This window comes from Mus musculus, chromosome 18 (assembly GCF_000001635.26).
Source record: "Mus musculus strain C57BL/6J chromosome 18, GRCm38.p6 C57BL/6J".
Lineage (NCBI taxonomy): Eukaryota > Metazoa > Chordata > Mammalia > Rodentia > Muridae > Mus > Mus musculus.
Genome location: NC_000084.6, coordinates 81,212,943 through 81,357,121, shown reverse-complemented (window position 1 = coordinate 81,357,121; position 144,179 = coordinate 81,212,943). Strand labels below are relative to the sequence as shown.

The 144,179-nt window shown below is 44.1% G+C and overlaps 1 long non-coding RNA gene across 3 annotated transcripts; it reads right to left on the bottom strand.

Annotated features, from left to right (window-relative positions):
• Positions 1-26,993: 26,993 nt before the first annotated feature.
• On the bottom strand, positions 26,994-92,448 carry Gm30192. Of its 3 annotated transcripts, none has more exons than XR_386392.1 (6): positions 92,419-92,448; positions 91,369-91,509; positions 91,201-91,275; positions 58,405-58,407; positions 29,466-29,605; positions 26,994-27,214 (listed from the first exon to the last, which is right to left on the bottom strand). It is a non-coding gene; the product is annotated as a predicted gene, 30192 (long non-coding RNA). The 3 variants fall into 3 exon arrangements; XR_386391.1 differs by having other exon boundaries at positions 92,383-92,445; XR_877609.1 differs by lacking the exons at positions 26,994-27,214; positions 29,466-29,605; positions 58,405-58,407 and adding exons at positions 82,892-82,919; positions 89,134-89,139 and having other exon boundaries at positions 92,383-92,445.
• Between the last annotated feature and the right edge of the window lie 51,731 nt (positions 92,449-144,179).

Genomic DNA, 144,179 nt, shown 5'->3' with positions numbered 1-144,179 from the left:
GAGAAAAAGAAGTGTCTCAACAAGCAGCATGGACAGCAACTGAAGAAGAACACCTTGGGTTACCTCTGGTTTCCACACATACAAACCCATGCATATGCACACACATGCACACAAGCAATAAGTGAATTCTAAAAGTCTATCCTGGTGGGAGGAGCTACTGACAGTGTGGAATTCTTTGGATCATGAATTCCAACTAAATATAGGAAATACACCACAAAGAAAGCGAACATAGCATGCATCCCAGCATTGCACACGGAACACTAGGCAAGAGAAGTCACTTTAGCAGTGACCTCATAAACCCTAGTAATATGCAGCAGGGATTCATGCTGGAATAGCCAGGGGTTTGATAACAACAACCAAAATACTGCACTGAGAGGATGCCATTCTGGATTCCTCTACGCACCAGTGGCTTCCAACATATAAATAAAAATAACGGAAATATAAGGAAACATTGAAAAATCTATAACCACAGTGGTATCATTTATCTTTTTTTTTTTTTTTTTTTTTTTTTTTTTTTTTTTTTTTTGCTCTGATAGATTTAGCAGACAAAAAGTCTATCCAGAGAATCTAAGATATTCGGCAAATCTAATTTAATGGACACACCAAGATATTGAACTTGACAATTGGAAAGAGCACTTCTTTTTTTGCACATATAAAATATGTGTTTGTTTGGTGTTTTTGTGTGTGTTCTCTGTGTGTGTGTGTGTGTGTGTGTGTGTGTGTGTGTGTGTGTGTGTGTGTGTGTGTGTGTGTGTGTGTGTGTGTGTGTGTGTGTGTGTGTGTGTGTTTGGGGAGGCATGCACCTGCCACAGCACACACACAATGGTCAGAGGACAACTTTGTAATTGGTTTTCTTCTCTGACCTCTGCATGGTTGACAGTTGAGCTCAGAGTGCTGGGCTTACACAGATGTGACTTTACCCGCACAACCATCTCGCCAGTCCCTCCACTGCTCTCCTTTTAAAACCAGACGCAAGCTGGGCCTAGCGACTCAGGTCTATTATTCCAGCTACCGAGGTTGGGGAAAAGAGGCAGGAAGATGCCACATCAAGTACAAATGCAATTGGTAGTTGTTGCCACTTCCGGTTCCAGTGTGCTGAGAGGTGAGCCTGTCGACAGAGAGACGCCAAGCAAAGCAAGGGCTTATGAATCTGAATGCATGTAGCATGTGTTATGTTGATGAGATCTGACACCTTGAAGTCAAGAGGACATACATATAAATTACCTCTGGACTGATAGTATAGCTCGAGAATTGCTTGATAGATTCCAGCTACAAACAACCAAAGAAATCAACCTTTAAACTCCGATTCACAATAAATCTTAAATTTAAAAATAACTAGCCATGAATCCAAAAAAAGCATATTTTAAGGGAAAAAAATTGTTTTTTGGAAAAGTATACGACTGGAGTCTAGGGAAGCCTGTTTATTCACAGTGCCCTGAGGTATGTGTGGATGGTCCCCAAAGGATGTTCAAGCTCTTGGTCAGTAAAGCTGGCACCTTCACTCAGGGCTCCTTGGGATACCTGCTATGAAATACTGCCACATTCAGCTTCTTATCCCCAAGGCAGAGGCAACTTTCAGTCAGAAGACCAATGAGCCAGATTGCCCACTCCACCGCTGTCTGGATCCCCACCACCCCTGCCGTAGCCATGACAACCACTCGCACCTGCCCACAAGGTGGCAGCAGCATAGGAAGTGCCTTGCTTCCTTTACATCCCTGTCAGCCTTCCAGAAGAGTCTATCTAGGGTCCAGCCATCCAGGAACCAGTGGTGGGGCTGCTTGCTGGCCTCTGCAGCTAGGACACAGGAGGTCAGGACCTGCTGGGAATCAGAGGTGAACGCTAGTGACAATCTAGTCTTTGCAGAGCACCAGGCATGCCAGACACAGGTCTCAGGGCATTGACTACTGATCCACCCGCAGCCCTCTGAGTCCAGCACACAGTCATTCTCATTGTAGATGATGAAGCAAAGCCACAGACGAGCCCAAACCCCTCTCATTTGTACAGCACCACCAGAGAATGAAAATGAGAGCCCAAACTGCTAGCCTGCCTGTCATCTCTAAATGTGTTCCTGTCTCCATTTCATTGAAATTCTGTTAAGGGACGCATAAAGATAACTTGGTAAAGTTCTTGTCTCATAGGTATGAGGATCTGAGTTTGATGCCCAGAGCCACAGGTAAAGCCAGGAATGGCTGGCTGCATATACACTTGTGAGTCCAGGGCTGAGAAGATAAAGACAGGAAGCTCACTGGTGCTCTGTAGCCAGCCTGGTCTAGTTTCTAAACTCTAGACCAGTGAGAGAAAGACCTGTCTCAAAGGAGGAGGATGGCATTCCTGAGGATAATACCTAGACTTGGAGTGTTCTATGGCCTCCACATACATATGAACACCCATGCACACACACACACACACACACACACACATGCATACACACACTATATACACACACATACACAAGCATACGACACACACACCACACACACACTTACACATGAACACAAACTATACTATACACACATAATGCATCTCACACATACACACACATGAACATACACACATACAAACATACTACATACACCACACATATATACACAAACTTACCACACACACATCAATGGCACACATACATACACAAACATACTACACACACCACACACGTGCATACACAGTATATATATGTATATGTGTATGTGTATGTGTATGTGTATGTGTATGTATATGTGTATGTGTATATATACACACACACTTACTATATACACACCACATATATATATATATACAAGCATACTATGCAAATATACACACACACGAACACAATACTACATATATATAATATAATATAATATAATATAATATAATATAATATAATATATACACATTATATATACTATGCAATATACAAACACGAACACACACTATATATTACACACACACACAAACTCACATATACAGACTTGCTACACACATATATACACAAACATACTACACACACATATATACATACAAACATACTACACACATATAAACATACTACACACACCACACGTACATACAAAAACATACTACACACATACACACACATGAATACGCATAATATATGTGTGTATATTTATACACACACACAGACATACACACAATATACACACATATAACGCACATACATGCACAAATATACTACACACACACATACCACATACAAACTCAGTTGCTCTTCTTACACCTAGAACTTGATTTCTAGTTGCTTTTCTAATAAGGAACCATGAGTCCCTGAAGACAAGCGATGGAGGAATGGATAAGTCTAGAGTCCCTTAAAGTCCCAGGAATGCAGGAAGATAAACAGAAAGAAACAGACACACACTGATGGAGGGTTGTCAAGGGGTGCAAGAGGCCACCCAGGGACCACTTGAAAGAGCTGGTACAATTAGAAGGAAGAAAATAAACTACGGACACAAAGAACATAGTAAATACCAATCTAAAAAGGTAAATAAATATGAGAACAATCCACTATGTGCCCAGGGCTGTGTTATCAGTGGGCAGTGCACAGTCTTCAAAAAGGCAGCAAATGGACTGGAGAAACTGAGGCTCTGGGTAGCAAAGTCACCTTCAGCATTGATCAACTGTATTGATATCACAGAGGCCCTGCAATGGCATGTGCCTCGCTCCGAGGAGTCCTTCCTCAAATCCTACCCTACCCACCAAAAAAGGGACAGACTGCTCAGAATTGTGCGGACCATACAGATAAGAAAGTCAGAGGCCCAAGCAAAGTCAACGTGTTACCCAGGAGGAAGTGAGGGGAAAAGGACTTTAGTTTTAGCGAAGGAACTTGGACTGCATCATGGATTTAAGGGATAACATGATTACAGTACTCATAGGTGCATCCCCTCATATTAAAGGAACTCTCAGTACACACACCCCTAGAAAATATTTCTGTATATGCTCAAATATTCTAAGATTAATAACCTCTTTGTAAAACCTAATAGAGCTTGGTGCTCTGGCAATCAATACCCAGCCAGCAATGATTTATATTTTTACTTTGTAATCAGGAAAGAGATGGCTTTATCTCATATTACATTATTTGAAAACTATCTACCTGTGCTTCAGCGAACGTAGTATACAAGGCTGCCAGTGTTGCTGATATTACCTCTTTACATACACGCACGCTCACTCAGTCACAAAGTCCTCACATGCTAGCAAAGAAGCAAGACAGGAAATGTGTCACAATGTGTGTGTGTGTGTGTGTGTGTGTGTGTGTGTGTGTGTGTGTGTGTGTGTGTGAACTGTGGTGTGTGAACTTATTAGCACTGGTGTGTGTTTGTGCACTTCCCCTTATGTGCACCTGTGTGTTCATTCCAGACAAGGATGCCCTTCCTCAGTTACACTCCGGTTTTAGTTTCTGGCTCTCACAGAACCCAAAGCTCATCAGCTAGAGTAGACAGGCTGGCCAAGGAGCTTCAAAGGTCCAACTGGATCTGCCAGTCAGAACTCAGAACTGGGATTACAGGCAGTCACTAAATTGCCTGGACTTTTCTGTGTGTTCTGAGGGTTCAGAGCACAGCTCCACACGGTTGCAGGACAGACACCTAACCAAGTGAGCCATCTTCCCAGGCCCCACCACTTACAATTTTATCAAAAATTTTAATAAGAAGAAAATGCAACAATAAAGCTATTCTTCCTATGAGAGAAACCTTCAACCTGTGAGAATTAGGGCATATTTGAGTCCACTGACTTTTCTTTTCAACCATACTTTATTTCCACGATAACAAACGCCCTCTTTCAGATTTTTTTCCCTCTTCAAACTGATCCTCATTTCAGTGAAATGAAGACATAACCATCATTGCCCTGGTCCCTCCTTGTTCTGAGTTACAATATATGCCAGATCCTGTGACACTGCAGGCACTCAGTGTCACGCTGAGTAAATTATTCATTATTACAGAACTGGTGAGATGCAGGACCCAGGCAGGCTGGCTTCTTTGAATCTGAGAGCAGGGTCAGGTGTCTGTTTTCAGTTGAATACACTGCCTAGCTGCTCGGAGTGGGTCAACAGACACAGTTGGCCCACCTAAGTCAGGAGCAGCAAGCTGCCTTGGCGGTGGGCTCCACTTCTTACTACTGTTAAGCAACACGCACTTCCACTCAGAGTTCCCGCACATCCCTTAAATAAGAAGAGACTCGGAATCCCAAAATGCCCCAAAGTTATTCTCAGAAGGCAATGTTGTTGGTGACTTATCCTCGATCAATCACCACGGAAGGTCGCCTGTCCTCCTCGGCAATATTTGTTCAGTAACTAATAAAGCCCAGCCTGCGGTCTTTTATATTGGGTTATCATCTCTCCAGGGTGAAACTTAATCCATTTTGCAATGTTTTTCCCCAACAAGACAACATGAGTTTCTCCGTTGGAAAATGAATTAAGTGCTGGGTTTCCAAACATGGGATCTGACGTTGCTCTTGTTACAAAAAGCAATTTATTCCCCAAAGGCTTACACCTCAAAGGTTATATAAAAAAGGTTCAAATATCAACACTATCCATTTTTCAATTACTGAGCTTCCTAGCACCTCCAGCTTTTGGATAGATAAGCAGTGGTATCAGTTTTCTTATTCGCCATCTTAAAGGTTTCCAATTCCACCGCACGGAGAAAGCAAATTTATTGTAATGCATTTAGCCACTGCGGAAACAAAGCTACACAACTGTCCTCGGTGACTATAGAATGTATCAAATCGCATCTGAAGGGGTATTGATGACGCGCCAGATACCAACGACCGCAATTGTAGACAGAGCTGTGAGCGTCTCTATAAACAGGAACATACAAGGAGAGGGTAAGGGGCACCTGGGAGACTATTTCCGATGTACGGAAGTCAAGAAGCTGTGGAAATAGCCTGCAAGTCCCTTAGAGAGTTGACAGCAACATACGGTTCTCTATCAAGGAAGAAAATTTTCCTTTTCATTTCTGTTGTGCGATCAGATAAAAAAAATCACATTATTTGTATTTTCCTTCTGGTGGCTAAAAGAGATATCCAGAGCATGTAAGGATTTTTTTGTGTGTGTGAGAACAAATAATGTCCTGATTCCAAGTAACAAAATATTTTGGGGCATGGGGGAAAATATTGGGGGAATAACTCAACCAGACAAGTACTTGTAATGTAAGCCTGTGTCCAATATCTTGGATCCTCATAAAATGCTAAATGCAGGGGCATGTGTCTGTCATTTCAACAGGGGGAGCAAGGCCAGGGGAATCTCTAGGGTTTGTTAGCCATTCAGTCTAAATTACTTGACTAGAGCCCCAAGAGAGACCCTGTCCCCCAAAATAAGGTAGACAGCTCCTGAGCACAGAGGTTGTTCTCTGGCTTGCACATGGAAGAACATGCATATGCACTTCTGCACAGACATGCATTCCCATCCAACCATCCATACAAACACACATATGAAATTTAAAAAATTTTGTCTTTAACTCAAATATATAATATATATATTCATAAAGAGAATTTTATTTCTTTAAAATTATGTTTATTTGTAAAATTAAAATGCAATTCCATCATTGCTTCCCTCCTTCCTTTTCACGTGCTCACTTATAACCTATTGAATGCATAGCTGCTTTTCCTTTAACTGTTGTTACATACGTGTCAATGCATGCCTCTATAAATATAGCCTAGTGAGTTCATGCTGCTTGTGTGTATATGATTTCAGGGCAGACCATTGAAATTGGATAGCCAACTTGGGGGGGGTAGTGTTTATCTCTGATGATAACTAATTCTCCCTCCACAGTCCTTAATTGTCAGTAGTTCTTTGTCTAGGTATCAGACCCCATGAAGTCTCCCTGTCTATGAGACTATGTCTTGGTATTGTCGCTATCCAAGTCTTGTTGAGGCAGCCATATTGATAATGTACCACAAGTGTAGTTTCACTCACTGCCATTTCCAGGAGAGACGATCACAGAACAGACTTTATGGTCTTCTGGCTCTTACAGCTTCTTTTCTGACATGTTCCCTGAGGCTTGACTGAAGGATTTGTGCTGTGGATATATCCACTGGATCTTGGAGTCTCAAGAACAGTTGTTCTCTTCATTTTAACCAGATGTGTTTTTCTGTCTTGATCTCTTAACTGCTTCAAAGAGAAGCTCCTTTGATGAGAGGTCAGAAATACAGGCATCTATGGGTATCAAAAGTACGGATTTAGAATTTAGTTGAGAATTATGCTGATTTAAAGCGGTAGTGGTAGCTTTCCCTCTAAAATCCATGACCTCACCAGCCTCGGAGAGTTGGATAGGTTTCCGGGATCAGTCATGATTTTCCTCCTGATGAGCAGGCCTGACGTCCAATCAGACAGCTGTTGGACACTGACAAGATATGAGTGTCAGTGTTGCACCTTTAGGGATATCTTGCTTTGCTGGCTGTTGGTTGTTCACAGATATTATAAGACTATTGATTACTTCCTTCCTTTGGAGGCTTAGATAGTATCTTGTGGTATTATAAAAATTATTCTTTGGGAAGGATATTTTCAGGTTAGATTCAGTACGAATTCTCTGAGTTCTGTGTCTGAAATACATAGCATCTTCAGGAACATTTCACAATTGATATCAAATACCATATACACACAAGTATATAATATATATATACATACATACATATATTCATATGTCCTCTTCTTAATTATCTTTACTAACAAATAGAACTCCTTTGGCTGAGTCAAAGCTCTTTTATCACTGTTCTCCTATAGGAGACAACAGTGGTGTCAGGCCATCATGATATCCAAGCATTGGGTGGGTGCATTTCAATAAACAGTATAATAAGAACAGGACATGATGTCTGCAAATCTACTTCATAATTTGAAAGGCAGTCAAGTGTCTGGGGTTGGGCACAAGCTACAAACCCAGGTTTTCCACTCCCTGCAGAATAATCCTGGGCTACCTGCCTGGAAACAGCAAACCCAGCCTGCACACCCGACCCCAAGCATAGTCTGTATTTTGTTCAGGTTTCCAAAAAAAAAAAAAAAAAAAACCTCATGGGTTCAAGGTTAAATACCGAGGGAAACAATGTGGTGAGACAAGAGTGATTCTGAGGAGCTTGGGTTAGGAGGTGGAAGGTGGAAGGACAGAGCCATAGGCATGTGTGAAGGAGAAAACACGGAAGAGCCCTGGTACAAAAGCGACTTCACAGAAGCCCTTGGGTCCAGATAGAATTAGAAATCTACCTAGGACAGAGTAAAAATGGGTCATCTGGTCCTCCTGGATGACCACACCAGAGACTAGAAGCATAGCCTCCTTGTCAGCCCGGCCAGAGTCCCACAAGACCACTGAAGCTCCAGCATCCCAGAAGGCACCCTGTCCCTGAGCCTGCCAGCGTACCCCTGTGCTTCTAAGTGAAACTTTAACATACATAGTCAAGGAGAGGTGGAAGGCCATGTCCTCAGCCCATTCTCTGTCTTCAGGCCTTGTATTTAGAAGCCTGAGGGTGGTATGTAGAAGAGGAAGAGTCTTCCCTTTGTTCCCCATGGAGCTACCAACTTCTTGCCTAGTAGGGAAGTGCGTTATCAATCAGAAGCAAAATCTGTCCTAAACAGAGTGTATCACACCCTGCCTCAAAGCAGTGTCCCCCAACTTCATAGTCAGAGACCAAGACTGCATACCTCTTCAGAGCGTCTTTATAGCATGGCTCATCTCCCCCAAACAGGCTATCCCAGGGCATGGCCCCAGCTCCCAGGCAGAAGTATTGTCAAGTGTGCTCAACATGGCCTGGGCCAGACTGAAGTCCTTGCATTCTGAAGTTTATAGTTCACATGGACTCTTCCTTCCTTCCTTCCTTCCTTCCTTCCTTCCTTCCTTCCTTCCTTCCTTCCTTCCTTCCTCCCTCCCTCCCTCCCTCCCCCCTCCCTCCCTTCCTTCCTATAAAGAAGGAGTTCACCTTCATCCCAGAACTGGCTTCCCATGCTTACAACCGTGTCACTCTTGCTTTGGAAAGGTTTTCACTAATGCTAGAGAGGTGTTTTGGTGTCCTTTACTTTGATACAAGCATCTTCTGTGTTCATTCCAGCACTATGTCAACCCGAGTTTCCTGGGCCTCTTCTGCACCAGGTTCTAACCATCTCTCATAATCTGTGTATTCTAAGCTTGCTAGGAACATTAATGGCCAGGTAAGCTGTCAGCTCAAGTTGACACGGGTTTTCGTCAGAACAGCCTGTACTCCAACCCTTTCTTATGTGTCCCTTTCCTACCTTCAGCTTCTCAATTTCTTATATGGGCATACAGGAAACTTCATGGATTCGCATATTCCTTTTCCCCCCTGGGTGTCTATAACCCTTAAAAAAAAAAAACTAGTGATTAAAAACATGGGACGGACAAAATTCACATTTAAATGAGGCTGTCTTTTCACCAATGGATGTTTTAGCATCTTTGCCAAAATTCAGATGTTGTGTTTGCATAGAAATATCTGTGTACCCTCTACTCTGTTCATTTGTTCTACCAGCCTGCTTTAGTGTTTCCATGTGAATTCTAGGATGTTTAATATATTTCTGGAAAGAACACCTTTTGGACTTCTAAAGATTATATTAAATCAGTAGATTGTGGTCATACAGCCAACTCCACATATTAATCCTGCCTATGTGTAAGCATGAGAAGTCCCACCAACTTTTAGTGGCTTTTTTAGTTTCTTTCTTCAGTGTTAATTTTCATTCATGAAGTCTGTTCCTTCCTTGGCTACATTTATTCTTAGATATTTCTGTAGTTACTGTGAATGAGATGGTTCTCAGCCCTCTTTCTTAGCACATTCCATACTGGAATATAGAAAAGTTACTGATTTTCTGTTTCTGTTTTGTTTGGGGTATTCCACTGCTTTGATGAACGTGTTTATTGATTCTGAGAGTTTTCTGTGAAGTCTGTAGGGTCTTTTTGAAACTAAATAGGGTATACGATGAACATTCACAAATAAAACACTCGGTTGGGCAATTAACCCACCGTCACGTGCGCTGTTTCCAGGTCCTCCTCCCCAACTATATCCCACCTGGGTTATTATTATTGTTAGCTGGAAGATGCTGCCAAAGGGCACCACCTACTTAGGTGATTCCATTCCGTGTATCAACTCACAGGCTTCTTGTCGCCTCTCAGAGTCTTATCTATTTCTTATGTGAAAACAAAAGTTTGGGACAATTTGACTCTAGTACATAACCCACTTAATGGATGAGATCAGGACAGCCACGAACAACGTGTTGATGCTCCTCCAGAGTAAGAAACTTTCTAAAGGAAAAGCAAAGCATGGATTAATTTTATGCACATGTAGCCATGGGGTGGGGTGTCTTCGAGATCATGGAGACCTAGCTAGGGTAGATATACACAGCTTACCTTGCCATCCATGAAGGCTATCTAAATATCTCTCAGACCATAATCTAGACATAAGCAGCAGCTGTCATGGGATCTTCTGGCTCCTCTGAGCTCTGCAAATGGCAGGTAACTCTGTCACCTCTCCTACAGAAGTTACCATTAACTTGGTCTCCCCTCTTCCTATCCCAGACCCTTGACCCTGGCCACATTTTCCTAGCAATGACTGTGTGGCCTGCCTTGACCTTTGTACCTCACCAGCAGGACTGGACAAGGTTTCTGTCTACGGCTTATCGGGAACACGTAAGAGAAGGAGAGAAGAGCTATGAGACCCAAGGGGCGGGTATTGGTTCATCTCCAGCTAGTATTACAGTTCTGTTTGTGATCAATGGCTGCTCCAACATCAGCCTTTGCCAGAGACTGAACCTCCAGGCAGTGACCTTGATTCATTTGAGCTTTGACTTTGAGAGGCCCGATCTTCTTCTATCCTAAGTTCTTGCCTTTGTGGAAATACAACAGGCCAGAAGGCCACAACATAGTTCAATTGATATTGTGCTTTACTAGTACGCAGAAGACCCGAGGTCCAATCCCAGCACCATGTAAACTAGGTACGAGTTTTTCAACCACTACTGAAATTAATTTTGGGATGACCTCACCATTCCACTCCTGTTAGTGACATTTCCTGTTAGTGCCCAGAACCTACCCATCTCAGGGTGTTCCAAGTCAGAATGCACAAGTATTCTGACTCCTCAAAGGTCTGACTTGAGCTGGACTCCAGGAGCCCATTGGTTGGCCCAAATCTTAGTCACTGCAGAAGAGGTCAGAAGACACAGGGAGAAAGCAGTCCATGGGAGCCTCATTTTCAGCATCAGAAACTCCTTCCGTTAACCCAGCAACCAGTCCCAGTATCAGTTTTCCCTTGAATTACTCACCTCGATTTATACAACCACAGTTTTTATGCCAATTCCATAAAAACACCTACAGTGATTTTTCCATAATTCAGATTTTTCTCATTCAGACCTGAAAAAATCTTGATTTCTCATAGACAGCTCTGAAGTTGATCCACTTAACTCTTCATCTGAATAAACCATGGGAGGCATGGCGCCTCCCAAGTCACTGTACCCTCATCCTCCTGAAAGCCAATGAGTTCATCATAATTAATGCTATAGAGCAAACCCTGCATATAGTAATTAACCACATATTGTTAAGTGCCATCAAAAATGCACGGCATTTAATTAGGTTGAAACAACATTCCCTGTGTATTACAGAGTGGGCTAATGACGCCCTTCACGGGATCATTCTTCAGCGGGAAGCACTTTCGCTAACAGTCTTTTAATGTATTTATTAGGACTTCAATAATATTGAAGTAGTGCATGAGCAATTTAGCTTAAATATTCCATTTCAATTAAACATTTGACCTCTTTGAACTCTCTGGGTTCTTCAGAGCAGAGATGGGCTTGCAGTCTTGGCATCTGTGGTACAGTATGATATAGTGGCCCTAGAGCACCGTGCTTTAGCACCGAATGAAGATGTTTTGAGTCATGAAGACTTCCAACTTAGCCCTCCTATGTTTCCAGAGAGTGAGACCAGCCACAGTGTCACCCAGGGTCAGGAGTGAGAAATTTGGTGATATGCAGTATGTGACACAAGAATTCAATGTCCCAAACCAACCTTCTTCCTCCAAGCCTGCTGACAGCCTGCCCTGTCACCAAGTGGCTTTTTTTCTTTTATGAAATAGGATAACATTGCTTGGTTTATTGTACTTCCTCCAATTCCCGTGAGACTATGTTAGTTTAAATGTATATGTAAATGAATGATACTCATTGATAATGAGACTGACTATAGAGAAACATGGGATTGTAATAAAGGGACTGGTTCTATTATTCTGGGGGTGGGGGGGTTGAACACAAATTCATAAATATTCTACTGAATATTCACTTATCCTGGTCCTTAACCATCACTGAAGAAAAACATTATCTATAAATAAATGCACTACTGTGTGAATAGAACTCCGAATAAATCAGTGTAGAACGAATTAAAACATCGGATTAAAACAGCTACTTAGGCCATACATCTGATCATTTTTCCCTTCCACGTTAGTTTTGTTTTCTACTGCATGTGTTTGCCATGCAGGTGAAGAGTCTTCAGGTATGATGTATCCGGGGTCAACCCCTTGCTCCTACAGAGCTGTAACAGTAGAAGAAAAGTCATCTGCTTCCAAGAGACCTGTTAGATAGAACAAGGTGCACGTGTCAGAACTGTGTGTGTCTGAGTCACGAGAAGAAAGGAAAAGGATGGGAGGAAGGGAGGAGAAGGAAGAAGAGACGGATGGAGAGACGGATGGATGGATGGATGGATGGATGGATGGATGGATGGATGGATGGATGACATAGTGAGATGGCCCAATACCTGCAACACTGGAGCTCATCTAGAAACTGAGACTGGAAGTGCCCTGTATCCTGATAGCCCAGAGCCTTTCCTCAGGAAGTGGCTGGCACCAGCTGCTGAGTGCCTTCAAACACTCATGCTTCATTCTTGCTCCCTTGGCTCCTCCTAGACTATGCAATGCTCCTCTTGAATAAAACTCTGGAGCACGCACCTCCCCTTCAGAGCCACTGCAAACCATGCTGGAGACTCTGCTCTGCGAATCTTACCTCACTGCCCAATTCCATGACCCTGCTCAGGAGGCAGATATGTGCCTGGACTGCTTGGCACTCTCAGCCTTGATTGTTCCCAAGTGCTTCAGGTGGGCTCTGTGACTGATGTCCTGGCATCCTAACTACCTGAGGCCTGGAAGATGGGTGACTAGTTGCCTTCAACTCCTCCACTGTGTTCTGTGCTAGGGGCCTATTCCTTCTGCTGTTGTTGCAATCTCAATGGGATATATATTTATGTAGGTAGGTAGGTAGGTAGGTAGGTAGGTAGGTAGATAGATAGATAGATAGATAGATAGATAGATAGATAGATAGATAATAGATAGGTATGGCAGAGATAAATGAGATATACATGAGATATATATCATATTATATATATTTAGATATATAAATTCAAGGGCCTCTTCCTTTTTTGTTGAGTAAGCCTTCTCATTTTCTTCTTCCTCCATTACTCTATAAGCAGTGAGAAGAAAGCAGGCGGTACACACACTTCTCTGAGAAGTTCAGGTTCAGCTTCCTCTGGGAACTGACGTCAACTCCTCCCAGCTATAAGCTTGTGAAAATAAAAACTCAAGCGTTGTGCTTGCTGGGGAGAGAGCTCAGGGACTAAGGTATTTGTAGCTCAAGGGGGAAGACCTGCGTTTGGATCCTGGGCTGCATGTGGTAGTACATACCTGTAAGCTCGGCGCTGTGGGGAGGGTGTGCGGGCAGATCTCTGAGACTCACTAGCCAGTGTAGGCTTTCTGCAAGAGAAAACTCGAAATTTGTTGAGACACCCTATCTCAAAGAAGAGGTGGAGAAGAGCTGATGAAGACAGCTCAACAGATACCACCTCGAGCTTTCACACCAGTAATGAGCATAGTTGTATGCATGTGGGAAGTGTGCACACACACACACACACACACACACACACACACACACACACACACGCGTGCCTCCAAAGAACAATGGGAGGAGAGGGAGAAGATGAGCTCTTCCTTTTCCCCATTCCTAAAAGGTAAGCGTGGAAACAGAGGGCTTCATTATACAAGGCGAAAGGAGGGTGGATACATATCCGTCTAACTCACAATCAGTCCCACTGGATTCACGGTTCCTGTGAATCATCACATGGCTTTAACCTCAGAGCAATTCTATCTTCAATGTGCACCGTGATAATCTGATGTGGACACAACTGTCCGCCGCAGGAAAGGTGACGTTCAGAGTAGAGAATGGCTGCTTTTGTTTTGGTCGCTGCTTTCTTCCCCCCAACAATCAGGATCCTTGGTGTCTGAGGTGTGGAATTTCAGCAGCATGGCATCGGGCTTTGATCTGTTGTCCCATTCAGACTTCGATTCTGTTGTTAAGACCCGTCAATTTCATTTACTTGGTGTCCCAATCGCTCATGCTGCTTAGCGGTGGATGCCGCAGAGTCCTGGGGCTGGCTTTACTCCTCCTTGATCTTGGCAGCAACATTCCTATTGGCCCACTTTCATTTGCAAAACCTAAATTAAAGCCCGCTTCAAGTTGTTCTTGGTGTTTAGTTACTTCCTAGTTGCGCAGATCAATCATGTTTAATTGACTTTGATTGCGTATGAGCCTCTTTAGTCTCACAATGGTCACGTGGTCAGGTATTCTTCAAAGGCTGGGACAATAGGGACCTCCACCCAAATCACAGAGGACATACCCACCTTTTCCCACCACTAAAGCCCTACTAGAAAAGACACTTCATCTACAGCCTAACACACCATTGCGTGATGAGTCCTGTTTGGGATATTTTAAGGCACTAAATATGCAGGGGACTTGGAAGAGAGCCTGCTCAGTGGGTAAAGTGCTCTCCCATGAAAGCATATGGCACAGGTTATAATGAATTTGATACCTTGAACTCCAGTTAAAATGTCAAGCATGGAAGTATGTGCCTATAATTCCAGGACTCGGCAGGTCAACACAGGCGAACCTTTGAGCTTACAATCCATCTAGCAAAAGAGATGGAAACCAGGTCTAGCAAAAGAACTTGTTTCAAAAAATGAGCTGTATGGAGGTAGAGGAAGGCATGTAATATCAACCTCTTGCCTCTATATGCACACACACACAAGCACATGTACATACACACGTTTACACACATGTACGCATGCACACACATACACATAACACACTTATACACACACTCACGCATGCACACACTCACACAGGTGTCTACATCCTGGGGACATCACTAACAACACAGGAAGGGCTGTGTGTATTAAGCGCCACGGGACATAACGATCTGTCAAGTGTGCACTGAGAAACAGGTAATAGAATATGGAGTTTGATGTCGGCAGCGAGTACCTTTAAGTGGAAGAAGTTCCTTTCGTGCTTTATTCAATCATTAATTCTCTCTTGGAAGAATAACTTGTAATCAGAGAATTTGAAAATTATTTGAGACTAGGTGCAAAGGAAGAAGATAAATATTTTGCTAGCTGTTAGTGGAGGGGTGCTGCTCTCACAGGACAGGAATCTCTTCTGCATCTATTGACCCCCCACTGGCTCACCCAAGCATGGTCCAGGCAATTCTTATGACTGGCTTATGGGATAGACTCCTGTTTCCTTTGACATTACCACCCCTGGAAGCCAGTTACTCACTTCTAGCCATGGGCTATGACTGCCTCTGCCTTTCTTTTCTTTGGGCCACTCCCATCCCTATGAGAACTCTCCAGACATTCCTTCCAGTCTTCTGTAGCATGAGTGAGTGATGGCAGAAGGCTTCCTAAGAACTGGGGTCCCTGCATGGCTGATCCTGAGAGCCCCTTTTCACAGAGGGTTGAGGTAACATCTAGAGACAGGGCTCCTCTTTAGAAATTCTCCACATCTAGTTGCAGCAGGGGACAGCCACCAGTCTCCAGAAGCACAGAGAGAGATGGAGAGCCACACAGCCATGCAAACTCAGTGTTTTCAAGAAAAGTATCACAGAAGAGACCACACCCATCAAGTGTTGCATTGGCCATTTAGTACCACCATGGTGTTCTTCTCGGTTCTGATCACTTAGTATCATTTTGTGGGATTTCTGACATAGCATCTCACACTGTGTAGTGCATCCTAGCCTTGAACTCATGACAGTCCTCTTGTCTCTCTGCTTATGTAGTGCTGAGATATGTGTACACACAACAACACATTCACAACTCATTCACACACAAACACACACATATATACAGTGAATGAATATATACTTAAATATAATATATGTATGTATGCATATTCATATATCTATACCTATACATATACAGTAAATGTATATACATGAAAAACTCAAGGGGTGGTCCTGAAAATTGTGGCACCCATTTTCAACCCACATAACATCATCAATGTCCTTGGGCTCCATGTCACCTGCAGCCGTGGCTCTCCAATGTGTGCATTATGTATTCACTCCACTACAAGATGCTAGGAAGGTTTTAACCTGAGCATCCAGGGACGCTGCTGGAAACCTCTCCTTCTCTTCCAGTCTCTTCTGTTCTGGTGTGAGATAATAACACACCAAAGATAAATTTGAGGTTGAATTCATCCATATCCTTGTGCCAGCATGTGCACTAACGTGCATTGTAATATGTAGGCTTCCCAGAGAAGATTCCGTGTAGCAGTGCGATGTGGGAACATTCAGTTTCCAAGGAAAGAGAAAATAACCTAGCTGTATGCATAACTCACACTCATAAATCGAATTAGACTGAAAAGACCAATGTAGACATCTGCCTGCATCCGAGATCTCTAAGCTTGTGTCTGCACATGGAAACTAAAAGTAGATCTGTACAACTTAAGACAACTGAAGATGACAGAGCTCTGAAGAAGCCCCTACTCTATGCTTTTTCATGTCCTAAAGGATGTTTGAAACTAAGAAGAGGATTAACCTCTGTACTATATTGAATAAAGTGAAGACACTTTCTATGTAGATGAATGAATGAATGAATGAATGAATGAATGAGTGAGTGAGTGAGTGAGTGAGTGAGTGAGTGAGTGAATGAATTTAAAATCTGGGCAGATGTGTCTGGCTTTTGTATTTAAGTAGTGACCAGTTACTTTCCATGTTGATGACTTGTAAGTCTCAGAGGTGATCCGTGTCTGCTTTTGTCTCTGCATGCCAAATGCCTTCACATGCCTGGCAGTTAGGATGAAACAAGGTAAAAAGGTGACTTAACCTGGTACAAGATGAATGTCCCCTGACATAGTGGTGTCCTATTTTCTACCCTAGCTAGTTGTCATGGAACATCTACAGCCTCTGACCAGTAAGTAGTGGTGACCGGGGGTCAGGCCACTTCAGCCTTTGTTTTTCCTTGGAAACCTGCCTGAGGTCATTGGAATCTAAAGGAATTGCGTTTCTAACTATATTACATTAGACAAAATACATTGTTTCAAGTAAGTATAAGCCTATATAGTACTCAATAGAGGCCAAAGCAAAGTACATGGTTATCAAATGACTGCGTTAGGGAGCAGTGGAAAGATTGCTTCAAAATAAGGGCAGGCACTGCAGAAATGAAAAGTACTTGGGTAAATAGAGCAAGGAGAAAACAAAATAACCATTAGCCTCAGCAGCTATAGGATGATGAATGTAGGGTCTTTACTAAGATGTCTTAGGCATGTGTTCATAAATAAATTCTCTATCATAATAACATGGGATTTCTATTTCAGGATCAGAGACCACTTTATATCAAGCTATAAATGATTAGAGACTTGGAAAATTAAGAAAGCCAATGTTTTGTTTTGTTTTTAAGCCACATGTTTGCTGGAGAGGTGGCTCAATAGTAAATAACATTGCTGCTCTTCCAAAGGACTCCAATTCAGTTTGTAGCACCCATATGGCAGCTATTAATGTCTTTAACCCCAGTCCAAGGGGTCCTGACTCCTTGTAGCCTCCTCAGATTCTACATACAAATAGTACATAAACACACATGCGGGCAAAAACACCAATATAAATAAAATAGATAAATCTTTCATGTAAGAAGCAATGAGTAATGTATGCTGTATTTCACAAATATTTCTCAACCTAAAACAAATGGATGAAGTGGTCACCAAGAGACAATATGGAGTATGTTTTAAACACACTACCATCTACTCCCCAGCTTGAATAAAAATCCAACATTCATTAAAATGCTCAAGCTTAGGTTGATCTAGAATAGATAATCATGAAGCCCAATGGTTGTGTGCATAGTCAGAGCTGCCTGTGGGGTTTGGCTTCATAATGGAACATGCAATAAAAAAATGCAACTTCTTTGGACACTTATACATGTCCCCAGAGAAAACTTGTCTAAAAGAATACTGTGTTCGAGCATGAAACAGTTCCTGTGAAAGAATTCATCTACACACTGATGTTTTAACCCACAGATATGAGAAATTTGGGGTTAAGGAAAAGGAGAACAAGAAGGAAGGGGAGGGAGGAAGGGAGAGAAAGGAAGACAACCAGGCTATAGGAAGAGAGAACAGAGAATGAAGGAAGGGCAGAGAGCACACATGAGCACACGTTTCCTGATGCAAAGGAACTGGATGCTTGCTTGGATGATGTGCCCCTTATTTTGGAAGACTACCATGAATATGTGCAAGAGTTGAAACCCGGCACCTGAGGGAAAGGCTCTCTGTGAGATGCTGAGCTTTGTCCTGATTTGGTGCCTGGAAGAGAACTCTATGTGCAGCTGTCTTCATCCGGCTCTCGCGAGAACTGAGGACAGCTCACTGTGTTCCTATGGCACAGACCTCGTGACGCTTGGCCCCTTAGGGGTGTGGCTCTCTGTCACTCTTTAAAGAAGATCAAGTCATCAAATGGATGGTGTGTAGAGAGCAAGGGACACAGAGGACCTCTACTCTTACCACCATCTCTAGCTTCCAGAACCATAAAAGCTTGGTGTTCATTTCTGTCACTTACAGAAGACAGGATATGGCCGAGTGACTAAAACAACTTGCCAAATGTGGTGTAAATGAACCTCAGAGCCTGTCCTCAGAAGACCATAAACGCACTTGCTCCTCCACCAGACATTTCACGTGGGCAGATAAGTCACATGTCACATTCAAGTTGCCAAACAGTCGGGTTTGTGCATCGAAAGGTGAGAATGAGCCTCTCTCCCACCATGCACCTCGCTCTCCTCAGCCGTCCGCAACCTGGCTTTGACTCACAGGAGCAATGTGAATAACATCAGTGCGGGGGAGAGCTTTAGGAATGGATGCATGAGTTCATGCAATAGGATGCTTTGCCACTCTAAGCAAAAGTGGGTGGCATGGAGAAGATCCCAAGACCAGTAAAATGTGCTACCAGGAGCCCGGTTCATGATTGCCCACAGGATGGGTCCTGCCTGGCAGTGGTGCTCTATGTGAAGAAACAGGGGAAGTCATGGCAGGAAACACACTCACAGATACTGTGACTCTGGCCCCTACACCCCCCAGGTCTCCTTGTCTGGGACAAGCACCCTGGGAAAGCCCCTATGGTCTTGCAGTGCTCTACCTTGAATGACCCCCCCCACGCCCCATTGTTTTGAAGTACAGAGCACAATGGTGAGGGTGGATGTAGTCTGATGAGCCCATTTATGGTTCTCAGAAGTAGAGCAGTAGACTAAATGCTGAAGCCAGAGTTGCCCACCAGGACAACTGTGCTCTGCACGGTTTAACATCAAGCCATGCTAAAGTCACTTCCCCTGCTCACAGGCTGTACTTCAGACTCTATGGTTACCATGGCTGCAGGACTCCTCCTGGTGCTGCAGTCTTGAACTTAGGTATTTTCTTGAGTATTTTTCTTAGAGCTCTGTGACTCCACTTCGGGAGTCCTGTGCCCTGGGGACATTTGAGGACATCTGCAGGGTGTTGCTGGTTGTTACTATTGGGACAGGTAGTGCTCTGGGCATCTGTGAGAGGAAACTGGGGAGGCCACTTCTCATCCTATGGTCCCCAAGGAAGTCTTACTACAGACACCTATTCTGCCTAAAGCATCGGTAATGCCATGGAGGGAAAACCGCCTTAAAGAAGTGTCCTGGTACCTCTTTTCCACCCTCATGGGCAAAACATTCATTTTTGCCATTTAGGATTATTGTAGCTAAAAGACTTATCTTTCTATTCCTCACATCCTACAATTCCTAGTTGCGACCCTGTGCTCAGTTCATCAGGGGTCACCAACAATAATGAATGTGGAGTTTTATTCAAGACTTGGAGATGACGCTTGTATTTTTCAACCCAAGCTTTCGTTATAAACGATCACTTGAACAAACACTCTCTGCAACACTCTTATTCCTATAGTTAAACAGGAGACCACATTACACTTTAGCTTCCTTTTAGGTTTTACAATGAATGAGCCTGGCCGAGGAGAGTATTTGTGATTTTCAAAGATTTTTCAGAATTTTGCATGCAAGGTTTTCTTTATTTTCTGAAAGGAATTAGGAGAACACTCATTTTCTGTCTTCTCTGAAAATAAAATAGGATGTTGTGTGTATTTCTTGCAAATTTAAAGGAATTGCCTTTATAGATGCTCAATTTAAAAAGAAAAAATACAACTTAGAGGGAAGGAGGGGCCTGGGGCCTGGGGCCTGGGCCCTGGCAGTGACACTTTTGGCAACTGGTGACTTCTGGGGGAGGGAAAATCACCATTTGTGGGTGTGGTAGATGGTAGTTGTTCATTCCCTGGTATGTTGTTCTACAACCCATGCATACCTGGATAGTACTCTTAGATCAGGATATTAATAATTACTACTACTAATAATAATAATAATAACAATAATAATAACAATAATAGTAAAGATTAGAAGGAGACAGTTCAGGGATGGATTGTGAAGTGGTAGGAAGAAGGTAATGGGGGCAACTAAGATCAAAATAAGCTACAAACATTTATGAAAGCAAAGCCTGAGTTTATGGCATAGGCAGTTCCATTTGTCTGGGCTTGTGACTGAGTCTGGATTTATGACACAACGTATACAATAGCCTGGGTTAATGTTACAGACAGATGCCATAACCTGGGATAGGCAGATACTACATTCTGGGTTTGTGATGTAGGCAAGGGTAATTGTCTGGATTAGTGACATAGTGCCTGAGATTGAGACATATGAAGAAGAAATAGCCTAGACTTGTGACATAGGCTAATGCCTTTGCTTGGGCTTTTGATGTGGCATATACCATGGCCTTGTGACACTGCAGATGCAATAGCCTGGTTTGTTTCATAGGCAGATGTCAGAACCTGGAATTATGATATAGACAAACACAATAATCTGAGGTTATGACATTAGCAGATGCGGTAACATAGGCTTATGGAATGGACACGTGTAATAGTATGGGTTTCTGACATAGGCATGTGTGTGTCTATGGCATACTACAGTCTAGTATACAGTCTTATGGCAGGTGCTACAGTCTAGGCAGATTACAAAGGCAGGTGTGTAAGACTGGGCTTATGACTTGTGCCCATGTCACAGCCTTTGCTTAGACATAGACTAATGCAATAGATTGGGCTTGTGACATGGGCAGATGCTGTAACATGGGCTTGTGACATTGTAAGATGTCACAGTATGGGTTTGTGTCATGAGCAGATGTCATAGTCTGGGCTTGTGACATTGTAAGATGTCATAGTCTGGGTTTGTGATGTTAGCAGATGCCATAGACTGGGCTTGTGACATGGGCACATGTCATAGTCTGGGCTTATGACATTGTAAGATGTGATAATCTGGGCTTGTGATACTGTAAGATGCTATAGTCTGGGTCTATGACATTGACAGGTCCCATAATCTGGGCTTCTGACATATGCAGATGCTGTGGTCTTATTTGAAACGTAGGCATATGCTGTAGTGTAGTCTTGTGACAAAGGCAGGTGCTGTTATTTAGACTTGTGACACAAGAAGATCCAAGTACCTGGGCATGTGACATAGGCAGTTGCGTTAGCCTGGTTCTTTGACACAAACAGATGCATTATCCTGGATGGTGTGTAGATGCAATAGCCTGAATTAATGTGAGAGGCAGACTCCATAGCCTGGGTCCGTCACATACACTGATGTCATTGCCTGGGACCGTTATATATGCTGATGCCACACCCTGGACTTATGACATGGGTAGATGCCATGATTTGTGTTTGTGACACAGGTAGATACAGCAAACTGGGCTTCTATTTTTGCAGATGACACAGCCTGGTCTTGGGCCTAGGCAGGCATAATAGACTTGGCTTGTGACATGAGCAGATGTCATAATCTGAGCTTGTGATGTAAACAGATGCAGAAGCCTGGATTGAGGACATTGCAGTAATCAAGATTCATATGGAAGATAGCTTGCTTCATCTATGCATATAACATAGTCTGGCAAGCATACCAGAGTGCATGCTTATAACATAGATTGATGTCATAGCCTGGGGATGTGATATAGGCAGATACATTAATATGGTCTTGTGACAAAGGCGGGTACAGTAGACAGGGCTTATGAGTTTGCAGATATCATAACCTGGGTTGGGATGTAAGCAGATGTCATAGTTTAGGCTTCTGACATAGGCGTGTAGGCAGGTCTAAATGCCTAAGATTGTGATGTAAGACGTTGTATTAGCTTGGTCATGTGACATAACCATGTATAAGCCTGCATCACAACTTGCATAGGTAATAGCTTATATTCATGTAACAAGCAGATGCCTTAGCCTGAGCTCATCACATGGACAGATGTCATAGCCTGGACTTATGAGATGGGAAAAGGCCATAATCTGTGCTTGTGACATGGGCAAATGACATAGACTGGGCTTAGGTCTTCTTAGATAATATAGCCTGGCTTGAACATAGGCCCGTATCAATAGTCTGGGCTTGTAACAAACAAATGTTTTAGTCTGAGCCCATGACTTGGTGTGTGAAATAGCCTATTATTTCATGTGTCGTAGACAGATGCTATAGTCTAAACTTATGACATATGTGGATGCTATAAGTTAGATTTATGACATAGGAAAATGCCAAGTCTGACATAGGTAGATATATTGAGAGCTATATTCATGGTATAGACGCAAGCATTATTCTGGGTTTTTGATAGAGGCAGGTGTGATACCCATGGCTGGTGATTTTAGCAAATGCAGTCATCTGGTCTTGGTACATAGGCAGATATTTGGTCTGGGTTAGTGACAGGGGTAGGTGCAACAGGCAGGTTGTGTGACCTGAGGAGACACATTGAACTGGATTTATCACCTGAATTCAGGATTGCCCTGGAAGACTGCTCAGCCTGGCTTTATGACGAATTTCAAACACTCAGCATGGGATGATGATATAGACGAATTCCATTGTAGAGAGAATCTCTTACATAATGTATGGAAGCTTTCCATGTAAAGCTGATATAGCCTGTTGGCTGAGGCAGGAAATAGGAGGCGGGACTTCCGGCGTAAGTTCCAATGGAGAGAGAACAACTCTGGTATAGAGTCAGGCACAAGGAGTGATTTCACTTTGAACTCTGAGGAGACAGAAGTATGAAACTAAGAAGAGGTTAGCAGGCATGTGGCACTCATAGACTAGAATGAACAAGTGAATTAAGTTACAAAGTAGTCAGAGTACTCATGGCCTAGGCTCATGGCCTAGGCATGTATTCACAAATAGTAAGTCTCGGAGTTATTATTCCGTGAAATGGGGCACCAGTGGGAAAGCTGACAGTTACATTCCATAGCCTGGACTTGTGACATAGGCAGATACAATATTTTGGACTTGTCACATAGTGCAATATTCTGGGCTTTTGATATAGATAAGTGTCTTAGTGTGTGCTTATGACATGGGCAGATGTGAGAATCAGATGTGCTAACCCATCCTTGGACATAGGCATATGCCATTGTCTGGGCTTGTTGTGTGACACATGCCACAATTTCCACTTGAGATATAGGCAGATATAGGCCATAACCTCGCTTTATAACATAGGCAGATGCTGTCATCTAGAATGTGAAGTAAGCAATGTCACAGCTTAGACATGTGACATGGCAGATACCTGTGTTTGTGACAAGGACAGATGCATTAATCTGAGCCTGTGATATAATGCCATAGTTTGGACTTTTGACATGGCAGATACATTACACTGGGTATGGCAACTGGCAGATGAAATAGCCTGATCTGTGACATAAAAAGATGATATAGCAGAGGTTGATGCATGAGGAGAACGATGTTGGCAAATACAACAGTCTGGGCTTGTGAATAGGCAGGTACATGGTCTTGTAACACGGCAGTTTCCAGAAACGTAGGAAGATGTCATAACCTGGGCATATGACCTGGCAGATGAGTTAGCCTGCGCTTGTAAAGTAGGATTTCTATGGAGTAAGCAGGCAGATCTTTCAAAGTGGAAGAAAGGTAGGTTTTAACAGGTGACATCACAAGTCCAGAGTCATTGTTCTCTCTTCTATCTGGACTCCGACGGCATCCTTCCATTTCCAGAACCCAGTGTGGTAGGAAGACAACCCTGGATGTAATCTGTGACTCTGTCTATTCCTCCTCCTCTGCCTGTGTGGCCACCAGCAATGTGACAGGCACAAGAGGAGGCACGGATAGTCAGTGCAGTGGCGTGCCACCTGCTGCTCCTGAAGAAGTTCTATGTTGACGACATTGATGACATTCTGCACCCCCTTCTTCACCAACACTGAGTGCATTTCTCCATTTTTGTACGTTTGAATTGCCATGTGAGGTGGTTCGGCATAAAGTGACCAAACCACTTGCTTAGCAATGACCCATATGGTTATCAGAAGATGGCAGAAAAGCAGTACTTTACTAATGGCAATGTGAAAATTTTGTTTCACTTTTCATAGAGTGAGTGGCCTGCTCCCAGTGTTATGTAGGAGAATGATATTGAGAAGTGGGAGAAGAGGAAGCACCTCAAGTGATGCTAAAGAGTCTGAGGTCAGAGTGTCCTTCCAGCTGTCAGAGAGATGACACCCAGGAAAGGCATCCTGTCCAGACCCAGATGTTGAAGCATGCAAGTGAGTGTGTTCCTTTGTTTCTTGGGACTTTTCACTGTCAGTACATGAGAGACACCTTGTCAATAATCTCTCTAGGATCTTGATGTATCTATGAAATTATGCAACTGGACATGAAATCATACACTCGAAGCATTCAGGTCTAAACCTGAGACACACGGTTCTCATCATGTCTTGCAAATTGTCTTTATTGCAGACCAGATGCCTCCCAATCCATCTTGTCTGCCTCCCTGCCCCTGTCATTGCCAGATAAACACAACAAATACAGCTAGAGATGGGAAATCTCTGTGCAAACATTTGGATTCCCTAGCAGACAGACAAGTAGATACAGGCTCTGGTCATGAATCTCTTCCCAACACAGCTCTGAACCTTTGCAAAGGTCGATTATTCTGACTGTCCCGTTGGAAGTGGCTTTGTGTCATGACTTCTCTGTGAGAGAAGACATGATCGTCACCATGCCCAGCTTTCAGGGTTACATACCTAAAAGTGTCTTCTCTCCAATTCAAGGTCCCATCTTCAGAGCGGCTTTCAGTGAGTGCTCTAGTGTTACTCTGTACACCATGGTCTTGAAACCGCCTTGCTTACTGAGGCTTGGATACTCTCGCTTTGGCTGGCTAGAGTCATCGAAGGGTCAACTCTTCCCCCCTCAGTGCTTTCTCTTCCCCCCTCTCCAATATAAACAATCTAAACATGGCCTAAATGGCACACCCGCACCTTCAATATCCAACTGGTTCCATTTGCTGTCAAGAATAACATTTATCTCCAATATTTTAACCAAATAATCTGCAAACCTCAGCACCTTTCCGCAGAGATTCACAAAGAGAGTTCTTTGCAGTCTTTGGGAGGTCCAGAGCCACAGCTCACTAACCCATCTCCATTCCAAACTTCCTGCCCTGACTTCTTCCAATAATCATCTGTAATATGTAACTGTAAGCTCAAATAAACCTTTTTTTTTTACCCAAATTGTTTATTGGCCATGGTGTTTTATCACTCCAATGGAAATTGTAACAAAGACTGTGGTCTCAGGAGAGATGGGGCATATGGAAGGGTAGGTGTCCTGGGTCTGGACTGTATTCCTATCACTGTCCTGATATTCAAACTGTCCTATGGTTTATAACTAGTTACTCCCAAGGAAACCAAAGGAAGAATACCAGAGATTCTGCATTGCATCTTAAAACTGTGTGTGGATCCACAATCATACCAAAATTAAAAGTTTAATTAAAAATCTCAAGTGGAAGACTGGACTTAGGGTCAATTAATCAAAGATTAATTTGCCCTAAATCAATGTGGGGACTAGCAGTTCACTGATAAGCCAATTCTCAGATGCAAACACATCTCTGGGAGCCAGCTGGAAGAAACCTTCTGCTGTTGACAAATTTACCAAACCAGCCAGTCACCAGCACTCCTGGTGCTAGGTCCTCATGGGGCGTGTCACGTTCTGACTCTGCAGACTCTGCAGAGTGACTCTGTGCATTTTATGCCAATTATAAACTTATAATAGTTATAAGCTCTTCACAAAAGTGAAGGATTCTACAATAATCTTCAAAGTACGGATCAGTTTGTATCTTTCAACTAAAGAATTTGCTTCTGAAGTAAAGAAACAAAGATTTGGTCACACAGGAGGACCCTGGAGTTCTACCCTAAAATGACTGGACACCATGGAGATCTGAGCACCCTCCACAACTCAGCATGACCTGCCTACGTTTTCTTACTCCCTGTGACTACCTCCACTCTGTACCATGATGCCTCATACGAGCCAAAGCGGGGTTCACCGTTGTCTTCTCAGGCCCTATTCCATAATAGCGAGGGACATCACAGAAGGAAGCATCCCATGTTTTGGGATTCATTGAGTAGGAGCAGGCTGATCTTCCCGGAAGTGAGTCGTATGTGAAATGAACACAAGCAAATGGCTTGGGGCCCTCAAAGACAAGCACCAGACAATACACAGGCTGAAGTGGGTTCTCCAGAGCGACCCCTCCCACCTCTCATCTTTTTCTATTCTATGGAGGCTCTGCCCTGCCTTGTCAATTCTATTGATTGATCACAGAGCTCAACACACACACACACACATACATACACACACACACACACACACACACACACACACACACACACACATCCATCCTGCAAGTATCTCAGCTTCAGCAAAACACAAGCACTGGTGCCTGGTGAATGGGTGTGGCAAGGTGTTCAGCCATGTTAAATGTGTGTAAACAGATTGTATATCCTGATGTAAGGTTAGCAAGTAGTCAGCCATACATATTTCTCTCTCTGGTGGCTCAGGGGTGAGCCTGTGGTTCATCTCCATGGTCAACATCCAAACACATATGGCTTCCAATGTCCATGCACTCATAGGACCTCAACTTCAGTTGGAAAGATGAACGGAAATCCTGAAAACAAGGTGACAAATCAGTAAGTGAGAGGTGATGTTTCTACCAGCGCAGAGTGGAAAGAAGAAGAGCAAACCAGAGGCACCGGCCCTCATGACAGTGTGCATGCCACTGTAGACACAAATGGAGCATCACTGTCAGCTCCAGTACTCACCAACTAGAGGAACAAAAGCCCGTGAAAGGAGCAGGAGGAGAGAATCTAGAGCCAGAAGGGACAGGTGAACCTGGGCTCTAGGAATGCTTACTGTGGATGAAAGGTCCCTATATGGCCACAGAACAGTGTCCCTGGATTGTCCATAGACCTAAGCATCTGAGGTTCAGGGGAAAGCAGATATATATATGAGTGTGTGTGTGTGTGTGTGTGTGTGTGTGTGTGTGTGTGTGTGTGTGTGTGTATGTATGTATGTATGTATATATATCGGTTCCCAACATCTTCCAGCCTTGCTGAGGGCCACCATGAGGTTTCCAAATGAGGAGACAACTAGACTCAGATATTATTTTCAGAATAGGCACAGGAGAGCATTTTAAGGCCACATCTCAGAAGAGGACCATCTGAGGTCTAGGAGAGTCAATGACCCTGTGAGCAGAGATATGGACATTCAGGAGGCATCAGAGCCTAGAAGCACTGGTAGTGTAGGAAAGAGGTTTTCAGGGATGAAAGGCCGCTGAAGGGAGCCACAGGACAAGGTATAGAAAGGAGCCAGTGACCAATTCAGGGCATCCAAGTGAAGGGACAACATGGAATTACAATCAGAGAGGCCACACACATAAGAAGGGCCCTAGACTAGGGAGATCTGGGCCTGTTGACCACTGAGGCCCTGGGGTGAGTTTGAATGGGGGCACATGGCCTCGAGTGAGAGAAGGTACATGAAGGTCATGTGACCTTCAAAAGTAACTTGAGACAACACACAATTCCATTCCAATAGTAGTAGCTCCACAACAGGAGCTTGCTTCTTCCCAGAGGTCTCCAGCCTGGAAGACCCAATTCCAGGTGTGGGCAGAGCCATGTCCCATGAGCCTCTGGGGCAGGTCCTTCTGCCTCTTCTAGGTCCTAACAGATTCCCATGGTTCTTTGGCATAGTTGGGTGCAGCCATTACCCTCCCCATGACTATGCTCTGCGACCCGATCCTGGCTTCTCCCTGACTGTGTGTCTACGATTTCCTATTGTTGTGGTCCTATCAAGATGGACTAGGGCCCACCCTGCTCTGGTACAACCTATTCTTAGATGATTACAAATGTTAGAATGATATTTTTACATAAGACCACTTTTTCAGGTCAGGGGATACTAGAGGGACACTATTGACATACTCTAGGAGTTAGTTAAGAGAAGAGCCAGCTCAAGTTACCAGTGCAGCAAGGAGTGTACAGGGCCACCCCTAGCCTTTATCAGTCTCTGCTGTAGTCCCTGAGCCCATGGGAAGGAGTCCCTTTGGAGTCAGCACAGAAGAGGAAAGTATCAAAGTCTAAACCCAGCCTGTGAAGAAGACCATCACTAGGAGACACATGTAGTAATGTCCAAGCAACCTCTGTACACGACATGCATGCTTTAAAAAGGGTTCCTGACCCTTGAATAAGAATGGCTTCCATAAGCTCCTATGTTTGAATGCTTGGTCACCAGGTAGTGGCACTATTACAAGGTGTATCCTTGTTGGAGTAGATATGGCCTTGTAGGAAGTGTGTCACTGGGAGTGGGCTTTAGGGTTTCAAAAATTGTCAAGCCAGAGGCAGTGTCTCTCTCTACCTGCTACCTGCTGTCTGCCAAGCCAGATGTAGGACTCTCAGCTACCTGCCCATCAGCATGTCTGCCCAGATGCTGCCATGCTTTCAGCCATGACAATAATGGGCTAAACCTCTGGATGTAAGCATGTCCCAATTGAATGTTTTCTTTTTTCTAAGCGTTGCTATGGTCATGCCATCTCTTCACATTAGAACACTGCCTAAGACACCAACCTTCATTCTGCTAGCCTTCTCTCAATGACCTCTGTGTATCCAGCAAGAGGTGACAGCAGCTTATTGTATAATCTCACTGGGTCCTAGGCCTCATCTTTGGGCAGGGACACTTATGTGTGGAGAAGACTCATCTTAGCAGTACAACCTCCTATCAGGTATTGTCCCCAGACATGGCTGCCATTTGCCCATGAGAAGCATTCACAGTGGAAGCCTCCTGCACTTTGAGAAGATTTGCATGCCTCTGGGTGGTGGCAGAGGTCGGGGAGGTGGGGTGGGCAACAGAAGATGGAGCGTGCATACCTCTTCCTCTCGTGAACCATTTCTGCTGGCAATGTCCATCTGTGTCACACAGGCAGGGGATGCAGCTTGAAAACCCTTTGCTTGCTTTCTCTTCTACAGCAATGCCCACATCACCAGTTCATGCAGATAATGAAACTGTCCTAGTAAGTCAGAAAGAGCAGCAACAGCCATTAGAGGAGAGGAGCCGTGTCTTATGCTCTCAGCTGTGGGGTCACTGTCACATTCAGCCACTTGGGCTTTTGGCCAGGCCTCCATGATGATGGAAAACCCTCTGGTTGCTAGATGCTCAGCAAAACGGCACCCGATTTGTGCTTTGGGTTTTCACTGTCATAGAGAAGCAGACACTGTAGTATGTAAACAAGAGGAACAAGAAGGAAAGACACCTTCAGTGTGACATTCGCAGACACTGCAGTAAACCCGAACCCTCTGTGGTGTAACACAATGAGAAATTCTCCCAAATGAGGAAGTGGCCCCCAAACACCTTTTTCCAGTTCCAAGTCCTCTGGATTCTCATTAAGATGGTTCCTTAATATTTTTTATTGTTATTTCTTCAAAGATAGTTCAGTTTAATAGGAACATTTTACAATTGCTGAATGTAGAACATTGTTTATGAAAGAGAGTTAGAAAAGATTGATGCACACCCATAAAATTGCATATTTGTAGCTATTTCTTAATTTTCAAATAAGAAATAATGGCAATATAATATCTTCTTGCTAGGGAGGGAGAAAACAAGACGAGACAGTAAAGTCAGGATCAAATAAGAATCCTGTAACAGCACAATGTGCTTTTTACCTTAAAAGGAAGGCGAGGTGACAGGTTTCCATCTATGAAACACAATGTTTACAAATATTCAAGCTCATAAATTTGGAGAGAAACTGATACAGAAAATTCTTGTTAATGCACTGCATTTTCTGGTAATTTTATAGTCCAATTTTCAGTGATTCCCCACAGAACGAACGCAGTTCAAAGGCAATTTTATAAAGTACTTTGGAGATAACTATTATCTGCTAATTATTAGAAATTGCATGTTGTTGTTAATTGCATAAATAAATTGTTTTATCTGAAAGCCATTAAAAGAAGGTTTGGTGTTTGCAGCATATCTGTGTTTTGATGCTCCTGTATAAAAACGCTTAACTGTTTAACTCTGAAATAATGGCAGGCTGTTTTTAAGACAATTTCTGAGACTAATGGGTTATGTGGGGGGGAGGGTCCTAAGCATGACTGTATTTTATTTCTCTGACATACTTCAACTGGTCATAAATACACGTAGAAAAAATATATGCATTTTCCTATAACGATAGAAAAATAAGGTAGTATTTAGGGAAACAATCCTTAAAAATATTTGTATAAATATTTCTGTTTATACAAAGAAATACTCATTTTCAAAAAAATATGCTCCTCTATTTTGTTAATTGACTTCTCTCATAATTAGCTGTAACATGTCTGGGGAAGGGGCAGGTGCTTTGTATTTTCTGTGAAATAATTCAGGAAGAGTTTGGTAGAGCACACTAATCGGATGGGAAAGTAAGGTGCTGGGCTTTCTCAGAAGCTTCCAGAAGTTCAGGTGAAGTATAAGACCTTCTCTGGAATCAGTGGCCAGAAACTCACTGCTGAGCACAGGCCAAGGGGCAGACAGCAATGTCTTCAAGGATGCCCAGGGAGGAGGAAGGGCACAGAAAACCATCCCACCCACTGGGAGACGACAGGCTATGGGTCCTGGAGAGCAAGGCTGGTACTGATCATGTTGAGGATCAGGTAACAGGGGCCTCCTGTTGAGGAAGGAGGTCCCTCATAGAACCACGGGGAACAAAGAGCAGAGAGGGAGGGAAAGAAGGAGGACTGGAGGGAGAGAGGAAAGGAGAGAGGACAAGTCCAGTGTGTGTGTGTGTGTGTGTGTGTGTGTGTGTGTGTGTGTGTGTGTGTGTGTGTTTGGTGTATGTGTGTTGGGGTGTATGTGTGTGTGTGTTGCGGTGTGTGTGTATGTGTTAGTGTGTGTGTGTTGGTATGTGTGCATGTTGATGTGTGTGTGTGTTGGTGTGTGTGTGTTGATGTGTGTGTGTGTTGGTGTGTGTGTGTGTGTGTTAGTGTTTGTGTTGGTATGTGTGTTGGTGTGTATGCGTGTGTGTGTTTGTTGTGTTGTGGGTATCTTCATGGTCTCCCAGGCAGGGCTAGCCTATGCCCAGCAGAATCCCTAACATTTCATGTGATGAAGCAACTGTGCTGACATTGTATGAGACTATCCCTCTCGGGGTGACCACCAGCACTCAGCCTTTCTCACTCCTGTGCAAACCGTGGTAACATGCAGAAGCTACCCCCTCCAGAATAAAAAAACAAGGCATCTCCCTAGCTATGGACTGGTCATCTGTGCTCCCACTTCCAAGGTCAGAACTGCCTCAGACACACATGGGACCTTAAGGTGTGTCACTGAGCCATAGTTTCCACAATATTCCAAACTTACCAGATATGTGAAGCCTTGACTCTCTACCATGATGAGATTAGAAAAGCTTTCTCCACTTTGATTATTTGTCTTCACCAAAGCAAGAAAACAGTTGTCGTCATCATCATCATCAATTTCTTAATTAATGATAGGTGAATGATAATTCTCAAGGGTTAATGTCCCACTGCCACTTCCCCATCCCACCACCACCTAGGCGTCTCCCCACTACCTTACCTCCCCAAACACCCCCACCCAAAGTATAAAAGGATTAGGGAAAAGAGAGACAAAGGAGGTGACCAAGGTAAGATAACCTGACTCTCAAGTATGGTAACCAGAAAACTACTTATAATGATGGAGACCTTTTCCTGGAGCTGTAGAAAGAAGCTGGGGACTCAGTGCCCTGATGTTCCAAGCTGTGAAAATAGTGGCTCTGTGCCCACCTAAGTCCTTCTGGGTACCTGCCTTTAGACTGCAACAGAATCCTGACTCCAGCACTGCTGAAAGCGAGAGAGTAAAGGGATGGGATTCTGAAACAAGTGCCTGGGCCTATCACACCCCATTCCCTATCTCCTCCATCTCTTCCTGCTGCGTAGATACGTGAACACATGAAGATATGCACTAGGAACCACCCCAGAGCTCTCCCAGACACACCTAGGGCTCTCCATACATACTTCTGAATGGTTTCCCATTTCTGCTTTTCCTCATGGCTTTCACTAGACAGTTCAACAACCCTGGGGTCCATGACAGTGCCACCCATTCCAACTTTGTGAATGGGAAAGCTGCTGGTTCCAGTGTCCTCATTGCTGACCAAAGTCTTATGAGAGGGTACTGTGGGCGTAAGGACGGATGGGGTGCCTTTTGTGTTCCTCCTGGGGAGACAGCTGAGGATGGAGTCCTGGTGTCATAACAGGTACAGAAAGGAGACCCCATCATGATCAGAGTTTGTCTTCATCTCCTCTCTGCTCTACCCAGCTTTGCCAGGGTCCTAAAGAGACCCAGTTTCCTACCCACATCTTCTTACAGTGTTGGCAGTTCCTGTGAGTGCACTCTTACCACAGACATTGGCCAAGCCTAAAGTTTCTTGCTTTATGAGATCTGTTGAGAACACATCTCAAAGGGGTATGTTTGAAGTTGTCAGTCAAATTGATGAAGGAAAGGACAAATTCATTAATTAATTCACTCCTGAGCAGGGTTCTCACATGCCAACCTTAAGCTCAGAGTGGATTTTTATGGTTGAGTTATAAATCTTTCACCATTGGGGTTTCCTATAGACAAGCTGTCAGAGGTTTAAATGCCACAGCGTCCATGGGTGCTGGAAGATGTCGTAAAAAGGACGTCAACTCGTTGCCTCCTGGGTGAACTTAGAGTTAGACCTTTGGCAGATATTCCAAATGATTATCGTTTTAATTATCAGAACCCACAAAGCGACCTCCAGCCCCATATGTCTGCATGCCAACTGGTTGACTTTAATGCCCCTCTATGAGATGTGGGATTTTAATTCTGCAGAACACACTGTATCCTTGGGTGGAGAATGAGCATATTGTGGAAATCGCATTGCCCACGGCTCCTCTTCCAAAGTATCCTGATTTTCAGCAGCCCCGTTGACCCAGGAGACCCAGGAAGCCATGACCTGCCCTGGGGGCATATGCCAAAAAGCCCCAGAGCAGAACTAGGCCGGTTTGAGATGACACTGCCAGAATTTGCTACTGATTGTGCAAGCTGTGGTCTCTTTTGGAGGACTTCACACCTGTATGACCACATCTCAAAGTTCCTGGCCTGGGTTACTGTTGACCTCACAGTTTCTCCTACAGCGAACACTATCTTCATGAACTCTGCCTTTGACTGAAAATTCCTCATGGTCTAAGTGCTTCTCTACACAAGATTCACACGGTGTAAATTGCTCCCTAGTGGGACAATGTCAGGAAACGAGTGATGTCTTGATCACAAGGCCATTACCTTCATGCTGGATTAATGTCACAGTAGGAAGGTCCAGCAGAACTGGGTTTGCTCTTTCCTCCCTACTCCCTGTTTGTGGACATAGCAAAAGGCTTCCCTGGATGACAGCCGAAGTTCATGAACGTCCACTCTCCAGCTCTGTAAGGAGCAATGTTAGTCTTTTATAAATTACAAAATTTTGAACATTTTTCCACACTTTCTATCAACTTCGCCTTTCACTCAGGAGCACCTAGACTGGTGTTCTAAAGTTCACACGACAGGGTCTTGGCCCATTAAGGCAGAGGCATGTCTGCCTGCTTTTCTTCTCTTGTGTTTTAGCTTGATATGTGACTGCTCTGTCTCTCACTAGCTCAGCAGTGGCAATCCTCTAGTCCCCAGTGAGTCTGAGCCAAAAGTTCAAGAAACTATGTCCACTATTAACAGGTGTGTATAGCTGTACCATAGGCTGCTGGAGTTGATAAGATGTCATCTGACATATAGTGGCCCTCTTAGGCCTTCTAGTTTCCAAAGACCTGCCTGTGGTCAGAAATATATTGAGTGGAATAAAAATATTAAATACAAAGTTCTAGAAATAATCAAATTTTAAGGTGTGTGTGTGTGTGTGTGTGTGTGTGTGTGTGTGTATGTGTGTGTGTATCCCCTTGAAAGTGAAGATACACATATGCATGCAGGTACATAAGCCAATATGTGAGCCTGTCTGTGGAGGCCATAGGTCAACATCAGCTGTCTTCCTAAAGTTCTCCATGTTAATTTATGAAACGGTTGACTGGATTTTTGTCAGCTTGACACAAGTTAAAGACACAAGTCATCTGGGAAGAGGGAACTTCAGTTGAGCAAATGTCTCCATCAGATTGGCCTATGGGCAAGTCAGTGAAGAGCTTTCTTGATTAATTATTGATGTGGGAAGGTCTGGCCCACTCTGGGCAGGAAGTCCCAGATAGTGTAAGAAAGCAAGCTGGATCAGTGATAGGGAGCAGTCAGTAAGCAGCATTCCTTCACAGCATTCCTCCACAGCATTCCTCCGCAGCATTCCTCCGCAGCATTCCTCCGCAGCATTCCTCCGAGGCGTCTGCTTCAGCTCCTGCATGAGTCCCTGCCCTGCCTTCCCTCTGAGGTAGAGGGTGACCTAAGAGGAGTTGTTAGATGAAATAAATGCATTTATTGCCCACGTTGCTTTTAATTGGGATGTTTGCCACAATGATAGAAACCTAAGACAGGCAGAATCTCCCAAGGAACTTTGAACTCACCAATTAGCCTACGCTAGGTGCCTAGTGAGCTCCAGGCACGTGTCTCTGCCTCCGCAGTGCAAGGATTACAGGCACACCCAGCTTTTCCCAGCTGTGCTGAGACTGTGACCTCACAGGTTTCTTAGTAAGTAGCTGAGTTTTCGCTCCAGCTAACTGGTGTTTTAAATTGAGCAATTTCCTGAGTAGTGTCATACAGTCTTTTACCATACAGCTCATCCTACCTCGAACCCTCCCTACCCAGGGCATCCATGCCCCACCCCCTTAGTTAAAAAGTAACATCTTGGCTGTTGGGGCCATTTTCATGGAATTTCAAATAAGCTTCATTCAAATAAGCTTCCTTTGCTTAGTATATTTCCAGGAGCAAGGACAATGGTTCCACCATCTGCATGTGCTCCGGAAACTGCACAATACTGCCTTACCATTACAAAAGGCATGTATCATTTTAAGGAAAGAAAAAAAAATCTCATGTTGAAGCTCTGGTCTACATGAAAATTGAATCTTCTATCTGAAATTGTGAAGCAGTACAAAGAAATCCATGCGAGCATTGCTGTCATACCACAGATGCTCAGTGACAGCCACAGTGCCCCATGAGTGCTGAGTTACAGTGAAAAAAGTCTAGATATACATTTGCTCTGGTAACAGTTGTCATTACTTTCTGTGACCTTAGGCGTCTTAGACAGAGTGGATAGGGGGACCCTAGACCACGAATGGTAGTATGTCATGGAGACAGTCTGTCCCAAACACACACTGTTAGCAAAAATCCTCCTTGAAGACTATTACAGAATATCTTGGCAAGTTGTCAGATTACAAGAAGTAAATTTCTATAGGGTTGGGGAACAAATTGATACAAGTGAACTAGTAAACAAATAAGAGGAATGGAAGATGTGGGAATTTCCTTTAGAGGAAGAGATCTCAGAGAAGATGGGGGGGGGGGACAGAGACCACTGGTAAGCTGACCAATGCCACTTGTATTAATCAAGGGTCTCTAGAGTAACAGAACTTAAAGAACAAAGTTCAATGTCTCTCTGTCTCTGTGTGTGTGTCTCTCTGTCTCTGTCTCTGTCTCTGTCTCTCTCTCTCTCTCTCTCTCTCTCTCTCTCTCTCTCTCTGGTGGACTTCAAATGGCCTGTGACATTTATTAGAAAGCCTTAAAGACTGTGGTCCAGCTAATCCAACAATGGCTACTAGCTGTAAGCAGAAAGTCCAAGAATATAAGAGTTGCTCAGTCCATGAGGCTAGATGCCTCAACTGGAATTCCAAAAATTGAGCTCTAATGCCAGTGAAGAAATGGACATGCTAGCAAGCCAAGATCAAGGGTTCAAAGAGCCAAAGCTTCCTTCTTCCATGTCCTTACATCAGCTTTTAGCAGAGGGTGTGGCCTAAATTAAAGATGTATCTTCCTGCCTGGACATACAGACTAAATGCTTCTCTTTTCCCAGCTCAAAAGATCTGAACTAAAGGCATTTCTTCCTACTTCAAAGAACTGGATTAGAAGTGGATCTTCCTGCTTCAAATTAAACAAAATTCCCTCACAGGCATGCCCTCCATTTTTTTTTATTTTAGCTAATTCCAGATATAGTCAAGTTGATAACCAAGAATAGCCACCACAGCATCACTGGATTTCCATCACACCGGGTTTCCTCACACTGGGAAGAGGTCCACAGATGTACTGAAGGAAAGATGAGAGGCCACTCTGGATTATCCAGTGGGCTTCAAAATGACCCGTAGCAGGCACAAAATAAACAAAATGGTAAGTTCAACTGGCCAACAGCCACAGAAGTCAGAAAATAGAACAAAACAATACTCATCACAGTCCCTGTGGAGACAGAGAAAGAAGCCCTGGTATCTTAGCAAAATAAGAAAAGAAAACTGTACTGAGCTAGTAGTTGGGGGCACTAATCCTGTGACGGTGCCCACCTGAAGCTGAACACTAAGGCTCTAGCCAGGCATGGAAAGGTGGATTCCATCCTTAGGTCAACAGACTGCATTGTGAACAAGAAGCTGGGAGAGTTCTGGGTGGTGTTGCAAGGCCAGGGAGCCTGTACGAGATATGAAATCTCATCAATCCTGCTGAGCACGAGGTGCTTGCTCATAACCCCAGCAATTACCACAAGATCAAGGCTAGATTGCTCTACACAGTGAGTTCTAGGCCAGCCAGGGCTACACAGTGAGTCCTCATCTCAATAACCCAAGACCTAACATTGACACGTGATTCTGACAGTGGGTTTCCTGGTAGAGACAGCCGACCTTTGCCTCCTGCTGTCATAAAGTCTGACTCATCCTTTCTCCTTGGGCCACTGGGAGTCATTCTCAGAAATGCACAGTGGGAAATTCCAGAGCTCCTGTTATATAACTTTTGCTGGGGAACCATGAACAAATCTCTTTACTCCAGATAAAGTACCTATGACTGAACAAGCACACACATGTATCCAACTCTAGATTGGGCAACTGGTGGATTTATTGTGGTTACTTACAGGAGTGTGACTGTGCAGGCATCTACGTTTTTTGGAAAGTTATACTCCAGCATGGGTGCGATGTGTGGAGGGTTCATCGCTGAAGTCCCTTCCCTCTGTAGCTTTCAGGCAGCTCCACCGGAGATTCTCCTTTCCCCTGGCAATTGTTGCTGTTTACATAACCTTCGGCTGGCTTTCTGGGTAGTGTAACTTGTAAAATTTCACAACTCTTATGAGTTTTGAGATCTTGTGGTTTTCTGCTCCACCATTGGGAAGAATGTAGGCTTTACATCTCACTATGTAACCCTAGTGGGCCAGGACCCCCCTTCTCCTGAGCCTGGCTCGGTTGTAATGCTTTAGTTCACAATGGAACACTCTACCCCTCTCTGTGACTCTTACACCCTCCCTTGGTTCTTCCACAGTTTCCCCTGAGTCTTAGACGGAGTAATATCGATGTCTGAATATTTCTTCAATTTGTGGCTGAGCAGTGGACTAATATTCTGCTGCAATGGTCATTTATTTTCAGCAGTTTGACTGTTTAGGAGACTGGAAATAGTTTTCCTCCACAACCAAAGCTAAGAGCAGAAGTAATACAAATGCAGATATTTATAAGGTAATTTAATGGGTATATCACATCCATTTATCAAAATGATAGTAACAACCTCTCCATTGCTCCTATGAAGTCACAGGGTTTTACCCTGGCTTTCAGCACTCTTATAAAGAAGGCCTTAAACCCAACCAGAAAACAACTGGTTGTACTTGACCATGCCACCATTGCATCAGTAGGCCCGTCTTGCCTGACCTGATGGTGTTGCAGCATGCCAGGTCTACAACCAAGAAGAAGCAATAAAAACAATCCTCTTGCAGAAGCCTACATAGCACCTTCTGGCACTATGAAATCCAGCAAACAAGGAAGGATCTTTGTAAATGTGATTTCACTTGCCAGAGGTAACTGTCATCTTGGGAGCTTATAGTATTCCAGACAGAGGGATTAAAGGCCCCTCGTTCTAGCCAGATCACACAGACCTAGAAGGTCTTTGGATGTGTTTCCCTGCCAGAGCATCCGCAGTGCTGGATTAAAATTTCTCTGCAGATCTTTAGCTCAGTCTCAGTTCAATTATTCCATGGCTTAAGACCAAAGCATGTGATGTCATCAACCATAGCATTTTACCACCTATTCCTGGAGTGCCGCCAAGAGTAACAGCAATCGCAATATTGATTTAGAACCGGCTCAGGGACCGCCTCCCAACAACCCATAAGGAGGCATAGCCAACTGCTGGCGTGGAGTTTTTATCCAACATGGCTCCCACCTCTAGAACAACATAATTTTTCCGACCTGCCTTTTACCCCTTTAGTGAATTGTTGCTCAAGCTTTAGTATTCCCAAGGCTTTCTGGCCCAAGATTTTTCCCTTTGACACAAACATTATCACATTCACTTTCAAGAGCCATTTTCTTGTCTCTTCCTGAATGCAGACCAGGTTTCCACACCAGTCTAGATTACTGAGATATGCCAGAGGTGCTCCTACTTTGTAAATGTCATATCCCATGAGGCTCAGCAGAGCCACTAAACTCACATACCAGTCCCAAGAGCCCTGATGAATTAACTTCCCTTTAAATACTATAGAGAATACAGTCCTAGTCTGAGAGGTGAGCTGGGCATCACATACCATCCCCCACATGTACCGTGACCACTGTGATGTCTGTCCATTATTTCCTTCAATTGTTGAGGTTAAGAGGACAAAGCTGGAGAGCACCAACTGCTCCTGGTAGCTCATGCAAGTGAGTCCACAGGGACTGATCCCCTTCACTTTGTCTCAGATTACACAACTTCTATTTCAGAGACGAGTGCACTGTTCAGTTTCTCCACTTTCGGGGTACCCACACTGCTTCCAGACACTCCATGTCCACTGCCTCACGAGCCAGGTGATAAGAGGTTCTTTTATTTCTTATTGTAAATTGTTTTCCATTCAAGCAGTTCATGATGAGATGATCGTGTAATTCTCACAGTTTATAATACTGGTCCATGGCTAAGGCCCTGTGTACTTATGTATTATGCTCTCTCTCTCTCTCTCTCTCTCTCTCTCTCTGCATTTAAAGTCAGGCATGAATGTTATCTTCTATTATTGACTCCCTGACTCCTCATCCTTGTCTGGGTTCAAAATTTTTTATTTACATTAATTTATTTATTCACTTTATATCTCGATCTCAACTCCCCCTCCTCCAAGTTCCTCCCCCCCACATAGGCACATCCCCCATTCCCCTCCCCCTTCTCCTCTGATAAAGGGGAGGCCTCCCTGGGTACCAACCTATCTTTGCACAAGTCACTGAAGGACCATGCACATCCTTTCCCACGGAGGCCAGACAAGTCAGCCTAGTTACGGGAACAGGATCCACAAGTAGGCAGAGTCAGGGACAGCCCTTGTTCCTGTTGTTGGGGGACCCACATGAAGACTTAGCTGATTCAAATGTTCCAGGGGCCTAAGTCTAGTCTACGTATGCTCTTTGGTTGGTGGTTCAGTCTCTGAGAGACCCCAAGGGTCCAGGTTAGTCGACTCTGTTGGTCTTATGGAGTCCCTATTCCCTCCAAGTCTAACAATCCTTTCCCCCAAAATATTCCACAAGACTCCCTGAGCTCTGTCTAATGTTTAGCTATGGGTTTCTGCATCTGTTTTGGCTGACTGATGGATGGAGCCTCTCAAAAGACAGTTTTGCAAGTCTCCTGTCTGCAAGCATAACTGAGTTTCATTAATAGTGTCAAGGATTGGTTGTTGCCCATGGGGCAGATCTCATGTTGGAACTCTCATTTGTTGACCATTCCCTCAGTCTTTGATACAACTTTGTCCCTGAACTTCTTGTAAGCAGGACAAATTTTGGGTCAAAGGCTTTGTGGATGGGTTGTTGTCCTCATCCCTCCTCTAAGAGTCCTGCCTGGCTACAGGAGGTGGCCACTTCAGGCTCCACATTCACTAGTGCTAGGAGTCTGAGCTAGAGTCACCCTTGCAGACTCCCTGGAGACTCCTCCACTACAGTTCTTTGGCACATCTTAGAGTTGCCCACTCACCTGCCTCTGATTTGGATTCACTCTCCTGGCCCTCTCTACTTGGCTTTCCCTATACGTGATCCCCCTGTCACCCTCCCCATTCCCTCTCTGCCCCTATTGCATTCCTCCATACAACCCTAATGACTGTTTCATTTCCTCTTCTGAATGAGATCCAAGCAAGCTCTCTTGGGCTCTCCTTGTTATTTAGCTTCTTTGGGGATCCTATACTTTATGGTTAATATCCACTTATCAGTGAGTACGTACCGCACATGTCCTTTTGGGTCTTGGTTACCTCACTGAGGATATTTCTAGTTCCATCCATTTGCCTGCAAATTTCATGATGTCCTTGTTTTTAATAGCTGATAGTATTCCATTTTGTAAATGAACCACTTTTCTTCAGTTGAGGGACATCTGGGTTGCTTCTAGGTTCTGGTATTACTAAAGCTACTATGGACATAATGGAGCATGTGTCCTTGTGGTATGGTAGAGAATTTTTTGGGTATATGGCCAGGAGTGGTATCACTGGGTCTTGAGGTAGAACTATTGCCAATTTTCTGAGAAAGCAGCAACTTGATTTCCAGAGTGTTTGTACAAGTTTGCACTCCCACCAGCAATGGAGGACGGTTCCCCTTGTTCAACATCTTCAATAGCATGAGCTGTCACCTGAGATTTGTTTGTTTTTTGTTTTGTTTTGTTTTGTTTGTTTGCCACTCGGCTGGGCATAAAGTATAATCTCAGAGTTATATTGATTTGCATTTTCCTGATGACTAAGGATGTTGAACATTTCTTTAAGTATTTCTCAGCAATTAGAGATCCCTGTGTTAACAATTCTGTTAAGCTCTGTACCCCATTTTTAAATTAGTTCAATTGGTTTGTTGGTGTCTGACTTCTTAAGTTCTTATTTATGCTAGATATTGGCCTTCAGTCCGTTGTAGGGTTGGTAAAGATCTTTTCTCCTTCTGCAGGCTGCCATTTAGTCCTGTTGATGATGTCCATTGCCTTACAGAAACTTTTCAGCTTTATGGATGCAATGTATTAATTGTTAATCTTAGTGCCCTAGCTATTGGTGTTCTGTTTCAATGTGTCCAGGCTATGCCCTGCTTTCTGTTCTATTAGATTTAATGTATCCAGTTTTATGAGGAGGTCTTTGATGCACTTGGACTTGAGTTTTGTGCAGGGTGAGAGATATGGTTCTATTTGTGTTCCTCTACATGCAGTCATCTAGTTAGACATGCATTACTTTTTGAGAATGCTTTCTTTTTTTCCATGTTATGATATTGGCTTCTTTGTCAGAAATCAAGTGTCCACAGGTGTGTGGGTTTATTTCTACGTCTCTGATTTGATTCCCTTGATCAATCTGTTTGGTTTTAGGTCAATGACATATGGTTTTTATTACCATCCCTCTCTAGTACAGTTTAAAATCAGAAATGGTGATAACTCCGGATGTTGTTTTATTGTACAGGAATGTTTTAGCTGTCCTGGGTTTTCTGTTTGTTTTTCCATATGAAAAATCCTTGAGGATTTTTCCTTCAAGGTCTGTAAAGTACTGTGTTGGACTGCTAATGTGAACTGCGTTGAACCTCTAGCTTGCTTTATGTAATACGGCCATTTTAACTATGTTAGTTCTACCCATCCATGAGCATGGGAGATCTTTCTATCTTCTGATATTCCCTTCAATTTTTTTCTTCAGAAAGTTGAAATTTGTGTCATACAGGGCTTTTTCTTACTTGACTAGAGTTACACAATGATATTTTATATTACTTGCGGCTATTGTGAATGGTGTTATTTTCCAGATGTCTTCATCAGTCCATTTATCATTTGTATAAAAGAGGGATATTGATTTTTTTAGTTAATTTTACATCAGACATTTTGCTGAGGGTGTTTGCCAATTTTAGGAGTTCTCTTGTAGAGCTTTTGGGGTCACTTTTGTAGACTATCACATTATCTTCAAATAGCAATACTTTGACTGCTTCTTTTCCAATTTTATCTCCTTGATCCCTGTTAGCTGTTTTATTGCTCTACCTAGAATTTCAAGTACTATGTTGAAGAGATAGGGAGAGAGTGGGCAGCCTTGCCTTGTCCCAGTCTTAGTGTATTTGCTTTAAGTTTCTCTCTATTTAATATTGTCTATTAGCTTGTTGTATGTTACCTCTATCGTATTTAGGTATGTATCTCATCTACATGATCTCTCCAAGATGTGTAGCATGAAGGGGTATTGTTTTTTGTCATAGACTTTTTCAGCATCTAATGAGATTATCAGAATTTTTCTTTCTTTCAGTTTGTTTACATGGTAGATTGCTTTTTGGTTTTTGGTTTTGGGGTTTTTTTTTTCCATATATTGAACCACTCCTGTATCCATGGGCTGAAGCCTACTTGATTATGTTGGATGATGTTTTTGGTGTATTTTTGGATGCAGTTTGAAAGTATTTTATTGAGTTTTTAATACATCAATGTTCATAATGGAAATTGTCTTGCTTTGTTGAGTCTTTGTGAGGTTTAGATATCAAGGTGACTGTGGCCTCATAGAATGAATTTGACAAAGTTCCTTCTGTTTCTATTTTATGGAACAGTTTGAAGAGTATTGGCATTATTATCTTCTTTGAAAGTCTGGTAGAACTCTATGCTAAAGACATCTTGCCCAGGGCTTGGGTTTTGTTGTTGTTGCTGTTGTTGTTGTTTTGGTTTGGTTTGGTTTGGGGGGGGGTGGTTATAGAATTTTAATGGATACTTCTATTTCCTTTGGAGATATAGGACTACTTGAACTTGATTTGACTTTGGTAAGTGGCCTCTATTCAGCAAATCATCTATTTCATTTAAAATTTTCCAATTTTGTGGAGTACAGGTTTTTAAATAATAACTAATGATTCTTTGGAATTCTTCAGTGTCTATTGTGTTATGCCCCCATTTTCATTTCTAATGATGCTAATTTGAATGTTGTCTTTCTGGCTTTTAGTTAGTTTGTCTAGTGATTTGTCTACCCTCTTGATTTTCTCAAAAAAACAGTTCATGGTTTCATTGATTCATTGTATTGTTCTCTTTGTTTCTAATTTATTCATTTCAGCCCTGTTGAATTTTTTCCCTGCTGTTTACACCTCTTGGGTGTGCTTTCTTCTGTTTGTTCTAGAAATTTCAAGTGTGCTGTTATATTGCTAATATGAAATATCTCAAATTTCTTTACAAAGGCACTTAGTGCTATGCAATTTCTTCTTAGAATTTCTCTCATTGTATCCCATAAGTTTGAGTATGATGTGTCTTCATTTTCACTAAATAATAAAATGTCTTTAATTTTCTTCTTTATTTCCTCTTTAGCCAAGAGGTCATTGAGTAGAGATTTGTCCAGTTTCCATGAGTTTGTAAGCTTTCTGTTGTTTCTGTTGTTGAAGTCCAGCTTTAATCCATGGTGATCTGATAAAACACAAGTGGTTATTTCAATTTTCTTATATCTGTTGAGGTTTGCTTTGTGACTGAGTATATGGTAAATGTTGGAAAAAGGTTCCATGAGGTGCTGAGAAGAAGGTATATTCTTTTGTGTTTGGGTAAAATGTTCTTAGATATCTGGTAGGTCCATTTGAATCATAACCTCTTACTTTCATTATTTCTGTTTAGTTTCTGTCTGGATGACCTGTCCATTGGTGAGAGTGGAGTGCTGAAGTCTCTTACTATTAGTGTGTAGGTTGTATTATGATTTAAGCTTTAGTAATGTTTCTTTAATGAATGTATGCACCCTTGCATTTAGGACATAGATGTTCAGAATTGAAACATCATGTTGGTGGGGTTTTTTTTTCCTTTGATGACTATGAAGTGTTCTTCCCCATATCTTTTGATTAATTTTGAATTGAAAATCCGTTTTATAAGATATTAGAATGGCTAGTCCGGTGTGCTTCTATGATTCATTTGCTTGGACAACATTTTTCTAGTCCTTTACTTTGAGGTAATGTCTATATTTGTTTCTGAGGAGTGTTTCTTGCATGTAGCAGAATGATGGATCCTATCTATACATCTATTCTGTTTGGCTGTGACTTTTTATTGGGGAATAGAGTCTAGTGATTTTTGAGAGCTATTAATGACCAATGATCATTAATTCCTGTAATTTTGATGGTGGTGGTGGTATTGTGTGTGTGTGTGTGAGAGAGAGAGTGTTTGTGATTTTCTTCTTTTTGTTTGGCTGGTGTGATAGTATGTATTTCTTGTGTTTTCTTGTACTGGAATTTTCCTCTGGCATCTTCTGTAGGGCTGTGTTAGTGGAAAGATATTATTTAAATTTGGTATTGTCATTGAATATCTTGTTTTCTCCATCTATGATGGCTGAAAGTTTTGCTGAGTATTGGAGCCTGGGCTGACATCTATGGTCACTTAGAGTCTTCAAGATATCTGCCCAAGTCCTTCTGGCTTTTAGACTCTTTGTTTAGAAGTCGGGTGTAATTTTGATAGGTCTGCCTTTGTTACTTTGCCTTTTACCCTTGTTGCTGTTAATAATCTTGCTTTGTTCTGTAGTGTTTTGATTATTATGTGGAAGGGGTGTTTTCTTTTCTGGTTCATTCTTTTTGGTGCTTTCTACGTTTCTTGTAAGCTTATAGGCATCTCTTTTATGTTTAGGAAATTTTCTTCTATAATTTTGTTGAAGATATTTTCTGAGCTTTTGAGCTGGGAATCTTCTCCTTTTATCCCTATTATGCTTAGGTTTATGTTTTCACAGTGTCACAAATTCAAAGTTTTTGAATTTCAGGCATGGCTCTTTAGTAAAGTTCTAATTTATAAACAACCTCTTCTATCCCACTAACTCTGAGAAATATTAAGCCAACACCACATCTCCTTTCCCCCCCTTTTCCTGCCAGTTCAGAAGCTAATACAGACGAAAGTTTCTCAGTTTGTCTTTGTTTGTTTGTTTGTTTGCTAGAATCATTGTAATTTCTTGCTTAGATAAGAAAGTTTTCAGTAAGAAAACCATTCAGTGTTAGTTGTTGTCTTATCACCTACAAAAAGACCACATTCCTGCCACCACAGGCTGTTTACTATTCTACCCCACGTGTGCTTATTGCATGGTTGCAATATATTTTCCTCTCCACAGCTTTTTGAGCTGGATTGTGACCTCAAGAGGGGTTGCATAAATAAACATGATTTTTAAAATGCTGATAATAAAAGTCCCAGAATATACAATAACCAAAAATAAATTCAACATCAACTGTGCAATGAAACTTATGTGCCTCTGCCAATGCTCACCCATATGGCATTGCCTGGCTTTGGTGTGGCATTGATATCTGGACCTACAACATGAGAACTTCACACAGTGTATAATGCCATGTATGCCAATAAATACTGTCTGAAATACCTGGTCTTAGGTTTATCACTATTGTATGTTACAAATTGTCATGCTTTTAATGCACATAAAGGTTTTCTGCTCCTATAGAAACATAACAGTTTAATTACAGAAAACAAACAATATTTTTCTACCATAATTCCTCAGCATGTGCCAAATTAGTATAGCTTTGTATTGCATTTTCAGACAGTTTGGTTTTCACAATTTCTGTTGAAATTAATGACTAGAATTCCATAAGAAATTGTTAAATGAATTTTAATTTGTGCTTAGAACATGAGAGTATTCATCAGAAAGAACATTCCCAACGTTAATAATTATAAAATCAAAACATCAATCAACCATGAAAAACATTGAGGGCATTTCATGTTCTGTAATATAAAATATTCAGGAAAGATCTTTATAGAAAAGCAAACAAGCTCACTAATACCATTAGTACGAAGCTTTGCTTTTGTCTTCAATAATCAAATTATATGCAAACTGAAATTATATCTTTAAATGAATTTCTCTGTGGCCTACTATAAAAGAAATCTTTTATATTTTGCCTATTTTCTTTTGGTGTTAAGGGATTTGGGTGAAAAGTGTTGGATAGGAGAACCACTAAGTTTATTCAGCAGGATGGACAAAGTTATACATCTTTGAAGAGGACCCCCTCAGACAGGAAAGTGAAGTGATGAAGAGGGGCAGGGAGCCACTGACAGTGTGACAGCCAGAGAACTAAGAGGCAAGGGAATGTACAAGCAGCCACTTTCTCCCTTGGGGCTACCAGAATGAAGGTTGCAGAGATAATGAGCATCCCAGACAGAAAGTAAGTTATGATCCTGAATGCAGGATGCCAACATGGCCACTGCTAGGGTGTTAAGGTATGAATCCAAAGCATCCCAGACAGAAAGTAACACTGACAGATCTGAGAAAGGGATGCCAAAGCCAAGGCTGGAGAGTGAAGTTAGAGAGCGTTAGGGTCCTGATACAAAGTAGCAGAGGTACAGAGGGTTGGAAGTGGGTTATCTATTGAGGAGTCAGTCAGAGAGATAAGAGGAGGGAGAGAGAGTACAAAATGACAAACTTTATTACAACAGACAAACAGCTCCCATCAAGGAGACAAGAGGAGTTCCAGATGTGTGAACCCACCCTGAGCTCCTAGAGCACTACTTTCTGGAGTCCCTCCCCTCCCTGACTTGTCGTTAGGCAGGTATCTTCTGTTGGATAGATTTGTTCTCCCTGCCCACCATTTTCTTGTAGTAACAATCATTAAAAACTCAGGTAGAAACTGTCTTGGGTAGAAAACTTAAGAAGCCCTACTGTAGCAGTCCATCAGAACTTTGTGAGGCAGTCCATCAATGAGAGGCAAGTGTCAGACCCTGTTCATTAAGGAGCCATTCTATCCCATACTGCATAGAGGAATACAAGTTACTCTGGGATTTCATCCAGGGACTCTTCATTCTCAGAAGGCTCAGCCTCAGTTGAATGTCCTATTACCATATCAGAGAGCACACATTTGGCACTACAGCAAGAAAGCACGCCATCCCATACCACATGGGTAAAGAAAGCAGTGGCAGGCTTGGGCCCACATGTACAGGCAGATCAGCCTCAGATGTACATCTTGACACCAAGAGAAGGGTCTATGCAACTACTCCCCTAAACTCATCTTTGTCATTCCTTGTAACTTTTCCTGGAAAGGCATTAACAAATATCTGTTCAGCCCAGAGAAGGAACTGGTAGTAGACCAAAGAAATGATTTCACCCAAGTCAGATTTTCCAGAAGTGCAGTTACTTATAGGAACATGGGTGTCTGAGAAGGCTGCATTACCACAGACACCTACCCAAGCATGAGTGACAAGTCACAAAGCTAACATTGTAGATAACTGTTCAATTTTCAGGTAATGGCACTAAGGATTCTCTTCCTCCCTGGTAATTGTTGATGGACCTCCTGAGTCTTCTAAGCTCTGTGAAATTCCTGAGTCTAACATGTCTTCCTCAAGGATAGGATATTTTAACCTATATGAATAACTACACAATAGTTCCTCATGGCATTTGGCTTCTACTTCAAAGGCCCCCAAGGAAATTCATAAGGAAAGTCATTGCTGCAGACACAGCAATGGTCAGCTTTAGTGGGGTATGGTTGGGCCAGACCCCAGGACATCTCACACCTCCAAATTAAAGCAGCTGCTTCCTGGGTGGAATTCCCAGTGGTGGCTTATCAGTTGTCTCACTATTACCCCATCATACAGAGGAAAGGAAATCAGTTTTCACAATGACTGTTTCCTCCCTAAGGCTTCCACTGATGGCCAGTGTCTTTTAGGAAACCATAGTGGCCATTATACCAGAACCAATGGGTGTTATGGGCTCCAGTAGCTGGCATGGCCTCTGTTATGGTCAGCTATGTGCCTACTCTTCATCATCTGTAGTTCTGCTTGCTCTATGGACACCAGTGGAACCCTGGACCACCTCTGCTCCCCATTCACTGCCCATCTGAAGCTTAAAATCTCCCATTAGTGGTCAATCCCATGACAGCCTTTGTAAGGCATGTTGTCACCAGAATGAACTGTGGTGCCAGGCAATCTAAGAGCTTTCTGGGAATGAAAAGAAGGTTCCACACTGTTCTATGAACCCAACCTCTGCCTGCAAGAGGTAGTCTTGCCTCAGCCCTCGCCGGACCAACAGGGTTCTGGCAAGATAGCTCAGGGCAGCCTGTCCCACTGTGCAGTACATTCCCAACTATGAGCCCTTCACCTTGATCTCTTGCCTGGGAAGGGCAGTGCTACAAAATGTCTTGGTTCCCTCAAACCAATCACATCTGCTTGTTCTCATTTTGCACAGGTGACTCTTACTTCATGGACCTCAGAAGCCCTTTTGGCCATAAGAGCTCTCAGGGAGAGACTGGAAAGGAGCAGCCAGTGGTACTGCAGGTCAACCTCAGCAAGAAAAGGCTTCTCCTATCTGCAAGGGAAGACTGAGAAGGTATAGGACATTTGGAGAGCCTCCAAACCTGGTGGCATCTATGGCTTGAGATACAGGAAAGGAGCCTGGCTGGTACCAACAAAGCAAGAAAAGGTATTCAGCCCCTGGCCTCTCCTGCCATGCAGCCTCTTGGCTTGCACCTGCCTTGTGGTTCCCCAGGAGTACTGCTCTCCGCTTTAATCCCTGCCCTTCCCCCCAGCCTCTCCCTCTCCCTCTCTCTCCGTCTCCTTCTCCCTCTCCTCCCTCTCCCTCTCCTCCCTCTCCTCCCTCTCCTCCCTCTCCTCCCTCTCCTCCCTCTCCCTCTCCTTTCTCTCTCTCTCTCTCTCTCTCTCTCTCTCTCTCTCTCTCACTCTCGTGTGTGTGTGTGTGTGTGTGTGTGTGTGCGCGCGCGTTAGAGTCTTGTCTAATCACTGTTACAAAACCCAACCAAAGAGAGGGAAGATGTATTCTGGCTCAGTTTCAAGGCTCACAGTCCATAATGGTTGGGACCATGAAGCTGGACAGCTCCTACTGTAGTGACCAGAATATGTATCCATGGCCTCCTCCATTGATGTGGGACTAGGAGGGAGAGAAGGGGTTATAACTTGGGGATATGATCTTCTAAGATGTCTCAACAGTGACCTACTTCCACCAACCAGGAACCCCTTTGTGATAGCTTCAGAACCTTTAAGGCAGTAGTACAAGCCATGAACGGAGCATTTGTTGCAGGAGCTTGGTGAAGAGAGGAACCTCACAGGATAGCGTTCCTCACTTACTATTCCTCTTCAGAGACCTTCTTGGGCATCTCCATGTTTCAGCAGTCCCTCCATTCTCTCCCTGGTGTATCCTATAGTTGGCCCAGAGGGTTTATCTTATGCACCGAACTCCAATGTTCTGGTCCTCACTGACAGTGAGGACTCTGGGTGGTTCATCACTGCAAGACCCAAGCTGAGCTCAGATCCTGAGGTGAGCAGAATTGTGGTGGCCCCACCAACCCTCACATAGTCTCCTGACTAAGGAAGAGTCATAGCCTGTGCTTCACGTTCTCTGTAATGCTTGAAACTCTAGGGTTGGAAGGCTGTTCTTCCTTCCCACTTATGTACAATGACACCAGGGTTTTGCTATTACAGAATAAGGTATCGACCATGGTCACTAGGCACATACACACAGGGTAATCTTTGCACTCATTGCAAGGGCAGAAAGTGTGTTGAGTCCCTGTGATTATCAACAGCTACTTTGGACATGTGGGTGACCAGCTGCCAAGGGGATGCTGAAGCCAGGCTGAGTGAAAGTTAGGGAAGTGGGCTGCAGTTCAATACAAGTATCTGGTTCGATAGTGCATATCACTTCAGGAACGCTAGAGTCCATGGAAAGACTTCAGGAGTTTCTCTGGCCCCATGAGAAGTCAGATTTGAAGAGAGATGGTAGCCACACTGAGCCACACGGTGGAGATCTTTGTAAGGGACTTGGAAAGTGTGTGTCTGACAGCTGACAGTGGTTGCCTTGCTGCCCTCTGCCCCATCCAGTGACAGGAGGTCACCATGGGGAAACCTCCTACACTGTGAACATCAGCTGTGAAGTGATCGATTTGCCATGGAGGAGAAGGTGCCAGCACCAGCCTGCATATCCCCAACCAGTAACAGCATTACCTCCCCACCACCCTGACACACAGGGCACTGTGGGGAGCCTGTGTCCAGCTACTTGTGACCAACAGGAAAGGATTGTTTCATGGGTTAGAGATTTAGAAGAGTTCTCCCCACTTCTTGCCCCCAGTCTCAAATGTGTGTGTGTGTGTGTGTGTGTGTGTGTGTGTGTGTGTGTGTGTCCAAGCCAGAAGACAACTCCCAGTGTCATTCCTCAGGGACCATAAGCCTTATTTTCTTAGGCAACATCTCTCACTAGGCTGGATTTTGCCAAGTAGATCAGACTGGCTGGCCAGCAAGCCGCACTTCAGGATTATAGTCATACATCACAGTGCTTGCCCTGTTTGTTTGTTTTAATGTGTGTGCTGGGGATCAAACAAGCTGCCATCTCTCTATACCTCCTTTCATTTTCTTTTCTACCCAAAATAAATACAGTCCAAAACAAAACTGTAGTGGCTATTCCTGGTTGTCAACTTGACAATATTTGGAATGAACTACAATCCGGAATTGGAAGGCTCACCAGTGACCCTTATCTGGAGGCTTGGAGATCCTTATCTGGATCTTGGTTTGAAGATCTTGAGCCATATTGGCTATGGATTCCAGAAGATTGAATCTCCGAGTTTAAGGAACACACCTTTAATCTGGGCTACGCCTTTCATCTGGGATTAAAGGTGTGGTGGAACACACCTTTAATCTGGGCTACACCTTCTGCTGGAGACAATATAAGGACATTGGAAGAAGGGAGTCTAGCTCTTGCTCCTGCTCCTTCGCCTGCTTGCTGCGTGAGACTGAGTAACTGCTAGATCCTTGGACTTCCATTCACAGCTGTGACTGAACGATTGTTGGGAATTGAGCTGCCGACTGTAAGTCATCAATAAATTCCTTTATTATCTAGAGACTATCCATAAGTTCTGTGACTCTAGAGAACCCTGACTAATACAGAAGTTGGTACCAGGAGTGGTTCTAGAGTAACAGAAGTACAAGGATGAATCTTTTAAAATTCTGGAATTGGCTTGTTGATCCACCAGCACTTTCAACTATTGAAACCTCTCCAGATTCTCTCCCTCCTGGGAGCTCAGAGAATTTTGAAGACCCATGGTTGAAACTATATTCCGAACTTAAAGAAGCTAATGCCCTTGATTTTCTTAATGAATTAGGTGATTCAGTGCACAAAGCTTTCTACAAGATGGGGAAAAAATCGAAAAATGATTTTACTGGCTGGCTGCTCTTAGTATCTGTGGAAAAAATGATGAATGAAAGGAAGGAGTTGTGTGATAAAATCGAAAGGCTCCAGACACAAGTAAACGATCTAAAAGTTGCTAAGTGTGTCCTTGAGGAGAATCTTCTCTCTTGTAGCAATAGAGCTCAAGTTGCAGAAAATCAAACAGAAACTCTCATTGTAAGGTTGGCTGAACTACAGCGAAAATTCAAGTCTCAGCCTCAGAGTGTGTCGACAGTTAAAGTAAGGGCTCTAATTGGCAAAGAATGGGATCCTACAACATGGGATGGGGATGTGTGGGAAGACCATGTTGAAGCTGAGAATTTTGAATCCTCAGATTCTCAAGGGTTTTCCCCACCTGAGGAAGTAGTACCCTCAGCCCCACCTCTTGAAATAATGCCTTCCCCACATGAGGAAATTAATTTTGCAGAGTCTGCTCACGGCCCACCAATAGTTTCTTCTAGACCTGTAACCAGACTCAAAGCAAAACAGGCTCCTAGAGGGGAGGTAGAAAGTGTAGTCCATGAGGAAATTCGCTACACTACTAAGGAGCTTAATGAGTTTGCTAATTCATTCAAGCAGAAACCTGGTGAATATGTGTGGGAATGGATTTTAAGGGTGTGGGATAAGGGTGGAAGGAACATAAAACTAGAGCAGGCTGAGTTTATTGACATGGGTCCTCTGAGTAGAGATTCTAGGTTTAATACGGAAGCTCGCATAGTTAAAAAAGGTGTCAAAAGTTTGTTTGAATGGTTGGCTGAGGTGTTTATCAAAAGATGGCCTACTGGAAATGACTTGGAGATGCCTGATATTCCATGGCTTAGTGTTGATGAAGGGATTTTAAGACTTAGGGAAATTGCAATGCTAGAGTGGATATATTGTGTAAAGCATAATTGTCCACAATGGGAAGGTCCAGAAGATATGCCTTTCACCAGCTCTATAAGACGCAAATTGGTGAGAGGGGCACCAGCACATTTGAAGGGTTTTGTTCTTTCCCTTTTCCTTGTGCCAGATCTTAGCATTGGAGATGCTTCTGCTCAATTAGATGAATTAAATTCACTGGGTTTAGTTGGATTCCGAGGTAACAAGGGCCAGGTGGCAGCATTGAATCGCCCGAGACAAGGTGATTCTAGTTATTATAATGGACAGCGTAGACAAAAGAATGTTTATAATAACATACCCAGTAATGGTCAGCACAGGAGAGGTGAAATTTATAATGGCATGACTCGGTTGGACCTTTGGTACTGGCTAACCAATCATGGTGTTTCCAGGAATGAAATACATAGGAAGCCTACTGCATATTTGTTTGATCTGTATAAGCAGAAAAATTCTCAAACAAATGAAAGAAAGGCTACATTAGATCGTGGTAAACAGCCAAATGAAAGAAAGGCTACATTAGATCGTGGTAAACAGCAATCTCGGCCAGTGAATCAATTTCCAGACTTGAGACAGTTTGCAGATCCAGAACCCCTTGAATGAAGGGGTGGCCAGGTTCCGCTGAGGAAGGATCTTGATAAGACACTCAAAGGTTTTGCTGTTACCCTTTCTCCAGTTCTTCCCCAGAGGGACCTACGGCCTTTTACAAGGGTAACTGTACACTGGGGAAAAGGAAATAATCAGACTTTTCGGGGTCTGCTGGATACTGGTTCTGAGTTGACACTGATCCCAGGGGATCCCAAGAAACATTGTGGCCCTCCAGTTAAAGTAGGGGCTTATGGAGGGCAGGTGATTAATGGAGTTTTGACTGATGTCCGACTCACAGTAGGTCCAGTAGGTCCCCGGACACATCCTGTGGTGATTTCCCCAGTTCCAGAATGTATAATTGGGATAGATATACTCAGAAATTGGCAGAATTCTCATATTGGTTCCCTGAACTGTAGAGTGAGGGCTATTATGGTTGGAAAGGCCAAATGGAAGCCTTTAGAGTTGCCTTTGCCAAAGAAAATAGTGAATCAAAAACAGTATCGTATTCCTGGAGGCATTGCAGAAATTACTGCCACTATCAAGGACTTGAAAGACGCAGGGGTGGTGGTTCCCACCACATCTCCGTTTAACTCTCCTATCTGGCCAGTGCAGAAAACAGATGGATCATGGAGAATGACAGTTGATTATCGAAAACTAAATCAGGTAGTAACTCCAATTGCAGCTGCTGTACCAGATGTAGTTTCGTTACTTGAGCAAATTAACACATCTCCTGGCACCTGGTATGCGGCTATTGATCTGGCAAATGCCTTCTTCTCAGTACCTGTCCATAAGGACCACCAGAAGCAATTTGCTTTCAGTTGGCAAGGCCAACAGTATACCTTCACAGTTTTGCCTCAAGGATATATTAACTCTCCTGCCCTGTGTCATAATTTAGTTAGAAGGGATCTTGATCGTTTGGATCTTCCACAAAATATCACATTGGTGCACTATATTGATGACATTATGCTGATTGGACCAAGTGAGCAGGAAGTAGCAACCACTTTGGACTCATTGGTAACACATATGCGTATCAGAGGATGGGAAATAAATCCAACCAAAATTCAAGGACCATCTACCTCAGTGAAATTCTTAGGAGTCCAGTGGTGTGGGGCATGCAGAGATATTCCTTCTAAGGTGAAAGATAAGTTATTGCACCTGGCCCCTCCTACAACCAAGAAAGAAGCACAACGTTTAGTGGGTCTATTTGGATTCTGGAGACAACACATCCCTCACTTGGGTGTGTTACTTAGGCCTATTTACCAAGTGACTCGGAAAGCTGCTAGCTTTGTGTGGGGCCTGGAACAGGAGAAGGCCCTTCAACAGGTCCAGGCTGCTGTGCAGGCTGCTCTACCACTTGGACCATATGACCCAGCAGATCCGATGGTACTTGAGGTGTCTGTGGCTGATAGAGATGCTGTTTGGAGCCTCTGGCAGGCCCCTGTAGGTGAATCACAGAAAAGGCCTTTGGGATTTTGGAGCAAAGCTCTACCATCATCTGCAGACAACTATTCTCCCTTTGAAAAACAGCTCTTGGCCTGCTATTGGGCCTTAGTGGAAACTGAACGTCTGACAATAGGACACCAAGTCACTATGCGACCTGAACTACCCATCATGAGCTGGGTACTATCAGACCCTGCAAGTCATAAAGTGGGACGTGCACAGCAGCAGTCTATTATCAAATGGAAGTGGTATATACGTGATCGGGCCAGAGCAGGTCCTGAAGGCACAAGCAAGTTACATGAAGAAGTTGCTCAAATGCCTATGGTTTCTACTCCTGTTACAATGCCATCTGCTGCCAAGCATGCACCTATAGCCTCATGGGGTGTTCCCTATGATCAACTGACTGAAGAGGAGAAGACTAGAGCCTGGTTTACTGATGGCTCTGCACGTTATGCAGGCACCACCCAGAAGTGGACAGCTGCAGCATTACAACCCCTTTCTGGGACAACCTTGAAAGACACAGGTGAAGGGAAATCTTCACAGTGGGCAGAACTTCGGGCAGTACACATGGTATTACAGTTTGTTTGCAAGAAGAAATGGCCAGATGTACGATTATACACTGACTCATGGGCTGTAGCCAATGGATTGGCTGGATGGTCAGGGACTTGGAAAGATCACAATTGGAAAATTGGTGAGAAAGACATCTGGGGAAGAAGTATGTGGATAGATCTCTCCAAATGGGCAAAGGATGTGAAGATATTTGTGTCCCATGTAAATGCTCACCAAAAGGTGACTTCAGCTGAGGAGGAGTTCAATAATCAAGTGGATAAGATGACCCGTTCTGTGGACAATCAGCCTCTCTCCCCAGCCATCCCTGTCATTGCTCAATGGGCACATGAACAAAGTGGCCATGGTGGTCGAGATGGAGGTTATGCTTGGGCTCAGCAACATGGGCTTCCACTCACCAAGGCTGACCTGGCTACAGCTGCTGCTGATTGCCAGATCTGCCAACAGCAGAAACCAACACTGAGCCCCAGATATGGCACCATTCCTCGAGGTGACCAGCCAGCAACCTGGTGGCAGGTTGACTACATTGGACCACTTCCTTCGTGGAAAGGACAGCGTTTTGTTCTTACTGGAGTAGATACTTATTCTGGTTATGGATTTGCCTTTCCTGCACGTAATGCCTCTGCTAAAACCACCATTCACGGATTGACAGAATGCCTCATCTATCGTCATGGTATTCCACACAGTATTGCTTCTGACCAAGGAACTCATTTCACAGCCAGAGAAGTTCGACAGTGGGCCCACGATCATGGAATACACTGGTCTTACCACATTCCCCATCATCCTGAAGCAGCTGGGCTGATAGAAAGATGGAATGGCCTTTTGAAGACGCAGTTACAGCGCCAATTAGGTGGTAACAGCTTGGAAGGCTGGGGCAGAGTTCTTCAGAAGGCAGTATATGCTTTGAATCAGCGCTCGATATATGGTACAGTTTCACCCATAGCCAGGATTCATGGGTCCAGGAATCAAGGGGTGGAAAAAGGAATAGTTCCACTTACTATCACTCCTAGTGACCCTCTAGGAAAATTTTTGCTTCCTGTCCCCATAACTCTAGGTTCTGCTGGCCTAGAAGTTTTGGCTCCAGAGAGGGGAGTCCTCCTACCAGGAGCTACAACAAACATTCCATTGAACTGGAAGCTCAGACTTCCCCCTGGTCATTTTGGGCTTCTAATGCCCTTAAACCAACAGGCTAAAAAAGGAATAACAGTGTTAGGAGGGGTGATAGATCCAGATTACCATGGAGAAATTGGATTACCTCTTCACAATGGTGGTAAGCAAGATTATGTCTGGAGTGTAGGAGATCCCTTAGGGCGCCTCTTAGTACTACCATGTCCTGTGATTAAAGTCAATGGGAAACTACAACAGCCTAATCCAAGCAGGATGACAAAGAACGCAGATCCATCAGGAATGAAGGTATGGGTCAATCCTCCAGGAAAAGAGCCAAGACCTGCTGAGGTGCTGGCTGAAGGAGAAGGAAATACAGAATGGGTAGTAGAGGAAGGTAGTTATAAATACCAATTAAGGCCACGTAACCAGTTGCAGAAACGAGGATTATAAAGTAATATGAATGCCCATTGTAAATTTACTAATGCGTTTGCGATTGTACGAGGGATAGTTATATCATGTTAGGCGTATTTACAACCTTGTTATTGTTTCATGTGAACATGAGATATTATTTGTGTCAAGTTGACAAGGGGTGGATTGTAGTGGCTATTCCTGGTTGTCAACTTGACAATATTTGGAATGAACTACAATCCGGAATTGGAAGGCTCACCAGTGACCCTTATCTGGAGGCTTGGAGATCCTTATCTGGATCTTGGTTTGAAGATCTTGAGCCATATTGGCTATGGATTCCAGAAGATTGAATCTCCGAGTTTAAGGAACACACCTTTAATCTGGGCTACGCCTTTCATCTGGGATTAAAGGTGTGGTGGAACACACCTTTAATCTGGGCTACACCTTCTGCTGGAGACAATATAAGGACATTGGAAGAAGGGAGTCTAGCTCTTGCTCCTGCTCCTTCGCCTGCTTGCTGCGTGAGACTGAGTAACTGCTAGATCCTTGGACTTCCATTCACAGCTGTGACTGAACGATTGTTGGGAATTGAGCTGCCGACTGTAAGTCATCAATAAATTCCTTTATTATCTAGAGACTATCCATAAGTTCTGTGACTCTAGAGAACCCTGACTAATACAAAAACCAATTCCCATAGACTGCCGACTGCCCTCTTCTTCCTCTTACCTTCTGTTTCCTGAGCTATCGAGTCTTCCCACCAAGGCAATGTTAGACAAGGCCACATGCCCCAAGGAGATTAGTCAAGTGGATTTCTCAGCACTGTGGTCTGCAGTAGCAGTATCCTCACTCTGGGCACCAGTGCCTTTTCCTCCATGGGTCCCCTGTGTGACACTGCCTTTTCTGTTTCTGAAACAGTACATACACACTGAGGAAGACACCCATGGCTTCTAGGCAAACATACCACTGGGAAGGAAGGAATAGGAAAGGAACCTCAGAAAGCAGGCCTCCTCCATCGCAGAGAGGCCTGCTCCATCCCTCTAGCTCCTGGGTTGTCACATCCCTGTTTTCTTTCCCTGCAGCTTTCCTGCAACCCTTCTAGCTCATAATATTCCACATGCTGAGTGTCAGCTGAGCGTGAACAAAGAGACCTTTCTCCTCTGTAGAGATCGTTCAAGACGCTCGCAAGCTCCGGAATTTACAGCGGCTCTCTCTTAAAATGCTTGACATTTCCCCACGATTTCTTAGGTATACTTGGTGGGCAGCATGCGTCATCTCTGTTTGAATTTATAGAACAGGATACGCCATTTTCTCTACTTTAATGTCATCCCCTCGGTAACCAGGAGGTCAGAGGCAACAACGCCCAGAGAGCAAATTTGTCACTGGAATGTGGGAAGCTGGGTATAAATTTATCTTGTCCTGATCCCAGCCGCTCTCTACCTCATGATTTTTCATATGCTTGTGAGAATTTTCCCAGATCGGCTTTCTCACACATTTCACCTTTCCAGACAGATCTGAGACTTAGTCCTGTGGAGCACTGAGGCTCCGCCCCTTCTGCCCCAGCCCCAGAGCACAGTTCTTTGTGTTGTCTCTCACACCCCTCTCCACAAGAATGGCAGGCAACATTTATTGTAATGTCTTATGTGTGTACAGAATGTTTGCAGAGAACACAAAGTCCCTGTGGCCTTGCAGGGGCTTCCCAAGACCCACTGGGGGGGAGGGGGTCTTCACGTAGCTGATCTCCTGCCACTCACCATCATTTATGCCCTTCAAGGTGCCAGCAGCAACTCCAGTCTTGCTTTGCCTTCCTGAGTACCACTTTCTGGCCAAGTCCTGGAGGATAGGCCAGATCTTTCCAACCCTCCTGAGGCCCTGGCATCAGTGAGCTCTCACAACGACTACCTGAGAATCATGAGGGATCCTGAACTCTGGGGATGTCACCATCTATCTCTGCCACTCTGCTGAAGGCTGTTGGTGGAGGTGCAGTAGATTTCGACCTTTCTGTAATGGGAGGCCGGCATTCTCATGGGGCAGGCTATGGCAAGAAGAAGGTCAACAACTTATTCTGTGGCCCCTAGAAGGACCTCTGTGTCCTCCTCTCTTCCTCTTGCTGCTTCTGGTGCTTAGGAAGGGGTTTGGACTAGCAAGGACAAAGACTCCCTGGGAAACACCATTTTCTTCTCTTCCCACTAGATGTCATATCTATGTCCCCACTGCTCCCCTGCTGCTCAGAGCCTCAGTGAGACCCCCATAGGAGATGTACGACCCCTGTGTTCTGCCTGAAACTGCTTTTGGCCAGCCCTGTTCCATCCACCCTCACAGTCATTAAGACCCTGCAGATCTCTCTCCTTCCTTGTGGTGTGTCCTGCCACTAAATCAAGAACATACAATTTGAAGTTTTTCAGGAAGTTAAAAGCAAACATTGAGTCCTGTGGAGCTTAGGGATGGGAATTTGAGAGCTGGAGTTGGGGCTTTATCCCTCCCTGCACTAGACAATGATGTCACACACACACACACACACACACACACACACACACACACACAGACACACACAAGCATGGAGAGCTGGGAGGAGAGGCTTCCCCAAGAGCCTATCTCCATAGGCAAGGGCTGTATTGCCTCCCACTCAGCCTGGGCAAGCTGGTGTCTACTGGGCTCTCTGCACTAGGTAAACCTGATCCTTGGGTACAAATGGATCAAAGTCCTCTATGAACATCAAGACCTTTGGTCATCCCTTAGGGATGTGACCTCATGCAAGTGAGCTGCTCCTGAGGGCATAAGCACAGGAGTTAGCTGTGCTCTCAGCTGCCTTGAGGTGGCATGGACTCAGGAGACATGCCCCACCCACCCTCCCCCCTCACTAACTGCAGCAGGAGTGAGAGCTGGTCCTGCACCTTGCCTGAGCAACACAGTGGAGCTGGCCCTGGCCGTGTGGGTACAAGAGAGCTGGCAGAGCTCAACTGCTACTCAGGCCCAGATACAGGGCTTTGAGTTGACTTACTCCAATATCTAACATATCATGATCTGCTGGACTATATGATAGGGATGGTCCTGCAGATCCAAAGTTGAAGGATCTCCATGGCATAGGGTAACAACAGGATATCCAAGAAGAGTCCAGGTAAAGATCCAGTATTGATAGTGTAATAGAAGCCAGAGGCCTAGAACCAGACCAATGACTCAGTGCAATGAACATTTCCAAGTAAAGAGGTGCGGGCAAAGGGTATACTGTGGGACACACTGTGACACACTACAGCTTCCACAATGAGATCTTTTTTATTTGTATTTTCTTTTGGAGGGTGGCTACAAGGGCATAAGGTGGATACGAAGGGATGAGGGGGTTGAGTAAAATTCACAACAAATCAATAAAAAGTTAGAAAAAAATACCAAATGTATCAGCCGATCGCCTTTGGATTAGAACAGTTGCTGCATTTGGAATCCTGTAGGTCATTCACAGGGAGCCAGCTCTGCTCTTAATGCTCTACCATCTTCTCGAGGCAGACAGCATTAGGAAGGGTTGTGAGACCAGAGAACCCGAACTTCTCATATTAGGGCATGGTTGTTAGAACTGCATCTTATTGTGGCTATAGATGGGGACAAGCCATTCCAAACCTCCATTTCTACACACACACACACACACACACACACACACACACACACACACACACAGGCTAGGACTGCTTTTAGAAGAATCCACCACTATTAGATGTGCTATGAAATGTTCAGGTAGTGTTTTAGTCCCCAGAGCCTTGCACCTCTAGACTATCAGCTTCACTGAGAACGCATAAGTAAGTAAGGTGAGCCCAAGGATGGGAAGCTGAGACTGAAAGCAATGCGTCTGAGACAGGAGACAGGAAACAAGGCTGGAGCTGAGCCAAGCTGAGGAGAGTTTGGCAGTCTGGTGATATCTGAAGTATGTCTCTGAGATAGCAGAGTGGTCTCATGGGCCCTAGGGGAACAGTGAGCAGATGGTCCAAGACCACGAGATGATCCCCCCTCTGCGGCAAGACTGTGTCTGTCCTTGGAGGACCCAGCCAAGGCACCTGGAGTGAAATTAATGACTAAATGACTCAGTAAAGCAGCATGGTAAGATGTCCATGAGAGCTGTGGTTAGGATGAGAACCCCACACATACACATGCACAAGGTTCACACGTTTCGGGCATGGTCTTCAGCTGCTGATGCTACTGGGAAGAGGTTGGACCACGAAGATGATAGCCTCATCAGCTAATTCAGCCATTGTGCTGTTAGAAGGAAGTGTGTCACCGGGGATGTACCTTCAACTGCAGACTGAAACTTCTGAATTGGAAACCCTCAAATCCCTCCTCTGTTAAGTTGGTATCTTCAGGCATCTTATTGAAATAACAAAAAGCTCAGTAATGCAAATGACATCTTTACAGTTGCAAACAAAATCGATTATCACGTGAGAGGAATATATGCGACAGATGTGCATAGACAACCTTGCACCTCGAATGACAGCTCCGAGAGGAAGAGTCTCTACAATCACCACACTCTGCCTTCAATGGGAAGTCCACTCTGCTAAAAATCAGTTCTGTCTAATCTTCAAATCCCACGGCATCCCAATAGAGTATCCATGAAGAGAAAGCACAAGACAGCCGAGAAATTTCCGAGACTAAGTGTAATAAGGAGTGACCCCTTAAATCAAATATCATAGCATCCTATGTCAGCCCCGTTATTGTCAGGTCTTAAAACACCAGGAAGTCACTGTCACAATGGTCAGGTGAATCTCCAAAATAGAATGGGGACTCCAGGGAGAGCGCTGAATCGCCATAGCAAGGTGACAGCACATTAACAAGAATCTTTTTTATATCATCAGGAAAAAGAAGGTCCAGTAAAAACTGGGGCATGGGTTGGCCATCTGAATTGATCTCTATCATTGATACTAAAGTAAATTCTATATTAAACAAAGACTCAAAGACATCACTTGAATGTGTTCCTAACTACCAAGGCAGGGAAATCTGTTTTGTAAGCAAGTGAAAGTACAGATGCCATGCGAGAATTGGGAGATGGGCTGAATTGTGTCAAAATGCCGACGCTCATCAGTGGCACAATATAAAAATATATATATATACCAGGAGTACATTTGTAAAATATGTCACAGAGAAGCCCTCCCCTGTGACAGGAGCTCTATCAATAAGACCTAAGACATGACAGAAATAAAAACAGAATGGAGAGGAGACAGACGTGGGAATGACGCACACACATGAGTGGCTCACAACCCTCTGGAGAACATTTCTCCTCTCTCATCATAAGGAAAAGACAAACTGTTTCCACATCGGGACGCAACCTTTCATTTCCTGGATTGACAGATACAGAAGTTTATCACACTTACTTACAAGGATTTCGGGTAAGGCACTGTCACTGACTTCTCAAATGCTTGCCAATCAATGCAACTTCGGTTGGTAATATAGTGGCAGCTGTCAAAATCGCCATTGTGTTCCAACAACAGTAGCAAGTTTGCTCTTGGACCTATCCCTCTAGCCCTGGAACTACACTGTAGACTGCATTGTGTGAAAGCAGGTAAGGGGGGGAAGCAGACAGGGGGAGCATGGATTGCTTGTAAAGTTCGAGACTGGGAATCCACTGAAGTGAGGTGTAATGGGGAAGCTGATGAGCCCTGAGAATAAAGAGCTGCATGGCTATCTTTGAGGAGTCAATAGGTGTCTGAGGAAAGACAGGTTGGGACCATAGCAGGCAGAACCAGAACCACATGGATTTGCAGAAGACCAATCGATTCTTCCTGTCTCGGAGAGAGAATGTACTAGCACCCGTGTCCCACTGCCCAGGATAGAGCCTACCCACCTTACAGAAGGCTCTTTTAGAGACAGAAGACTTCCAGAAATAAGGGGAGCCTGGCCCCCCAGGTGCACATCAGGACGATTCCCTAGTGTGAGGTGGTGTGAAGTGAAATGAATTTCATGCTAATACTGGTCTCGGTGAGCTGGACTCCAAGTGCTAAGTGCAGGTACACATGTGCTCCCATTCCTGACCTTTGTCCCACGGTGGAATCATCCTTGTCCTGAGGACACACTGCACCGACAAAAGAGAGAAAGGAAAGAGCTGGAGACAGGGCTAGCTTTGGATAAAGGGTCTATCTCAGACCTTTATGCAGCGAGGAGTTGATGTGCATTTTCTTGCCCATCTGCATTGGAAACACACAGTACTGGAGGAATCAGGCTGGCAACGATGGCACCATCTCCTCACCGATGCAGATTCATGTTCCAGCTATATGTACTACATACATATATACATACTGGCTTTTTAATAGTTTCCCCCTCACCCTCACATGCAAATGTAAACATTCCTATGTAGACATATGTGCTACAAAGTAAAAGCAAACACTATTTTCTTGAGATCACCAGTGCCAGTGCCTCATCAGCGAAACGACAGCATGTTCTCTAGACTGTACTTTGGAAAGTTCGTTAGACTTCCACAGGAGCCTCCTTTTCCTTTAGGACATTGCCATTGGTGAGCTATGCTCTTCTACACTGGAGAGGAGAAAGCACCCCTGCTACAACAGCATTCATTGCTCCAACACCCTCTGCTAAACCAAGTCAAAGAAGTGGTCTTAGCTTTGTTACTTGGCTTGTCCCCATTTGGTTCACACTGCATGCTGGTTGAATGGGATCAGCCCCTATAGGCTCATATATTTGAATACTTGGTCCCATCAGTTGAACTGTTTGGGAAGGATGAGATGCAGCCCCATTTGAGGAGGTATGTCACCAGGGTGGTGGGTGAGCTTTGAGGTTTCAAAAGGACTTGCAATCTCTCTCTCTCTTCCTTTCTTTCTTTCTTTCTTTCTTTCTTTCTTTTTTCTTTCTTTCTTTCTTTCTTTCTTCCTTCCTTCCTTCCTTCCTCTCTCTCTCTCTCTCTCTCTCTCTCTCTCTCTCTCTTTCTTTCAGTGTGTGTGTGTGTGTGTGTGTCTGTTTGTCTGCTGTCTCTCTGTCTCTGTCAGTTTCTGTCTCTTTGTGTGTGTCTCCCTCTGACTATATGTGTGTGTGTGTCTTTCTTTTTTTTTTTTCGGAGACAGGGTTTCTCTATACAGCCCTGGCTGTCCTGGAACTCACTTTGTAGACCAGGCTGGCCTCGAACTCAGAAATCCGCCTGCCTCTGCCTCCCTAGTGCTGGGATCAAAGGCATGTGCCACCACGCCCGGCATGTGTGTGTGTGTGTGTTATGTCTGTCTCTCTGTGTATCTCTGTCTCTATCTTTCTATCTCTGTTTTATCTCTCTATCTCTCTGTCTCTCTCTTCTCTCTCACTCACTCTTTTTTTTGTCTCTGTCCCATGGTTGTGACACAGGATGTAAACTCTCAGCTACTGGCCCAGCACCATGACTGTTGTATGCTGCATGCTCCCCATCCTGATCATTGGCCAATACTGGTCCATGAGAGCAAAGGAAGCAGAGAATACAGATCTGAGTTCAGAAGCCCTGTGAGTAGGTACAGTAATGAAAACATACCCAGAGAAGCTACAGGGAGACAGAACAACTTTACATGGGCTGATTCAAGGCCTGTATAGTTTTGGGGATGTGAGTCAGAAATATACAGGGTAGGCAAACATCGCGTCATTGGCTGAAGGCATAAGGTACCAAAATTCCTCATTAGCATTTCAGAGATCCCAGGCACTAGCTGAACAGGTTCTTATTAGGGAAAAGGAAGTTGAACCTGTAATCTTAACCAAGGCTATGTGACATTCTGCAGGTAGAGATGGTGGCAGCAGTTAAACTCCTCAGACAAGGTCAGAGAAGGGAAATTTCTGCTAGTGAAGGGAGTTCTCCATTTTGCACCGAGACCAGAAGGCTATGGTAGATGTTACCTTATTATCAGGGCAACAGAGATCCTGGCAATGCTCTTTCCACAAGTGAGCAGTTTGAACTATAAGGCATTAGGGCAGGCAGCAGCCAAATCATAATCTCCAGGAAAGTCAGACAAGTCAGCCTTCCCCTTACATAATCTTCCAACAAACCCAGTAAACCAGTCTTGTGGCTACTGCACACACCATAAGATCTCCAAGTACCTGCCACAGAATGGGTGACCCAGTAAGGTCACCTTGGAAAACTCAGCTGAGAAAGAACTAGGCGTTCATCTAATCCTCTCTCTTAATCCTTGCCCCAATGTGTTCACCAAAAAAACAGTCCAAGTCCCAAACGTATGTCAGTCTAGGAAGCTGTCTATCCCCATACAGAGGTGCCAGAAGTTAGCAATTACAACCAAAGGTCAATGGAAAGTCAACACCTTTCCCTGTGGATGCTCAGCTATCTCTCACCCAGGAAACAGAGACTCAACTGTCTTGGTTTTGTAGAAAGAAGAGAAATGGCAACTGCAGGAGGATAACCGGAAGCTTCCTGACAGTAGATGGACATTTGGGTCCACGCTATAGCAAACGTCAAAGAGTAAAGTCTCAAACATGTCTGTGTGTGTGTGTGTGTGTGTGTGTGTGTGTGTGTGTGTGTGTGTGAAGCTGGCTTGCTTCAGAGCCTGTGTTACTGTCCTTGTGTAGCCTCAGTGTGGCCCTTGTGTGGCCCCTGTACAAAATGACCTCAACATGCTCTGACCAAGGAGAAGATGCTAGACAACTGGACACTGGTTCTTGGCACAAAATGGAGCATGTGCCTCTAACACAGGAGGACAAGGCAACTCAGTGTGCAGCAGAGACCATAAGCATCAAAGCAGCTGCCACAAGGAAGAGGGGACTAAGGAAACTCAAGCGTGTGGTGGGTGATGTGATGCTGGGTTTCCTTCAGTCCCCTATCCAGTAGCTCAAAATCCTGTTTGACTCAGTAAAGATGTGTGTATCCCCACAAGGTTGCATGGTAGGAGATGGTTGTTTTCATGTGTTAATACACACGCATACACTTCCATCTTATCCTGGGAGATTTGGATGCAATGCAAGACAATTATTACATGCATAGAAATCAAAGATGTAGAATGGAGGAGGCAAGAAGAGAACAGAGAAAAACAATATATTGGCAGCTGCACTATGGACAAGGGATTTCCCGAAGAGCTGTGTCCGACTGCAGAGAGAAACAAATCACCTGGCCAGCGAGAGAAGCTCATTGCGACTCTCACCCTCGAACTCCATCTCCCACCTGGTGGAGCCCTGAAGTCTCCTGTCTCACTCTATATGTTGATTTGTAATAAAAATGTCAAGAGATGGAGAGGTGACTTAGTGGTCAAGAGAACTGACTGCTCTTTCAGAAGATACAGGTTTGATTCCCAGTATACAAACACCTATAACTCCTGTTCCAAGGTATCGAGAACTCACTTCAGGACTCTGCAAGCACCAGGCAGGCAAAGTACTCACAATCCTAAAGTAAGAATAAATAAATCTTAGTGAGGAAAATATTTCATCCGAGAGAAATGACAGCCTGTTCCTAGGAAGTTGCAGGTATTGATATGGTATAGACATACATCTGGTGAGAAAGAGATAGAGTGAACAAATAGGTAAGCTGTCTCAACACTGAACAAACCACTAACTCAAAAATAAAACCTATCTGATATGTAAAGCAGAGATATTATGGATGTACAAATGTAGATCCATAATGTAGATTATATATATATTAATGTAGATTAATATATTAATGTAGATTAATATAGCTATGATTATAAGTATAGACCCACCCATGGATATGATAGATACAAATTATATAAAAATGAATATACATGCAGAAAGGGTGAAGCTGTAGATGTGGCTAGATATGCCCCTAAATCAATCAGTCAATCAATCAATCAATCAACCAATCAATCTCTTTCTCTCTCTCTCTCTCTCTCTCTCTCTCTCTCTCTCTCTCTCTCTCCTCTCTCCTCTCCCCTCTCCCCCTCTCCCCCTATCCCCTCTTCTCCTCTTCTCTTCTCCTCCTCTCTCCTCTCTCTCATACACACAGCTAGATAGTTGATAGATTATCAGATATAGATTACAGACAGGTGACTCCTTAGTGCAGTAGGTAGCACGCCAATCTCAGATATAGATGACAGATGACAGATAGAGATGGACCTGTGTAGATACTGCTATAAATATGCTAGTTATAAATGGTATAGAGTTACATCTGAATATGATATGCCTACACATGTAAAAACACCATAAACACAACTGAATGATATATAAATGGATTGATATGTACATGTAAATATAGATGCATATACCTATGTAAGTATGAATATAGCCATAAACATGATTGATAGACATGATACTGAAGTAGAGATATATCTGAATGAAATAGCTATAGCTATATACAGATGATACATTTAGATAGATATACGGGCAGAGATATTTAAAATGTGTATCATTAGTGTAGATATAGATGCTGATATAGATACTACAGATACAGATTATATGAGTATAACTATAACTAGTAGTCAAATGTACAGATCCACAAAAAAATATTAAAAGCCACAAGGGAAAAAAAGCAAAGTAACATATAAAGGCAGACCTATTAGAATTATAGCTGACTTCCCAAGAGACTTTAAAAGCCAGAAGGGCCTGAGCAGAAATCCTGCACTTTCTAAGAGACCACAGATGCCAGCCCAGACTGCATAGCAAACTTTATATTAATATAAATGGAAAAACAAAATATTCGATAAAAAAATTTAAATATCTCTATCCACAAACGGCCCTACAGAAGATACTAGAAGGAAAACTCCTACCCAAGGAAGTTACCTATACCCAAGAAAACAGAGAAAATAATTCCACACTAGCAAAATCAAAAGACAAGAAACACACACACACACTGCCACCACCATCATCAAAATAACAGATACTAACAATCATACGTAATTAATATCTCTCAATATCAAAGGACTCAATTCTCTAATAAAAAGACACAGTATAACAGAAAAGATGCCTAAACAGATTCAATTATTCTGCTGCACACAAGAAACACATCTCAGCAACAAAAACAGACATTGTCTCAGAATAAAGGGATGGAAAAATATTTGCCAAGCAAACAAACCCAAGAAGCAAGCTTCAGTAGTCATTCTAATGTCTAATAAGATAAACATTCAACCACTATTAATTAAAAGATATGATGAAGGACACTTCATACTCTTCAAAGGGAAAAACCCACCAAGATGATGTCTCAATTCTGAATATCTATGTCCAAAATGCAAAGCCTCTGACATTCATACAAGAAACATTACTAAAACTTAGATGACACGTTGAACCCCACACATTAATAGTGGGAGATTTCAGCATCCTACTCTCACAAATTGACAGGTCATCAAGGCAGAAACTAAAGAGAGAAATAATGAAACTAACAGAGGTTATGGTTCAAATGGACCTAACAGATATCAACAGAGCATTTCATCCAAACTCAAAAGAATGTACCTTCCTCTCAGCACCTCACAGAACCTTCTCCAAAATTGACCACATAGTCTGTTACAAAGCAAGCCTCAACAGATACAAGAAAATTGATATAACCTCCTGCGTCTTATCAGACTACCATGGATTAAAACTGAACCTCGAGAGCAGAAAGAGCAGACTCATAGAAACTGAGTGGAAACAGCTCTTGATGGTTTACTCAGTGACCACTGGGTCAAGGAAGAAATAATGAAAGAAATTAGAGAGTTTCTGGAGCTCAATGAAAATGAAGGTATAATATACCTAAACTTATGGGACACAATGAAAGAAGTGCTAAGTGAAGATTCATGGCATGAAATCAAAGAGTTCTTATACTAGCAATGTAACAACACAATTGAAAATACTACAGCAAAATGTAGCAAACACGCACAAAAGGAGTAAATGGCAGGAAATAATCAAATTGAGGGCTGAAATCAATAAATTAGAAACAAAAAGAAGAATACAAAGAATCAATAAAACCAAGAGCTGGCTCATTGAAAATATCAACAAGATAGAAAAACCCTTAGCCAAACTGAAAGACAGAGAAAGTATACAAATTTTAAAAACTAGAAATGAAAAGGGAGACATAACAAGAGACACTGAGGAAATACAAAGAATCATTAGGTCTTACTTCAAAAGCCTGTATGCCACAAGATTGGAAAAATCTAAACAAAATGAACAGTTTTATTGATAGATAACACTTACCAAAGTTAAAACACGATCAGGTAAACAATTTAAAATGTCCTATAACCCCTAAGGAAATAGAAGCAGTCATGAAAAGATGTCCAACTAAAAAAAGCTAAAACTGTTATAGTTTAGCATAAAATTCTACCAGACTTTCAAAGAAGAGCTACTACCAACACTCCTCATACTATTCCATAAAACAGAAACAAAAGGAACACTACCAAAATCATTCTATGAGGCCTCACAAAGACTCAACAAAGAAAGAGACTTTCAGCCAACTTCTCTTCTAAACATTGATGCAAAAAAAAAAATCAATAAAATACTCGCACACCAAGTTTAGGAACACATCAAAAACATCATCCACCATTATCAAGTAGGCTTTATTCCAGGAATGCATGGATGCTTTAATATATGAAAATCCATCAACATAATCCACCATATAGACAAACTGAAAGAAAAATTCATATGATCATCTCATTAGACAGTGAAAATGCCTTTGACAAAATCCAATATCCCTTCTTATTAAAAGTTTTAAAGAGTTCAGGAATACAAGGCACATATCTAAACAAACAAATAAAAAAAGGCAATATACAGCAAGCCAACAGACAATATCCAACTAAGTAGAGAGAAACTTAGAGCAATTCCACTAAAATTAGTGACAAGACAAGGCTGCCCAGAAGTTCTAGATAGAGCAATAAGACAACTAAAGGAGACCAAGTACATACAAATTGGAAAGAAAGAAGTCAAAGTACAGCTATTAAGATGATATAATAGTTTACATAAGCGACCCCCAAAATTCTACCAGAGAACTCATACAGCTGTTAAACACCTTCAGCAACAACAACAACAAAAAAATAATAACTCAAAAAGATCATCAGCACACCTATAAACAAATGGTAAAGAAAGTAGGGAAACAACACCCTTCACAACTAATATAAGATATCTTGGTGTAACTCTACTCACACAAGTGAAACACCTGTATGACAAGAATTTCTTTTTTTTTAATGTGGCTTCAGTCTGTAACCCCTAGTCTCTGCTCTTCTATCCCCTCCCCCCTCCCTTCATCATCACTGTTCTTTCTCCATATCTTGTCTCTCCCTCCCTCCCTTTCTCCCTCCCTCCCTTCCTTCCTTTCTTCCTTCCTCCCTCTCTTCCTTCCCTTCCTCTCTTCCTCCCTCCTTCCCTTCCTTTCTCCCCCCTTCCTTCCCTTCCTCTCTTCCTCCCTCCTTCCCTTCCTTTCTCCCCCCCCTTCTTGTGATAACTATTCTTAGTTATTGATTTGACTACTTCTGGGATCCAATAAAAACCAAGCACCTGGACATGCCTCTGAGAGACATCCCCCCCACACACACCAATTGGATTCTTTGAGGTGGGAGGTTCCATCCTAAATCTGGGCCATACCTTCTGGTGATAGCCCACATAAAGGGCCTGGGAGAAGGAAGCTTTCCCCTTTGCCTTCCTGCCCTCACACTTGCTGGTAAATGACAAGAATTTCAAGTCTATGAAGAAAGAAATTAAAGAAGATATCAGATTGAAAGATCACCTATGTTCATGGATTGGTAGGATGCACATAGGAAAAAAATGATCCTCTTACCAAAAGCAATCTACAGATTCTACTCAATTTAGATCGAAATTCCAAAACAATTCTTTACAGACCTTTAAAGAGCAATTACCAACTTCAAATGAAAGACAAAATTCCGAACAGCTAAAATGATCCTGGGCAATATAATAACTTCTGGAGGTATCACCAACCCTAGTCTCAAGCTGCACTACAAAGCAATAGTAATAAAAACCACATGACATTGGCATAAAGGAGACAGTCTGAGGATAGAATCAAATCAAAGTCCCAGATGTAAAGCCATGCACCTATGAACACTTCATTCTTGTGAAGGAAACCAAATCCATACAATGGGACAAAAAAAAAGCATCTTCAACAAATGGTTCTGGTCTAACTACACTTCTCCATGTAGAATCATGACTACCACCATGCACAAAACTCTAATCCAAGTGGATTGGAGACCTCAACCTAAAACCAGATATACTAAATCTCATAGATGAGAAACTGGAAAATAGCCTTGAACATGTTGGTACAGGAGACAACTTTCTAATTAGAACAACAGCTCATGGACTCAGATCAAAAATTAATTAATGGGACCTCATGAAACAGAAGCTTCCGTAAGGCAAACACCATAATAAAGAACAAACAGCAGCCTTCAGAATGGGAAAAGATCTTCACCAACCAAACCCTACATCTGACAGAGGACTGGTATCCAAAATATATTAAAGAGCTCAAGAAGTTAGACATCAACACACCAAATAACCCAATTAAAAAGGGAATATAGGTCTAAATAGAGAGTTCTTGACAGAAGAATCTCTAATGGCTGAGAAGCACTTAAAATGTTGAACATCCTTAGCCATCAGGGAAATGAAAATCAAAACAACTCTGAGAATCTATATTATACTTGTCAGAATGACTAAGATCAAAAGCTCAAGCAACAGTTCATGCAGGTGAGGATTTGGAGCAAGGGGAACAGTCCTCCATTGTTGATGGGAGTCCAAACATTTACAACCATGTTGGAAATCAATATGGTTGTTTCTCAGAAAATTGAAAATAGTTCTACCTCAAGACCCAGCTATATGACTCATAGACATAGACCCAAAAGATGCTTCACCATACCACAAAAGCACTTGCCCAAGTATGTTCATAGCAGCTTTATTCGTAATAATCCAGAAACTGGAAACAACCTAGATGTCCCTCAACCAAAAATAAAAAAAATAGGTAAAGAAAATATGATACATCTCCACAATGGAATATTACTCAGTTATTAGAAACAATGACATCATGAAATTTTCAGGCAAGTAAATGAAACTAGAAAAGATCATCCTGAGTGAGGTAACCCACACCCCAAAAGGGAGTCATGGCATGCACTTGCTTATGAATGGATATTAGCCATAAAGTACAGGATACCCATATTACAAAACACAGACTCAAAGAACCTAAGTAATGAGAAGGGCTCAAGCTTGGATGCTTGAATATCTCTGATAAGGGAAATAAGATGTAGCCAGGTATTGGTGGAGGAAGGGAACTGTGTGGGAGAGGGGGAGGGGAGGGAAAGAGGAGAGATCAAGTGTAGTAAAGATGGAGTGAGAGAAACTGAAATCAGTTGCGAATCAAACTACTGCATCTCTGGGAGAAGCTAGATACCTTGGACAATGGAAACTCCCAGGAATTTATGAGGGTGACCCTAGCTAAGACTTAGCAATAGAGGATATGGAACCTGAAACAGCCCATAGCCTGGCAACACTTCTAATGGAGGAATGGGGACACCCACACAGCCATAAAACCCACAGTTTTTCCTGCCTATGAGATGTGCAGGAATAAAGATAGAGCAGAGACTGGCAGGATGACCAGCCGATGACTGATCCAGCTTGAGACCCATGCTGTGAGAAGAGAGGCCACCCTGACACTATTAATGATAGTCTGCTCTACTTGCAGACAAGAGCCTAGTGTAACTCTCATCTAAGAGGCTTCAGCCAGCTGCTGATGGAATCAGATATAAGAACCCACAGCCAAACATTAGCTGGAGCTCTGGGAATTTTGGGGGGGAGGGGGAGAAAGGATTGAGAAAGCCATAGATATCAAGGACACCATAACAAAATCTAGAAAATCAACTAACCTGGGCCCATAGAGGGCCACAGAGACTGAAGCACCAACCACAGAGCATTTATGAAACTGACCTGGCTCTCCTACACATATGTTATAAATATGAAGCTTGATCTTCATGTGAAATCCCTAACAACAGGAGTAGGAGATGTCTCTGACTCTGTTGCTTGCCTTTGTATCTCCTTCCAAATAACTGGGCGGACTTACCTAGCCTCCATAGAAAAACCTACACCTAGTCCTACTGAAACTTGGTATGTCAAGTGGGCAATACTTGTGGGAGGTCTCTCCTTCTCTGAGGAGAAAAGGACGGGGAGAGGGGCTAGGAAGTGAGAGAGGGGGACTCGGGGGAGAGGAATGAGGGAAAGCTCAATTGTAAAAATAAAGTAAATCAATTAATTATTAATAAATAAAAACCAGATGCACAAATTCATAGATAGATGTACAGATTCACACATAAGTACACACACATTTAGCAACTTCCCAGATACATGTGAAATATCCTTGCCACTATGAACTTGTAACTTTAAGAGACAAGGAAAACAAAAAGAATACAGGAGTCAAAGTAAAGATTCTCTTTTGCCTCAGAAAAAAAAATTCAAGTATCATAGTCCTAAAGAGAATTAGATGATAATTATACTGAACTGGCAGTATGGCAAGGCCTAATTTCTTCTCTTCCTCTCTCTGTCATTCTTCATCTCTACCCTCTTAAAAAGATAATTGTTGCTGTAAGTTAACAGTTTCTTGACGAAGTGAAGCCCTCCTCCCATTACCCAGCATGCTTGTTCATTTATGTGTGCGACTGTGGACATATAATATAGATAAGTGTGCAGGCCAGATAGAGATGAAAGTACAGCAGCAGCACATTGACATACACACACTGCCGAGTTAGCCTGCGAAATGCCAAAGTTCCAGAAGCCACTCAGGCAAAGAGAGACACGAATGACAAATCAGTTTCTTTCTCAAGGTGCCTTCCCTTTCCAGGCATATTCCAGTAAAAAAGAAAAAAAAAGTTAATTTGACAATGGTATGAAAAACACAAGAGAAACTGGCACACAGCATGAGTAATGGATAGCAAGTTGCAAATTAAATACCAGACAGAGAAGCACCATTAAAGAGAGACAGAATATATCAAAATTTGCTGTGCCTCTAGGGATGGGCTAAATTTGTTGTGCTGTATAAAACAGTGCCATTAACACGTCATTGCAAGACTTCCTCTTGGGGGAGACGACTTTGGTAAATGTGGATGCTTTTCTGCACAAATGTTCAAGCACAAAAGAAGCCTGGGAGCGTAGAACACAATTTAAGAAGTAGCCCTGACAAGTATCCAGCCTCCATAACAACCTGAAGGTTGGGAAAAGATGGTTGCACTGTGACCTACAGAGCCACATGGAGTGTCCGTGGAGGATAATCTATTGGTTCCTAGATCACTCTGCTGAGGAAAATGAGATCTATTGCTCTTAATTAAGTATGGATTGAACTAGAACGAGCAAGTCACTTTATGAAAAATGCGCACGTGGTGAAGCTTAACCCAGCTGTGATGATCAGGTGTGACCTCAGTTTATCTTCCCGCCCCTTCTTTGGAAAGACTTCAAATTTGGTTTCAATGGGGGAAAAAAATCAACTGAAGTTTGGCTGCTTCCCAAAACAAGTGAGAAGCTATTTTCTTGGGGGGGAAATCTTAGACATTTGTTTACAAGGCTGAATTCTTTTTAAGATTCATGCTATAGAGTAAACTTTGAAATCACAAAAACGTAAGAATGTGTGTGTACCATAACATTCTCTGCAAATGAACAGGTTGAGGACTCGGAGCTCCAAGGCAGAAGATGAAGGCAAAAGTATACGCTATGGCTAGTATTAGACATCCACTTCAAATGCACTCTTGAAGTAAGAGAGGTGTTTTTTTTTTTTTTTTTGAAATGGCTTTAGTTATTATGACCTAATCTTCCATGCATCTGAATGTAGCCAATCCCCACCTATCCAACAAGGCAGTCATCACACCTGAAACATATCTGGCGAAGTAAATGAAATTTCTAGCTCTGTTGTAGTTCACATTCAGTGAAGAACTAGTAGGCAGATGCCCAGGGGGACAGAACTTCCCTATAAATGGGAAAAGTCTACTGCATGGCCCATCTTAGACACAGTCCCATCTAAGTGTGAAGATATTCAGACCCATTTCCAGCTTCAGGAAAGATCAGTATGAGGAACCAGGGCTGCCTCAAATTGCCCCCAGGTAGGAAGGCTAGTTGACACCTAGCAGGAAATCATTTCAACATTGCTCAACTAAATTTTCTAGAAATCCCTAGTAGAGTACATCAACAGCCTCTCTCTCTCTCTCTCTCTCTCTCTCTCTCTCTCTCTCTCTCTCTCACACACACACACAAACACACACACACAGAGGCACAGAGAGAGGGGGGAAGAAGACAGACAGACAGACAGACAGAATCAACTTCTCAAAAGCTAGGAGTCCAAGAAGGCCATGTCTATGCAGCTGTATTTCCTGATTGTAGCTCACAGTCATCCCCCGCCCCCCGCCCAAGACTGACATTCCTAAAACCTTCCAAAACAGAATCCAGTCATAGATCCTCTTAGCAGAGCCTTGAGAATTCCTGAAATATTTCATAATTGCTGTTATCAGAAACATCTGTGTATTTTCCAGCAAAAATGGAGGAGACCCTTCCCAGGAAATAATGCTGTGCCCAGGAGCCCTGCTGGGCTCCACATTAACAATCTGCTGCATGAAGACAAATGCCAGCGAACCACCCCTAGGCAGAGAGCTAAGTCTATGCAGTGAGGTGTATGCTCTGTAAAAGACTCGTTACTATGTGTGTCTACTGTTGTGCCTGTGATGAACCCTGGTTTAAACTGAATATAGAAACCATCGCTGATCTGCAGTCCTTCATGCCTCTTATCCCAAATCTTGAATCAGATGCATTTATTTCCTGGCAATTTTCCTACTCCTTTCTAATGTTGTTTTCTTTTCTAACAGTGAACTGAACAATTTCAGCATCATGCTTACAGTTGTATATAGGGTCTTTAAAGATACACTGTGTGCAGAGCCAAGGCAAGGCTGGGCTATTTCTCTAACCTCGATTGAATCTGGGCACAAGGCAGAGACCAAAGCTCAGGGTCTGCTACCTACCTTTGTAACTAGCTTGTTCCTACGTGGCCACCCCAAGTCAAAGCAGGTACATGTGAAACCGGACAAAGCTTGGAGGACAGCAATGCCTGTCCAGAGACTGCCATGCCATTTCAGATTCAGCCAAGAATCCAAAATGCCAGCTGCACTATGTCCTTCCCAGGTCATACCCAGCTGCAGACTCAATCACATGCTTAGCCTATCTGTTTTCCACAAGACTCCCTCGTCCTCGGGCATCCATGAAGTAGCTTGGCTCATAAATCGTTTTAATTGTGAAAAGTCTTTAACTATGTACCAGGATTCATTATCCACCGTGTCTGTTAAAAATGCTGGTTAATATGTTGCTTGTTTGTTACATGTTTGTTAACCCTGACAGAAGAGGAGACAGTTCTCCATCTCCAAGTGATGGAGGTAGGCGGGCTCTCTAAGCAGGAGCCAAAGAAGAGACACATTCAAGGTCAGAGGAGTGCCATTATAATGGCTTATGCTCCTTCTACCAAAAAAAGAGCATGTGAAGGAGAAGGGGCACTCAATTACTTGTCTTTCATGCTGGCATAACTGGGTGCTCACCAAGGATACTATCCTAGACTACATGTGACTACAGTCTGAAGAATTTTGATGCCCAAAAGCATTCTTCATGGGCCACCACCTGCCTTCCTGATTGGATCAGGACTTAGGTTCAGGTAAAGGTGCAGACATAAAACAAAACACGCTCAGTGTTTATTCCTGAATTTGGATAACAAAAGCCATTAAGAAATGAAAGGCTGGGATTGTTGAGAAGACTCGGTGTGTAAGAACACTCGTGTGCAAGTCTGTCAACCTGACACTCACACTCACATAAAGCAAGGCACAGCTGAACAAGTTGCTGCAATCCTGATTCACCTAGAGGGAGGTAGGAGACAGAGACAAAAAAAAAATCTCCAGAAGGTTCTGGGCCGGTCAGCCTGGCTTACATCCTGTCTGAGCAAAGTGGCAAGGCAACAACAGACAACTAAATGTTGTCTTTTGACTTCCAACATACACACCATGGGATGTCCATGCCTATATCCACATGCAAGAGCATGTCATTCCTTCCCCCCACACACACATCACACACACACACACATACACAAGCACCAAAAGTGGAATGTCCTCATAGCATGGAGGTAAGGAACATTTATAAAAAGGGCCTAAAGAAATGAACAAGTGAGACATACGTTTAGAATAGATTTATTTTAAATGGGAAAATGATGGAGGCTCAACCTCGTTGTGTTAATTTGAACCAAACTTCTCAATGAAGCATAATTTACCAAACAACAGCCCAGGGGCACAGGGTCAACCCTTCTTGACAACATATCCCCACTTCTGGCAATCAAATATGACTCTATCCTTATCGGTACAAATAATCACTCAGTCACAGCACCGTTTGTCAAAAATGACAACCTCTTTTATTAAAATGTAAAATTCATGGCCTCTTTCTCCCCATTCCATTCTGCTTGACTTTTTCCCCCCCTTTGAAAAGCAGAGATAAATCCCAGTAGCACAATTAAAGCTCTAGCTAAATATTACTTTGTTGGGCTTAACGATAGATTACGATGTGTGCATAATGACCCAGTTCTAGTAATATCATCTGATTTAGGAAGGAAATCAGAGCCTGCCATATGCTCTCCAATAAGGTCGGAGAAACTCCTCCTATTTCCCAGTGCAGCGGCCGGCTGCCAGCAAAGATGCTGTCTAGCAGGAAAGCTCGTTTTTAGACACAGCATCAGCACCAGCACCTTGACCCTAGGACACCACATCTTTCCAGCATCAGTGTGTATACCAAGATGAATATTTCCATCAACCCCGGGATGATCAGGGTGGGAAAGACCAACCTGTGACTTTTAGCTGAGATCTGTCATAGCCTCGTGCTGATGCCTGTAACCTCTGAGCTTTGTACACTAAAGTGTGGGTCGGTCTGAAGGAATATTGGGGGAGGGAGGGGAAGGGGGTGAAGAAAAAGTACATCAAAGTTAAACAAAGACTTAAAGATCCTACCTCCAAAACTACCACATGGATGGAATGTGTTGCAAGTGGCAAACCAATTTTTTGTACTTTAAACCAAAATTTCAGTACAGAATACACAAGTTCAGTTCATAGGAGACAAAGGAAATCCTGCTACCAGGACACAATACGGGTCTCGGATACATTAGATAATGTAATAAGACAAGCCACTGATCCATTGAAGTCGGTATTCATGAGAGAATAGGAGTAATTATTGACATCATCACATATTTTCAATGATGTGCTACGATTATGCAAATTATTTCACAGGGCTGAAATGGCATTTAGTTGCTATGAAAGTGAAAGGGGATAGATAATATGCTATCCTTTGTCTGATAAAGGGGGCATATGCATGCTGATTAATAGTTATATCAATGAAACAAAACGGAGGCAGGATAAAGATAAACCAGGAAGTAGGAACAGAGTTCATGGTTTAGACCAAGGAAAGGAAGCAGTGGCAGTGTAGCACCTCCAACTACACCGCGGACGCCATGGATAGGTTACGGCAGGTTATAGAGCAAGACGGGACTAAAAACTGTAAATGAAAACCTATTAAAAATTCAAATAACATGATGACCAGAAGTCCCAACATGAAATGTGAGTACATGAACTACAGCAGATAATCCCACCCTAATAAGTAAAAAACAAAAACAAAAAAAACTCACTTTCCAGTAGATTCTAAAGTCTCTATGTCTGCACCTCACAGGATCCACAGTGTCTAGGATGTGTGGCCAAATAACTGGAAAACACAGAACAAGGGAAGTATGGCCAGTTGCAAAAATAGAAAACCTTGTTTGCATGAGCCAGGCAAAGGGGGCACAGATGCAGGTAGTAAGAGAACAAGAACCTCAAAAGCTTGTTACATGACCCCCTAAAGACTGCAAAGACCAACCTAACCATGCAAACGCATGCAAAGAGAGGGAAAACAGAAATTCCCGTCAGACAAAAGTTAACAAATGGAAACTTAAGGTAAAAGGAAGTAAGTCTGAGGTTAAGAGATGGCTCAGTGACAGGGATCACTTGGCTCCCCTTGCAGAGGACCAGAGCTTGGTTTCAGTCACCGATCTTGGATAGCATTGCCTGCAACTCCAGCTCTGGGGATGTGATGCCCTTTTCTAGCCTCTGTGGGTAACCAAAGCCATGCGCACATAAACGTATATTCTGACATGTGTACAAACACAGAATGTGAAAGAATTTAAACAGATCTTTTAAAAAGTAATAAATAACTTAATAAACTCGGTGCAACGGTGGGAAAGGCACTTGCCCGAGAGCATTGAATGTTCCTCAGTTGAGGTAGAGAAAGGAGATAAAGATGAACATAGGAATGCGGTGGGGCCCACTCAGAAACGGTGCATGTAAAAGAGCCCACATAGGAGACAAGCTGACTGGGCTACGAAAGAAAACTAGGAGGAAACATCTGAAATCATGGCTCGTGCCATGAAGGGAAAAGATCTTAGCCATTTCAGGAAGCTCAGTCAATCAGACAGAAGACTCTGCCTGGTGGCTTTGTGGCGTATCGCTAAGAGCCTCAGACAAGAAAACACAGCTAGAGAATTAGGGCAAAAATTATTTACAGGGGAACAGGATTTGAATGTCTGCACAAAAAGAAAACTATCCACCAAAAATAAAAAAACCCACAATCAAAACAGAAAAATTAGTCATTTTTGTATCTGCAGATGAAATGCAGAGGCCTAAAAATTGACAGCCAATTCAGAAATGAAGATGAAAATCCCAGCAAAATGGCCAAAAAACAAGAACCAACATGGATGTAGAAGTCGGAAAAGTGGGATGTAAATTCGACAAAATAATTGATTTTGGGTTCCACAAATAGATGCAGGTGTAGACCAGGACTTTGTACAGAGGACCTTAATAGCACAGGAAATAACATTCAGAAGTGACAAATAGGATTGCACAAAATCAAAACTACAAACTAACACGGTATTTTCTCACGATTTCTCTCATGGGGGGTGGGTTAATATCTAGAATCTATAATGAACTCCAAAACTTAAACACCAAAGACTCCAAATCATCCCAATAATAAAGCGACTAATGATCTGAACAGATAGTTCTCAGACTACAATTGGCCAAGAAATGATCCAATGTCCAACATCCTTAGTCACCAGGGCAATGCAAAGAGTCTCACCCCAGTCAGAGGAGCTGTCACCAGGAAAATAAATGGCAATAGATACTCTCGAGGATGTGAGCAAGAAAAAATAGCTTCTCCACTGCTGATGGAACATAGCTGGTACAGCCACTGTGTAAATCAGTACAGAGGGGAGAGCAGAAATGGAATTACCTTATGATATAGCCATCCCGCCCCTGCATGTATCCTGAAGTCAATGTAGTGTAGAGACACTTTTCAACCATGTTTACGACTATGTTACTCGGAGAAGCTGTGGCCGGAGTAAAGCCTCACAACTCAGAAGTCAGGATACCATCACATCTATGTCACAGTGTTTCTTGTAGCCATGGTGGGACCTCAGAACATCTCTGAAGTCCTCACAGCAGCCAGGCTGTCCCCAACAGGCCAGCTTTTCATCAGAGAAGTAGTGGCACTGCTGACAGCACCCTGCTCAAGGCAGCCAAGCACGAAGGAAGGTTCTGACAGCTGTCTATAAAATGCCCAAGTATTATTTTTCCATTATGTGCATGCTTATATGTCGTGTGTAAACGTATGAATGGGATGGTGCCCACAAAGGCCAGAGGCATCAGGTTCCCTGGAGCTGGAGTTACATACAGGTGGCTGTGAACGACTTGATACAGGTGCTAGAACTCAAATACAGGTAGGTCCCCTGCAAGAGCAGCTGATGCTCTGAACTGCGGAGCCAGTTTTACAGTCCCCAGTTTCAATCATTTAAAAGGGAAAGTATCAATTAACGTGAAATCTTAGCACGGTTTAAAATTCTCAGCACGTCTTTAACTCTAGCCAAATTTCCTTAGGCCAGGCTGGATATCTGAAGAACTTTTTTTTTTAAGTATACCACATATCATCACAGTGATTGACTGTCGTCTTGTGCATCTAAAAGCTAAAAAATAGACCATAAACATTTGGTATTGATTGTGGATAGACTTTCCTCTCCATGGCGCCTGAAAAGTGAGCTCTTACCTCCACAGGTCAAGCCACAGTGGGTACTACCTTTGGGCCAAGTCGTGAGCTTGGCTCATCCGATCTTGCTTAACGACCAGAATGCGACCTTTGATAAAGGGTGTGTGCTGAAGATCTTTACATCTGAGTCTGCCTGGGAAGCATAGATTCCTGATAATTCAAAGCAAAGTCATTAGATTGTCATCTAACTCTCAGCCAAGGGCAAAAACTCAGGAGTCACGTGTGTCATGATTCCTCCACATGGATCATGCTGGAAGGACACAGGGAGGCACACAAAATTGAGACTGAGACAAATACATTGATGAGTTGAAGTGCAGGCTGGCCCTCATTCCCAAGCTTACTTCTTCAAAGCCTGCTCTTTGGTGTAAAGATCCAATTATAATTCTAGATAGGAGCATGAAATCTGTTATGGAAAAGTTGTTCTGGTTAGCATTTTTTTAACCTGACACAGCCTATAGCCAGCTGACAAAATAAAATAAGATAAAACTCAATCAAGAGATTGCCTAGATCAAATTGGCATGGGGCCATGTCTCTAAAGGATGCTCTAGATTGTAAATTGGTTCAGGAAGACCTAGTCCACTGTGTGTTGTACCTTCCCAAGGCAGGAGGTCCTGGGCTATCAGTTAAATCTAGACATGGGCCACAGAGCAAGAGGTGCTTAGAACAAAGCCACTGAGAAACATTCCTCTAGGGACGATGTCTAGTGAGTCTGCCCTGCCTTTCTTGGATAATGAAGTATGACCTAGAAGTATAAGATGAAATAAATTCTGTTCATCAGAGGTTGCTTGTGGTCATGGGATTGTCACAGCACCGGACTGAAAATGGTACAAAGGACTCTATTAGCAGGCTTTCTCAAAAGTCCTTCCATTGTCTGCTTCCTTCTCTGACATCATCATCTGCTTATTAAGAGACAGTTGCTAAACACCTGGCCCTGGGCACCCAGCAGTCGAGGTCCCCGAGTCCTCTCTGCGAACAGAACTCCACAGAGTTAAGTGGCAGCTGTATTTCAGAGTAAGTACTGCTTCCCACCACTTCTGTGGTTATAGGCTCTTGTTTTTCCTTCAGAAAGAATTGGATTTTTTTTCCCTCTGCTTCATGTCGTTAGTTTTCCTGAGGTACATCCCTAAGAAAGAACATCAGAAAGTGGCTAATTGCTTTTTTATTTTGCAGAGGCAGCTTCAGTTTTATTTTCCTCTGGCAGTCTGGTATTATTAAAAGTTGTTTGATTTGATTTTTCACATATCGAAGGGTTTCAGAAAGCACGTGTTTGAGATCTCCACTTAATGTTTTCCTTTCTTCCCCCTAAACAGTTCCAATTGAGAGAATAAAAGAGACGACTCGGAGAGACGCACATGCTCCCTTCTTTTACAATGAGACCATAATTTCTATATTTCCAAGTTGGAGGGGTAATTTGAGTTGTTTTGTTCATTTGCTAAGCAGCCTCAAAAAAAAAAGAGTTTTTAAAAGACTTCAACCCCTGCTGTCACTTGCTGCTCTTGGGAAGACCCATGATCCTCTCTGTGCAGAAAAAGCTCATGTGTTCGTGGCAAACCAGTTCTACAAGCAGCATACTGGAGCATGTGGGCCATGGTGGTTCACTTCCTCCTTATGAAGTTTTATAGGATGAATTATGATCTATCACTGGAAGCATGTAGCTAAAAATATGTTGGGGTGAGGCTTGATGCCCAGGAGATATGGTTAACTTTCTCAAGAAGCACTTGAAGGAAACTTCTGAGCCCTCTGCCTCTTCTAGTGAGTTTCACTACTCACTACACACACACACACACACTCACACACACACACACACACACACACACACACACACACACACACACACACAATTTCTGGGGAGATGTGAACATCTATTCACCCCAGGTAGGAAGGTGTTAAGAGTCAAAATACAGATACCACAAAAGTCCAGCTTGGAGAACCAATGAGTTTTATAGGGCTTGCATGTAAGAATATGGTTTAAGGGTTACTACTTACAGAAACAGAAATGACTCAAAATCAGCACCAAATCAAAATGTCACCAAAGCACACCCCAGATGGGTGACAGCTCACAGAAGCTGGGAACCTAGAGTCCATATATACCCTACAGGCAGCTCAATAGATTGGAGAGTGTCCCTTCCAGACAGCTCCTCAGGCCTTTGTTTCTTCTGGGCAGCTCAACAGGCCACTGGTTCTTCCAGGCAGTTTGTCTGGGAGGCTTTTACTGTTTGGCTTGTCTAAGGGTGACTCTCAGCAGCCTCTATGTTTACTCCTGGAGAAAGAGGAACCTTGTGATTCTGGTCAGTTTCAGGGACTTCCTGAAGCGATTTGAGTTATTTACTTCCAGAAGGATCTTCCCTACAGAAGAGTTTTCACCTCACCCTAGAACATCCTGTTGTTTCACTCCCTCATAAAAGTATCCTGTCCTAAAATGTCTTGTTTTATTTCCCATTTACTTCTTATATCTTATGAAGTTTTCTTCCAGAGACCCTTGGTCCTGTGAAAGCTCTATGCTCCAGTGTAGGGGAATGCCAGGGCCAGGAAGCAGGTGTGGGTGGGTTGATGAGCAGGGGGAGGGGGAGAGGATAGGAGGTTTTCAGATGGGAACCAGGAAAGGGGACAACATTTGAAATGTAAATAAAGTAAAGATATAATAAAATAATAATAATAATAATAATAATAATAATAATAATAATAATAATAAACAAGTTTTCCTCCAAGATGGAAGATTTTAACTTCAAAGGAAACTAATAGATAGCAACCATCTTTTCTGATATTTTGAAGGCATTACTTTCTGCTGTAGCTGGAGTTTGGCTAAGGACTGCTGAACCCTCAGACAGCAATTGTTAATACCAATGAACGAAGAGATGCATCAAATTGATTTTTAAAGGGGTTTGCCTTTTGGCTTAACAAAGGAGTGCATGTACATGACCCCTGTACTCAGAGAACAGTACTGACTCCAGAAAGTGTCAGAGAGTAGATGTGTCCTCTCAGGTAACACGAGCATGGAGCACGTCACTAACTTTACACAGATTTTCAGAACTGGGGGACAAAACTTCTAAGAAGTTTCATTGAATGAGAAAGATACTTGTAGCTTCCCAGAAGATAGGGAAAAAAGAAAGAGAAGAGAAAACAAGAATTAAGATGAGAAGGAAGGGGATGAGAACAAGAGGGAGAGGAGAGATGATAGAAGAGGAAGGCGGGGAGGTTAGTGGGTGGGGGAGAAGAATGGATGGGGGAGGGGTGGGTGGAGGAGCAGGGTGGATGGAGAGGAGGGTGAATGGGGAGGAGGGTGGATGAAGAGGAGGGTGGATGGTGAATATGGATAGGGAAGGTGGATGGGGAGGAGAGTGGATGGGGAGCAAGGTGGATGGAGAGGAGAGTGGATGGGGAGGAGGATGGATGGGGAGGAGATAGATGGGGAGGAGGGTGGATGGGGAGGAGGGTGGATGGGGAGGAGGATGGATGGGGAGGAGATAGATGGGGAGGAGATAGATGGGGAGGAGGGTGGATGGGGAGGAGGGTGGATGGGGAGGAGATAGATGGGGAGGAGGATGGATGGGGAGGAGATAGATGGGGAGGAGAGTGGATGGGGAGGAGGGTAGATGGGGAGGAGGATGGATGAGGAGGAGGGTGGATGGGCAGGAGGGTGGATGGGGAGGAGAGTGGACAGGGAGAAAAGTGGATGAGGAGGAGAATGGATGGGGATGAGGATTAATGGGGAGGAGGGTGGATGGGGAGGAGGGTGGATGGGGAGGAGGATGGATGGGGAGGAGATAGATGGGGAGGAGGGTGGATGGGGAGGAGGGTGGATGGGGAGGAGGGTGGATGGGGAGGAGGATGGATGGGGAGGAGATAGATGGGGAGGAGGGTGGATGGGGAGGAGGGTGGATGGGGAGGAGGATGGATGGGGAGGAGATAGATGGGGAGGAGGGTGGATGGGGAGGAGAGTGGATGGGGAGGAGAGTGGACAGGGAGAAAAGTGGATGAGGAGGAGAGTGAATGGGGATGAGGATTAATGGGGAGGAGGGTGGATGGGGAGGAGGGTGGATGGGGAGGAGGGTGGATGGGCAGAAGTGTGGATGAGGATGGTGGATGAGGAGGATGGCCGGGGAGAAAGAGGAGGAAGAGGAGAAGAGGAGGAAGAGGGAACATGAAAGATGTGAATGATGTAAATTCACCTCCTCTTCTTCTGTTGGACACTTATTTACAAAACTTTACACTGTTGAAACCTGGTATTTCTTTTCTCCAGACACTAAGAGTAGCACATGGGTCTGCATCTAGGTGTTTCTTACTAAATGCAGGACTGTAGAGAAAGCAGCCACTGAGCACTTGTGGGCATGGGGCTGTTTTAAGCCACAATCTCTACCCTGACACATGCTGACTTCTGATAGAGACAGAGATACACCTGTCCAAAGATGAAGGCCCTCCTGCTGCCTACAGCTCAGGGAAGCTGTGTCTCTCTGTGAGAGGGGATGTTTAAGTGCTATCGAAACTTATCAGTCAGTTTTCAAAGCTGAGCCTTCTCCTTTGGGGGGATTATCTGTAATCCTATTAATTTCATACCACGACCCTCTTGGAAGAAATTTCAACTGAACAGCAAAGTTGATCTTGTGACTGTTGTCAATGTTCTTACCATCTGAGACACGGTCACCCTCTGCTAAGAAGGTGTCTGAGCTTTTATACATTTCCTACACAATCAGGACTTTGGTTCAGACCCTACTGCTGTCAAAAAAAGGCAAGAAAATACCAGGAGATTCAGAATCCATGCAGCCAACCTGTCTGTGGGAGCCAGGGAAAATCAGGCTGCGGTTATAACATAAGTAAGTGTCAAGGGAGCAAGCTGTGGTCCCAGGCTCCATTCACCAGAGGGAACACAGGTCTAAGAGGATGGGTCCCATGCACATATGATCAATGGATCAGGCCAACCTGGCATTAGCAGAGCTAACCTCTCAGGTCTCTAGACACCTGACCCTGCATTTAGAGAACCTCTTCAAGTCTTAACTCTGGCCAAGACAAGTTCATCCTGAAAGCCACATGCTGAAGTGGCCTGGTCACAGCTTTGCCTCTGTTGTCTTTCTGATGATCAACAGCTTCCTTCACTATGGAAAGTGCTTACAGGTACCTATCTGCTGTTGTGGATAGCATGGAAGTTTGACAGGCAACAGCCTATGCTGTGCCCTGTCTTCATGGTTCCTAGAGTCTTGTCTCTAAAGCTATGCACCACCTCTTGAAACCTTTGTAAGAAGAAATGAATGACCTTTCAGTCATGAGCACACTATCCAATCTCCAGGTGCACACCCTCCATGTCCTAGACAATGTCTCTCAAAAACTTAGGAGATGCTCTGTGAGCCTTAATGGCTCCCTGTGGAGAGTCTGCAGCTACACAAGGACATGCATGGAATACAAGCAGCAGTGGATGTTCTGGCTTTTCTCTGGTTCCCAAAGTCCCCTTCTAGTTTAGACCCTATTCAGAGCACAGGCTTTCTGAGGCTGTATTTGGAAAGGGCATCCGGTAGAAACTGCTAGCCATGTGGATATGGATTGTTTCTAAAGCTCTGGAAAGCTGGGTTTCCTTCTGTAAGGATGACTCGAGACTGTACTTGGGCACACAAGTACACACTGCATGCAGACTTGTGCATGTAGAATATGCATCACAACCACACACGTGCTGCACAGAAACCCATGTGGAAACATTTCTATGCTAAGCGCCCAAAAGCACACAACCGAACCACCTGATGCAAAGCAGCCACTTGCCACCAAGGTTCTGCTCTCCCCACTGTGAGAGAGGTGAGCAAACGGGGCAGCGTGTTGACTCTGAGATGGAGAAAATTAGGAAATAGAAGAAGAAAAGTATAAAACCAACATGAATTTTCTAACAATGTCAGGAATAGGACGTTTTCTATGTTGACTGTATTTGACATTCTAATTGAACAAATTTTGAAAGTTGACAAGTCAGTATCTGTCCTGTGCATTTTTTTTTAATTTTGCTTGTTCATGAAATCTAAGACCTTGAGAAGTACAGATGAGGACTAATCCCTGATCCTCTGTAATTTTTTTTATCTCCTTGGACTCCTTTGTAAGCTGTTTTTATCCTCTTACAAACATAAATTATACCAGAAAATTGGAGTTCACTTAATTTAAAAATAGAATGTACATGTATTCATTACCATGCCTTCTCTGTCAATGGCATATTAAACTGTAGAAATGTGCTTACAATTACGTGGGCGTGTGTAGAGATGTCTTCTTAAAACTATGATGTCAAACAAAAGTGCCAGGTGAGCCCCCTGCAGACACACATCTCTGGACTGCTCTGAGTCCTATGCTCTGAACAGGAATTCTAGAAAGGAGGAGACTGGAAAAGGGGGTTAGCAGTACCTGGTATGTTCTGACAACACATGACCCTGGATCTTTACCCAGCTCCCCATGTTTACAGCTCCAGTAATATCTTAAAAATATCTCTGTGTGGAAACTAGTTCAGTAGATTTTCTCTACTATTGTCAGAGATTAGAAAGAAAAACAAACAAAGATGTGGCTGCCATCAATAAATCTGTGTTGCACAAAGCAAGCAGATCATTGCTGAAGTTCCTTGGACTAAAGTCAGCTTGTGTGATGGCTAGCATGCTCCCCTTGTGGGCATCAGACCCAGCCCAGGACTGACTGGCAGGAAGCCCTCGGGACATTCCAGGGCCTTGGCATCCTTAGACTGCCTCCACTGACCACCCTGAGTATGGAATTATTTGCTGCATGTAAATCATGTCAAAGGGGTCATTTGGGGACTGCATCATCAGGTTGGGTAGATCACTTCTGTTTGTGAGAGACACCAGAAATCTACCAATCATGTTCTTCCATGGGACAAAGGAAGTCAGAAAAAATGGCAGCAAAAGGAAGAGGTATTTTAAATACTTACAAGACTATTTTTATTATTATTTACAATTTAGAAGAAATAAAGTGTATTGATTAACCAAAATCTATGGGTAATTATTGCACTTGTGTGTTAATGGATGGATGACAGTTCTTCAGAGTAATGTGACATCATAGATGGCAAGTTACCTCATCAGTGTACTGACATTGCTACAAATCTGAATACAATGACATCAGCTGTTGTCCACCAGTGTCAGCACAGGGAACGTGCCACTGAATCAAATATATCACTGACATAGTGCCATCTTATAGTTTTAGCTGCTGTAACCACAACGGCCAACAAAGATAGACATTTGCACAGAAAATCCACAATAGTTACCAAGCATCCAAATTAAATAAGAAGGGTTACCAAGCCTTTAAAAAAAAAGAAAAGAAAAGAAAAGAAAGGAAGGAAGGAAGGAAGGAAGGAAGGGAGGGAGGGAGGGAGGAAGGGAGGAAGGGAGGGAAAAGGGAAAAAAGAAAATGCTCTATTTCTGTCCTAGATTCACTTCTGTTTCTGTTATAAAATACTTTAAAAGTAGCATACAGAAGGAAGAGTTTAGCTTCATAGTTTGAGGTTATATGGTATCCTTTAGTAGAAGCTAAGGCAAGAACTCAAGCAACAAGTTACATCTTAGCTACAGTCAAGCACAGAGAGATATAAATGAGCCTGTGCTACTGTTTGCTTGCTTGCTTTCACTTAGTTTTCTCTACTCTCATCCAGGTCAAAGCCCATCCCATGAAATGGTGCCATCAGCATCAGGAGGTCTTTATACCTCCGTTACCAATAGGTCAACCATCAGCATCAGGAGGTCTTTATACCTCCGTTACCAATAGGGCAACCATCAGCATCAGGAGGTCTTTATACCTCCGTTACCAATGGGGCAACCATCAGCATCAGGAGGTCTTTATACCTCCGTTACCAATAGGGCAACCATCAGCATCAGAAGGTCTTTATACCTCCGTTACCAATAGGGCAACCATCAGCATCAGGAGGTCTTTATACCTCCGTTACCAATAGGGCAACCATCAGCATCAGGAGGTCTTTATACCTCCGTTACCAATAGGGCAACCATCAGCATCAGGAGGTCTTTATACCTCCGTTACCAATAGGGCAACCATCAGCATCAGGAGGTCTTTATACCTCCGTTACCAATAGGGCAACCATCAGCATCAGGAGGTCTTTATACCTCCGTTACCAATAGGGCAACCATCAGCATCAGGAGGTCTTTATACCTCCGTTACCAATAGGTCAACCATCAGCATCAGGAGGTCTTTATACCTCCGTTACCAATAGGGCAACCTCCTCTAGGTAATTCCTCACCAGGATACTTCCCAGTTGATTCTAGGTCACATCAAGTTGACAGTTAAAGCTAACTAGCATAGTTACAGACTATAAGTGAATTCATAGCAATGACAGTGTCAGCTATCAGATAATAATGTGAATCAGCAAGCCAAGTTAATGTATATAATCTTATTGCTTGCAAATATGGGGAAATCTAACACACACTAAAGATGAAAAATCATACAGATGATGACAGAGAACAATTGCTTCAGGGTAGTGATGGCCTATAGGAAACCTCCCACTTGTTAACACCATCCTTAGTGGGAATTTCCCACTCATTAACAAGATCCCTAGTGGGGAAATCATATGTACATACTCATACTCTCCCTCAAGACTGAGCACACTGAGTGTCATCTCTACTGGTCTGGTCAGTGTTTTAACTGAAGTGCTCACCTGTACAAAAGGACAAGAAAATAGACAAAGACTTGGATATGAAAGGAAAATATGAATATGGTTTTTCACCTATGGCATGCCTGTCTATGTAGATGATCCCACAGGGAAAGAAACCCTTCCTGAACTGGAAGGAATACCAAGTTTCAAAAAATGGTGCAAATATGGGAGGTCTTTTACCAACAGTGGTCAACTAGACATGGAAATACCAAATAATGCTGTTCACATGCTCAACAGAGAACAGGGTGAAAACCTAAAAAAGAAGTCAAAATTACAAACACAAACAAAATAAGCCCAAGGTTTCTGTTAATGGATGGATATTTGTCTACTGGAAATTCAATATATCCATATTTCATTTCTTCTCATATGTCCTTATAGATCCAACAAAACAGGACAGGGGGAGGTACTGAACTTCACCTGAACTGTAAGGTCTTAGATATAACACCAGAAGCACAATTGAACATTAAATTTTCTGCTTCGTTAATGACATTGAAGGAAAGAAAAAAAGAGGGGGGAGAAGAGAGAAAGAAAGAAAGAAAGAAAGAAAGAAAGAAAGAAAGAAAGAAAGGAAGGAAGGAAGGAAGGAAGGAAGGAAGAAAGAAAGAAAGAAAGAAAGAAAGAAAGAAAGAAAGAAAGAAAGAAAGGAGGAGGGGGAGGGGGAGGGAGAGAGAGAAGTAAGGTAGAAGGGAGAGTTTCCAAATCTTAGCAGAAAATATTTGTAAAAATGCTTTGCTAATAAGACCTGTATAGAAAATATATTTTTAAAAATCCTAAAATTCAGCAATAAAAACCAAACAGTATAATTTTAAAATTATTCCAAAATTGAACAGATACTTCATCAAAGATGTGCAAATGCCAAAAAAAAGATACTTAAACTGATGCATCAGTAGAGAACTCTAAAATAAACAAGATTCATCCTTCCACAACGATTACCATGCCTCAGATTCACAACACTGACAGCAAAATGCTGGCAAGGACTTAGACCAATGGAATACTCAGGTTGATAGAAATGCAAGGGTGTCAAAAAGCTTGGACACAGTTGGCAGATCCTAACAATGCTCACTTCAACTTTTCCAGTTATCTAGAGATCAAGATCCCTCAGATCTATTCGCTTGATTTTAAAACTTTGTTTTGTGGGCCTGGTTGAGGAGTCTTATACTCCAGAGACTGGGACTGACCTTGCTGGAATACATAACACACTCCTACATGTAGAAGGCAATCAAAAGCTTCCAAGAAACAAAGTAGACTGTCTTGAAAACTGCAGTAGCATTGGATTATAAATACAGGCATCAAATAAAGACTGATATGAATGACCAAAGGGCGGTGAGGAAATCACTGTGCAGAGCATTAAGGAGAACTGCAAATTATGCACGTGTTGTCTCACCATCAGGGAGATGATAGAGGTGACAGATCTTAGACTGGGATTCTAGGGTGGGGGTGCTTTGGAGAGGCACATACATACACACGCACACACCTCTCAGCCAGGTAGCCAAGCATAGTCACGGATCCTGAGTCGGTCTGGACCTTGGTAAGAAGTGAGGAGAATGTTGCCTTCCCCTGGTCACTACCTCCTAAACCTAAAGTGAGAAAACACCAGGCCAACTGAAATTGGAGCATCTCCTGAAAAACGTCTGATGGTGTCTCCCTTATACTGCCAAGGCCGTGGCCTGATAGTCTACCCCTGCCCCAGAGAAGCTGATTCCTCACAGCCTAACTATGGCTGGTACCCACAGAACTTGAAGAGAAACCAAATGTCACAGATCACTCTTTGTCTGTGTCCTCAATGTCTCTTAGGAGACTTCTTTCCCAGCCCTGGTCCTCTAAGGCCAGCTGTCCTTCCATAGCCATGAGCAGGAGCATCACAGGGTGGGTCACTGAATCCTCCATCCCAAGATTCTCTCCTAGACTTAACCATTAGCTGAGCACGTACTGTGTCCAGGAGAGCTGCTCACAGAACACCAATCCAGCTTTAATCACCCAGACAAGCCTGTGGGTCAGAAAGGGAGTAGGGAGCTGGGAAATACTTTTATACAGGGTCATGGGGGGGGGGGGGATAACACACAGGAGTCAGTAGAAATACCTGGATCTCCTTTGAGTAGCTCCAGTTCATCTATTGTTCATCTGTTTGGTTCTGCCTAAATTCATGCCCACAGTGTGTGCTGTGACACTGTTGGATCCACATAGATTGAGGCCCACAGTATGTGCTGGGCTGCAACTTCTCCTGAGGAGATGTAAACAAGAGTGAGAGACCAGAGAAACCATCCCAAACAAGTCTGGCTGAGCGGACCAGCATATTTACTGGAACTGCTGATAGGAATACTGGTGAAGGATTGCTTAGAGGAGCACAGATGCCTCAAAGGTGGCTCTTTCACCCCAAACTCCACACTGGCTTGGGGGTGGCCCAATGCCACATCTTGTGAACCTCCTGTAGGCCTGGCAGACAAGCTAGGCTGGTGGGAGAGCCTTCTCCACCAGCAATTATCAGCACTTACTCGGCAAAGGGTCTTGTTTATCACGTTTCAGTAGCTCACTAGTCCTATGAGTTTTGTTCACTGCCTAAGTCTAAATGGAACAGTTCCATTGGGGACAAAATACCTACGCAACATCATCATTCACTGGTCACTGTCTGAAGAAAGAGGGCTCTGTCCTCAGCTACCTAATTAGTTCTGTCATCCCAGACATAGACTGGCGGTTCCTTGCCACTGCATCTGTGGTCCCCCTGAGACAGGCTGAGAGACCACTGGGGGTGATAAGATGTTGTAGAAAGAAATGTCTACAACAGTCCGATTTCTCCAGGCAAGAACCAGAGAAGAAAGGGAAATGAAACAAGGAGAAAGAGGCCAATTATTAAAAAAAAAAAAAAAAAAAAAAAAAAAAAAAAACGTAGTCACCAAAGCTTAGGAGAACTATTCTATAGAGCAGGTGGTGTTGTAGGGTGCTGTGGCCCTAGACGGGGGCCAACCTAGCATTTGGAGAAGCTATGCTACAGAAAAAGAAACCTTCTCCAAGAACCTTCATCTCGATACTTAAGGACTCAGCTGGTGAGATGGGGCCCACGGGTTGATCTAGCGCCATCCCCTTCCCCCTGAGACACCTGTTTCAGTCAGGTGTTTAAAATGCTGACAGTGACCTTTGGGTTCCTGTTGATGAAACACCTGGTATCAGAACCCTTAGAGGATCCTAAATAAATTGTCAGGTAGAACTCATCCACTATGACATTGCCGAGGGAATATGATCAAGTGATCCACAGATATCTAGAGGAGGAAGGGCCATGCCACCATGCAGAACAGAAGAGGGACCTATGAGAATGCTCTTTCTGGAAGGCAGCTTGATCTCCTTTATAGACAAAGAGCCTTCTGAGTCCCCATCCTGGAAAGAAAATATGACCATAGTCATCTCTTATCATGTAATTATGAAGTGCACCAGCCTGTGAAGAGTCAGTACCTATGGAAGCTTTGGGGGTCTGGCTGCTGAGCCACAGTGGGCCCTGTCTGTGTACTCCTAGCTCTGTGAGTTCAGTAGTCCAGGACTTGGCAGGACTCCAAGAAAAGTAATCATTTTCACTGGAAAAGAAATCAATCTTGAACGTCAGAACCGGTGAGGATTTGTTTGAGATATTTTAACCTAAATTGGCTCATCTCACACTCTGTCTATAAGAGCCCAATGGATGAACTTTGCGGGGGGAGTTGATCCTGCCATCTCAGCTCCTCACCCACAGACCTGGGTGGCCACAGCAATCCATATGGCCCAGCAATCAGAATTGATTAGGAAGTCCTGGAATGGAAGGGCTGGCCAAGAGTGGATCAGCTGCCTGGGCACAGAAACACATGCGGCTTCTGTCCTTAGGGCAGCAGGCATGATTTCAATACTCCCAGACCAGGAGAAGAAAACCAAATAGCCCAAACAACACAAGGAAGGCCCAAACAACCACAGCACTCTAGCCTCTGCCCCAGCCTAGGGAAGTGTCTGTGTAGACAGAATTTCTCCACAGTAATGGGTAGATTACATGTCCTTGTGTCTGCCTGATACAGGACCTCATCAGCCTACTTTGAACTAAAACCAGACTAAGCTAAGTCAACCCATGGTCTCATTGACATTACTGAGCCATCCTCATTTCCAACTGTGCATACAACCTAGACAACTCTCTCTGGAAACACCCTCGTTCTGCATGTCACTGTGATACGCTATCGATGGCTTTATGGGTATAAGCTTAACTGGATGCTCCTGTCAGTTCTCCAAGACAACAATTACTCTGAATGTCCCTAAACACGCTGTTTTTAAAGAGGAAGGCATACCAAGTAGGATTGAGAAGCAAGCCATAAGTCTATCTGGGCGCTTTACCCTTATGGTGCGCAGGACTCAGACCATTGTCAAGGATTCTGACTCAGGGGGTGTACAGGCCAAGCAATGTTTGTGCTCCCTGGGCAGTGTGGACCTCTGGCCCTCAGGTGAGAAAGCTCTGTGCCCATCTTGTTTCTGCTCCCACATACCTTCACTTCAATGTCTGACTTCCTGATGGAAAGGTTCATGGGGCTCTGCAGTGCACGTGTTTCTCCATGTACTGGACATTCATTTCATTAGAACGAGAAAGCAACGAGAAAGCAAGAGTCGTTGAAGAAACCTTCTCTCCAGACAAGCAGGCATGAAATGATTAGCAATCAACCTGAACTTGGTGCTATGAGCAGGGCGCTCCCATCCCATCCCACATGTGGTCTCTGTAGAGAGGCCTTCTGGCTTTCTTTCCTCAGCTGTGACAAAGGAGTGGTAGGCTGGCATGGAAAGCCTTCTGATGCTTCCTTCACTCTGATAGGGCAAACCCGAATCGGTGATGACTCAGCACATCTTAAATCCATTGCACAGGGTGCCTGTTGCACAGGCAACTAATCCGACTTAAGATACAAAGCCTCACTTCTACAGAAGCCTACAGAAGGGACTGTGACCTTGTTTCTTGTTTCAGAAGCCACAGTGCATCATCAGGCTTATTCGCCTTGTGATTAAAGCCCCAAACCTTGCATCCAGCCTTGTTAATGCTTATCTTTGGTCATAGGTGTCCAGCATGAACTATAACTCTTCGGGTCCTCACCCAGGTCCCAGAATCTAAGGCAAGTTCCACTCTGTTGGGATATTTTGAAGGAGTATGAGTGAGTGTATACACAAATCCATATTTAAGTGGTACCGGGCAACAATGGTTACAGTACCTTTGATCTTCACAAGACCACTCAGATCTTAGCCCACTAACCTTTGCTTGCTTCTAACTGTGTTTTAAATTGAAAGTGTGGCCTGCCCTCCTCACCACCAGTGAGTGGTCTGTGGGATGCTCTCTCGGTTTCTGTATGACCATAGTATCCTCTTGCTTCACTTTTGGCCTAAGGCCTTGTGGTCAAGTGGGTCAAGATTTTGCATAAAATTAGTCCTGTGTGTCACTGGCACCCCTAATCAAGGACAAAACATCATGACTTCCAACAACAAATGTTTTCTAAGTTCTGTAACAATCTGAAGTCTCTCCAGAGGTGATAGAATTTGATAGAAGTACAAATGCTGGCCCTACTGGCCATGAGGAATTCATGCATGAGCTGCCCCTGGGGCTTCTCCGGGCTCCACAGGCCTCCACAGCATCCAACTGGAAGACACCCCTGGTGTTCAGAAAATCCCTTTGCATCGTTATCAGTGCTAAACATCTCACTATGCACAAGCCACGTCTGGAAAACAGTCTCAATGATGACGATCTGAAATGCAAGGGACTGTGGAGATGGCTCTGTGGGTAAAAGATCTGAGCTGTGAACACTCCTATAAGAACGCAGAAGGATTTCTGGGGCTTGCAGCCTGTCAACTTAGCCAAACAAGTAACAGGAAAAAAGTAAACAAAATCAAACAACAGTGAGATCATGGTTCAATGAGAGAGTGAGAAACATCTTAGAGGAATGAGATGGAGCACATTAGAGAAGGACACCTAATGCTATTGCCTCCACACATGCATGCATGTGTAAGCATACCTGCACACACACACTTGCACATAAACATGAACACACACCCATGCACATGCATACACATGAATACATGCATGCACACATACACACATGCACAAACACACAAACTCACACATCCATACACATGTGCATGTGCACATACACGCACACATATTATGCACATACGCACGCATGTACACATACACACACATAACATGTACATAAACACGCATGTACACATGCATACATGCACACATACTCACAGAGATGAATGCACTCACACACATACACACGTGTACACACACACGTGCATGCACACATACACACACATACCTACTTGTGCACACATACACATTCCAATGCACCCTGGTATATGTGCTGGCTGCCTTACTGGCTCTGCCCTGTTTTTTCAGCATCTTACTCCATCCTTATGGACCTCTGCCATCTCTCTATTCCTCCTACATTCTTTCACATATTACTATCATCAGAGACTTAGCTGTGTTGTGCATTGATAAACATCAATACTGCTTACCCATGTCCTACTCATTTCCTACGTTCATCTTCTTCCCATATTTTTAGATTAGCTTCCTGTGACCTTATACTTTTGCTAATTCTTACTGCTGTTTAAAATCCTTCCATAGACATGGTAGAGAATGTGTAGTGAATTTTTTGCTACTATGAAGAGGTGAATAGTTTGAGCTAGGTTTACTGGAGCAAAGTGCCTTATGGTAAATATTATCTCTGTCCTGAGTTCAGTCCATGGTCCATGTATGTATTTGTTCTGGCAACCTAGACTGGCCATACTCTGCCTCCCCAACTCAATGCTGTGCTTTTATAATGTTCTAAGTACTTGTCCATCTACTGGCATCCTGAATGCCAAAGCTTGGGAGGACTGGAGGAAACATACACAGAAGTGACCTACTCTTGTGTTTGAGCACAGTTAATTCCCAGGAGAAGGACATATCATTTAATGAAGGAATTTTTAAATCCTGAATGATATGTGCTGTGACGCACCCTCTTTGAAACCATTTTATTTACTGAGTATCTCCCGTGCTTATGTGTTCCAGTTTGGGGGCTCCCATCCTCTGCTTGCCTCACCCCCGCAAGATAGAGGTAGCCTTTAGGGAGTCTGGGAAGGACCGGATGGGGAGACAGGATTCTTGGCTAAGGAGCATGGGTCAGCAGATGTGTGAGTACTCACTTAGATGCTGGTCCTACCGCTGAGGTCTGTGAAGAGAAGCCTGGAGCCCAGCAGCAGAAAGCCACACCCTCCTACTGCCCTAGCACCAAACAGCTCACTAGTTGCTTCTAGATCTGAAGATAACATGAAGGGTACAAGGTAAAATAGTCAAACCTCTTCTCCCTCAGAATCAGAGATGCGTGAAGGAGACTCACATTTACCTTTGGGGGCCACTCATGGAAATCTCTACACAAACCAAAGCATCATTAATTCTGAAAAGGGGAGAGACGATAGTCCCCAAGTGCAGATATTTCTAAATGAGGCTGCATGCTTCCCCAGAGAAGCTTCCAGATAGAATTAGACCAAGGTACCCATACTTCAGTTTTATGGACCAGGGAGAAAGTGCCCATGAGAGGTGGCAAAATGTGTTCCTTCGTGTGGACTTAGAATATGGAGCCTAGAGAGACACGTACCAGCAGGACAGGGAGCAGGCACCTACATATGGGTGTCTCATCTGCTGCTGTGAATGACATGGGACCTTCCAGAATGCCACGGAGGTGTTCTAGGCCCTTGTGGCTAGAACACACCTGCTTTTCATTTGGGGCAGGTCTTTCTGAAAAGTATCATTCTGTACTTGTGTCCACAGGAGAGGAGGGAACTTAGTACAGACCGGCCATGAGTAAAACTAAAGCTATGAACCACAGGGCCTGGGATAGAACTCCTTGAGGAAGTGTAGAGTCCATCTGTCCAAGTAAGCTGCTGGATGGAGCCTCTCAGAGGACAGCCATGCTAGACTCCTGTCTGCAAGCATAACAAGCATCACTCATAGTGCCAGGGGTTGGTGATTACCCATGGGATGGGTCTCTAGTTGGGCTGGTTATTGGTTGACCATTCCCTCGGTCCCTGCATTTCTTATAAACCAGATTACATTGGGGGGTTGAAAGTTTTGTGGTTGGGTTGGTGTCCCTATCACTCCTCTGGGGTTCCTGCCTGGCTACAGAAGATGGCCTCTTCAGGTACCATTATCCCCCAATGCTGTGTCACAGCTAAGGTCTTTGTTTTTTGACAGAAAGGCCAGATTTTAGAAGTGTCTTCTCTCATAAGTAGTGTTTGAAGGTTTCAGAAATGCTGTAGAGAGAGATTCTCAAGAAAAAGGCTTGTCCAAGTTGGCAGAGTGAGTATGAACTGGCCCCAATGAGCCAAGGTCAAAAGCAAGAGGTTTTGCCTCACAGTCTCAGGAGACCATACGACATTGATAGGAGTAGTACACAGATCTCCATGCCCTTACCCTGCTTCTCCCCAATCATGTCTTACAAAAGTGTAGACAGCTGTATCAAGAACTTCACTCATTACTATAGCAAAATGTCTGACAGACACAGGTTCTGTGAAGGAAACATTTATTTGGGGTCACTGTTTCAAAGTTTCCCATCATGACATACAAAAAAAAATAGAGAATACTATACAAGAACCAGAATGAATAGAACTTTCAAAAACTCCCTCTTGGGAGCCTATTTCTGTCTTAAAACCTCACCACTAAAGGCCGTGTGGCCTTTAAAATAATTCCCAAGCTGAGGAACAAGCACTCAGAACAAAGGACTCTGGAAGACATTTGACATTCAACAAAAACTTTCACTTTTTGACCCCAAAAGGCTCATGGTCATGCCGTAACCAAGACGCAGTCAGCCCCCTACAAAGTCACTGTAGCTGAACAGTCCCAAAACTATTCAAGAGCCCAAAGAACCAAGTCGCTTCTCAGACTCAAGGAAATAGATATGACTGTTCATAAATTCAAAAAGGCAAGTCACATGCTTCTAGTGGGTGAAGGCACAGATTAAACATTCCCCTGTTGAATGAGGAAAGATGGGAAATAGGAAGGAAAGGCTGGACCAAAGCAAGACTGAAACCCAGCAGGACACACATTCAGTCCTACAGCTCCATGTGTGGCCAATGGTGGCATGAGGTGAGCTCTGGGAGCTTACACAGCTCAACCTCTGGGTCCTTTCTGCCTGTCACACAAATGGACTCCCACTCAGGATAACTTCACTCAATGAGGATGGCTCTCCTTAAGTTCTGGACACCGCCAACATTCTGTGGTTACCCAGGTTACTATCAGAGCCTCACTAATCTCCCTGTCACATAGAATCCAATTGCCTAACCTCACACTTTTCTCTATTACCTTGGTGCTAGCTTCTAGCCAGGCCCCTTTAACCATGGCTGCAGTGGCCTCTAAGTGCCAGGGTGGTTTAATGCAGAAAAAGCACTCCCCAAGACAGTCCTATTTGAGCTGTGGACCCCCAGGGAGTTCAGGGACTCTTACTTTAACTGAGACTTTCAATATGTTTCTACATTTCACTCAAACTCTGAAACCATTCCTATTGCCCTAATGCAAAGCTCAGAGGTTCAGAGCAACTTTAAATGGAATGACTCTTTTCCTTCTAACCATTATTTTACTGGTCTCTCCTTTTTCTTCTTCTAAGTTCGTAGTGTATAATCTGACTAGAAACAGCAAATAGTAACCATGCCATGGCCTGTATACTCAGATATTTGAAATGTCTTCATTCAAATAACTCAGTCCATTACTTTTACATTTAGTTCCCCTCAAAGAACACACATGATATGCACTCACTCATAAGCAGATAGCCCAGAAGCTCAGAATACCCAAGGTACAATTAGCAAAACACATGAAATGCAAGAAGAAGGAAGACCAAAGTGTGGATACTTCGATCCTTCTGAGAAGGGGGAACAAAATACCCATTGAAGGAGTTGCAGAGACAAAGCGTGAAGCAGAGACTGAAGGAATGACCATCCAGAGATTGCCCCACCTGGGGATCCATCCTATATACAACCACCACACCCAGACACTATTGTGAATGCCAACAAGTGCTTACTGACGGAGCCTGATAGAGCTATTTCCTGAGAGGCTCTGCCAGTGTCTGACAAATACAGAAGTGGATGTTCACAGTCATCCATTAGATGAAGCACAGGGTCCCCAATGAAGGAGCTAGAGAAAGAACCCAAGGAGCTGAAGGGGTTTGCAGCCCCCTTCAATATGAACAACAATATGAACTAACCAGTACCCCCAGAGCTCCCTGGAACTAAACCACCTACCAAAGAAAACAAACGGTGGGACTCGTGGCTCTAGCTGCATATGTAGCAGAGGATGGCCTAGACGGTCATCAATGGGAGGAGAGGCCCTTGGGCCTGTAAAGGTTCTATGCCCCAGTGTAGGGGAATTCCAGGGCCAGGAAGCTGGAGTGGGTAGGTTGGGAAGCAGGGAGAGGGGAGGGGATGGGGGGGGGTGGAGGGGAAATCAGGAAAGGGGATAACAGTTAAAATGTAAATGAAGAAATTATCTAATTAAACAAAAGAAAAAAGTTTAAAAAACAGGCAAACATAGCCAGGTATTTTGCAGAATCTAACACAGATGGCCTCTAGTCCTATTCTTAATGGAAGTTTTAGTTTCTTCTAAAACTTTATGACTACAGTCTTTACTGTCTGACTTTCTGTCAGACCCGAAAACCCACCAGATGCTAAGTTCTGCTTTGAGCAGTCAAGTTCTCTAGTCCCCACTACCAAGCTCCTTCTAAGTCCAAAAGCTGACTAATCACTCAGTCGTGCATATCCAGCTGCAAAACCACTCCTTGGCATAAGTTCTCTTGATCCGTTATATTTTTGTTGGTGAAACAAAATATCTGGCAGAAACATAAGAGAAAAGGTTCGTTTTGACTCACAGTCAGAGTAAGATCTGAGGATTTCAGTCCATCCTAGGGCCGGAAGCAGAGTCAAGTTACAGATGATGGCAGCTTGTGACAGAAGCTTTGCCATCATGGTGGACCAAGAAGCAGAAAGCTTCAGACCAGAAGGAAGGGCAAGAAGAATCTTTGAAGGCCCACTAAAAGGATCCATGCCTGTTAGCCAAGTCCTACCTCATAAAATCCCCACATTTTTAATATAGTGATCCCCACCACAGTTGGGGGATAATCTATTGCCATATTATCTCAGATCCACCAGTGATATAAACAGTAACACAGAGACTTCCTAATATTTAAAGCTTAGGCCTTGTTTGAGTAGATGTAGCCTTGTTGGAGTGGGTGTGGCCTTGTTGAAGTAGGTGTGAACCTGGTGGAGTGAATGTGGCCTTGTTGGAGTAGGTGTGGCCCTGGTGAAGTGGGTGTGGCCTTGTTGGAGGAAGTGTGTCACTTTGGGCATGGGCAATGAGACCCTTCTCCTAAACATGTGGGAGCCAATCTTCTCCTACAGTCCTTCAGATGAAGATGTAGAACTCTGAGCTCCTCCTGCACCATGCCTGCCTGAGTGTTGCCGTGCTCCTACCTCGATGATAATGGACTGAACCTTTGAACCTGTAAGACAGCCACAATTAAATGTTGCCCTGGTCATGGTATCTGTTCACAGCAGTAAAACTCTAAGTCAGGCCTTTCAGCTAGGGCAATCTCCCAGCGACTCTAACCCGACTAATGATGGCACCCCATCCCACCATGTGTCCAGCTCTATCTCTCTGCCTCTGCCCTCATCCTTCCATTCTCTGTGTCCTCTGGCTGAACCTCTTGCATCTGTCTGAATCTTCTCCCAGCATCCCTCTCTCTGCCCAGAAATTCTGCACCCTACTTCCTGCCCACCTATTGGCTGTCAGCTCCTTATTACAGTAATCATTCAAGCATGAGCCTGGGGATGACATTTCAGGGAGACCCATGACAGCCACATTCACCATCAGGAGTTGTAAGAGGTCACAATACTAACACGAAGTCCATCAGCATGGTCTCCTCAACCATGCCTCTGCCTCCACAGCTGTGCCCAGCCCTCAGCCCCATTCTCACCAATCTGTTCTTCAGCTTCACAGCTAAGCTATGCTGAGGTTGTGTTTTAAATGTTCTTACATAATGTATACATGATTTCTTTGTAACCCATGTTTGTTGGAGTATCTGGCTCACCATGATCACGGATAGTTCTAACTTCTCCGTGTTGTATCACTTCAATATAGAAGTTACTACCTTTTAAGTCTATCCTGTAAAGCTTTCTATTCATGGGCCCTCAATGACATGACCAGGCCATTGAGGGATGTGTGTGAGCCTGCTTGTGCCTCAAAAAACTCATTTCTTTACCCCCAAGTTGGGACGTTGAGGCTGCAGTGACTCCAGAATGGTACTGAGTCTGCCGAGCATCCTTCCTCCTCACACCAGCAAGGCTAAAATTTATGGGATTTTCCCAGGGATGGGGATGTTTGGTTTAGCTTTCAGTGATGAGAATGGAACCCGTAGTCCCTTGCTTGCTGGGTGAGTGCTCTACCTCTGAGAGAAAGCCCAGCCCATTGCTCTTTATGTTGTATGTGTGATGCACAGGGCTAGTTTTACATAGTGGGAAAAGCAGAGGGAAGCTTCCCCATCCCGCTTTACTAAAAGCAGAGTCTCCTAACCTAGGGGCTTTGGAGGGCAGAGACTCAGCCATCCAAGTGTATTTCCAGCATCAGAACACTTCACAGTCTTGCTCTGTGGATATTCATATTGTACATTCTTGTCCCCTCTCGAAATCTGCACTAGGCCACCCACCCTGGTTCATCTTCATTTTTGAGTTACTATCTTTACCCCTTCTACCAAGAGAAGATTAACGTGGTGTTTTAAATTACTCATCTCGTGGCTAAGACAACCTCCCAAAAGCAGCACAAGCAAAGGTTTGTTTGGACTCACAGCTTGAGAGGAAAGTCTACCACAGCAAGGAAGGCATCCAGGTCACTGGTCTCCCTGTATCCCAGAGGCATGAGAAAATGAATGCTGGTATTCAAATTACTTTCTTCTTATTTGATTTAAGATCCCAGTCCATTGATGCTGCCACATCCAGGGTAAGTCTTCCCTCCTTGGTTTAACATCTCTGGAAGCAACCTCTGGAGCACCCCCAAAGGTGTGCCTCCTAAATGATTAGAAATCCAATCAATCCAATCTAGTGGACAGGGAATGTTAACCACTACTGATAGTGACAGACTGTCTTTCAAGAAGCAGGAAGATACTCTTTCTTGCCTTCTTTTTTTTTTCCATTTTTTATTAGGTATTTAGCTCATTTACATGTCCAATGCTATACCAAAAGTCCCCCATAGCCACCCACCCCCACTCCCCTACCCACCCACTCCCCCTTTTTGGCCCTGGCGTTCCCCTGTACTGGGGCATATAAAGTTTGCGTGTCCAATGGGCCTCTCTTTCCAGTGATGGCCGACTAGGCCATCTTTTGATACATATGCAGCTAGAGTCAAGAGCTCCGGGGTACTGGTTAGTTCATAATGTTGTTCCACCTATAGGGTTGCAGATCCCTTTAGCTCCTTGGGTACTTTCTCTAGCTCCTCCATTGGGAGCCCTGTGATCCATCCATTAGCTGACTGTGAGCATCCATTTCTGTGTTTGCTAGGCCCCGGCATAGTCTCACAAGAGACAGCTACATCTGGGTCCTTTTGATAAAATCTTGCTAGTGTATGCAATGGTGTCAGCGTTTGGATGCTGATTATGGGGTGGATCCCTGGATATGGCAGTCTCTACATGGTCCATCCTTTCATCTCAGCTCCAAACTTTGTCTCTGTAACTCCTTCCATGGGTGTTTTGTTCCCAATTCTAAGGAGGGGCATAGTGTCCACACTTCAGTCTTCATTCTTCTTGAGTTTCATGTGTTTAGCAAATTGTATCTTATATCTTGGGTATCCTAGGTTTGGGGCTAATATCCACTTATCAGTGAGTACATATTGTGTGAGTTCCTTTGTGAATGTGTTACCTCAAGAAGGCAAGAAAGAGGGGAAGCTGGAAAGAACCCAGATGCCCCTCTTTCTTGCCTTCTAATATGGAAAGCTTTTCAATTTCCCCCAGAACGTGAGCCACCATGTTCTAGCCCCATGGTCATTATTTTTAAGCTCAAAAATAATTTATTTACCCTGTCTTTTAACCTTCTGAGACAAAAATCCTATAGATCCATCATGATGCCTTGAGTAAGTACTTCTCTGCATGGAGCTCCATCCACTGTGACATTGATCAAGACAGAGAGAATTGTCCCCAAACCCAAAGGCACTTACTTGCAGGGTAGAGCAGCTGATGTGAGTCTACCCTGCCACTCTGTGCTTTGCCTGAGGCTTCTGGCCTCAGATCCAACTGTCATCTACCAGATCATGAGATTCATGTCATTGCCACTTCTACATGGTCCCTCACACGCTTCACATAACACTCAGTCCCAGCCCTGAGCAGCCAGCCTATGCTTCCAGCAAAAGAAGTGCAAAGCTCCCAGCCTTCTGGCACACTAGTGATAAGTGATGAGGGACCAGGGCTACAGATGTGAGAGCATCTAAGCTGGGAGGAGCCAGAGCTGGGAGGCGGACATGAGAGAGGATTACTGATGAGCACAGACCTCTCTGCCAGTAGGCAGGCATCCCCCTCAGTTCAGCTTTCTACAACAAGTTCATGGCCCTGAGTCAGCCACAGACACTATTATAGCTCTGTCCTCCCCCATTGCCCAAGTTCATGCACAAAATTTGTCTCCAGCTGAGGCACTGGAGGACATGCTGAGCTCCCCATCCCCATAAGCATGACTCAGCTTTTCTCCCATAGCATGACTCAGCAACAATGCAGCATACTCAGTGTGACCTCTTCCATGGCAAGTGAGTGGCATTAGGCCCTACTCAGATCCACTATGAGAAACAATGCATGGGCCCTGGACTTCACATTGTCACCCTCACTACTGTATGAATCCAGAGCTCAGAAAGGAAAGCGCTTCTGCCTTCAGACGCTCACTATGGTTCATTCTCAATAGTCCCAAGTTGGAGGAGGGTGTGGCCTCCACACAAGCCTGATACCTTCCCTCTGTTTGGACCTTGCTGTCCAAGCAAAAGATAGATTCTTTCAGAAGTCCCCTTCATGCTCTCACAGGATGACTCAGGCTGCTCACCGTATACCTGTGTGAGTGTCTGTGGGGTTGAGGGAAGAGGGGAGAAACTGAGTGGTCAGGAAACATCCATTCCAAATGGCATCCCAAGTAGGGTTGGAGTACCAGTGACGTGGGTGTCTCTGCAGTTAGAGAAGAAGGGGAAACATCCCAAGATCCCTTGCTCTGCTTTCTATGAAGACATGGAGACATGCGGGCTTTATTTCCCAGCTCTCAGCCCCGGGTGCCTTTGTTATGAAGCTGTGACGGTTTTGGCTGCCCTTTCTCGACTTCTGTTGTTTTCTGGGGCTCAGTGGGATGAGTAGTCTGTGCTGTGGCAAGACATGCCAACAAATTGCATCACTTCTGCCTCGGTGACCAAGGACAATGACATGCCATATGCCAGCGGCAGGAAATGAATGGGGCTCATTTACACTGGCACCGGGTGATGTGGCCATCAGCTTTCTGAGACTGTCTGCAGAAAATTGGAAGGTGGCAGAGAGGCAGAACCCCTGGGCTTCCAACTACAGGACAGAGAGGGTGTGGGTGGAGGCACCGCGTCCCACAGGGTGGGGTGTCCTTCATGGAGGAATGTTAGTCTTCCTGTCTCAGAGGAGGCCCTGAATCAGATCAGCATCTGCTCCCTGCACTGAAGGGAAAGAAAGCGACTGGGTGTAGCAATGCCTTCCAGCTGCTGGACGAGACAAAAACTCAGTGGGTGCCATGCACAGAACATTCAAAGCATTTGCTTGTGTGAACAGCCTGCCACAAAAGCTTGCCCCGTCGATGACCCCATGCCTGGACCCCACCCCATGACTGGGTAGCTCACATCATCCAACCTCCAGCCTCTCTGGCATCTTGTTGTTTATCTCCACACATGGACTCGGGACTCAGGTAATGATGAAAGAGCCCGTGCTCTGGAGACCTGAGTGGCTAATGAGGAGATCGGGGGGTCACCCTCAGATGGCAGCCAGCCAAGAGCTCACCCATCACCACTGCCCCCACCACTTGTCTCAGGGCAGGGAAGAGACAGATAGCAATCATATGCCCCTCTCTTCTTAATCACCACAATTAACCATTGTCAGAGGCAGGTGAGCATAGGGTGACGTCCTGGCAAAGTGACAAAAAAAATAATGTGTTTGGCATTTGTGGTGACTTCTTATCTGATTTTAGAATGGCCCTGGGAGATGAAAAATACCATCCTTTCCACCCTTTGGAGGCATAACCTCAAATCTACAAAGAGCAAGTATGAGGTAAGAAGGTCCAGCTCTCAAGATGCTACAGCAGAAGCCAGCAGCAGTGCAGTGGGCATAGCCAAAGGTCCTGGTCTGAGGCTACCATAGGTTGTCCCCTGAAGCTAGGAACACCTACACTGACACCAAGAAATAATTAACAAGGAAAGGTCTCTCATGCTTCCAGCCCACAGAACATTAGAAACAGCTAACAGTAGTGCCTATACTGTCTGGCCTCTCAATCCAGCCTTGGGACTAGAAAGCTCTTCCTCCATACAGGGCCTCTTCCTTATAAAGAAGTATAATTGGAAGAGCAATGCCCACTGACCTAAGATTCTGAACATAACCTTGAGGTTTGCCTCAAGAAAGACAGCACCCCACTCGCTGTTGAGTTGAAGAACATATTGCTTCCTGTGTCCTTCAGAGGAACCCAGGTGATGATTCCTCTGTGGCTGTCAGAAAGGCACATGGCATCCAGCTGGCTCCAGCTTCTTTGTTGGGCCCATGATGTTTTCACATTCCAAGTTTTCCCAGAGAGGGCCCACTTTTGCTCCTGTCTGCCTCCAACTCCCAGAAGCATGCTTCCAGGATGCAGGGAACAGGGGCATTCTGTACAGTATGACTTCAAGATGAAGAGCTGAGCCCACAGCTACAATTTCTGTGCTTAACCGTGTCCCTAAGTCCTGACCTAGAACTATGAGGCACACACACACACACACACACACACACACACACACACACACACCACTTTCATGGGGTCTTGTTGCCTGCAACAGAGAGGTATAGAGACATAAATGCCCTTTCCTGATAATATCACCTTTCAAGAGATGGTTGGGGTTCTCCTTCAAAGCACACTGGGTGCATTTCTAAAATGAGGTATTCTAGTTTCTGAACATCATCTAAATAGTAAAATAATAAGTGAGTTCAAAGTTTGTAGTTAAGTCTAATAGGTGCAAAGAAGAAAGTAGCAGCTTTCTCTGCGTTCACCTTGACCCTAAATCCCATTTTTATGTCTTACCTATGGTTCAGGCTCTCTCATCTCAGTAACTCCTCTCTGTCACACTCTGTCAGGGTGAAGGAGGGCTTTGCATACCTCATCCAATTCTGCCACCAAGTAGGGCATCACAGTCTGCTCTTAGATGTACTCCCATCCCTGTCTGCTTTCCCACAGGCCTCTGTGATTCTGTCTGGTTCTCTTCTCTCCCATAGGTTGATGCTATCCCTAGGAGGCAGTGGAAGGAATTGTTTTGAGACTTCTAGTCAATGAACTAAAAGGCTTACATGCCCTCTATGTGTAAAAAACTATCTCAGGGCTCATCCAAGACAACTTTCAAGATAGTGATGACTAGCCATGAGAATTAAAGGCTTACCCCCAAAAGAAAAGCAAAGCTGAAATTTCATTGTCCTGAATAGTTATTCTAGTTTTCTGGTGTCAAATTGAACAACAAAAGGCTTCATGGGGGAGGGGGTAAGACTCAGTCAGACATGTGGATGTCTCATAGCCTTGTCTTCTGATGCTGAAGTTTTTACTTTCCCTCTTGGGATCATGCATATACATGAGGACTATCTCTGCCACTTTGAATGCCTTAAGCAAGTTGTTTAATGTGTGAAAGTTTCCATCTCTCCTGCGGCAAGGTGGAGACAGAGAATACTGCATTATGGGGCTGTGGTTTAGATTCCATGAAATGATCCACACAGACTTGTAGTTGAAACCAACAACCTCACTGTCAGTATAGTGACTATCTACCTGAGGACAGGAGTGTATGTGATCTCCCCCCAATGTCTGCACCTACCACAAAATCCAGAGTCAGGACCACTCAGCTTGATGTATGTGATTGGTCGATTCTTGGACATCTTATAGATAAGATAAATGTGTATGCTCAGTATAAATTTAAATATAATCTTTTGAATAAGTAGGTTTTTACTGTTTGGGAGTTATGGTGGATTTTTCAGTGAATCTGATCTCACAGACTTCCACATTTTGGTTTTAGTCATAAACAAGTCCTACCCTCTGCTTAGCAAACAGCCATGGTGGGCTCTCTGGGTGTCTCCATATGCCTTACAGCACAGACAGCAACATTAACGATGGTCTGGTTTCATATAGTAAATCCAATGCTGAAAGGGAGCCACAGTGGTGACCAAGAGAGGATAGTCACTCTGAAGCACCATGTCTGCTTGGAATAGTCCCTCACTGGGATCCTGGAATCAAGTGTTTCACAGTGGCGGGAACAAGGAAATAGGAGTGGATTAGAGGATCAGGGTTTCTCAGTAAGATAGAACAATGCACTCTCAGATGGGAGTGGAGTTAGGGTGCTGTAATGGTGAGGTCCCGTGCTTGCTCATGTGCAGTTAGTTATTCTTCTGTGGAAATCAAGGCACGGGGGTTAAAAAGCACATGGTGATACGAATGTTTCAGACTTGTGGTAGCCACATGCAGGAAGTACAAAGACCTGGGTGCTTGTTGTAAATATAGTGTTTGTCTACTCAAAATGACAGTGACATAGAGAGGAAATGAAAATAGACACCAGCATGATCCATCAACATACATGCATCCATTAAAAGTGGACAGGGAGAGGGGAGGTAAGCAATGCTCTCAAACATGATCTCTAGGAAATCTAAGTGCTCTTCATCAGAGTAAAACATTTTAAAAGAGAAGGGAGTTTTGATGTGTGTGAGCCTGTGCCCTTTGCTATGCTGCCTATCCATATGCAAGTATTATACATCCATAAGTGTTTGTCTGTGAATGAATGTATATCTGTTAAGGAAGAAGAGTTTCAATTTTGTGATAGAGATGTCTAACTAAGATAATTTAAATAGCATTTTAATTTTAAAACCAGGAGTTGTTACACTAATATCAGATGAAGCAAGATAAACACTTTTTAAAGGAGGGCTATTACATTATGATAAGAAAGGTGATTCCACTAGGAAGTCGCAAAAATTCTGGCATGTGCACACTCCGAATGTCAAATGAAAATGAGAATACACAGGTCATAGTATGTGAGACGCACCAAACTTATGATGAAAGAGGGAAATTCATAGACATGCATATTTATACTGCAAGACAAAAAAAAAAGACTTGAATCAATACTAGATTCCAACATTAAGATCTAAAAACATAAAACAAACTGAATCAAGCAGAAGGAAGGAAGCAATAAACTACTTAAATAAAATTTAAAAGAGGAAAGGCCTAGAAAAAAAAAACAATGAAACAAAAAAGCTTATTATTCGAGAAAATTACTCTTTATAACCTCTAGAAATACAATAAAAGCTCAAAAAGAGATGCGAAACACCAGTGTAAGACTCAAGCAGGGGCATCGCGACAGAGCACAGCTACTATCATTGTCAAATCACAGTAGCTGTGCACCCATAAATCCAGCCTCCTAGAAGCAGACTGGTAGAGTTAGAGCTCAAGTGGGCCAAATGCCACTGAAGTGAGAGACAGTCTGAAATTTCATAACCATAGAGTAACCGAATTTGTAACTTAGACGTTGATAGTTTTCTATTAGAGTTCTACCACTTACAAGGATGCAAAGAGGCTGGATGGTTCATGCAGCTAGGAATGCAGAATCAAACAGCACCCCGAACAGTTTATGAGTTTTTTATAAAATCTCTAACCAACCATGGGCATCTTCCTGCAAACAGCAAATCACTGGAAATATATGATGGATATTCTTGGTTGTCAACTCGATTACCTAGAAATAACCCAAACCCAAGATGCTTGGTATTCCTGTGAGGAATTTTTCTTGATTGGATCATTCAAGGTGGAAAGCCACACCTTGGACCACACTTTCTGGTTATAATTATTGACAGGAAAGAAGGAAGCTGTTGCTCTTTGCCTGCTTGCCCTCACTCTTGTTGGCAACTTCGGTTCATTCTTCCAGTGGCATTATAGCCTACTTCTTCGGGATTCTGGTGTATATAAAAGACTCTCTGAGACATCCAGCTTCATGAACAGGACAACTATTGGATTCTTGGATTTTCTCTTGTGAGGCAGTCATTGTTAGAATAGCCAGACAACTGACTATGAGCCATTCTCATGGATCCACCTACATGTTTCTCTTATAACATAAAGCATTTAACTAGGAGCTTGCTTACAGATTTGGAGTATTGTTCCCTGATCATCATGTTGGGAAGCACATGGGTATGGCACTGGAGCAACAACTAAGAACGTTACACCCTGATCTTCAGGCAACAGACAGCAGCAGACAGAGACCAAGCATGGCGTGAGCTTATGAAACCTCAAACCCTTCTCTCCGTGACACATCTTCTCCAACAGGGTCACACCTTCTAATACTCCCCAACAGTCCACTAACTTGTGACTAAACCTTCAAACATATAAGCCTACAGGACGGTTCTCATTTAACCACTGGAAGGTATTTGGCCTTTCTGCTATTTGCCTTCCTCATCAGTGTGAGAAAGTACAAGTCAGAAATAATTCAAAGGGAGAATAGTATATCTAGGCTCATGGTTTCAGTGGGATGATAGTTTATCATGGAGGGAAGGCAGAGTGATGTGAGGGGCTCCACCTGTGGTGGCAGTAACATGTAGCAGCCATTTATCATAGCAGTGTGTGTGTGTGTGTGTGTGTGTGTGTGTGTGTGTGTGTGTGCGCGCACACACGGGTGCACATGCTTATTCAGATCCATATTGCAATGGCGATCACAGATTTGTGATGAGCTCTAAAGCAATGTTTTCAGCATATGTTTCCCAGGCTCCTATCTTGCAGTGTGACAACCACTGACCGTTATGAATCTTTGTCAGAAATCAAAGAATAGGGACAGAACTGACTGCATTCCTCCAGTCAAGTCCCACAACCTTCCAAATCAGGGCTACTAGCTGGGACCAGGTGCCCAGATGCATGAGGACATTTCAGAATGTAACCATAGGTACATACAGCAATGTGGTGTTTTCACACATACCAAAAAATAAACATAGAGTTAAAAGCAGACCTCTATACAATAATTAAAAACTGGGAACAATGAGAGGGCCTATATGTGGTCCAGCCATGCCTTGCTCTGTAGATGTAGTTGACTGCTCAGAACTATCTCAATGGAATTGTGTCATGTAGTGAAAGTCAAACTCAAAGCTATTGCATTTTTGTGTCATTCTTGAAATGGACAATTTATAAAGATGCATAATGGTCAGTGATTGTCATACTGCAAAACAGGAGCCTGAGAAACATATGCTGATATCATTGCTTCAGAGCTCATCACAAATCTATGATTGTCATTGCAATCTGGAACTGAATAAACATGCACACACACAGGTACACACACTCACTCACACACATGCATATTCACACTCACAAACACATATCACACACACACACACACACACACACAGAAAACGTCACAATCTAAACAAGGTCAGGAGTTACACTCATGGTCAGCTCCTGGTCTTGGGCATTGTTCTTCAGTTGTAGAAAGGGACCCACAAAGAGGCTGAGGGAAAGGCATGCTGTTCTCTGCTGGTTCCCCCAACTGAGAGATTACTCCACAATATAAGATGACAAAATAGCTCTTCTTTTGTGGGTGGCAAATTAAAACACAAACATTAAACTATAATTGTTAAAACAGCTATGTGTTATAGTCTTTTATTATAAAATTACATTTGGTGGATGCATCATAAAGATGTTAACAAAATGAAACCTAAAAACTCTTGAGTATTTCTATAAAGCACAGAGTAGAGTTGTTGACTAGATTTAAAATCACAGTGGATAAAAAAAAAGACAAAAAGGGAAATGTCACAATCAAAGTTGAGAAAGGCAAAAACACATGATTAAGTCTTGATTTCTATACAATAGAACCAGATTGTACGGAACTTTCTAATGTATGGTATGAACTGTTTAATATTTAACACAGCTAAATTTGTATTAAATTTCTGGCTTTATTTAAAATGCAAGCTTTTTGTCCTCGCAGGACAGATTCCTACAGAAAAGGTAGACTGGAGGAAGGTTAAAAAAAAGAGAAGGGACCAGAGAGAATCAAGGCCGGACTGCAAAGCAGTAGCAAGCTTCAGACCAAAAGTAGTGTGGATTGTATTTTAAAGCTTGCCCCTGACATTTGGAACAATGTCTCTTTTGCCATCTATTGTTCTCTTGTCAGAGTGTTGATAGTCATGTGGTGCCAAGAGGATGGCATCATATGAAGTTCTCATGTCAATATTATAACATATATTGATGAAAGGGTCATGAGAGTGTCACCAGCTTCAGCACCTGGACAGCTCCGCATATCGGGACTTCGCCCACAAGAACCCCATCTGGGATGTCTACGGAGACACCAACGTCCTGGGAGTGCAAAAGGCTCAAGGGTTGGCAACAGAATTGATGTTAGAGGCTCAGGTGTTTCAGAAAGCATATCCTGGGTGCAATTCATGATTTTCATTGGCAGCTCAGCCATTACCTTACAGGAACTGGGGCTCGGTGATGGAGAGAGCCATTTCTGATAGAACAAAGAGGATATGACTGCCTTGAGGATGAGACTTGGACCTTTAAAATTGTAATAAACTAACACGTAGATAGATAGATAGATAGATAGATAGATAGATAGATAGATAGATAGATAGATAGATAGATAGATATAGATAGAGAGGTAGAGAGATAGGGATAGAGAGATAGAGATAGAGATTGCACCATCCTTAGGGAATGAGAGCCTGAATTGCAGAGATGGTTGTATCTTTCTATTCTCTTCATCTGTCAAACCTCCATGTTTTATAGAATATTTTTGCACCGTCCCAGTAAAAACAAGGTAGTATTTTAATGATGAAATTTATTTGGGGAAAGAGGTTGCTTAAAAAACAATTGAGTAGAAAGAATCTTCCTACTCTGGCCCTATCCCCGGTACACACAATCTGGTTTCTCGTAAGTGTGTGATGTACCGTTAGCAATCTGACTGACAGCTGATACTGTGATAGACACCAGGACTCACCATATGTTCCCCCTACACAGGGTACAGAAACTGTAAGAGGTGCTCCCATGAGCCGTGTCTTGTGAAGGATGTCAGGTCTATGTTCATGGGTGTGGCTCGGGTTTTCAACAGGACAGACTCATCATCCAACCGCAGACGAGAGGCTGAGGGGATAACGTGGGTCTGCAGAGCACTGGAGTTTAGCTGCTGACAGAGCTGGGACCTTGGGACTGAGATAAGTGCAGGGACTCACACCCTATTGGGGGCCTGACTTGGAGGTGCAGGGACTCTTGAACATTGGACACTCTCCACCACTGTTAAGATATTAATTGCTCATAGAACCCAATGGTATGGCAGAGCAAGGTCAACAACCTGTTCTGTCAAGAAACTTGGGACATAAAGTTCCTGCAGGAAACTGCCTCAGTCGTATGCCCCTTAGTAGGATAAGTAAGCTCACATCATTAGTCAGGAAGCTTGCGAGCAAGTGGTGCTATCAAAGAGGCAAAACAAAAGAAGTTTTTGGATTCCTTGTCACCATCTTCCCTGGCTTGAACTATTGTACATCACTTGATGCTAATCACTTACTCATCCTAAAACTTTTGCAAGAATCTTATCTGAAGTCTTCTCTGGTGATGCCCAATCCTACCCGACCCTCCCACCTAGCTCGGAGCCGGACGACAAGCACATCCATCAGAGAACACAGATACTTACATTATGACTCATAATGGTGGCAAAATTATAGTTATAAAGTAGCAACAAAAATATGTTTAGAGTTGGGGGGAGTTCACCACAACATGAACAACCGTATTAAAGAGTTGCAGCATCAGGAAGGTTGAGAACCACTGCTTAGAACAATAAAACTTTTCATGATCAGTAGCTAGACAATAACTGTGCGTATTGGGACTTAGCCTCTGTAGACTTTAAAGGGAGAACTGATAGTCAGAGCCTTGAGAGCAGCAGACCATTCACCTCAGCCTGGCTCTTGCTTGAGCTACAGTCATAGCCATAGTGACAAAGGTATACAGTGGACCCTTTCTTGAGTGATGGAGACATCCAAGGTAGCTGGTAAGGAGTTGCGGATGAAGAAAGTCACACTCCATCTTCCTTCAGGATAATAGATTCTTCCAATGGATTGGACGATGCCCCCACTAAACGTGAACCCCAGCACCTGTAAGTGTAGCCTCATTCAAAATACTCTTTACAAAGGGTGGGGTCAATATTAGCCTAAATCAACATGTGTCTGGGGTCAATAACACACACATGCACAGGGAAGGGCCCTGTAAGGAAAAAAACTCAAAGTTAGATCAAAGTCTCCTTGATCTAAGTCATGGAGAGAAATCTCACAGAGCAGCCTTGTCAGTGTCCAGATCTTAAACTTGCAGCCTGAGGAACCATTGAGATGTTGACAGACTGGCCAGCAATATTGGTTTATGAAGGCTCCAGTAGGTCACTAGCACAGAGCCCAAGAAACACTTGTCCATTCATAACTGACAACTGAGTCAAAGCAGCTCCTAGAAGTAGAACTGAGTGGGAGAGCTAGGCTGGGTACCTCACCCAGGGGTCTCCAGGATGAGAATGGGGTTACATCGGTTGCAATTTGTCACGCACAGAAGTATCCCAGTCCCCAGGGTATGTAGTACCTACCTCTGCCGTCTCTGTAAGCCAATGGTTCTTACCTGTGGGTCGTGACCCCTTTAGAGGGTCGAATGACCCTTTCATGAGGGTTACCCAAGACCATCTGAGAACAAATATATTTACATCATGATTCATGACAGTAGTGAAATTATAGCTATACGTAGTAAATATATATATATGGTTGGGGGTCACCACAACACAAGGAACCGTATTACAGGATCGTATCATTAGGAAGGTTGACAACCCCTGCTTTAAGCAATAAAAACTCTCTCTCAGTCAATAGCTAGACAATAACTGTGCCTATCTAAGAACTGCACAAACTCCTCCAAGGATGCTGAGGATGGAGAGTGGGTGTCTGCACTGGACTCCTTGGTACCATAGATACTCATAGACCCCAAGCTAAGGGGAGAAAGTGGGAGAAACTTTGGTCGAGAGATCAGAAACCCTCTGAAGACAAAAAGCTTTCACACTGGTGTGGATTTGGTTATCTTGAGGGAAACCCTAATTTAACTTGTCGAAATCCATGTGAAAGAAACAGAAAAAGGAGGAACCATAAGACGTTAAGATTTCTTGAAAGTGAGATTTAAAAAAAATCCAAACAAAAGGCAAAGGAAGCCAACTTGGTAGCAGCTGACTGTCTAGGGAAACCCCCACAGGGGTGCAGACAATGCAGGAGGCGGGAGCCGCACCTGCAGGGTCCTGGTAAGCTTAGGGTTCACCAATTTACTCCTGCACGCGAGGCCTTCACACGGCAGGAAATTCCATGTTGCAGAGAAGAGTGGGATGAAGACCTGGTAATTGTTAGTTCTGCTGTAAGCACACCAAGCATTTGGGAGGAACGGCTCTCCACGGTCGCGTATGACCTTTTGCAGAACTCAGGGATCTCAGGGTGACAGGCTCACACGCCCACGCTCCCTGTATTGTCACAGTCTTGGCAAGGCTGGGAGGCGGGCCTGTGTTTCATGTCATCAGATGCTTGTAATTATGACAAATGATGAAATGTGTTATTTTCAGCAAAGCCACGGCAGGCAGAAGGGACACGAAGAGCTGGGATGCAAGAGGCTGCAGTGGCTTTGGAAGCCGTTCCCTCTGCTCATATTCAGGGATGCTGAGGCTGGGAGCCCGTGGCTCTGTGCCTATATTCTTTCAGTGCCAACCTCCTCTGCTTACCAAAGATGCCTGCTGCCAAACCGCTGTGTGCTGTGCTGGGATTCTAGGATCACAGAGCGCTTCCCACTAAGGTGAGGTGTCCCTGATTAAGCCACGAAAGGGCCTGAACTCTGGACTCTGGACTATGTGCTGTCAGCTACTGGTGAGCTGAGCTGTGAGTTTGGCCAATCAGAGGGCAGAGTTTCACTTCTGACAGTCTTAGGCAGTGTCTGAGCTATGTGTTCCCCACTCTCCTGTGTTCCCTTCACTGTGCACTTTCAACTACTTTATCGAAAAGAATAAGATCCCCTTCCTCAACTCGGATGCTGTGCACATCACACCCATAAAGGAACACGTTTGAAGGAAGATTGACTGCTCTGGCCTGGTAAGCAGCTGTAGTACACCCCCATCTTATCTTTACGTGGCAGCCTTCCCAACACTGGAATATGCTCCTTGAGACCCGTCTCCCCCAAGTGGGACATATGTCCGTAACAATGGGGTAAGGATTACAGCTTTGGTGCAAGAAGAGCCTCAGTGGTGACATCTTTGCACTCCTAGCAGGAGGGTCATTCCCTGACCAGCAGAACTGTCCTGCTTGCACTGCCCATAACCCTCAAGACACACAGCAACCCACCCACCCCACCCCCCAAAAAAATCTCTAGAGAAACTATTGTAGTGCTGTTTTCTTTGTCAGCAGTGTTTCAGAGCTGGTATTTACTTACCTCAGACCTATATCATGCAGTTTAAAGCTCAAAGATATTGTGGGCTCTTGTGAGCCTACTGTGTGGTCACCTTATCTCTGACTCATGATGCTTATCTTCACACCCTTACACACATCCCCTGACACACCTTTTCTGTCTCTCACCATGGGGGCAGAAACATCTCTGCAAGAATAGAGAGAGGTGGGGGACAAGGTTACCGGCAGTGGAAAGTCTACAGACAAACATGGAAAAGAAAGCCCTTTGTCTGCTCTGTGAAGACCCTCAGGAGAGGTCAGAGGACTTATGTACTGCCCATTCCTCCATTCTGCCCCCTTCTTGGTTGCAAGAAGAATGCAGTAGGGAAAAGGAGGAAACAGATCACCCCACATTTGGTATTGTCTGAGATCTGGCTCTCCATTGAAGCTTTTCTGTTGATGGAGCACTGGCCCTGTCCAAGATCCCCCAAGATCTGGCAATTGGCCTCAGTAGGCTGAACAGCCCACCCTGGTGTCCTGACCCAGGCACGTGCCAGGTGGGTTGTTTCAAGTGTTCTTTTACCCTCTCTTATTCTGCCCTTCTCCTTAGGCCCTCCAAAGGGCATCAGGTGACACCTAGGGATCTCAAGAGTTCCATAGCAGATGTCCTTTAACCTAGGCTGGGTTCAATACAGAAGTCCAGGGACTGGCAGCAAAGCTGGGCCCAGCTGGCATGTGGGAAAGTCCCAGGTCTCCACCCTCCACCTCCCAGAAGATGCTTACACAGTGGCCTCTTGATCCTGAAATGACCAGGAACAGGAAGCCCCTGCCTGTGAAAGTTCCAAGAAAGACACAGGCCCTGTGGTTTCTTTAAAGGCACCGGCACCCTCAGAGTCTCGCCATCCCACTTGCTGCCCTCATAACTAAGCCCAGTTTCCCAGCGTGCCAACTCCTGAAGACTTCAGTGTGTCTTTACTGTGTGGGCCTTTACTTTTCTGTCACTGTAACAAGAATTTGACCAGAGCAGCTTAAAGGAAACAAGTCCATAGTTTCCTGATTCCGTTGTTTTTGTTTTAATGCAAGGCAGCAGCAGCGTTTCTCACTTCCTGGTGGCAAGGAATGGAGAGAGAAGGGGAGGTAGGAGGGGAAGTGGAGGCAGAGGGAGGAGCATGACAAGATGCCCTTTAAAGGTGCGCCCTTAGGGACTTCCATCTTCTCGCTAGACTCCACCCCTAAAGTTGCAAGCACCTCCCCAAACCACATGACTAGCTGGGAACCAATCACGCAGCACATGAGCCTGTGGGGGACATTTTACATTTAGACTGGAACAAGTTGTCTCCAGGGAGAGTAGAAAATATAATGTCTACTAAAATCTAATGTCTAAAGTCTAAAATCTACTAAGAAACGCTCCTGGGATTAGAGAAGCCTGGCTTACAGGAAGGACGTCCCTTCTGCACCTTGCTGTCATTCAAGATGAAGGCGAGCCCCTTCAGGGAGGGAAACCGCTGATCCCCTCCTGGGAGGGAATATACTGTAAAGGAGAAGATCAAGCTTGGACAAGCTGTCTCCATCATGACCTAGGCCGCATCTTCTGTGCCTTTCACCCGCTTCCCCTGTGTTTCTCCTAGCATGACGTGTGACCTCTCTAGACCTACATCTGTCCATCTACACTAGGATAATGGCGCCGGTTCCATGGAACAAGGCCATGGCCTAAGCTTCCCCGCTAGTTTCAGTGATAAGAAAATGGAACCATGGGTGTCTGGGAACCTTCCTAGAGTCGCAGAACAAGCCAGAGTAGTCTCCTCCCAATTCCAGCCACTTGCGTTTGGCAAACGTGTGCTACTCTAACTTTTGTTCTCACTCAGGGCTAACAAGGGAGAGCACCCCTTCCATTATAAATGGGCATTGTCCTGCCATCCATAAAACATGAAATAACCATCCTAAGTCCCTAAAGCACCTGTGTGTGTGTGTGTGTGTGTGTGTGGTGTTTTGGTTGTTGTTGCTGTTGTTTGTTGTTGTTTGATACAAGGTCTCTCTTTGTAGCCCTGTCTGGCTGACTTAGAATTCACTATGTAGACCAGGCCTGCCTCTGCCTCCCGAGTGCTGAGATTAAAGGTTTACTCTGCCGCATGCAGCCTCCCTAGGGTACATTTACCCTTCAGGAAAAGTGTCACCACTCACACCCTGAAACACTCCACATCCTCAGCAAATGCCAGAGCCTGGCAACAGACCATGCCTTTAATTCCCTAGCTGCGGTGGGAAATGCAGGTGTGTAACATCATGGACACACCCCCTGTGCCACGCTGAGCTCCGGAGGCCACACAGGAAGAATAAGGATAGATCTTCAGCAACAAACTCTGGAAAGACCTCTCAGGTGACAGCACCAGGGAGATCCGGTCCAAGGAACATGGAATGAAATGGATCTGGTTCCCTGGAGTCCAAAGCAGAGTTGCAGAGCCTTACTTCAAAGGAGCAGCAAAACACCAGGGCATGCATCTCGGCTGCCTTGCCAACGTGTGCCTAAGTGAGCACACATCTGTGGGGCTTTATTGTTACCTGAACAATTATCTACATCTATCCCCCACACAGCTATTTTGATAGAATTCTGAGAACTCTCAAAAAGAATGCTTGCAATGTGTCATATTTTATAAAGCATATAGTCATACAATTTCCAGTGAACAAAAAAATTAATCAAAACTTCAGTAGAAACCTGTAGTTTAAAAACTCACAATGAACTAAACTTTTATCCAAACTTCACTTGTCAAATAACAGCAGGCAGTAAGCATTCACAACATAATCTCTCCGGTGGCCTCACACTCTTCCAACAGAACACACAGAGACATGATGCACTGAGCAGGCCTGCAAGCCAGCCACAGCCACTGGATGGAGAACCCTGTGCTGTATCCATGCTCACAGGGTGTGGCTCATGAACATCACCCTGAGCCTTGGAGCTATTCAAACAGACTCTGCAAGAGCAAAAGCTAATATCTATAGCTATCTACAGGGCTAATTGTTAGCAGCACTGGCTTCAACAAGTGGAGCTCAACGCTTTCCCACTGAAAAGAGGTGGACTTTCAGATGTCCTAAGAACAACCTCAAAAGCCAGGCAGTAGTGGCACACGCCTTTAATCCTAGCACTTGGGAGGCAGAGGCAGGCGGATTTCTGAGTTCGAGACCAGCCTGCTCTATAAAGTGAGTTCCGGGACAGCCAGGGCTACATAGAGAAACCCTGTCTCAAAAAAAAAAAAAAAAAAAAAAAAAAAAAAACCAACCTCAAAGTCCAGCTTCTGCCTTGATTGCTCAAAGGAAGCAACCATCGTAAACCAGCATACCAGCTCACATACCGACATTCACAGAGGTGCACATGAGCAAACACTTAAGCATGTGTGTACAATTCTGCGCGCGCACACACACACATGCACACATGCATATTCACAGTAAGCCCATGGCTGACGGGGCTCCAAGGTGCCCATCACTTCCCTGCCAGAGTTTACAGCTGCAGCGAACAGTTTGATGTGACTCTAATTTCTAATTACTCCTCCCTGGGAAGGGGGGGAGGATGTCAATTTTACTTGTCCCGTGGTGAGATACAAAATGATTCTACTTTCGGCTGCCAACCAAATCATCCTATTCTTCAGCGGGGCTAAGAATAATCATCTAAATAACAAAAATCAACGGGAGCAGAGCACATTGCAGAAAGGGGCTCTCGCTCTTCCAGAGCCGTGAGCCCGGTGTGCCCAGGAGCCTGGAAGGTGCACAATGGTCTTCGGAAACTCTCTGAAGTTTTCATGTGAGGGTGTGTGTCACCTTAACTCAGCAGTGAAAGATGGGCTTTCAAACTTTCCCATACCCCTGACCTCAGCGACAGTCCCCGCCCCTCACCTTCTTGCTTGAAGTCCTTCACTGTGGTGGTTGTTTTCCACTTACTTAGTTTACGTTCGTGTTAATTTATTTGGTGCTCTGTGCTTGTAACCCTGTGCTCGATACTGGAAGGCAGAGACAGGAAACCCTCGAAGGCTCCCTGGCCAGCCGGGATAATTGTATTGCTGAGCTGTAAATGCAGTCTCAAAATGTGGGAAAGTGGCAGGGCAGGACACCTGACACTAGTGTCTGGCTTCTCTGTGTGCATGCACAGACATGTATAACTGTACACATGCATTCAGGTACGCAAATGCCACATACACCCATGCACACACACACATGAGCACACACACATGTACTACTATAGTAGTTATAATCTTCAAGGCAACCAATAAAAAAAAAAAGCCTTAAAATAAATTACAAGAAAAGACAAAGGCATTAAACTAACACACGCAAATATCTATTTAACCTCAAAGAAAGCAATAAAATAAAAGAACAAAATGACACAAAATATAAAATAGCAATTTGGTCTCAATAGTGTTCAAAGACAGTATAAATCCATTTTCTCCGCTGTCCTTTGGGCCGTTATTGTCACACAAATTATACCTTTGTATATTGCATGCCTATCAACACATATTCCTAATTATTGCTTCCCGCAGTTGTCTTTTAACTCAGGAGAGAAGAAGTGTCGCAAACAGAAACTAAACACACCTCCAGGCAAAGGCTTTCCCACTGTGTGAACTATGAGTCAGGCAGATAAAGACAGCCTTGTAAGTGGGGTCCTTCCAGGGGGCCTGCGGCCGGCCTAGGAAGGCAGACATGAATGTGGAGGAGTTCTCCTGCTACTCAGAGCGCTGCTTGTTGCTTTCACTGGGACACTACTGGGCTGGGGAGGGTGTGGGGGTAAGGCCAGCTAGTGCTAGAGAGCTCCGGTTACACACACACACACACACACACACACACACCGTCCTTTCCCTCTTTTCTTTAGCAGATTGCTCTTCTGATTACTGAAAAAGGTTCATGAATTTTCAGAGCTCTGAAAAGGACAATCCAACCATGTTTCCTAAGATTTGTTTCTTGTCTTGTGATGTTGCTGTTGTTAAGGCTCTTCTTCCCTCCCTGGTGTCACCGGTGTTCAAAGTTTTTCTGGGACCAATCTCATCCCCCAACTCCAGGAGCAAGGGTAGGTCTCAGCCTGGACTGTGATGTCACAGCAGTAGGTTTTAAGGTAACTCATCTTCCTGAGGACTGTGGGGTCATAGGTGGGAAGGTTGTTGGGGCATCAGAACACAGCTCCCTCACCCACGTTGCCCAGCAGGATTTCAGGTTTGTCTTGATAAAACTGATTTTTGGGGGGTGCTGCTGTTCCATCCTCTCAGATCCCTCCGAGAACATAGTAGAGTTTGGATTTGCTGTGTGCCTTGTGATGAATGGACACTTACCAATAACCGAATTAAATGCCAGTGGATAAAGTGCTCCGTTGAAAACAGATTAACAAGGTAGGAGTTTTTGCAATAATAATTAATAATAATAATAATAATAGTCAAACTAACCAAGCAAAACCAAAACACAATTTTCACCTATATGCAGTGTGAAAGACACACACTTTAAACTCCAAAGCACAAATAAGTTGGAAGTAAACTTTGGGGCAAAGGGCACACAAAGGACAACTAACAAGGATCCCCACAGAGAGAACCAACTAGGTGTTATCAGGACAAAATGTGAGGGGCTCAGTCTATCAAGAGATTTAACAGTTATAAACATGTATGCACTAAAGAATACATCACGAAATGCATGGATCAACATGAACACTGAAGAGAAAATAGAGAATTCAAACCAAAGCTAGGCAGGCAACCAAAGAAATAAGACTTAGAAACAGCTACACACCTGACACTAGACAGGACATCTGGAAGGTTCTACCCAAAGTTGTCTAGGATACTCTATCCAAGGACATCTAGCAGGATCCATGCAGGGATACCTGGAAAGCTCCTCTCAGAAATTTCTGGAATGTTCCAAACCAGGGACACCTGGAAAGCTCTACCTTTAACACCAGACTACAACGTCTTCCCAAGTACAATTTAAAGATATTCTAGAAGCGAGACCACAAGTAAGGCAATAAAGCAAAAATCAGTCACCTTCAACAAACTGAAATCCCACAAAGTGTATCCTCTGAAGGCAAGGGAGAAAATAGAAATTAAAAACATCCTTGAAGGTTCAGAATACAAAGAAGTTAAACAACACACTTTTAAATTAAAAAAAGAAAACAAACAGGTCAAAATGTAGAAGTTCACAGTGGAAAACAGACACATTCTGAGACAAATGAAAGCAAGCACACAATATCCCCAGACGATAGCAGAAGCGCTGGTTAGAAATGCATCAGGACAAATACAGAAGTGGATGCTCACAGCCATCCATTGGATGGAGCACAGGATCCCCAATGAAGGAGCTAGAGAAAGGACCCAAGGAGCTGAAGGGGTTTGCAGCCCCATAGGAGGAACAACAATATGAACTAGCCAGTACACCCAGAGCTCCCTGGGACTAAACCACCAACCAAAGAAAACACATGGTGGGACTCTTGACTCCAGCTGCATAGGTAGCAGAAGATGGCCCAGTCAGTCATCAATGGAAGGAGAGGCCCTTGGTCATGAAGGCTTGATGCTCCAGTGTACGGGGATTCCAGGGCCAGGAATTGGGAGTAGGTGGGTTGGTGAGCAGAAAGATGGGGAAGGAGATGGGGAGCGGATTTATGAAGGAGAAACCAGGAAAGGGGGTAGCATTTGAAATGTAAATAAAGGAAACAACTAATAAAAAAATAAAGGAGAAATCAGGAGAGCCCTTTATGCTTTTAAACCATTAAGACCAATTCTTATGACCTGAACAGTGAAAATAATTTTAAGGGAAATGAAAGTTGAAAAAGTTAATTTACCTAATTTCTCAATCTCCACTGCTAATTCTAATAAATCACCTAAACTTCCATAAAAAAGAAAAAAGAAAAGCAAAAAAAAAAAAAAAAAAGGAAAAGCGTCAGGCTATAGGCAAGCCTGTAGGGCATTTTCTTAATCAGTGATGGATGGTTGATGGCCCAACCCATTGTGGGTGGTGCCATCCCTGGGCTGGTGGCCCTGGTTCTATAAGAAAACAGGCTGTGCAAGCCATGAGGAGCAAGCCAGTAAGCAGCACCCCTCCATGACCTCTGCATCAGCTCCTGCCTCCAAGTTCCTACCCTTTTCGATTTCCTTTGATGAGCAGTGATGTGGAAGTATAAGCCAGATAAACCCTTTTATTTCTAAATTTGAAGGGAAAAGTGAAAAGGAGGAGGAAGAGAGAAGGAGGGACACCTTCTTTCTTTAGTTGCTTTACAGAATTTGAGACTTGACACAAGGGAATTTTTTTTTTTCACATGAGCATCTCAAAACACAGGACACAATCTGAGTGCGCCAACTGTGTTCATTATTGTCTCCTTAAAGTTTGTTTTGAGTTACATTTGAGTCTGTGGGTATTTGCACTCACATGCAGGTACCTGAGGAGGCCAGAAGAGGGTATCATATCCTCTACAGCTAGAGTAACAGTGGTTGTGAGCTGGGTGGTAGGAACCCCAAACCTGAATCCTTTGTAAGAACAGCAGGCCATTCCTAACTACTGAGCCAGCAGTGCTCCACCTCCCTAATGCTGTGATCCACTAATGCTGCGAAGAGCCCCCAACCATACAATTATTTCACTGCTAGTCCATAACTGTAATTTTGCTACTGTTGTGAATTGTAATATAAATATCTGGTATGCAAGATATCTGAAATGGGACCCACACACACACAGCCCAAAGGAATTACAACCCACAGGTTGAAGATGACTGGCCATCTCTCTGGCTCCCTCTTCAAAATTTACCTTTACTGTTGATCTTCCTCGTGTTTGTACATAAGGAAGTTATGTCTGGAAGGAATCTCACTAAAATTGCAGTAGGTGTCCCATAAGATGGGAGCAAGAGGAGGCAGGAGAAGGAAGGGAGAATGCTCAAACAAGCCACAAGGAGAGTCCATCCTGTTTCCAGCTACAGAAATCTGACCAAAGCGCTAAAGAGAGTGAGTCAGAGCTCCGGCATTGAGAACAGGGGCTTTTAAACAGTTTACGATGTAATCACCCTGACCACAGAACAGTCTAGAAGGAAAAAAAAAAGGAAATAAGAGCACAAAGACCTGGGGAGAAAGCATTTCAAATGCACAAAGTGATTTAGTGGCATTCCTTTTTCATTAAATGAGCCAGGAGAACACAGACTAAAAATCACTTAAATATGATTTTTAAATTAATTGTGCTTCATCCCCATAATAGCACTTAAAGTGCATTTAGGCTTCGTCGGACTTGTCAGATGGGAAATGTGCTTTGCCCTCACTGCCTGTGTGGAACCTAGTCTGTGAGCAACGAGTTCCACACAGCATTTGCAAATGAGGTTCTGGGGAAACCCGGATGTGTGCCATATCCCTTCGTCAGAGAGTGTGGCAGGTTATATGTGATTGGCCTCAACTTGTTAAATTATGATGCCAAAATTAATTTCATCATTACTGTGCCAGGCTTGAACCTCACTAAATAAGATTGAAAGAATAATATAAACTCTCAGGTGGTGATAAATGTTATTTTGGGGGGGAAAACTGGGTTTTTGTCCTTACCAATAAATCATAGCTAGTGACCAAAAACAAAACATCCTTCAAAGTTTAATAAAAGGTTCAGGCTTATATTTTTCAGCATTACGTATATGTGTATGTATATGTATAGTATGTGTATATACATATGTATATATGTATATATATGTGTATATATGTTCATATGTATACACACACACATACACACATATTTTGAGGAGCAGAAGAATGCCATCATAAAGTAAACACTGACTGCTCTCCTATGATCTCCAAAGAACCCTTCACCCCCTCACCTCAGTGAGCTCTAAACGACCTTGTGAAGACCCCTGCCCTGAGGACAAACATCCACATGGCTCCCAAAGGCAGAGCCAAGGAGCAAGTGATATTTAAAAGCCATCCTATAAGTGCAAAGATTGCAGTGAAACCAAAGAAAAAGTGTGAAAGCAGCCCTAATTAAGTCACTTCCTAAAAGGCCAGGCCAGGCTCTGAAAACCTTCCCCAAGGAGAGCCGCAAAAGCTGAAAGGAACCAGATGTGCAGTTTCCCAGACAGCGAGGAAATCATGGCGAAGCAGGTTCTGTGTATCTTCCACCTGTCAATAGTGCTGGGAGCACTGAGAGCAATAATCGATAAGTCATATCGCCCAGATCCATAGTGTGGCCAGTCTGCAGGAAAATCAATCGCCCTGTTATAAGTAAGCTGCTTGGAAGATTTTATTGAGGGTTTTTTTTTCTCTAATGTTAAGCATGATGGTCCTATTTGGTGCTCTTTTAATTAAAAGCAGACAGGCTCTGCCAGCCATATCCCGGCTCTGCCAGCACCTGATTGCACAATAAGACGCACAAATATTTGTGTTTGTTTTAGAATCATGCTAATTTGTGTTTTATGTCATCCTGTTTGCCTGGCTCTCACTTGTTAAACAAAACATGCATTATATCCTAAAGGATATTAAATTAAGAGACTGGCTACTATTCTTTTTCTGTGTCATAATTTGGATACCTAATTTACTCCACATCTTTAATCCGTAGCATGCAATATGTCCTCCTCTGTGCTCAGATATTCCCTGGAATCCATTTCAAATTTATGCTGACCACCTTGTACACACAGTAGATGCGTCCCTCATGGTCAGTCATGTCCACCTGTCATGTCACTCATGATAACTGATGGGAAGAGCAAGATACTAAGACTGATTTCAAAAGTACTGTGGAGAGGTTAAGGGGATGGCCCAATTGGTGCCATACAGGAGGACTGAGTTCAAAGCTTCAGCACTCACAAACAAAGGCCAGGTGTGGTAGCACCAGCCTGCGATCCTAACACTCAACACAGAGGCAGCAGGCAGCAGCTTTCCTAGAACAAGTGACCAACTAGCCTTGTCAAACTGGTAATCTCTAGGTTCAGGGAGAAACCATGGCGCAAAAAGTAAGGTGAAAGCCTGGCAAGATGGTTCAGCAGGTGACAGCGCTTGCTTGCTGTAGAACCAACCTCAATCCATAGGCTGTCCTCTGAACACATGCAAGGGCACACACATACCCAGATACACACACACACACAGAGAGAGAGAGAGAGAGAGAGAGAGAGAGAGAGAGAGAGAGAGAGAGAGACAGAGAGAGAGAGAGACAGAGAGAGAGAGAGAGAGAGAGACAGAGACAGAGACAGAGAGACAGAGAGAGAGACAGAGAGAGGGAGAGAGAGACAGAGAGACAGAGACAGAGGCAGAGAGACAGAGAGAGACAGAGACAAAAAAATAAAATAAATCATGTAATTTTAAAAAATTATTTATTTACGTTCCAAACGTTGCCCTCACCCTTCCTAGTCCCCCCCTCCCAGTATTCTTCACCCCATCCCTCCACCCCATAGCCTCTGAGAGGGTGCTCCCCTATCCACCCACCCCCACCTCACCACCCTCCAGCATCCCCCTTCCATGGGGGCATCAAGTCTCTACAGGACTGGGCACATCCTCTCCTACTGAGTCCAGACAAGGAGGACCTCTGCTATGTATGTGTCAGGGCCATGGACCAGCCCATGCCCTCTCTTTGGTTGGTGGCTTTAGTCTCTGGGAGCTCTGAGGGATCCCGGTGGGTTGACACTGTTGGTCTTCCAATGAGGTTGCCACCCCCCTCAGCTCCTTCAGTCCTTTCCCTAACTCTTACATAAGGGTCCTGACCTCAGTCCAATGTTTGGCTGAAAGCATCTGCATCTGTCTCAGTCAGCTGCTGGTACAGCCTCTCAGAGGACGGCCATGCTAGGCTCCTGTCTGAAAGCACAGCATAGCATCAGTAATAGTGTCAGGGTTTGATGCCTAAGCATGGGATGGTTACCAGGTTGGGGCAGTCACTCAATGGCCATTTTAGTCGCTGTTCCATTTTTGTCTCTGCATTTCCTTTAGACAGGAATAATTCTGGGTCAAAAATTTTGAACATGGGTGGGTGGCCCCATCCCTCCACTGGGACCATGTCTATCTGCTGGAGGTGGTCTCTTCAGGTTCCAGGTCCCCACTACTGAATCTAATAGAAGAGAAAGTGGGAAATAACCTTGAACACATTGGCACAAGGAAAATTTTTCTGAACAGAACTCCAATGGTGCAGGCTCTAAGATCAACAATTGGCAGATGGGACCTCATGAAACTGAAAATCTTCTGTAAGGCAAAGGGCACTGTCAGTAAAACAAAGCATCAACCTACAGATTGGGAAAAAAATCTTCACTGACCCTACATTATATAGAGGTCTAATATCCACACTACACAAGGAACTCAAGAAGTTTGACTTTAAAAAAAAAAACAAACAACCCAATTTTTAAAAATAGGGTACAGAGCTAAACAGAGAATTCTCAACAGAGGAATCTCAAATGGCCAAGAAACACCTAAAGAAATGTACAACATCCTTAGTCATCAGGGAAATGAAAATGAAAATGAAAATGACCCTGACCTTACACCAGTCAGAATGGCTAAGATCGAAAACTCAGATGACCGTAGATGCTGGTGAGGATGTGGAAAAAGAGGAACACTCCTCCATTGTTGGTGAGATTGCAAGCTGGTGCAACCACTCTGGAAATTAGTCTGGAAGTTCCTCAGAAAACTGGAAATAGTTCTACCTGAAGACCCAGCTATACTACTCCTGGGCATATACCCAAAAGATGTTTCACCATACCACAAGGAACATGCTCCACTATGTTCATAGCAGCCTTATTTGTGATAGCCAGAAGGTGGAAACAACCCAGATGTCCTCAACTGAAGAACAGATAGAGAAAATATGGTTCATTTACACAATGAAATACTACTCAGTTATTAAAAACAAGGACATCATAAATTTTGCAGATAAATGGATCGAACTAGAAAATATCATTCTGAGTGAGATAACCCAAGATCCCAAAGGACAGGCATGGTATGCATGCACTGACAAATGGATACTTGCCAAAAAGTACAGAATACCCTCAATACAAGTCACAGATGAAGTGTAACAAGAAGTAAGGCCCGAGTAAGGATCCTTCAACCCCACTTAGAAGGGGGCACAAAATAATCATGAGACGCAAAGGGATGGAGGGACTTGGATCGATGAGGGACCGGGGGAGAGAAAAGGGAGGCAGGATCAGGTATGGGAGGAGACAGGAAAGAAGCCCAGAGGGCCAGGAGAATGAATGGAAATATGCAGCTTTGAGGGGAAGGGGCAGGGGGGACCCACTAGAACGTCCCAGAGACATGGGATACGAGTGGCTCCCAGGACTCAATGGGGATGACCTTAGCTGAAATCACGTAATTTTTAAAAGATGAAGAGCAGAGGTCAACACCTGATATTGACCTCTGACATACACACACACACACACACACACACACACACACACACTGCACATACACAAGCACAGGCACACACACCCACTAAATAACACACACTCCACACATGCATGACACACACATACCAAGTATACATATATGCACACACATACACACAAATATGCTAAACACATGCCATATACATACACTACACACACACATCACATACACATAAACAAATACACTCATACACCATCTATAGACATATATACATAGCATAGGTCGGTGAGTATTCATCACTATATGCACATTTTAAAAGAAAGTTACGTCTGAATGGAAACTCAGGACACACTGACTTCAGAATCTTTGGGTCCTTTTGGAAGTTTGAGTTTATTACACAAAGTCTAGGGCTGTGCAGCAGAGCGTTGATCAGTGTCCTTTGGCCGTTTTCATGATTTGGGACATGCAGAGCCCACCTTTGCCCCAGCCTTGCTTTTCCTGGAACATCTTTCCTGCAGTGCTTGGCTCACGGCTGCTAACAGCTCAAGGAGTCAGGCTCCTCGCTGATTTCACTCTGTTCTGGTTACACATTGGTCCTTTTGAAGTCCATACTAGACATTTGTAGCCACCAGGGTATTTGGCAGACTCTAACTTTTGGTCACATTTCCAACCTGGAGCTTCTACAGACTATCCTCCCAACGCACAGCTATACAGGTTCCTTGGGTGTGCTCCTGATATGTGTGAAAGGCTTACAATCGTGTCAGTTTTAGCTACAATAAAGTGCGATTTCAATTTCAATGTTTATCTCAATTACACTTCCATATTCAAGTCCATCACTGAAGGAAGTCAGGACAGGGACTCACACAGGGCAGGATCCTGGAGACAGGAGCTGATGCAGAGATGCTTTCTCCACATGGCTCCCTCAGCCCGTTTTCTACTAGAACCAGGACCACCAGCCCAGGGATAGCACCACCCTCAATGGACTGGGCTCTTCCACATCAATCACTAATTAGTAAAATGCCCTAGAGCTGAGTCTTATGGCATGTTCTCAACTGAAGCTCTCCCTTTTCAGATAACTCTAGCTTGTCTGTCAGGCATGCAGAGCATCCCATAGGAACTGGGAAGTGTGGTAGAAAGAGACAACAGTGGGCACAACTTCATGAGCCTGGCTGGAATGAGGCCCATCCCTTATCTGAGAACTCCACTCAGACATGCGATAGGGTTGGAGCCTCACATCTGAAGCCTAGTGTGTGCCACAGAGAAGGTAACACATTGTCTTCATTAGGGTTTTACTGCTCTGAACAGACACCATGACCGAGGCAACTCTCTCTTTTTAAAATTTTTTATTGGTATATTCTTCATTTACATTTCAAATGCTATCCCAAAAGTCCCCTATACCCTCCCCACTTCCTGCTCCCCTACCCACTCACTCCCACTTCTTGGCCCTGGCGTTCCCTTGTACTAGGGCATATAAAGTTTGCAAGACCAAGGGGCCTCTCTTCCCAATGATGACCGACTAGGCCATCCCAAGGCAACTCTTAAAAGGACATTTAATTGGAGTTGGCTTACAGGTTCAGAGGTTCAGTCCATTATCAACAAGGCGGGAACATGGCAGCATCCAAGCAGGCACTGTGCATGGGAAGGCTTCTAGCATCTTCAAATGAAGGCTGCTAGCAGAATATTGGCTTCCAGGCAGCTAGGATGAGGATCTTAAAGCTCACACTCACAGTGACACACCTACTCCAACAAGGCCACACCTACTCCATCAGGGTCATACCTTCTAATAATGCCACTCCCTGGACCAAGCATATACAACCATAACACACACTTCCTTGTCACATGTTTGATCACCAAAATATGGCATTATTAGGGGCTGGGAATGATTTTCACTTCTTAATTCTAAATAAGTAAAAAGTCACAATCTTTCCAACAGGAAGAAGACAAAGAGAGACAGCAGAAAGACAGACCCCACTGTGTTGCTTTGAGCTCCAGAGATTGGCTGTGCTGGGGAGGACCTCTTGGTTCGACTGAGAGAAACAGCCTTCTTTAGGCTGTTCACTTCATCAGAAAAGATTTACAGCCATTGAGCCATCTGAGGACAATGCCTGACCAGCTCCATACCAACAAGCTGCTTGTGGGATGTGTCACAGATGCCCCCATAGTCCACTGCTACACTGGCACATTTCTGTGAGGGAGAAAAAGCTCTCCAGCTCTGCCCTCCTGAGAGAAGCTATCAGAGCCCATCATTAGAAGCAGTCCCTCACCAACGCCGTTGATTGAGGAGCAGCCTCAGAAGGCTGGGCTTCTGGTGGGCTGGTCTCTAGCTACGGGGCTTCCCCACTTCTGTGAGCTGTTTACAGTCACATACATGCATTGCAAGGATTTACGGTCTCCAAAGCACTGTTCAGAAACGCATGCATGTGCAATTTCTCCTCTTCAAATTCTGTTCTTGTCTCTGTCCTCCTGTTAAGTGCAGCTGAGAAAGCACCGTCCCTTACAATCTAGACCTAGTGATGTGTGCCTGGCGCTGCTTAGCTCTTAAAATAATTTCAGCTGGATTTGAGGATGTGTAGTGCCACTGTGCAAACCTACCCTCCGTGAGGAGCTGTGCTGGTGCCACGAGTGAAGTCCCTTCTCTGCACTGCATGCTTCTAAAGCAAAGATCCCTGTCTTGTGCCACCATTAGATTTCACAGCATTTAAATATGAGAGGTGAATGCAACATATTAATTTAAGTTTGTGTTTTTATCTTACGGAGTCCCTACATTGATTCATTTGAAGAAGCTACTGGGGGAAAAAAGAAAGACACTGAGGATAAAACCGAAGCTTAGCTTGAGATTTTATTTCTGACTTCTAATGCAAAGTGCCTGTTGTGACAGGATACTGCAGATGAGGAAACCAAGGGTGTGTGGAGAGGGATGTACCAGGGCCATGCAGCCAGTAGGGGGCAGATGTGGCCTGTGGACCCTGTCCTCAGACTCAACAAAGTGCACAATTTTAAAGACTGACTAATGTATGCATGTATATGTTTTCTGTTGCAGAAATGCATATATATGTGTATATATATACATGTGTGTGCATTATATTTAATATACATTATGTAATGTTATATATAATATATTATATAGCCTATAATATATTATATATAATCACATATATAATATTATATATGTTATACACTATGTATTATATAACATATACTATATATAGTTATATATAATTATGCAAGAATATACATATAAAAGACATCTATATGTAATATAATGTATGGGTATATGATGTTTATGTACATATAAAATGTGTGTGTATAGTGTGTGTATATATAGACAGGTATCTCATATTCAGACACATGTATATACAAATTATATAAAATCCTAGTTCTTAGAAAGAGACAAATTTGTCACTTTAGAAAAGAATTCAAGATTTCTTTTTCAGAGGTAGGGTGGAGACCGTGTCTCTCTGTGTAGTTCTGGCCATCCAGAGCTCGATATGTAGCCCAGACCGGCCTCAAGTTCACAGACATCTGCCTGCCTCTGTTTCCCAAGCGGTGGGATGAAAAGTGTGCACCAACATGCAGGGCTTGACAAATCACCAGGACTTTGTTGTGAAAGGTGAGCTCCCAGCATGCAGCTGTCACCTCCCTATAAGCATACAGAATAACAACAATAAACTTGGAACCGACTTTCTGCAGGAAAAGTGTCTTAGTTGTTTGTGTGTGGTGGTTTCTGTGTGTAGTGTTAGCACTGGCTAGATGGAGGCAGGCAGACATGCGATAGGGTTGGAGCCTCACGTCTGAAGCCCAGTGTGTGCCACAGAGCAGGTAACACATTGTCTTCATTAGGGTTTTACTGCTCTGAACAGACACCATGACCAAGGCAACTCTTTTTTTTTAATTTTTTATTGATATATTCTTCATTTACATTTCAAATGCTATCCCAAAAGTCCCCTATACCCTCCCCCTGCTCTGCTCCCCTACCCACTCACTCCCACCCCACCCCCCACTATGAGCCTTGAGCCTTCGCCATGGACTGACGGCTCTCTCTCTCTCTCTCTCTCTCTCTCTCACACACACACACACACTCACACACTCACCCACTTCTCTGGTTTTTTGAGCCACTCCACACCGCAGAGATTTGTTTCAATCATGATTTAAATAACTAATCTACCAAGGCAACATATTTGGCATGACAAAGCATGTCTTCCATCAAATACTGGTGTCAGTCATGATCAAGACTCCAAATTAATTTACAGATTAATTCCAACAATTCAAAGCTCATGCTCAGAAGTCCTATGCTTAAACAGTCTACAGAATGGATAGCTCACAGCCTTCCCAAGACTGAGTTTCACCATAAGGGTGAATGAGGTTTATGGTAGGCAGTTCCCGAACAGACCGTCCCTTTATTTCCTTGGCTCCTAATTGGTCCAAGGACAGGGGGTGCTAAAGAATAGGGTAGACAGTCTTCTTGGAGCCATGGGACAACAGCTGCTGCTCTTACCAAGCATCCAGGGCTCATTTTCTGGCCATCATCTCTGGTCTTGACTCCTACCAGAACCTGAGGACCCCCTCCAAGGGTACATAGTATATTGGCTTTGATGGGACAGTCCATGAGAAGTGTGTCTCAGTCACACAGACCCAAAAAAAAAAACTGGTTCTATAAATGTCATCAAGAATCAGGTTTCTACTCTGGGCAACACAGATTATCCCTCAATCCTCTAACACTCACCAGGCACCTGAAGTCTCACTCTTGAGGGAAAACAGCCAGCAACAGATTCCTGCCACAGGTGGTTGTGGGATCCTATAAAGAACTGGTCTCTCCTTACTCTTGGGCCCACTCAGGATCATACATTTGTCAAGAGGCTTCATTCAGGGCCTCAGCAGCTCAGCAGGCAGAGGACACCATAGGACTGCAAAGAACTCTGAAACTTGCTGGCCGCAGGTCACAAGTTCAGATCCACCTTCACTAGCTTTCCTACTCCATCATGCACAGAAAAGGGAAGTGATGACTGCCAGGGAATAAGAAAGAAAATGAAAGTGTGCCTTCCTTCACACCTCTGCACCTTCAACCATGCAGATACAGTGGAGTAGAAGACATGCTGCCTCTCCAGAAGTTTCCAGAAAGCCAGGATGCTGCAGCTGTTAGGTAACCCATACTTCCTGCTGGATGCTGTGAGCAGGTGAAAGGACCCAACAGACACCTTCTCTGGATTCATAAATAGGCTCCCACCTCATATTACAGGCCTGAATTTAATTTGTTTAATATTCCCAACACTAATGATGCCGATTTAAGACATCCTGTTAAAAGTTTGTAACATTAATTTAATGGAAAAATGCCAATATCACTCTAAGAACTCTATTAGATTTTCTCCCTGTTAAATTAATGTTACTAACTTTTAATGGATGTTGTAATTAGATGTTATTATTAACAGGAATATTACCCAAATTAAAATCAGACCTGAGAGACACAGTGTGCAGATTTACAAGTGCATAAAGCCTGGTGTGTGTCTGGCTGTCCCACACACCCGCTGCCAGATGGCCAGCCCTCCTGCCCCAGCGCCTGCCCTGTCCAGGCACCAGGTTTGATCACAAAACTGCAGGAATGGTGAGGCTGTTACAGCCCCACTTAGGAGAGGAAGTGGCGCCCCACACACGGGAGGATGGGGAGTCATCTCCCAATTTCACACTCAATTTAAAGGGTCGGTCTCCACCCGGCCTGATTGGGTTCGGCAGTTTGAGATTGATTGTTTTGGCTGTAAAGCTTGCCTGCCTTCCTAGCCAATTTAAGATCGAGGCCGCTAAGCTGCCAGCTTATTATGAGCTGGGGAGTAGATCCAGAAGGAAAGTCATGAACTCAAAGCCAAGGCCCTGACAGCAGCCTAAGCATCCTAGGATGGAAGCACAGAGTCTCTAACCTCACAGAGGCTCCTTAAGAACCAGCACCCAGGTGCTCGGCAGGAGGGGGAGACTTTCCTGTTCTGCCTGCTGGAGGACAGTAAGGTGACTACTTGCTGAGCTGCAGGCCTCACAGAAGCCAGAGCAGCTCCAGGCTTGTGGCCTGCTTCTCTATCAGCCACACAGGCCTCAGAGCCACCCTATAAAACCAGCTTGCTTTACAAGAGCCACCCAAACTCAAGGGCTTTGCCTCTGACAAAGATAGACTCCAGTGCCTGCAGTTAGGAGAGCCTGCTTTTTCCCAAGCAGATTATGTGGAGGTATTCAGAAGGCCTGAATTCCCACAAGCCCCGGGTCAAGGAGGACTAGAAGACCTGAATGGAACCCACAGTGAACGGAGGCCGCAGAAATCCACACGATTGGGCTGGGTGCTGGCATCTTAATTCAGCTTCTGTAACATGTCCTTTGCATGTCTGCTCACGAATTGCCTTCTCCAGTGCCCGGTAGAGGCCTCAGTCACGTGGGGGCAGCTAGACAACGTGGTGCAGCCGAGATGCCTTTAAAATCTGTTGCATAGGTGAGAAGCCAAGCTCACTGCGTGGTTGCTCCCTTCTCTCAGAGATTCCCACCACAGCACTCTTTCCCCATAGACTCCTCAGAAGCCTATTCTGGACATGCCCTGCTTGAAGGGGTGTTGTAGCTATACGAACATGATACCATCCATACGCAAAAGCAGAACCAGCCTGCATGGTATCTGCTGTCCCCAGGAATACATTTATGAAGGCTAAACTGGAGAAGTGTGTTTGCACAGTCGTGGTTGGGACAGCAAGAAAAGATTCTCAAGAAGCATCAAGTGTGAGGAGCATTTTTACAAAAAGAAGAGGAAAGAAGGAAGGAAGGAAGGATAGACAGAGGGATAGACAGAGGGAGAGGGATAGACAGAGGGAGAGGGAGAGGTAGTATAATATTTAAAATATAATGGCTCTCCAAAATTGGGGCTTTGTCTGGCTACCCAAGAACTTTAACATGATGCCAAATGAAACTACTGTAGCTAACGGCACCCCTCTCCAACCTCCCGGACGAGACGCCCCCTCCCATGTATAGTAGGCCAGATCTCTGTTGTTGATGAGTAGAGAGGAGGTAGCAATGATCAGAGGACTTACAAGTTGACTTAAGCATCTGGAGTTGACAGTGCATGCATGCCTGGTGTGGTCTTTGTATCTAAAGACGTCTGGCTCACCTAACTCCACTCGTGCCTGGTTTCACAGACTCCACTCTGTTCCCTATATAAATAAAGCCAAATGACTATTTATATACTCTCCTGTGGCATGCGGCCCTTGTGACTGAGTGTTGGGCCAGGGATGGACTGTGACAGCCAAGCTGCACTGGATGGCAGACCATGGCCAACTAGAGCCTGCCTGAGCCCACTCCTCACCTCAGTGAGCAGCCTTTCCGAACCTGGATCCACCAGGATTGAACCAGTGAGATGCCATAAAGTACATTATGTATGAATCATAAACATGTAGACATGTTCTTTGGGGTGAAAATTAAAATATGATTCAAATCAGTCACTTGAAGATTATATCTTTAATATTATTTTTTTAATTTCTACAAAGCCTTGTAAAAAAAATCACAATCTCATTTTCAATTTACTTTTGTGCAACTAGGAATAATTTGCTTCTACGTCATGAGGGAAGAAAGTTCTTCCTGACAGAACTTTTTAATTAGCCATGAGCAGCTAAAATTCATAGCACACACAGGGTTAGTCATATTTCAGTCACTGGGTAACTACATTGGGTTTCGGTAGTTGGATGTAGCCCAGTAGCTCCCACAGGTTAGGACTTGGACAGGGTGGTACCAACATTTGAGGTCTAAAACCTTTGCTTATGAGAAGAGCCCTTCCTGTGCCTTAGTTTCTTGATCTGTAAAATGGGGTGGTTAACAATATAACTAAGCAAACCACAGATCTTATAAAAAAACAAAGAAGGCTAAAAGTTCTCTACAAATACCGAGAACTGCTGTCACCCCCTGTACTTCCGTTTACACATATACATCTGTGGGTGAAGCATTAGCCATGGAGAGAAGAGACCAGCAAAAATCCCCAGTGTTTCTCAACATCCAAAAGCAAGCTGCTTCCCTACTGCACTGATTTGGACCTGGGCAGCTCTCTCTATGTCCTCATAATGTCTGAGCAGTGTATTAAGTCAGGCAGGAGAGCAGGTAGCTGTGAAGTGGCCTACAGTTGCAAAGGCATCTATCCTAAATTGCACTAAGAAGGCAAGGATGGCTTGCTGTATGAGCATCAGCAACAGGGCACACCACACTCACAGCACGAGGGCATACCCACACAACACACCAACAGTCCTGGGCTGGTCCTGGGTTCTATAAGAAAGCAAGCTGAGCAAGACAAGGGAAGCAATCTAGTAAGCAGCATCCCTCCATGGCCTCTACATCAGCTCCTTCCTCCAGGTTCCTTCCCTGTGTGAGGTCCTGTCATGACTTCCTTTGGTGATTAACAGCAGTGTGGAAGTATAAACTGAATAAACCCTTTCCTCCCCAATGTGCTTCTTGGCTATGATGTTTTGTGCAGGAATACAAGCCTTGACTAAGACAAAATATATGAGCTTATGGGTTCTATCCTCACTCAAATCACCACAGATTTCATGGAATGTGAGTTTTACTTCAACTGAATGTACAAATATGTGCATCTGTTTGAATTTGTCCATTTACAGGTATTGTACAACCAAGACAGAATGGAAATACAGAAGAAGGATAAGATGGTACAGGAGCCAGCTTGGACCTTCCCAAGCAAATTCTGACCTAAGGCTAGAGATTCACCCTAGAAGAATACAACACGAATACCGTTGGCCACACCTACTGTCTCCAAATCTCTCACAGAGCTCTACATGTTACAGAGGAACACACGCTTTCCTCCTACCTACAACTGCTTCTCAGGAAGACTTATAGAGATTTATTTCCACCAGGAAAAAACGGGTTTCACTCATAACCATCTCCTTATTATTTCAGTCACATAGCGTAAAGCCCTGAAAAGATATGAAGCAAACAGAGCTTGTGCACCAGCCTTGAGGCAGGGAAGAGCCTGGCAGTGAGTTTTCACATTCTCTTTCAAAGACCCAACTCCCAACAAGGAATCCTGTCCCCTTTTAATTGTTCCAGGTTGGATGCTAGATCTGGGTTTATCACATCCACTTGCATTTCACACTTCCACAAACTGTGATCCCCAACGTGAAGGTAAGTCTTCAAACAGTGATTCTAAATAAGTATGGGGTGAGAGATGGCTCAGTTAACAAGTATGGGGTGGGAGATGGCTCAGTTAACAAGTATAGGGTGGGAGATGGCTCAGTTAACAAGTATAGGGTGGGAGATGGCTCAGTTAACAAGTATGGGGTGGGAGGTGGCTCAATTAATACATATGGGGGTGGGAGATGGCTCAGTTAACAAGTATGGGATGGGAGGTAGCTCAGTTAACAAGTATGGGGTGGGAGGTGGCTCAGTTAACAAGTATGGGGTGGGAGGTGGCTCAGTTAACAAGTATGGGGTGGGAGATGGCTCAGTTAACAAGTATGGAGTGGGAGATGGCTCAGTTAATGAAGAGCTTACCATGCATGTACTCACCCATGTGAAAGGTAGCCAGACTCACTGGTGTGTGTCTGTTAACCCCTTACTGGAGAGACAGATGGTGACAAAAGGACTTCTGGGATTTTCTGGTTGGCCCATCAAGCCAAACCAGTGAGCCATGTTTGCAAGGTCTACCAACTGAAGGAGTCAGGATTGTATTTTCATGTAACTTCCCCAGATGTCCTTTTCCTGTTACTTCAAACAGTGTTCTCAACAAAGTACAAGGTCAGGCCCACAGCATAGCTGGGAGCCAAGCCCCATGAAGCTCATTAAGACATCTTGAACAGGATGCATCTTGAAATTCCTTGCAGAATTTATTCGTGATACTAATTATTCAAAAGTGGATATTCTATCTGAACCACTACAAACTGCTTCCTCTGGTCTCTAATTGGGTTTTATTAACCTGCTTCTATTGTTTAGCAGGAACAATAGTGGAGTAGAGAAGGGTGGGGTGGGATCTCTGCGGGAATAATTTGAGCAGGTGGGTGTGGGGGGGTAATATTTAATGTGGTGCTTTGTTTTGCTTGCATTCGAAAGTTTATAATGATGAAATACTTTCCAAAACTAGACCAGTGAGTCGATGTGCAAATTTTACACAGCTCTAAGCAGAGGCTGTGTGTAAGTATTTGGATTAGATGTGAAATGTCTTCTCAGATGGAGGTGGGGGGGAAAAGGTAGGGAGAAGCAGAGACTAGCATGCCTGCTGTTTCTTCAAGTCTACATATGATCTGACCTGGGGAGTTTACTTGGCTCCTTACTGCAGTAGGGGACTGCAATGTGACAGCAAACAGCAAGGACAGCCCTTGGTCCCTGCCTGGATCCATGCTGGAGCTACTAGGAGAAGGGGCAGACAATGGCAAGAATTATCCCTGCTAAAAGATAATTAAGTGAAGTCAAGCCCATCCCTGACCCATCCAACTGCTGAGTTAGCAGTTTGTGCATACCTTGGGTGGAGAGGGGAGTGAAGCCTCAGTGGGGTCAGTAGAGGGGACAGGAAAGGAGACAGCAGGAATGTGGACTAAGAACACTGTGACCTGGAGGAAGGCGGAGAGAAGAGGCACAGCAGAGAATGTCCATGTGGACCCTAGGAAGGAAACAGGGCTGCAAGCAGTCAGACCATGATGCCTAAACAGGCGAGTAGCCCCGAAGTAGAGGTGGAAATGATTCAAATGCTGACACAACTCAAGTGAGCCAGGTAAGTAACTCAATCCTGAGGTTTGGCTTCCAGCCATAAACATTGATCTGGTTGACCGTGTACACCACCAGAAAACATACTGCAAACCCAGAAAACCTACCAGGAGCCTCATGGGCAAGACTTGCAGTTAAAAACTCATTGGTTCTTCATCAGAAACTCTGTTCTCTTGGTCAGTTGTTTTCTTCTCAGTTTTCTGTCTCAGTATTTCCTACAGGTCTATCCACCCCTAGTCTCTCCATCCTTTCCTGAGGCTTCATCCCACTGTGAGCACCACATTTCATTTGATCTGTGCTCATTGGGCCCAGGTGCTGTAGGAGCTGGCATATGCTCTGAGTCTAATATAAACATTTGCTGGATGGTGACCCCTGAAGCAGGCTGCCCTCTCCTCTGCCACAGGATGGCAGGGACACTTCTACAGGATTTCTCAGAGCCTGACAAAGGAAGCCACCTATGATAGCATCATACCTACTGCAAGTCACCATTATTTACACTGGGTGTTAATGAATTTTTACCTCTCTGAAACTATAAGGGTACTGTGGTTGAGGGCACGTACAACCCCACGCATGTTTTCTCCCTCAATATCACAATGAGGAACTATACTTGTCTTACCAATTACATACATGCCAACAGTGTACTTGAGTGACTTTGTGTGTACTGGAAACCCCTTATGGGATGGAGACAGCCCAACAATTGGAAACCTATTGAAAGGAGTATTGAGAAATTCAAAGTTGTAAAAGCTGTTGACAACCAGTCACTTCTGTATGTGTGGATGATAGGGTGTCACAGAAGGCACACGTCCTAAGCTGGAGGTCAGCATCCAGACACATTCTATAACCAACCATGTCACTGTCCTGATCTTGGCTTCTTAAAAACATGTTCCAAACAGCTCTCTTCCTACGTGAAAAGTGTGGTGTCACTGTGCACTCAGTGCAAACATCTCTGTGACATCATCACAGTGTTCACTGTGTGACATCCATCATTGATGATACTGATTTCTTAAATATAGCGGTTCTTTAAGGATTTCATACCATGTATTTTGATCACACCACAGCCTGCCACCTGCTCCCTAACTGTTCCTAGGTCGATCCCCATTCTCTGCCTGCTCCCACTTTGTGTCCTCTTTTTCTTTCTGAAGCCACAGATTCCAAGTTTTGCTGCCCTTATATTCCTAGATGTGGCGTCATCCACTGGAGCATGGTTGACCTACCAAGAGTCATGTCTTTAAAGCATATCTCTCTCTCTCTCTCTCTCTCTCTCTCTCTCTCTCTCTCTCTTTCTCTCTGTGTGTGTGTGTGTGTGTGTGTCTGCCTGTCTGCCTGTCTGCTGTCTGCCTGTCTCTCTGTCTCTCTCTTTCTCTCTGTGTCTCTGTCTCTGTCTCTGTCTCTCTCTCTCTCCCTCCCTCCAATACCATTGGCTACTGATGCTAAATTTTACGTCTAGTCTCCCTTATTGAAGTGAAGCTAAATATTAAAAACAATAACAACAACAACAACAACACCAAAGACACCCATCTGAAACCTGAAGCTGACAGAACCTTCATGAAAGACGCCTTGCCTTTGGGTGCCAGGTACGCACCAGAAATCCTCCTCGCTTGCATCAATTACTACCTTCTGCTGTAAATGTCCTACATAGGGTTCCTGCTTTTTTAAAAATCGGAATTGTTTTAAACGAGATGCTTCTATGTAATCCAAACATTTCAAACTTCCAGGATCTGCTGTCTTCACTCTATCATTTTTATAAAAATGTTTTTGACAATAAATAGTTGAAATGAGTAATTTAGCAGTAGCCACAAATGTTTTGAACTGTAAATACAGTGTTTAAACAGTTATTTTAACAGTAGACTTGTCAAGTTGATGGAGCTGGGCATCATAAAAACTGTTTAAAACTGTAAATTTAACTGTTAAAATTAACAGTTATGCTGTCGGCTGCTAAGCACTGCTGCAAAGGAAGCCATAATAACCCAAAGGCCAAGAAAATAAATCTTACTTTTGAATGTTAATTATTTCATTATCACTTTTCTAAAATAAATTCAGAGTAATATTTTTGAAAGGAGAAGAAATTTTTCTGAGAAATTTGCTGCCAACCAAGTGACCAAAGCAGAGGGATAAGTGAGCCAGGTGGTACAGAGCTAGCTGCTAGCCCAGCTACCAGCTACTCCAGAAGCCATGTCAGGAAGATTGCAAGTTCGAGGCCAGCCTAGGCATCTTCCATAGTGAGACCCAGTCTCAAGATGTCTAGAGATATCGATCAGTGGTAGCATTTGTCAAGCATTCAGGGGAGCCTGGGTTTCATCTCCCACCACTTTTTTTTTAATTCAGAGGAAGGGAGAAGGAGCAGGGATGCGGTGGAGGGTTCCTGTAATCTCACTCTGGCACGAGCGCAGACCAAAAATTACATACATACCAAGGCCTGACTACAGAATCCTCCCCTGGTATTGGTCTGTGTATGGAGAGGACTGCCAGGTGGTATCCCATTCAGTTGCTCTGTGGGAGATATACAGAGCTCCACAGAAGCAGCCAAACCTGACACTGGGATTAACAATGACAGGACTGCCTGCTCCCGAAGCCCTAAGCAGGATCAAAGGTATCCCCAGATGCCACCTGCCATCATAAGTTCACGGGTATGGTGAATCAGGATTGCTTTGCCTGTAGCGTGGACAGGCCACCGGCATCCAGCCAGCTGAGCACGCTAACACAGCTTAAGGTTTCTATCTCGCAGGACTGAACTGGCAGCTGCATTCCACAGAGGTTTTCCTCTTCATACTAAAAGCATGAAGAGGTACAGCTTTACGCTGGCTGTGGAATATCAGCAAATAGAATCTCCACAAAATGAAAACAGTGCTGCACTCGAGCTTGGGCATGAAGAAAACAGGCTGGAACAGAATGGAGTGGGAATAGAGGGTAGGGCCTTAGAGAACCCACACGGTGACATGATGCTCAACAAGTTCACTACGTGGATCAGGTGACTAAGGTCCGGATAACAGAGTAGAGTGTCTCAGTCCTTCCTACTTCATCAAATACACTTGACAAAAAAGGCTGGGCACAGGGAGGGTGGCGGGCAAACACGGACCTGTGTCTGATCCCCAGTGCCCCTGTGAATGACAATCTGAGTGTGAAAGCGAACACCTAGATGGACAGAGACGGGAGTCTAGCAGATTCATAACCTCTAAGTTCAATTTGAGACCCTGTCTCAAAGACTAAGGCAGAGAGAACCCCAGGAAGACACTCAGCATGGGCCTCTGTCCCGCATAGATACTCACAGATGTGCACATGTGGTTTAGCTGTTCTGTGGAAAACAGCTGGGTGCTGATGTCCCGGACTGCAGCCTGAACTCATCTCAACCACAGCCACAGTGAGGCCATTACCTCTTGGAAACATCAACACCCATACCCTGCCTCTGTCTGCTCTTCATCTCTTAAGACAGTTAGCGGCACATCAGGGAAGTCCCTTGACAGTTTCAGGCCAGGTGACCCTTGCTGCTACAGTTTCAGTGCAAAAGTGAAGCCAGTGCCTTCTCCAGGAGATAGCTATGCACTGTCCCCTCACCCCTCTATCCCCACAACTGCTTTCAATGTCCCTGAACACAAAGAAACACTCAAGTACAGCCCGTAACTTTTCTGATATGTACATCCCACCCCCAGATACCTCTGCAGATAGCAATGTCTGTCCGCTGCCATAAAGAAGAGGTCCTGAGCTATAAAGACCGCAGGGCTGGGGATGGACTTTCTGAAAGTCCCCCTGTTGTGTAACAATGAATAATAGAATACAATGTCCCTACTTGGAAATGCCCATAAGAACACCATTGTGCACGGCCCCCTTGCAAAGCCGACAAAATTCTTAAGGTGAATACTAACAGGTGACATTCACGGAAAGCCAGGTGTTCATGCCTCCTGCTGCCACCAAGTGTTCCACAAAGGATCACATCTTGTCAGGTCACCTTACAGGCTTCCCTTTCTAGAAAGGGGCTCTTCTCCTCTTTGTCTACAGACACATGCATCAGCTCTAAGCTCCAGACTGGCCACAAGTGACCTCCTCCTGGTCACTGTCACTCTGGAGTCAGCAGGTGCTCTGGAGGCAACAGGTGACAGAGGTCTGTATAAGCTCAGCAGGCTCAGAAGTACCAAGAAAAACCATATCCCCTCCCTCCCTGGTCAAACCTGTCAAACCTGGTGCTTCCCTTCTGGGTCCCCAGCTGCTGGGGGCAGCGAGGGCTGCATAAAGCCCTCCCAGTTGCACACACACACACACACACACACACACACACACACAGACACACACACACACACACACACACACACACACACACACACACACACACACACACACACACACACACACACACACACACACACACACACAGACACACACACAGACACACACACACACACACACACACACACACCTTCTCTCTGGCAAACTCACTGTACTCATCACGTTATTGATCAATACTCATGATCAATAACAGGCAAATGTGTGGTGACTGACACACAAGATACACCAATGGTACCACCGTCCAATGCTTCCCTAGAGATCTCAGTATGACAACTCCTCCAGCAGACACCAAGGTCGAACGAAGGTGTGTCAGGCTGGACCCTGTGGTGAGTAGGTCGTCTGTTGAGACTCTAGAGTACCCTCCTGGGGGTGTCATGTGAGCTAAGCCTTCCTATGTCCAAAAGAGAAGAAAAGATGTCAGCACCATGAGGTCTCTGAGCAGCAGAGCATCCCTTGCTGGCTTTGACGGGAGCACCACACTTTTACTCCCTGTTTCTCTCCCACACACACATACACACACACACATACCAGCTGCCTGGGTCTCTTGCCCACACACCTCAGGAAACAAGTCTCTCTCAGGTGATCAGTATTCACCAGTGCTTTCGTGCCTTCTCTTCTTAGTACCACTCCCACACGCTTTATACCCTCAACACCGCAGCACAACTCTGTGTGTCCTGTGACAGCATCCCACAAGTCTGGATCCCTAGGACTTGCACCTCCACTGCTCCAACTGACACCATCCCTCCCACTCTGTCAACTATACCTCCTCCCCGATTCTCCTCAGCTTCCAAGGCTGGATATTATATGAGAACAGAGGCAGACCCTCTATTCTTTCTTCACTGGTAAATTCCTTCTCACCTGTCAGGCCCCCACCTGTACTTGTCTTCTCAGCTGCCTTTCTATTCCTTCTCTTGTCAAAACCATAGCGCCTCGGCTCCCTGTGGCACCATGCAGATGTCCATTCTATTCCTTGTCCTGGGCTGATCCTTGTG